The sequence below is a fragment of the Oncorhynchus gorbuscha genome, linkage group LG02 (genome assembly GCF_021184085.1).
Source record: "Oncorhynchus gorbuscha isolate QuinsamMale2020 ecotype Even-year linkage group LG02, OgorEven_v1.0, whole genome shotgun sequence".
Classification (NCBI taxonomy): domain Eukaryota; kingdom Metazoa; phylum Chordata; class Actinopteri; order Salmoniformes; family Salmonidae; genus Oncorhynchus; species Oncorhynchus gorbuscha.
The window spans coordinates 110,867,328-111,011,506 of NC_060174.1; the positions used below are offsets into that span (position 1 = coordinate 110,867,328).

Here is a 144,179-nt window from a genome sequence, read left to right on the forward strand (position 1 = left end):
CCTGTCTCCTCCCCTTCATCTACACTGATTGAAGTGGATTTAACAAGTGACATCAATAAGGGATCATAGCTTTCACCTGGATTCACCTGGTCAGTCTATGATCATCAAGGACAACAACCACCCGAGCCACTGCCTGTTCACCCCGTTATCATCCAGAAGGTGAGGTCAGTTCAGGTGCATCAAAGCTTGGACCGAGAGACTGAAAAACAGCTTCTATCTCAAGGCCATCAGACTGTTAAATAGTCATCACTAGCCGGCCTCCACCCAGTACCCTGACCTGAACCTCGTCACTAGCCAGCTACCACCCGGTTACTCATCCCTGCACCTTAGAGGCTGCTGCCCTGTATACATAGACATGGAAACACTGGTTACTTTAATATCGGAACACGAGTCATGTTTACATACTGCTTAACTCATCTCATATGTATATACTGTATTGTATTCTACTGTTTTTACTAACTAGTCACTTTAATAATGTTTACATACTGCTACCCATCTCATATGTATATACTGTATTATATTCTACTGTATTTTAGTCCATGACACTCTGCTCGTCCTAATATTTATATATTTCTTAATTCCATTATTCTACTTTTAGATGTGTGTGTTGTTGTGTGTTGTTAGATACTACTGCACTGTTGGAGCTAGTGTAACAGTATAATTTTTATTAATAATTTTATAATTTTAAACCGTCCCCTCGCCCATACCCGGGCGCAAACCAGTGACCTTCTGCACACATCAACAACAGTCACTCACGAAGCATCGTTACCCATCGCTCCACAAAAGCCGCGGCCCTTGCAGAGCAAGGGGAACTACTACTTCAAGGTCTCAGAGCAAGTGGGTCCTTCTGAAGCTCAGTTGGTAGAGCATGGCGCTTGTAACGCCAGGGTAGTGGGTTCGATCCCCGGGACCACCCATACGTAGAATGTATGCACACATGACTGTAAGTCGCTTTGGATAAAAGCGTCTGCTAAATGGCATATATTAAGTGACGTAACCGATTGAAACGCTATTTAGCGCGCACCGCTAACTAAGCTAGCCGTTTCACATCCGTTACACTAGGACCACAAGGTCCCCCCGTGTGATTCTGGGATTTTTGCTCACCGTTCTTGTGATCATTTTGACCCCACGGAGTGAGATCTTGTGTGGAGCCCCAGATTGAGGGAGATTATCAGTGGTATGTCTTCCATTTCCTAATATATCCTAATATATCCCACAGTTGATTTCTTCAAACCAAGCTGCTTACCTATTGTAGATTCATTCTTCCCAGGCTGGTGCAGGTCTACAATTTTGTTTCCGGTGTCCTTTGACAGCTCTTTTGTTTTGGCCATAATGGAGTTTGGAGTGTGACTGTTTGAGGTTGTGGACAGGTGTCTTTTGTACTGATAACAAGTTCAAACAGGTGCCATCAATACAGGCAACGAGTGGAGGACAGAGGAGCCTCTTAAAGAAGAAGTTACAGGTCTGTGAGAGCCAGAAATCTTGCTTGTTTGTAGGTGACCAAATACTTATTTTCCACCATAATTTGCAAATTAAGTAATTAAAAATCATACAATGTGATTTTCTGGATTTTTTTTCTCATTTTGTCTGTCATAGTTGAAGTGTACCTATGATGAAAATTACAGGCCTCTCTCATCTTTTTAAGTGGGAGAACCTGCACAATTGGTGGCTGACTAAAATACTTTTTTGCCCCACTGTGTATATATATATTTTATTTTAATTTTATTTTAGCATTTTCCAATTAAGAACATTCAAAACAAAAGTGAAAAGATATTAGACAACGATAGGACAAAGTGACAGTAACAGACAAGCGTAACAAATAAATAATTATAATTATAATTATATATACAAACATACAATAAGAAAAAAAATGAGACATTGGATCACCTGCCGTAGGCTACATAATATACGTTACGTGTGAAACATTATGTGAGGATTATATATAGATTCAATCAATGAGATGTGGGGGGAGATTCTCCATATAGTCAATAAGAGGTTGCCAAATTCTGTAAAATGTCTTTAACTTATTCCTCAAGCAGTAAGTGATTTTCTCCAAAGGGATACAACTATTGACTTCCGATATTCACATTGCAACTGGCCGGGTGAGGAATCTGATTATATATATATATATAGACATATATTTTTTATACCATGTTTCAATGTTGAAACTAAAATTGTATGTTTCAAACAACGTCATTGTTTCAACATCATTAACCTAAATAAAGAGATATCTATATTGAAATAAAATCTGAAGCAAAAGTACAATTCTTGCCTAAACAGAACCCCTACTGGTATATGAGTGGTACTTCAGTGAGAACACATCTACCATACAAACGGCTACAGTGCCTTGCGAAAGTATTCGGCCCCCTTGAACTTTGCGACCTTTTGCCACATTTCAGGCTTCAAACATAAAGATATAAAACTGTATTTTTTTGTGAAGAATCAACAACAAGTGGGACACAATCATTAAGTGGAACGACATTTATTGGATATTTAAAAAATAATAATAATCTAAAACTGAAAAATTGGGCGTGCAAAATTATTCAGCCCCTTTGACTGGAGGTCTATGTAACTGATCTGTAGTGACTAGAGTAAGTGGAGGTCTATGTAACTGATCTGTAGTGACTAGAGTAACTGGAGGTCTATGTAACTGATATGTAGTGACTAGTAACTAGAGGTCTATGTAACTGATCTGTAGTGACTAGAGTAAGTGGAAGTCTATGTAACTGATATGTAGTGACTAGTAACTAGAGGTCTATGTAACTGATCTGTAGTAACTAGAGGTCTATGTAACTGATATGTAGTAACTAGAGGTCTATGTAACTGATATGTAGTGACTAGTAACTAGAGGTCTATGTAACTGATCTGCAGTGACTAGTGACTAGAGGTCTATGTAACTGATCTGTAGTGACTAGTGACTAGAGGTCTATGTAACTGATCTGTAGTGACTAGAGTAAGTGGAGGTCTATGTAACTGATCTGTAGTGACTAGAGTAACTGGAGGTCTATGTAACTGATATGTAGTGACTAGTAACTAGAGGTCTATGTAACTGATCTGTAGTGACTAGAGTAAGTGGAAGTCTATGTAACTGATATGTAGTGACTAGTAACTAGAGGTCTATGTAACTGATCTGTAGTAACTAGAGGTCTATGTAACTGATATGTAGTAACTAGAGGTCTATGTAACTGATATGTAGTGACTAGTAACTAGAGGTCTATGTAACTGATCTGCAGTGACTAGTGACTAGAGGTCTATGTAACTGATCTGTAGTGACTAGTGACTAGAGGTCTATGTAACTGATCTGTAGTGACTAGTAACTGGAGGTCTATGTAACTGATCTGTAGTGACTAGTAACTGGAGGTCTATGTAACTGATCTGTAGTGACTAGAGTAAGTGGAGGTCTATGTAACTGATCTGTAGTGACTAGTAACTGGAGGTCTATGTAACTGATCTGTAGTGACTAGTAACTGGAGGTCTATGTAACTGATCTGTAGAGACTAGTAACTGGAGGTCTATGTAACTGATCTGTAGTGACTAGTGACTGGAGGTCTATGTAACTGATCTGTAGTGACTAGAGGTCTATGTAACTGATCTGTAGTGACTAGAGGTCTATGTAACTGATCTGTAGTGACTAGTAACTGGAGGTCTATGTAACTGATCTGTAGTGACTAGAGGTCTATGTAACTGATCTGTAGTGACTAGAGGTCTATGTAACTGATCTGTAGTGACTAGAGGTCTATGTAACTGATCTGTAGTGACTAGAGGTCTATGTAACTGATATGTAGTGACTGGAGGTCTATGTAACTGATCTGTAGTGACTAGTGACTGGAGGTCTATGTAACTGATCTGTAGTGACTGGAGGTCTATGTAACTGATCTGTAGTGACTAGTGACTGGAGGTCTTTGTAACTGATCTGTAGTGACTAGTGACTAGAGGTCTATGTAACTGATCTGTAGTGACTAGAGTGACTAGAGGTCTATGTAACTGATCTGTAGTGACTAGTAACTAGAGGTCTTTGTAACCTTGTAAGACAGGCTTTTGAAAAATTAACTATTTTTCATAAAATTGTACAGTTATCTTAACCAGCTGAATTACTAGCAGAATTGTTTACTTGTTGCTAAGCAGTTGCTAGGGACTCTCCTGGAAGAAGCTAGCTAGCTTACAAAGAATAACAACAAAAAATATCTAGTTAACAGAAGAAAGGAAGACAAAATAAGGACAAAAGAAGGACAGAAGAAAAAGGAAAAGAAAGAGGACAACAAAGTGAAACAATCAGCACTTCTATTGCAACTTCGTATTTCGTCGTCCTAACGTAGTCTACACTGCTATCTGCCCAGCAGCTAGCCAGCTAGCAAACGTCCACCGTCTACCGAATAGCAGCACTGTAGAAACTATTACACTCAACTGAACGACTTGATTAGTGTAGTGTTAGCTAGCTACATAGTTGTCTTTGCTGTCTTCGTATCCAAGATAATTGTGTAGTTTAGAGCGGTTAGTCTTAGAGTGATTATCTTAATTTACCGAGGTTAGCTAGCCAGCTATTTGTCGTCCTTAACGTAGGAGACACTGCTAGCTAGCCAACAGCTAGCCAACGTCTACTGAATAGAACTTCTGCACTCAACAACCCGGTCGCATTCCGCTTCGCTCCACAGGTAGTATCACATTTTTCATTTCATTTCATTACAGCACAACGGTTTGATTTGTTTGTTCGTAGCTAGCTACATAGCTAGCTACATAGCCGTCTGTGTATCAAAGATAATTGTGTAGTCTAGAGCGATTTTCTAGGTTAGCTAGCCAGCTATTGTCGTTCTTTTAACGCAACGTAACGTAATCAACACTGCTAGCTAGCCAGCTAGCCCCCGAATAGCAGCACTGTAGAAACTATTACACTCAACGGAACGACTTGATTAGTGTAGTGTCAACAATGCAGCCACTGCCAGCTAGCCTACAAAGTCAACAACGCAGCCACTGCCAGCTAGCCTACTTCAGCAGTACTGTATCATTTGAATCATTTTAGTCAATAAGATTCTTGCTACGTAAGCTTAACTTTCTGAACATTCGAGACGTGTAGTCCACTTGTCATTCCAATCTCCTTGCATTAGCGTAGCCTCTTCTGTAGCCTGTCAACTATGTGTCTGTCTATCCCTGTTCTCTCCTCTCTGCACAGACCATACAAACGCTCCACACCGCGTGGCCGCTGCCACCCTAATCTGGTGGTCCCAGCGCGCACGACCCACGTGGAGTTCCAGGTCTCCGGTAGCCTCTGGAACTGCCGATCTGCAGCCAACAAGGCAGAGTTCATCTCAGCCTATGCCTCCCTCCAGTCCCTCGACTTCTTGGCACTGACAGAAACATGGATCACCACAGATAACACTGCTACTCCTACTGCTCTCTCTTCGTCTGCCCACGTGTTCTCGCACACCCCGAGAGCTTCTGGTCAGCGGGGTGGTGGCATCGGGATCCTTATCTCTCCCAAGTGGTCATTCTCTCTTTCTCCCCTTACCCATCTGTCTATCGCCTCCTTTGAATTTCATGCTGTCACAGTTACCAGCCCTTTCAAGCTTAACATCCTTATCATTTATCGCCCTCCAGGTCCCCTCGGAGAGTTCATCAATGAGCTTGATGCCTTGATAAGCTCCTTTCCTGAGGACGGCTCACCTCTCACAGTTCTGGGCGACTTTAACCTCCCCACATCTACCTTTGACTCATTCCTCTCTGCCTCCTTCTTTCCACTCCTCTCCTCTTTTGACCTCACCCTCTCACCTTCCCCCTACTCACAAGGCAGGCAATACGCTCGACCTCATCTTTACTAGATGCTGTTCTTCCACTAACCTCATTGCAACTCCCCTCCAAGTCTCCGACCACTACCTTGTATCCTTTTCCCTCTCGCTCTCATCCAACACTTCCCACACTGCCCCTACTCGGATGGTATCGCGCCGTCCCAACCTTCGCTCTCTCTCCCCCGCTACTCTCTCCTCTTCCATCCTATCATCTCTTCCCTCTGCTCAAACCTTCTCCAACCTATCTCCTGATTCTGCCTCCTCAACCCTCCTCTCCTCCCTTTCTGCATCCTTTGACTCTCTATGTCCCCTATCCTCCAGGCCGGCACGGTCCTCCCCTCCCGCTCCGTGGCTTGATGACTCATTGCGAGCTCACAGAACAGGGCTCCGGGCAGCCGAGCAGAAATGGAGGAAAACTCGCCTCCCTGCGGACCTGGCATTCTTTCACTCCCTCCTCTCTACATTTTCCTCCTCTGTCTCTGCTGCTAAAGCCACTTTCTACCACTCTAAATTCCAAGCATCTGCCTCTAACCCTAGGAAGCTCTTTGCCACCTTCTCCTCCCTCCTGAATCCTCCCCCCCCCTCCTCCCTCTCTGCAGATTACTTCGTCAACCATTTTGAAAAGAAGGTCGACGACATCCGATCCTCGTTTGCTAAGTCAAACGACACCGCTGGTTCTGCTCACACTGCCCTACCCTGTACTCTGACCTCTTTCTCCCCTCTCTCTCCAGATGAAATCTCGCGTCTTGTGACGGCCGGCCGCCCAACAACCTGCCCGCTCGACCCTATCCCCTCCTCTCTTCTCCAGACCATTTCCGGAGACCTTCTCCCTTACCTCACCTCGCTCATCAACTTATCCCTGACCGCTGGCTACGTCCCTTCCGTCTTCAAGAGAGCGAGAGTTGCACCCCTTCTGAAAAAACCTACACTCGATCCCTCCGATGTCAACAACTACAGACCAGTATCCCTTCTTTCTTTTCTCTCCAAAACTCTTGAACGTGCCGTCCTTGGTCAGCTCTCCCGCTATATCTCTCAGAATGACCTTCTTGATCCAAATCAGTCAGGTTTCAAGACTAGTCATTCAACTGAGACTGCTCTTCTCTGTATCACGGAGGCGCTCCGCACCGCTAAAGCTAACTCTCTCTCCTCTGCTCTCATCCTTCTAGACCTATCGGCTGCCTTCGATACTGTGAACCATCAGATCCTCCTCTCCACCCTCTCCGAGTTGGGCATCTCCGGCGCGGCCCATGCTTAGATTGCGTCCTACCTGACAGGTCGTTCCTACCAGGTGGCGTGGCGAGAATCTGTCTCCTCACCACGCGCTCTCACCACTGGTGTCCCCCAGGGCTCTGTTCTAGGCCCTCTCCTATTCTCGCTATACACCAAGTCACTTGGCTCTGTCATAACCTCACATGGTCTCTCCTATCATTGCTATGCAGACGACACACAATTAATCTTCTCCTTTCCCCCTTCTGATGACCAGGTGGCGAATCGCATCTCTGCATGTCTGGCAGACATATCAGTGTGGATGACGGATCACCACCTCAAGCTGAACTTCGGCAAGACGGAGCTGCTCTTCCTCCCGGGGAAGGACTGCCCGTTCCATGATCTCGCCATCACGGTTGACAACTCCATTGTGTCCTCCTCCCAGAGCGCTAAGAACCTTGGCGTGATCCTGGACAACACCCTGTCGTTCTCAACTAACATCAAGGCGGTGGCCCGTTCCTGTAGGTTCATGCTCTACAACATCCGCAGAGTACGACCCTGCCTCACACAGGAAGCGGCGCAGGTCCTAATCCAGGCACTTGTCATCTCCCGTCTGGATTACTGCAACTCGCTGTTGGCTGGGCTCCCTGCCTGTGCCATTAAACCCCTACAACTCATCCAGAACGCCGCAGCCCGTCTGGTGTTCAACCGTAAATGTCGTGGTCCTTCTGTAGCTCAGTTGGTAGAGCATGGCGCTTGTAATGCCAGGGTAGTGGGTTCGATTCCCGGGACCACCCATACGTAGAATGTATGCACACATGACTGTAAGTCGCTTTGGATAAAAGCATCTGCTAAATGGCATATATTATTATATTATATTATTATTATTATTAACCTTCCCAAGTTCTCTCACGCCACCCCGCTCCTCCGCTCTCTCCACTGGCTTCCAGTTGAAGCTCGCATCCGTTACAAGACCATGGTGCTTGCCTACGGAGCTGTGAGGGGAACGGCACCTCAGTACCTCCAGGCTCTGATCAGGCCCTACACCCAAACAAGGGCACTGCGTTCATCCACCTCTGGCCTGCTCGCCTCCCAACCACTGAGGAAGTACAGTTCCCGCTCAGCCCAGTCAAAACTGTTCGCTGCTCTGGCCCCCCAATGGTGGAACAAACTCCCTCACGACGCCAGGACAGCGGAGTCAATCACCACCTTCCGGAGACACCTGAAACCCCACCTCTTTAAGGAATACCTAGGATAGGATAAGTAATCCTTCTCACCCCCCCTTTAAGATTTAGATGCACTATTGTAAAGTGACTGTTCCACTGGATGTCATAAGGTGAATGCACCAATTTGTAAGTCGCTCTGGATAAGAGCGTCTGCTAAATGACTTAAATGTAATGTAAATGTCTACTGTACTCTGGTCAAAAAAGGAATAAGGCCACAACACAAATGCCAGAAACAGACATGAGACAGAGAGAGGGAGGGGAAGTGTGTTTATAGTAATGTGCATTTTCTCATTACTTTGTTTGTCTGTCAGAAAACTTTGAGAGGGAAAGAGAGAGGGATAAATGAATACCAGTTGACCTTATGGTAATAGCAAAATATTTTACTGTTTTGGACAACATATTTTGCATTTGGAAAGTTTTTAGACCCCTAGACTTTTTCAACCAAAAAATATGTTACAGCCTTATTCTGAAATTGATTAAATAGTTTTTTCCCCTCATTAATTTACACACAATACACCATAATGACAAAGCAAAATCTCAAATGTGCATACGTATTCAGACCCTTTATTCAGTAATTTGTTGAAGCACCTTTGGCAGTGATTACAGCATCGAGTCTTCTTGGGTATGACGCTACACACCTACATTTGAGGAGTTTCTCCCATTCTTCTCTGCTGATGCTCTCAAGCTCTGGAGCAGGTTTTCATCAAGGATCTCTCTGTACTTTGCTCTGTTAATCTTTCCTTCAATTCTGACTAGTGTCCCGGTCCTTGCAGCTGAAAAACATGCCCCATTGTATGATGCTGCCATGAACATGCTTCACCGTAGGGATAGTGCCAGGTTTCCTCCAGACGTAACGCTTGGCATTCAGGCCAAAGAGTTAAATTTTGGTTTCATCAGACTAGACAATCTTGTTTCTCATGGTCTGAGAGTCCTTTAAATCAAATCAAATCAAATTTTATTTGTCACATACACATGGTTAGCAGATGTTAATGCGAGTGTAGCAAAATGCTTGTGCTTCTAGTTCCGACAATGCAGTAATAACCAACAAGTAATCTAGCTAACAATTCCAAAACCACTACCTTATAGACACAAGTGTAAGGGGATAAGAATATGTACATAAAGATATATGAATGAGTGATGGTACAGAGCGGCATAGGCAAGATACAGTAGATGGTATTGAGTGCAGTATATACATATGAGATGAGTATGTAAACAAAGTGGCATAGTTAAAGTGGCTAGTGATACATGTATTACATAAAGATGCAGTAGATGATATAGAGTACAGTATATACATATACATATGAGATGAATAATGTAGGGTATGTAAACATTATATTCGGTAGCATTGTTTAAAGTGACTAGTGATATATTTCCCATCATTTCCCATCAATTCCCATTATTAGAGTGGCTGGAGTTGAGTCAGTGTGTTGGCAGCAGCCACTCAATGTTAGTGGTGGCTGTTTAACAGTCTGATGGCCTTGAGATAGAAGCTGTTTTTCAGTCTCTCGGTCCCAGCTTTGATGCACCTGTACTGACCTCGCCTTCTGGATGATAGCGGGGTGAACAGGCAGTGGCTCGGGGGTTGTTGTCCTTGATGATCTTTATGGCCTTCCTGTGACATCGGGTGGTGTAGGTGTCCTGGAGGGCAGGTAGTTTGCCCCCGGTGATGCGTTGTGCAGACCTCACTACCCTCTGGAGAGCCTGACGGTTGTGGGCGGAGCAGTTGCCGTACCAGGCGGTGATACAGCCCGACAGGATGCTCTCGATTGTGCATCTGTAGAAGTTTGTGAGTGCTTTTGGTGACAAGCCGAATTTCTTCAGCCTCCTGAGGTTGAAGAGGCGCTGCTCTGCCTTCTTCATGATGCTGTCTGTGTGGGTGGACCAATTCAGTTTGTCTGTGATGTGTACGCCGAGGAACTTAAAACTTTCTACCCTCTCCACTACTGTTCCATCAATGTGGATAGGGGGGTGTTCCCTCTGCTGTTTCCTGAAGTCCACAATCATCTCCTTAGTTTCGTTGACGTTGAGTGTGAGGTTATTTTCCTGACACCACACTCCGAGGGCCCTCACCTCCTCCCTGTAGGCCGTCTCGTCGTTGTTGGTAATCAAGCCTACCACTGTTGTGTCGTCCGCAAACTTGATGATTGAGTTGGAGGCGTGCGTGGCCACGCAGTCGTGGGTGAACAGGGAGTACAGGAGAGGGCTCAGAACGCACCCTTGTGGGGCCCCAGTGTTGAGGATCAGCGGTGTGGAAATGCTGTTGCCTACCCTCACCACCTGGGGGCGGCCCGTCAGGAAGTCCAGTACCCAGTTGCAAAGGGCGGGGTCAAGACCCAGGGTCTCGAGCTTGATGATGAGCTTGGAGGGCACTATGGTGTTAAATGCCGAGCTGTAGTCGATGAACAGCATTCTCACATAGGTATTCCTCTTGTCCAGATGGATTAGGGCAGTGTGCAGTGTGGTTGAGATTGCATCATTTGGCAAGCTCTATGCCTTTTACTGAGGAGTGGTTTCCGTCTGGCCACTCTACCATAAAGGCCTGATTGGTGGATTGCTGCAGAGATGGTTGACCTTCTGGAAGGTTCTCCCATCTCCACAGAGGAACTCTGGAGCTCTGACAGAGTGACCACCGGGTTCTTGGTCACCTCCCTGACCAAGGCCCTTCTCCACCGATTGCTCAGTTTGGCCGGGCGGACACCTCTAGGAAGAGTCTTCTTCTATTTAAGATTTAATGATGGCTGCCATTGTGTTCTTGGGGACCATTAATGCTGCAGCAATGTTTTGTTTATCCTTCCCCAGATCTGTGCCTTGACACAATACTGTATCAGAGCTCTTCGGACAATTCCTTCGACCTCATGTCTTAGTTTTTGCTCTGACATGCACTGTCAACTATGGGACCTTATATAGACAGGTGTGTGCCTTTCCAAATCATGTCCAATCAATTTAAATTACCCTAGCTTGTCTCCAATCAAGAGAGGGAGAGAGCGAGAGAGACAGAGACAGATTTGTTGATCCTGCGGTAATACCAACATATTTGACTGTTTTGATCAAGCTACGTTAATTCATGTATAATTCCAATCTATAATTCTCTACCAAGGGGCCACATCAGCGACCTTGTTATCAATGATTTACTCTGCTCTCCCTCATGTAAAAAACATGAATGAGTGAGATGGGGGTGCAGAGAGAGAGAAAGGGCGGGTGTATAAAAAGAGGGAGATGAATAAAGATGGACAAAAAGAAAGGGATTGAAATAGAGACAGAGAGAGACAGGGATAAATCCTAGTTGACCCTGTGATAATACCAACATATTGAACTGATTAGGAAAACCAGGCAATGATGAACAATGCCAATCTACCAATAGACCACGAATTCAGAGATCTTTACCAGCACAATCACTTAATTGGGTGTTGAAGGAATTTTGTCAATAATGACTAAATAATGTATACATTAGGCATAGAGTTATAACTCACAGAGTTATATGTTGTCTGTTAAATAATATGCTGGTACATAGGCCAAGAGGAAGGGTCACAGTGAAACTAACAGCAGGAAATATGTCTTGTCCCCAACCAGGGAGGGGAGAAACCTGTTGGGTGTGTAGTAGATTGTAGAACACATGGTAGCAGAAGATAAGCAGTGTGAATTGAAAAACGGCTTTGTCATGGTCCAGGAGGAGGAGGGACATTTTCGCAAGACATGGCGCAATGTGTGTTAGATAAACTAACTGTACTTTGTGATTATGTTCAGTACACTCAAGAATAAACGCTATTAATTGATTTTGAGACTGGTCTCTGTCCATTTTTTGCAAATAAGTATCTTACAAATTCTTATAAATGGACAGAGTGTTTTAATTGAATTGGTTAATGAACATATAGGAGTTAAATTCCTCTAACATTGGGAGATACAGAACCATTCACACCTCAGCCAGACTACGATCCTCTGCTCCTCTGATACATTATTTTGCCTCTTGAAATGACAAAAAATACAAATAATTGAAATTAAAAATATTATACATATCTTTATGAACGTCATATCAACTTTTCACAGCACTATAACAACTGTGTTAGTCCTATCAAAAGATGAGAACTATAACAACTGTGTTAGTCCTATCAAAAGATGAGAACTATAACAACTGTGTTAGTCCTATCAAAAGATGAGAACTATAACAACTGTGTTAGTCCTATCAAAAGATGAGAACTATAACAACTGTGTTAGTCCTATCAAAAGATGAGAACTATAACAACTGTGTTAGTCCTATCAAAAGATGAGAACTATAACAACTGTGTTAGTCCTATCAAAAGATGAGAACTATAACAACTGTGTTAGTCCTATCAAAAGATGAGAACTATAACAACTGTGTTAGTCCTATCAAAAGATGAGAACTATAACAACTGTGTTAGTCCTATCAAAAGAAAGCACTATAACAACTGTGTTAGTCCTATCAAAAGATGAGAACTATAACAACTGTGTTAGTCCTATCAAAAGAAAGCACTATAACAACTGTGTTAGTCCTATCAAAAGATGAGAACTATAACAACTGTGTTAGTCCTATCAAAAGATGAGAACTATAACAACTGTGTTAGTCCTATCAAAAGATGAGAACTATAACAACTGTGTTAGTCCTATCAAAAGATGAGAACTATAACAACTGTGTTAGTCCTATCAAAAGAAAGCACTATAACAACTGTGTTAGTCCTATCAAAAGATGAGAACTATAACAACTGTGTTAGTCCTATCAAAAGATGAGAACTCACATTTTGTGAAGTCGCTGTTTCTTACTTTACTACGTCAGAAGTTTGTCAAGGTTCTGGAAATTATGGATTTGTTTTTGACAGATTAGGATTGTGAGCATGTCTGTCCTAGAGAAAGCCACAATATGTTCAGTGTTCTGGGCTAACACAGTGACAGTAGCTAGCTAAATCCTCATGCCAGCTCACCACCAAATTAACTTGACTTAAACTACCATTACCTCCAAATTACAAGATAATGTATAACTTATTTTTCTGTGAAGAACATGTAAAATAACACATTTACATTGAGTGCACACTGATCCCCCTATACAGTAATATTATATATGTGGTGTTCTGGTCTGGACCCCCTATACATTAATATTATATATGTGGTGTTCTGGTCCACTGGACCCCCCCTATACATTAATATTATATATGTGGTGTTCTGGTCCACTGGACCCCCTAAACATTAATATTATATATGTGGTGTTCTGGTCCACTGGACCCCCTATACATTAATATTATATATGTGGTGTTCTGGTCCACTGGACCCCCTATACATTAATATTATATAGGTGGTGTTCTGGTCCACTTGACCCCCTATACATTAATATTATATATTTGGTGTTTTGGTCTGTACCCCCCTATACATTAATATTATACATGTGGTGTTCTGGTCTGGACCCCCTATACATTAATATTATATATGTGGTGTTCTGGTCTGGACCCCCCTATACATTAATATTATATATGTGGTGTTCTGGTCTGGACCCCATATACATTAATATTATATATGTGGTGTTCTGGTCCACTGGACCCCCCTATACATTAATATTATATATGTGGTGTTCTGGTCCACTGGACCCCCTATACATTAATTTTATATATGTGGTGTTCATCCACTGGAATACATTAATATTATATATGTGGTGTTCTGGTCCACTGGACCCCCTATACATTAATATTATATATGGTGTTCTGGTCTGTATACATTAATATTATATATGTGGTGTTCTGGTCCCCCTATACATTAATATTATATATGTGGTGTTCTGGTCTGGACCCCCTATACATTAATATTATATATGTGGTGTTCTGGTCTGGACCCCCCTATACATTAATATTATATATGTGGTGTTCTGGTCCACTGGACCCCCTATACATTAATATTATATATGTGGTGTTCTGGTCCACTGGACCCCCTATACATTAATATTATATATGTGGTGTTCTGGTCCACTGGACCCCCTATACATTAATATTATATATGTGGTGTTCTGGTCCACTGGACCCCCCTATACATTAATATTATATATGTGGTGTTCTGGTCTGGACCCCCTTAATTAATATTATATATGTGGTGTTCTGGTCCACTGGACCCCCTATACATTAATATTATATATGTGGTGTTCTGGTCTGGACCCCTATACATTAATATTATATATGTGGTGTTCTGGTCTGGACCCCCTATACATTAATATTATATATGTGGTGTTCTGGTCCACTGGACCCCCTATACATTAATATTATATATGTGGTGTTCTGGTCCACTGGACCCCCTATACATTAATATTATATATGTGGTGTTCTGGTCCACTGGACCCCCTATACATTAATATTATATATGTGGTGTTCTGGTCCACTGGACCCCCCCTATACATTAATATTATATATGTGGTGTTCTGGTCTGGACCCCCCTATACATTAATATTATATATGTGGTGTTCTGGTCTGGACCCCCCCTATACATTAATATTATATATGTGGTGTTCTGGTCTGGACCCCCTATACATTAATATTATATATGTGGTGTTCTGGTCCACTGGACCCCCCTATACATTAATATTATATATGTGGTGTTCTGGTCCACTGGACCCCCTATACATTAATATTATATATGTGGTGTTCTGGTCCACTGGACCCCCCTATACATTAATATTATATATGTGGTGTTCTGGTCTGGACCCCCCTATACATTAATATGATATATGTGGTGTTCTGGTCCACTGGACCCCCTATACAGTAATATTATATATATGGTGTTCTGGTCTGGACCCCCTATACATTAATATTATATATGTGGTGTTCTGGTCTGGACCCCCCTATACATTAATATTATATATGTGGTGTTCTGGTCCACTGGACCCCCCCTATACATTAATATTATATATATGGTGTTCTGGTCCACTGGACCCCCCCTATACATTAATATTATATATGTGGTGTTCTGGTCTGGACCCCCTATACATTAATATTATATATGTGGTGTTCTGGTCTGGACCCCCTATACATTAATATTATACATGTGGTGTTCTGGTCTGGATCCCCCTATACATTAATATTATATATGTGGTGTTCTGGTCCACTGGACCCCCTATATATTAATATTATATAGGTGGTGTTCTGGTATGGACCCCCTATACAGTAATATTATATATGTGGTGTTCTGGTCTGGACCCCCTATACAGTAATATTATATATGTGGTGTTCTGGTCCACTGGACCCCCTATACATTAATATTATATATGTGGTGTTCTGGTCCACTGGACCCCTATACATTAATATTATATATGTGGTGTTCTGGTCTGGACCCCCCTATACATTAATATTATATATGTGGTGTTCTGGTCCACTGGACCCCCTATACATTAATATTATACATGTGGTGTTCTGGTCTGGATCCCCCTATACATTAATATTATATATGTGGTGTTCTGGTCTGGACCCCCTATACATTAATATTATATATGTGGTGTTCTGGTCTGGACCCCCTATACATTAATATTATATATGTGGTGTTCTGGTCTGGACCCCCCCTATACATTAATATTATATATGTGGTGTTCTGGTCCACTGGACCCCTATACATTAATATTATATATGTGGTGTTCTGGTCTGGACCCCCCTATACATTAATATGATATATGTGGTGTTCTGGTCCACTGGACCCCCTATACATTAATATTATATATGTGGTGTTCTGGACTGGACCCCCTATACATTAATATTATATATGTGGTGTTCTGGTCTGGACCCCCCCTATACATTAATATTATATATGTGGTGTTCTGGTCCACTGGACCCCCTATACATTAATATTATATATGTGGTGTTCTGGTCTGGACCCCCTATACATTAATATTATATATGTGGTGTTCTGGTCTGGACCTGGTCCACTGGACCCCCTATACATTAATATTATATATGTGGTGTTCTGGTCTGGACCCCCTATACATTAATATTATATATGTGGTGTTCTGGTCTGGACCCCCTATACATTAATATTATATATGTGGTGTTCTGGTCTGGACCCCCTATACATTAATATTATATATGTGGTGTTCTGGTCTGGACCCCCTATACATTAATATTATATATGTGGTGTTCTGGTCCACTGGACCCCCTATACATTAATATTATATATGTGGTGTTCTGGTCCACTGGACCCCCTATACATTAATATTATATATGTGGTGTTCTGGTCTGGACCCCCTATACATTAATATTATATATGTGGTGTTCTGGTCTGGACCCCCTATACATTAATATTATATATGTGGTGTTCTGGTCTGGACCCCCTATACATTAATATTATATATGTGGTGTTCTGGTCTGGACCCCCTATACATTAATATTATATATGTGGTGTTCTGGTCCACTGGACCCCCTATACATTAATATTATATATGTGGTGTTCTGGTCCACTGGACCCCCTATACATTAATATTATATATGTGGTGTTCTGGTCTGGACCCCCTATACATTAATATTATATATGTATATATTAATATTATATATGTGGTGTTCTGGTCTGGACCCCCCCTATACATTAATATTATATATGTGGTGTTCTGGTCCACTGGACCCCCTATACATTAATATTATATATGTGGTGTTCTGGTCTGGACCCCCTATACATTAATATTATATATGTGGTGTTCTGGTCCACTGGACCCCCATAATATTATATATGTGGTGTTCTGGTCCATTAATATTATATTATATGGTGTTCTGGTCACTGGACCCCCTATACATTAATATTATATATGTGGTGTTCTGGTCTGGACCCCCTATACATTAATATTATATATGTGGTGTTCTGGTCCACTGGACCCCCTATACATTAATATTATATATGTGGTGTTCTGGTCTGGACCCCCCTATACATTAATATTATATATGTGGTGTTCTGGTCTGGACCCCCTATACATTAATATTATATATGTGGTGTTCTGGTCCACTGGACCCCCCTATACATTAATATTATATATGTGGTGTTCTGGTCTGGACCCCCCTATACATTAATATTATATATGTGGTGTTCTGGTCTGGACCCCCTATACCTGGTCTACCCCTATACATTAATATTATATGTGGTGTTCTGGTCTGGACCCCCTATACATTAATATTATATATGTGGTGTTCTGGTCTGGACCCCCTATACATTAATATTATATATGTGGTGTTCTGGTCTGGACCCCCTATACATTAATATTATATATGTGGTGTTCTGGTCCACTGGACCCCTATACATTAATATTATATATGTGGTGTTCTGGTCTGGACCCCTATACATTAATATACATTAATATGATATATGTGGTGTTCTGGTCCACTGGACCCCCTATACATTAATATTATATATGTGGTGTTCTGGTCTGGACCCCTATACATTAATATTATATATGTGGTGTTCTGGTCCCCCCTATACATGGACCCCCCCTATACATTAATATGATATATGTGGTGTTCTGGTCCACTGGACCCCTATACATTCATATTATATTATATGGTGTTCTGGTCTGGACCCCCTATACATTAATATTATATATGTGGTGTTCTGGTCTGGACCCCCTATACATTAATATTATATATGTGGTGTTCTGGTCTGGACCCCCTATACATTAATATTATATATGTGGTGTTCTGGTCTGGACCCCCCTATACATTAATATTATATATGTGGTGTTCTGGTCCACTGGACCCCCTATACATTAATATTATATATGTGGTGTTCTGGTCTGGACCCCCTATACATTAATATTATATATGTGGTGTTCTGGTCCACTGGACCCCCTATACATTAATATTATATATGTGGTGTTCTGGTCTGGACCCCCTATACATTAATATTATATATGTGGTGTTCTGGTCTGGACCCCCTATACATTAATATTATATATGTGGTGTTCTGGTCCACTGGACCCCCTATACATTAATATTATATATGTGGTGTTCTGGTCCACTGGACCCCCTATACATTAATATTATATATGTGGTGTTCTGGTCTGGACCCCCCTATACATTAATATTATATATATGGTGTTCTGGTCTGGACCCCTATACATTAATATTATATATATGGTGTTCTGGTCTAATATTATATATGGGTGTTCTGGTCTGGACCCCCTATACATTAATATTATATATGTGGTGTTCTGGTCCACTGGACCTCCTATACATTAATATTATATATATGGTGTTCTGGTCTGGACCTCCCTATACATTAATATTATACATGTGGTGTTCTGGTCTGGACCCCCCTATACATTAATATTATATATGTGGTGTTCTGGTCTGGACCCCCTATACAGTAATATTATATATGTGGTGTTCTGGTCCACTGGACCCCCTATACATTAATATTATATATGTGGTGTTCTGGTCCACTGGACCCCTATACATTAATATTATATATGTGGTGTTCTGGTCTGGACCCCCCTATACATTAATATGATATATGTGGTGTTCTGGTCCACTGGACCCCCTATACATTCATATTATACATGTGGTGTTCTGGTCTGGATCCCCCTATACATTAATATTATATATGTGGTGTTCTGGTCCACTGGACCCCCTATACATTAATATTATATATATGGTGTTCTGGTCTGGACCCCCTATACATTAATATTATATATGTGGTGTTCTGGTCTGGACCCCCCCTATACATTAATATTATATATGTGGTGTTCTGGTCTGGACCCCCCCTATACATTAATATTATATATGTGGTGTTCTGGTCTGGACCCCCCCTATACATTAATATTATATATGTGGTGTTCTGGTCTGGACCTCCCTATACATTAATATTATATATGTGGTGTTCTGGTCTGGACCCCCTAAACATTAATATTATATATGTGGTGTTCTGGTCCACTGGACCCCCTATACATTAATATTATATATATGGTGTTCTGGTCTGGACCCCCCTATACATTAATATTATATAGGTGGTGTTCTGGTCTGGACCCCCCTATACATTAATTTTATATATGTGGTGTTCTGGTCCACTGGACCCCCTATACATTAATATTATATATGTGGTGTTCTGGTCTGGACCCCCTATACATTAATATTATATATGTGGTGTTCTGGTCCACTGGACCCCCTATACATTAATATTATATATGTGGTGTTCTGGTCCACTGGACCCCCTATACATTAATATTATATATATGGTGTTCTGGTCCACTGGACCCCCCTATACATTAATATTATATATGTGATGTTCTGGTCCACTGGACCCCCTATACATTAATATTATATATGTGGTGTTCTGGTCCACTGGACCCCTATACATTAATATTATATATGTGGTGTTCTGGTCTGGACCCCCTATACATTAATATTATATATATGGTGTTCTGGTCTGGACCCCCCCTATACATTAATATTATATATGTGGTGTTCTGGTCTGGACCCCCTATACATTAATATTATACATGTGGTGTTCTGGTCTGGACCCCCCTATACATTAATATTATTTAGGTGGTGTTCTGGTCTGGACCCCCTATACATTAATTTTATATATGTGGTGTTCTGGTCCTCTGGACCCCCCTATACATTAATATTATATATGTGGTGTTCTGGTCTGGACCCCATATACATTAATATTATATATGTGGTGTTCTGGTCTGGACCCCCTATACATTAATATTATATATGTGGTGTTCTGGTCTGGACCCCCCCTATACATTAATATTATATATATGGTGTTCTGGTCTGGACCCCCCCTATACATTAATATTATATATGTGGTGTTCTGGTCCACTGGACCCCTATACATTAATATTATATATGTGGTGTTCTGGTCTGGACCCCTAAACATTAATATTATATATGTGGTGTTCTGGTCCACTGGACCCCCCTATACATTAATATTATATAGGTGGTGTTCTGGTCCACTGGACCCCCTATACATTAATATTATATATTTGGTGTTTTGGTCTGGACCCCCCTATACATTAATATTATACATGTGGTGTTCTGGTCTGGACCCCCTATACATTAATATTATATATATGGTGTTCTGGTCTGGACCCCATATACATTAATATTATATATGTGGTGTTCTGGTCCACTGGACCCCCTATACATTAATATTATACATGTGGTGTTCTGGTCTGGACCCCCTATACATTAATATTATATATATGGTGTTCTGGTCTGGACCCCATATACATTAATATTATATATGTGGTGTTCTGGTCCACTGGACCCCCTATACATTAATATTATATATGTGGTGTTCTGGTCTGGACCCCCCTATACATTAATATTATATATGTGGTGTTCTGGTCTGGACCCCCTATACATTAATATTATATATGTGGTGTTCTGGTCCACTGGACCCCCTATACATTAATATTATATATGTGGTGTTCTGGTCCACTGGACCCCTATACATTAATATTATATATGTGGTGTTCTGGTCCACTGGACCCCTATACATTAATATTATATATGTGGTGTTCTGGTCTGGACCCCCCTATACATTAATATGATATATGTGGTGTTCTGGTCCACTGGACCCCCTATACATTAATATTATATATGTGGTGTTCTGGTCCACTGGACCCCCCTATACATTAATATTATATATGTGGTGTTCTGGTCTGGACCCCATATACATTAATATTATATATGTGGTGTTCTGGTCTGGACCCCCTATACATTAATATTATATATGTGGTGTTCTGGTCTGGACCCCCCCTATACATTAATATTATATATATGGTGTTCTGGTCTGGACCCCCCCTATACATTAATATTATATATGTGGTGTTCTGGTCCACTGGACCCCCTATACATTAATATTATATATGTGGTGTTCTGGTCTGGACCCCCTAAACATTAATATTATATATGTGGTGTTCTGGTCCACTGGACCCCCCTATACATTAATATTATATAGGTGGTGTTCTGGTCCACTGGACCCCCTATACATTAATATTATATATGTGGTGTTCTGGTCTGGACCCCCCCTATACATTAATATTATATATATGGTGTTCTGGTCTGGACCCCCCCTATACATTAATATTATATATGTGGTGTTCTGGTCCACTGGACCCCCTATACATTAATATTATATATGTGGTGTTCTGGTCTGGACCCCCTAAACATTAATATTATATATGTGGTGTTCTGGTCCACTGGACCCCCCTATACATTAATATTATATAGGTGGTGTTCTGGTCCACTGGACCCCCTATACATTAATATTATATATTTGGTGTTTTGGTCTGGACCCCCCTATACATTAATATTATACATGTGGTGTTCTGGTCTGGACCCCCTATACATTAATATTATATATATGGTGTTCTGGTCTGGACCCCATATACATTAATATTATATATGTGGTGTTCTGGTCCACTGGACCCCCTATACATTAATATTATATATGTGGTGTTCTGGTCTGGACCCCCCTATACATTTATATTATATATGTGGTGTTCTGGTCTGGACCCCCTAAATCAAATCAAATCAAAATCAAATCAAATTTATTTATATAGCCCTTCGTACATCAGCTGATATCTCAAAGTGCTGTACAGAAACCCAGCCTAAAACCCCAAACAGCAAACAATGCAGGTGTAAAAGCACGGTGGCTAGGAAAAACTCCCTAGAAAGGCCAAAACCTAGGAAGAAACCTAGAGAGGAACCGGGCTATGTGGGGTGGCCAGTCCTCTTCTGGCTGTGCCGGGTAGAGATTATAACAGAACATGACCAAGATGTTCAAATGTTCATAAATGACCAGCATGGTCAAATAATAATAAGGCAGAACAGTTGAAACTGGAGCAGCAGCACAGTCAGGTGGACTGGGGACAGCAAGGAGCCATCATGTCAGGTAGTCCTGGGGCACGGTCCTAGGGCTCAGGTCCTCCGAGAGAGAGAAAGAAAGAGAGAATTAGAGAGAGCATATGTGGGGTGGCCAGTCCTCTTCTGGCTGTGCCGGGTGGAGATTATAACAGAACGTGGCCAAGATGTTCAAATGTTCATAAATGACCAGCATGGTTGAATAATAGTAAGGCAGAACAGTTGAAACTGGAGCAGGAGCATGGCCAGGTGGACTGGGGACAGCAAGGAGTCCTCATGTCAGGTAGTCCTGGGACATGGTCCTAGGGCCCAGGCCAGTTGAAACTGGAGCAGCAGCATGGCCAGGTGGACTGGGGACAGCAAGGAGTCATCATGTCAGGTAGTCCTGGGGCATGGTTCTAGGGCTCAGGTCCTCCGAGAGAGAGAAAGAAAGAGAGAAGGAGAGAATTAGAGAACGCACACTTAGATTTACACAGGACACCGAATAGGACAGGAGAAGTACTCCAGATAAACAAACTGACCCTAGCCCCCCGACACATAAACTACTGCAGCATAAATACTGGAGGCTGAGACAGGAGGGGTCAGGAGACACTGTGGCCCCATCCGAGGACACCCCGGACAGGGCCAAACAGGAAGGATATAACCCCACCCACTTTGCCAAAGCACAGCCCCCACACCACTAGAGGGAAATCTTCAACCACCAACTTACCATCCTGAGACAAGGCCGAGTATAGCCCACAAAGATCTCCGACACGGTACAACCCAAGGGGGGAAACCCAGACAGGCCGACCACAACAGTGAATCAACCCACCCAGGTGACGCACCCCCCAGGGACGGCACGAGAGAGCCCCAGCAAGCCAGTGACTCAGCCCCGTAACAGGGTTAGAGGCAGAGAATCCCAGTGGAAAAAGGGGAACCGGCCAGGCAGAGACAGCAAGGGCGGTTCGTTGCTCCAGAGCCTTTCCGTTCATCTTCCCACTCCTGGGCCAGACTACACTCAATCATATGACCCACTGAAGAGATGAGTCTTCAGTAAAGACTTAAAGGTTGAGACCGAGTTTGCGTCTCTGACATGGGTAGGCAGACCGTTCCATAAAAATGGAGCTCTATAGGAGAAAGCCCTGCCTCCAGCTGTTTGCTTAGAAATTCTAGGGACAATTAGGAGCCCCTATACAGTAATATTATATATGTGGTGTTCTGGTCTGGACCCCCTATACAGTAATATTATATATGTGGTGTTCTGGTCCACTGGACCCCCTATACATTAATATTATATATGTGGTGTTCTGGTCTGGACCCCCCTATACATTAATATTATATATGTGGTGTTCTGGTCCACTGGACCCCCTATACATTAATATTATATATGTGGTGTTCTGGTCCACTGGACCCCCTATACATTAATATTATATATGTGGTGTTCTGGTCTGGACCCCCCTATACATTCATATTATACATGTGGTGTTCTGGTCTGGATCCCCCTATACATTAATATTATATATGTGGTGTTCTGGTCTGGACCCCCTATACATTAATATTATATATATGGTGTTCTGGTCTGGACCCCCCCTATACATTAATATTATATATGTGGTGTTCTGGTCCACTGGACCCCCTATACATTAATATTATATATGTGGTGTTCTGGTCTGGACCCCCTAAACATTAATATTATATATGTGGTGTTCTGGTCCACTGGACCCCCTATACATTAATATTATATATGTGGTGTTCTGGTCCACTGGACCCCCCTATACATTAATATTATATAGGTGGTGTTCTGGTCCACTGGACCCCCTATACATTAATATTATATATTTGGTGTTTTGGTCTGGACCCCCCTATACATTAATATTATACATGTGGTGTTCTGGTCTGGACCCCCTATACATTAATATTATATACGTGGTGTTCTGGTCCACTGGACCCCCTATACATTAATATTATATATGTGGTGTTCTGGTCTGGACCCCCCTATACATTAATATTATACATGTGGTGTTCTGGTCTGGACCCCCTATACATTAATATTATATATGTGGTGTTCTGGTCCACTGGACCCCCCTATACATTAATATTATATATGTGGTGTTCTGGTCTGGACCCCCCTATACATTAATATTATATATGTGGTGTTCTGGTCTGGACCCCCCTATACATTAATATTATATATGTGGTGTTCTGGTCCACTGGACCCCCCCTATACATTAATATTATATATGTGGTGTTCTGGTCTGGACCCCTTATACATTAATATTATATATGTGGTGTTCTGGTCTGGACCCCTTATACATTAATATTATATATGTGGTGTTCTGGTCCACTGGACCCCCCTATACATTAATATTATATATGTGGTGTTCTGGTCTGGACCCCCTATACATTAATATTATATATGTGGTGTTCTGGTCCACTGGACCCCCTATACATTAATATTATATATATGGTGTTCTGGTCTGGACCCCCTATACATTAATATTATATATGTGGTGTTCTGGTCTGGACCCCTATACATTAATATTATATATGTGGTGTTCTGGTCTGGACCCCCTATACATTAATATTATATATGTGGTGTTCTGGTCCACTGGACCCCCTATACATTAATATTATATATGTGGTGTTCTGGTCTGGACCCCCTATACATTAATATTATATATGTGGTGTTCTGGTCCACTGGACCCCTATACATTAATATTATATATGTGGTGTTCTGGTCTGGACCCCCCCTATACATTTATATTATATATGTGGTGTTCTGGTCTGGACCCCTATACATTAATATTATATATGTGGTGTTCTGGTCCACTGGACCCCCTATACATTTATATTATATATGTGGTGTTCTGGTCTGGACCCCCCCTATACATTAATATTATATATGTGGTGTTCTGGTCCACTGGACCCCCCTATACATTAATATTATATATGTGGTGTTCTGGTCTGGACCCCATATACATTAATATTATATATGTGGTGTTCTGGTCTGGACCCCCCTATACATTAATATTATATATGTGGTGTTCTGGTCCACTGGACCCCCCCTATACATTAATATTATATATGTGGTGTTCTGGTCTGGACCCCTTATACATTAATATTATATATGTGGTGTTCTGGTCTGGACCCCTTATACATTAATATTATATATGTGGTGTTCTGGTCCACTGGACCCCCCTATACATTAATATTATATATGTGGTGTTCTGGTCTGGACCCCTATACATTAATATTATATATGTGGTGTTCTGGTCCACTGGACCCCCTATACATTAATATTATATATATGGTGTTCTGGTCTGGACCCCTATACATTAATATTATATATGTGGTGTTCTGGTCTGGACCCCCTATACATTAATATTATATATGTGGTGTTCTGGTCTGGACCCCCCTATACATTAATATTATATATGTGGTGTTCTGGTCCACTGGACCCCCTATACATTAATATTATATATGTGGTGTTCTGGTCTGGACCCCCCTATACATTAATATTATATATGTGGTGTTCTGGTCCACTGGACCCCCTATACATTAATATTATATATGTGGTGTTCTGGTCTGGACCCCCCCTATACATTTATATTATATATGTGGTGTTCTGGTCTGGACCCCTATACATTAATATTATATATGTGGTGTTCTGGTCCACTGGACCCCCTATACATTAATATTATATATGTGGTGTTCTGGTCTGGACCCCCCTATACATTTATATTATATATGTGGTGTTCTGGTCTGGACCCCCCCTATACATTCATATTATATATGTGGTGTTCTGGTCCACTGGACCCCCCTATACATTAATATTATATATGTGGTGTTCTGGTCTGGACCCCATATACATTAATATTATATATGTGGTGTTCTGGTCTGGACCCCCCTATACATTAATATTATATATGTGGTGTTCTGGTCTGGACCCCCCTATACATTAATATGATATAGTGGTTCTGTAGCTCAGTTGGTAGAGCATGGCACTTGTAATGCCAGGGTAGTGGGTTCGATTCCCGGGACCACCCATACGTAGAATGTATGCACACATGACTGTAAGTCGCTTTGGATAAAAGCGTCTGCTAAATGGCATATTATATTATTATATATATGTGGTGTTCTGGTCCACTGGACCCCCTATACATTAATATTATATAGGTGGTGTTCTGGTCCACTGGACCCCCCTATACATTAATATTATATATGTGGTGTTCTGGTCTGGACCCCCCTATACATTAATATTATATATGTGGTGTTCTGGTCCACTGGACCCCCTATACATTAATATTATATATGTGGTGTTCTGGTCCACTGGACCCCCTATACATTTATATAATATAGGTGGTGTTCTGGTCCACTGGACACCCTACACATTTATATTACATATGTGGTGTTCTGGTCCAGCCTCAGCAACCAGTCCCAGGACCAGCCCATCAGCAACCAGCCCCAGGACCAGCCGTCAGCAACCAGCCCCAGGACCAGCCCGTCAGCAACCAGCCCCAGGACCAGCCAGTCAGCAACCAGCCCCAGGACCAGCCCGTCAGCAACCAGCCCCAGGACCAGTACCAGCCCCAGGACCAGCCTGTCAGCAACCAGCCCATCAGCAACCAGCCCCAGGACCAGCCGTCAGCCCCAGGACCAGCCGTCAGCCCCAGGACCAGCCGTCAGCCCCAGGACCAGCCCGTCAGCAACAAGCCCCAGGACCAGCCCATCAGCAACTAGCCCCAGGACCAGGACCAGCCCGTCAGCAGCCAGCCCCAGGACCAGCCCGTCAGCAACAAGCCCCAGGACTAGCCCCAGAACCAGCCCGTCAGCAGCCAGCCCCAGGACCAGCCCGTCAGCAGCCAGCCCCAGGACCAGCCCCAGCCCCAGGACCAGGACCAGCCCGTCAGCAGCCAGCCCCAGGACCAGCCCGTCAGCCAACAAGCCCCCAGGACTAGCCCAGCCCCAGGACCACCAGCCCGGACCAGCCAGCAGCCAGCCCCAGGACCAGCCTGTCAGCAACCAGCTCATCAGCAGCCTCCAGGAGGAGAAATATGGATGTCCAATTTTTTTTATTTTATTGAATGGTCTTCTTGCCTAAGGAATGAGCCACTCCGCATGGCTGCCAATGTGATAAGGATGCAACCAGGGCCGATGCGGATGTGTAGGACATAAAGTCTTTCTTTGAACTGTTCATCCCAGACACCATCCAGAAAATAATTCTGGACTGCACTAATTTGGAGGGAAGGTGTGTTTTTGGAGTGAGATGGAAGGAGATTGACCAAACTTATTTACATGCATACTTTGGGGTTCTTATCCTTGCTGGTGTTTTCAGATCCAATGGAGAATCCACAGAATCCCTGTGGGGTGCAGAAACTGTCAGAGAACTTTTCTGTGCAACAATGTCTCTGGAAAACTTCCGTATTAGTTCCAGGATTATCCGCTTCGATAACCGAGACACCAGACCAGCTCAGCGGCAGAGAGACAAGCTACCGTACCTGCTATCAGGTCAGTGTGGGACAAGTGGGTGGATCGCCTTCCCCTGTCTTACAACCCTGGGCCCAACGTTACTGTTGATGAGCAGTTTATGCCGTTTAGGGGGGCGTTTGGCATCTGGATGGCGTTGAACCCAGATTGGAACAGAGGGAAGTTCCAGAGGAGTCGGTTCTTTCTTGAGGAGCTGGCCAAGGCATTGGTAAGACCTCAAATCCAGAGGAGGCAACATATCCCAAGGACCCCAGCTTCTGTAGCCAGTGTTAGGAGGATTCAGGAAGAGGATGCTGGTGCCCCATCCGCCCGACCCACAGAACCAACAACTCCAATACCGGAAGTAAGTGTGAGTGATGTCAACCTTGGCCCGCTGTAACTAGAAATGTAAGTGAGTGAGTGAATGAGATATTAGTAACATTCCTGAACTAAGTGTTTTCATCATTCCAGATTGCAGCTGGTAGCAACAAGAAGAAGCTCTGCAATAATATAATAATAATAATATATGCCATTTAGCAGGCGCTTTTATCCAAAGTGACTTACAGTCATGTGTGCATACATTCTACGTATGGGTGGTCCCGGGAATCAAACCCACTACCCTGGCGTTACAAGCGCCATGCTCTACCAACTGAGCTACAGAAGGACCACTGTAGGATTAGGCAAGAAGACCATTCAATAAAATAAAAAAATTGGACATCCATATTTCTCCTCCTGGAGGCTGCTGATGAGCTGGTTGCTGACAGGCTGGTCCTGGGGCTGGCTGCTGACGGGCTGGTCCTGGGGCTAGTCCTACAATGATGTGTGAAGATTCCTCTCTTGAAGATCTGAATAACTTTCACGTCAATAGCAGTCAATCAGTCATTCATAATGTTTACCTAATATCAGTCTCATCTGAACGTCGTAAAGTTCTTGGTTATCTGTAAGAACCCAGGATTTACTTAAGAATCAACACAAATTGGCACAATTATTTATTTACCAATGAATTAAACAATTACAGAATATACAATACATAATAAGATTATACTGTAAGTATCGTGGACAGACCAAAAACAGTTTGGTTATAACATGATATATTCAGAGAGAAGGGGGTTTTGTAAGGAAGACAAACGAACATGGGTCTCTATCGGACCTGGGTAGCTACTGTCATGACCTTGGCCTGGGGGGGTAGGTTTATGACAGTCATAAATACCTTTTCCCCCCTTTTTCCTCTCTCTACTCTACTGAGGTTACATTTTTTTAAACATAGAGATTCTGGGAACATCAGAAGGTGGGGGGAAATGAACTATATTCTGGTAATCCGACCAATTGAACATATGCAGTGGTATTTAATGAATATGATGTCAGTTCGGTTGTCATCTGAGACATTCTCATCAATGATAAGATGACATAAACTCTACAGTGGAAAGTCTACACATCAGAGTTATTGGATTCACATGGACTTGTAAAATGTGAGATGTGGGTTTCCATAAGTTAGGGCTGCTCACTCAGTGGCCCGCCTCTGTGAAGGGACATGGGCTATAAAACTTGTCAAACACGCCCTCTTTTCCCTTCCTATATAAAGCCTTGACGACAATAGGACTTCCTGTTCTGGGGATATAGGACGACGGTCCTATGTCAGAATGGTTCAGATAATAACTACAGAACGAAGCCAACATCAGCGTGAGCATTGAGAGGTTTGTCTCACTTCCGCGTCGGTCAGTGTTCAGATGTTCAGACGCAGTATGATATACTGTATGTTTAGTATGCACTTCGTCTTCAGGTGATCAATAGTTCAGAGTTCAAACCATTTCACGTGTGGAGCAAGCTGTCACGTTTCCTGGACTGTGGAGTTGAAATTAGAATGAGCCTTTTTAAACCCTCACGGTATTTTGAACTGAGGAGACTTTTCGTCACGGAGGCTTTTATTCGTGATTGGAAAAGGGGTTGGTTCCTCATGTCTAAACAATGTCTATTCACTTGGGTGTGGCTACTGACTTAGTTAGAATTTACCTTCCATGTAAAGTTTAAGTATGAAGTATTTTTAGTTAAATTGTTATAAAAACCCAATAGTGATGTGGGTCCATCAGTACATTGGGTGAAGAACAAAACATGAACACCACAAGGGTTAATGGGGGGAGATGTCTGATGTCCTCTGGAAGAACATAGACAAAGATTCCAAAGTGGTACCAGAAACTGTTCTTGTCACTCCCTGATCTGTTTCACTTGTCTTTGTTTGTCTGTTGCCAGTTCGTTTTGTCTGTTAAGCCTACCAGGGGTTTTCTATGGTTCCTGTTTTCTAGTTTTCCCGGTTTTGATCATACTGCCTGCCCTGACTCTGACCCTGCCTGCCGTTCTGTACCTTTTGACTCTGATCTGGATTACTGACCTCTGCCTGCCCTTGACCTGTCACTGCCCCTTGTTCTAAGTAATACACTTTTGTTATTTCAACACTGTCTGCATCTGGGTCTTCCCTAAAACCTGATAGTTCTACCACTTTGTCGACATTACAGTGGTGAACAGTTTTATCCTGCACAAGAAACGGCACTGGAAAAGAAGAGAAAGCCCCTGAAACTACAATTGTACGGAGAGAGGACCCCTGCATGCAGCTGGCTGACTGTGATGTGGAGGAGGTGTGTATATTGCTCTGTTGCTTATTGATGATAATTAATTGCCCCTTAGTGATCAATAACGTATTAATCTAGCTCTCTATCCATCTGTTTAGGAGGAAGAGGAGGCTCGTAAAGGGTCATTGGCTGCCGTTGCTGAAGAGGTGGACTGCAAACCCCATTACAATCGTGGACTTACTCACCACGGCCTACTTCAAGTCCACCAAGGACAGGCTGTGTGCAGAGGAGAAGCTTGAAAACAAGACCCCTTGGAAATGTGAGTCTCGCAACGTGCTTAGGGTAGATAGGAACTGTTATCTGGCACAAGAGGAGGAGAGAAAGAACAGACGTGTGAATAGATATAATATTTTTGAAGTTCGATTTGAAATGTCAGTTTTTCTGTTTCCTTAATAGTAAAACAAGAAACAGAAATATGCAGTGTGTGTGTGTGTGTGTGTGTGTGTGTGTGTGTGTGTGTGTGTGTGTGTGTGTGTGTGTGTGTGTGTGTGTGTGTGTGTGTGTGTGTGTGTGTGTGTGTGTGTGTGTGTGTGTGTGTGCGTGCGTGTGTGCGTGCGTGCGTGTGTGTTTGCGTGCGTGCGTGTGTGTTTGCGTGCGTGCGTGTGTGTTTGCGTGCGTGCGTGCGTGCATGCGTGTGTGTGTGTGCGTGTGTGTGTGTGTGTGTGTGTCCGCACCTTTGTTTATGTAATCTAGGGCTGAGTGTTGTTGATATCTCTATGTAATCTAGGGCTGAGTGTTGTTGATATCTCTATGTAATCTAGGGTTGAGTGTTGTTGATATCTCTATGTAATCTAGGGCTGAGTGTTGTTGATATCTCTATGTAATCTAGGGCTGAGTGTTGTTGATATCTCTATGTAATCTAGGGCTGAGTGTTGTTGATGTCTCTATGTAATCTAGGGCTGAGTGTTGTTGATATCTCTATGTAATCTAGGTTGTGTTGTTGATGGCTCTATGTAATCTAGGGCTCTATGTAATCTAGGGCTGAGTGTTGTTGATGGCTCTATGTAATCTAGGGCTGAGTGTTGTTGATATCTCTATGTAATCTAGGGCTGAGTGTTGTTGATGGCTCTATGTAATCTAGGGCTGAGTGTTGTTGATGGCTCTATGTAATCTAGGGCTGCGTGTTGTTGATGGCTCTATGTAATCTAGGGCTGAGTGTTGTTGATATCTCTATGTAATCTAGGGCTGAGTGTTGTTGATGGCTCTATGTAATCTAGGGCTGCGTGTTGTTGATGGCTCCATGTAAGTGTTGACAGGAATCCATCAGGTTCAATCCCATTGCTGTCTTTCTCCAGGCCATACATCAGGATTTTGTAATGACCTGAAGGTGCTGCTTCCACTCTCACACCTAGCAATATGATTGGACGACAGCAGACCAGCCCCCTTTTCTAGGTTGGGGCTCACACACACACACACACGGAGAGAGAGACACACACACACAGAGAGGGAGACACACACACACAGAGGGAGACACACACACACACACAGAGAGGGTGACACACACACACAGTTATGAGTGTTGTTGGGTGTTGAACATGTGATGGCCTGCTCTGTACCTCTGTTACTAGGCTCTGACTCACACACCCAGCCATCTGATTGGACCACACTGGACCTGCGCCCTCTCAGACCACAACATGCTTTGGTTTGGGGGTGGGAGGGTGAACTGGTGGGTTCTGTGGAGGCCTGTGGGAGAATTCAGACCCCTTTACTTAATCTCATTCCTACCCCGTCTTTCCTCCCCCTTCTCTCCTCCCCCGTCGCTCCTCCCCCGTCTCTCCTCCGCCTTCTCTCCTCCCCCTTCTCTCCCACCCCTTCTCTCCCCCCTCGTCTCTCCTCCCCCTTCTCCCCCCTCGTCTCTCCTCCCCGTCTCTCCTCCCCCTCTCCTCCCCGTCTCTCCTCCCCCCGTCTCTCCTCCCCCGTCTCTCCTCCCCCTTCTCTCCTCCCCGTCTCTCCTCCCCCTTCTCTCCTCCCCCGTCTCTCCTCCCCCTTCTCTCCCCCCCTCCCATCTCTCGGGGCTGTAGTATATCACTAAGTGTTCTACTTTATCCAAACCAGTGGCAGGTCTCCAGATTCCTGCTTCAACATGTGCCTCTGCCTGTCTCACCGGCCGATATAGACAGACCCTTTAACCCAGGAACTAATGACAAGGCAGCAGCTACTCTTCCTGGGGTTTATTATGGATCCCCATTAGTTCCTGTCAAGACAGCAGATACTCTTCCTGGAGTTAATTATGGATCCCCATTAGTTCCTTCCAAGGCAGCAGCTACTCTTCCGGGGGTCCAGCAAAATTAAAGCTGATTATACCATTTTAAAAAATTACAATACATTCACAGATGTCACAACACACTGTGTGCCCTCAGGCCCCTCCTCCACCACTACCACTTATCTACAGTACTAAAGCCATGTGTATGTCTGTGTGTGTAGTGTTTATGTTATCATGTGTGTGTGTGTGTGTGTGTGTGTGTGCCTATGTGTTGCTTCACAGTCCACGCTGTTCCATAAGGTGGAACCCCATCAAACACCTTTGGGATGAATTGGAACGTCAACTGCGAGCCAGGCATAATCGCCCAACATCAGTGCCCAACCTCACTAATGGTCTTGTGGCTCCACAACCTCAAAAGGAATTCCACAAGAACAAAGGTAATCCTCCAAGACAAAAAGGTAAATCCACAAGGTGGAAGGTAAAACACAAAAAGCCTCAAAAAATACTCAAAAACAAACAAACAAGAACAAAAAAACAGAATTCCACAAGAGAGTCCACCGGGATCAACAAGAGTTCACAGAGTACTAGGGCTGGGTGCTAACATACAAACACAGAGCAAAGGACTGAGGAAAACAAAGGGTTTAAATACAATCAGGGGAAACGAGGCACAGGTGTAAATAATAATGGGGATCAAGGGAAAACAAAAGGTCAAAAGGCACAATGGGGGCATCTAGTGACCAAAAACTGGAACAACCCTGGTCAAATCCTGACAAGTATGACGTTGTTGCCCCATGTAGCATTGAATGGAAGGGAAGCCAGTGAGCATTTGACCTCCTAAAAAAAGGGTCAAATAATAGCCAATCAGCATTGAGATATACTGTGTGAGCTCAGCTGTGATTGGTCCTGGCGCACCAAAAAAAAGTGTCAAGGGAAGCCGGTTTGGATTTGGCTTCACACCAATCACGTCACATCAGAAGCCAAACGTCATTGACAGAAAACAACTTGAATTGTTGCATCTCATTGTGTTGTCCTCCGGTGGCTAACTAGCTAGCTAAAATCGTCCCTTAACCACGGATAAGGATGAGGATTTGTGGTTTTGCTTAATTCTCCGTACTGGCTAATGATTATAACGGCGATTCTGATCCAACCATTAATTCGTACATAGTTTTGTCCCTGAGAGGATGGAAGTTCAATGTAGCTAGACGTAGAAGGCTAATGTTAACTAGCTGGCCTGCTGTATCATTTCCCACGAAGGGAAGACAGGCTAACGAGCAAGTATTTTATTCAGGAAGCCTGGGACAACAAAAACTAAAATTGTGTACTGTATGACGTCATAGACCGTTTGGTCAACATGAAAGAGAGGAGGATGGATTGGCGTTTCTCTATAAATAGGGTGAGTAAACATGTTGTCTCTACTTGCACACACACACACACACACACACACACACACACACACACACACACACACACACACACACACACACACACACACACACACACACACACACACACACACACACACACACACACACACACACACACACACACAGATAAGACTAAACATACAGTAGGTGATTTGGTGATGTTGAAATGTTCAAGTTGAAGTGGTGCTGGAATAGTGGAGGCAGCTCCTGTTGTTGAAATGGTGCTGGAATAGTGGAGGCAGCTCCTGTTGTTGACATGGTGCTGGAATAGTGGAGGCAGCTCCTGTTGTTGACATGGTGCTGGAATAGTGGAGGCAGCTCCTGTTGTTGAAATGGTGCTGGAATAGTGGAGGCAGCTCCTGTTGTTGAAATGGTGCTGGAATAGTGGAGGAGCTCCTGTTGTTGACATGGTGCTGGAATAGTGGAGGCAGCTCCTGTTGTTGACATGGTCCTGGATTAGTGGAGGAGCTCCTGTTGTTGACATGGTGCTGGAATAGTGGAGGCAGCTCCTGTTGTTGACATGGTGCTAGAATAGTGGAGGCAGCTCCTGTTGTTGACATGGTGCTGGAATAGTGGAGGCAGCTCCTGTTGTTGAAGTGGTGCTGGAATAGTGGAGGCAGCTCCTGTTGTTGACATGGTGCTGGAATAGTGGAGGCAGCTCCTGTTGTTGACATGGTGCTGGAATAGTGGAGGCTGTTGAAATGGTGCTAGAATGTGGAGGCAGCTCCTGTTGTTGAAATGGTGCTGGAATAGTGGAGGCAGCTCCTGTTGTTGAAATGGTGCTAGAATAGTGGAGGCAGCTCCTGTTGTTGAAATGGTGCTAGAATAGTGGAGGCAGCTCCTGTTGTTGACATGGTGCTGGAATAGTGGAGGCAGCTCCTGTTGTTGACATGGTGCTAGAATAGTGGAGGAGCTCCTGTTGTTGAAATGGTGCTGGAATAGTGGAGGCAGCTCCTGTTGTTGACATGGTGCTGGAATAGTGGAGGCAGCTCCTGTTGTTGAAATGGTGCTGGAATAGTGGAGGCAGCTCCTGTTGTTGAAATGGTGCTGGAATAGTGGAGGCAGCTCCTGTTGTTGACATGGTGCTGGAACAGTGGAGGCAGCTCCTGTTGTTGAAATGGTGCTGGAATAGTGGAGGCAGCTCCTGTTGTTGAAATGGTGCTGGAATAGTGGAGGCAGCTCCTGTTTTCTCTGGGACTTGCAGGAAATCTCTGTAGTTCTAAATCAATAGTTGTTTAGTAGTCATTAACATTAACTTACTTGACCATGCTATAGGTCATGTCTGTTACATGCAATATGCTTAGTGGACTTCACCAGACAGAGGTTGCTCTCTGGTTCTCTAGACTTCACCAGACAGCTCTCTGGTTCTCTACCAGACAGAGGTTGCTCTCTGGCTCTGTGGCCTTCACCAGACAGAGGTTGCTCTCTGGCTCTGTGGCCTTCACCAGACAGAGGTTGCTCTCTGGTTCTGTGGCCTTCACCAGACAGAGGTTGCTCTCTGGCTCTGTGGACTTCACCAGGCAGATGTTTCTCTCCTCTTTCTTGCATTTTATACCGACTGGCATGAGGGTTTGTGCATCGCAGCGTTAGTTGTTTGTTACAGCCTTCCAGAGGGATTGGGACGTGTAGAAAACACTGATGATAGCACACAGCATGTTCGTGGGAGATTTGTGTGTATGTACTTTTGTTTCCGTGAGTCTAGGAAATGTGGGTCAGTGGGTGAGTAGTCAGTGTAGCTGTCTGTGTGTGTGTGCTCGTACATGTGAGCGTGTGCCTATATGCCTCTTTCTGTCTGTGTGTTAGACAGTGTTAGAGTGGGGAGGAGCAGTAGCCTTGCACTCAGAGGAGCTAGCTGCCTGGAATAGCTGTGCTGCCATGTGATTCCTCATGGTTCTATTTTAGAACAGCGCTGGTCTCTACACCACCAGCACTCCCACTGAGGAGTTAACAGATATACCTACTAATCAATCTACTATGCTCTCTGTCCGTCTCTCCTCCTTTCTCTCTCTCTCACTCTTACACTCTTTCTCTCTCTCTCTCTCTCGCTCTCCGTCCTCTCTTTCAAGTATAACTCCTGGCGGTTGGTTGTGAGTGAGTAAATGCTTCCCTTCTGTTAATCTGTGTGTTAAGGAGCTTATTCAGTTAATCTGTGTGTTAAGGAACTTGTTCTGCTAACCTGTGTGTTTAGGAACTTCAGAATAGTCACTACATAGTTGTAGTCCGTGGTGTGACAGGGCTGTAGTCCGTGGTGTGACAGAGCTGTAGTCCGTGGTGTGACAGGGCTGTAGTCCGTGGTGTGACAGAGCTGTAGTCCATGGTGTGACAGAGCTGTAGTCCATGGTGTGACAGAGCTGTAGTCCATGGTGTGACAGAGCTGTAGTCCATGGTGTGACAGAGCTGTAGTCCATGGTGTGACAGATCTGTAGTCCATGGTGTGACAGAGCTGTAGTCCATGGTGTGACAGAGCTGTAGTCCATGGTGTGACAGAGCTGTAGTCCATGGTGTTACAGAGCTGTAGTCCATGGTGTGACAGAGCTGTAGTCCATGGTGTGACAGAGCTGTAGTCCTTGGTGTGACAGAGCTGTAGTCCATAGTGTGACAGAGCTATATTCCATGGTGTGACAGAGCTGTAGTCCATAGTATGACAGAGCTGTAGTCCATGGTGTGACAGAGCTGTAGTACAAGTCCATGGTGTGACAGAGCTGTAGTCCAAGTCCGTGGTGTGACAGAGCTGTAGTCCATGGTATGACAGAGCTGTAGTCCATGGTGTTACAGAGCTGTAGTCCAAGTCCGTGGTGTGACAGAGCTGTAGTCCATGGTGTGACAGAGCTGTAGTCCATGGTGTGACAGAGCTGTAGTCCGTGGTATGACAGAGCTGTAGTCCATGGTGTGATAGACCTGTAGTCCATGGTGTGACAGAGCTGTAGTCCATGTCCATGGTGTGACAGAGCTGTAGTCCATGGTGTGACAGGGCTGTAGTCCATGGTGTGACAGATCTGTAGTCCATGGTGTGACAGAGCTGTAGTCCATGGTGTGACAGAGCTGTAGTCCATGGTGTGACAGAGCTGTAGTCCATGGTGTGACAGATCTGTAGTCCATGGTGTGACAGAGCTGTAGTCCATGGTGTGACAGATCTGTAGTCCATGGTGTGACAGAGCTGTAGTCCATGGTGTGACAGAGCTGTAGTCCATGTCCATGGTGTGACAGAGCTGTAGTCCATGGTGTGACAGAGCTGTAGTCCATGGTGTGACAGATCTGTAGTCCATGGTGTGACAGATCTGTAGTCCATGGTGTGACAGATCTGTAGTCCATGGTGTGACAGATCTGTAGTCCATGGTGTGACAGATCTGTAGTCCATGGTGTGACAGATCTGTAGTCCATGGTGTGACAGAGCTGTAGTCCATGGTGTGACAGATCTGTAGTCCATGGTGTGACAGATCTGTAGTCCATGGTGTGACAGATCTGTAGTCCATGGTGTGACAGATCTGTAGTCCATGGTGTGACAGAGCTGTAGTCCATGGTGTGACAGAGCTGTAGTCCATGGTGTTACAGAGCTGTAGTCCAAGTCCATGGTGTGACAGAGCTGTAGTCCATGGTGTGACAGAGCTGTAGTCCATGGTGTGACAGAGCTGTAGTCCATGGTGTGACAGAGCTGTAGTCCATAGTGTGATAGACCTGTAGTCCATGGTGTGACAGAGCTGTAGTCCATAGTATGACAGAGCTGAAGTCCATGGTGTGACAGAGCTGTAGTCCATAGTGTGATTGACCTGTAGTCCATGGTGTGTCAGAGCTGTAGTCCATGGTGTGACAGAGCTGAAGTCCATGGTGTGACAGATCTGTAGTCCATGGTGTGACAGATCTGTAGTCCATGGTGTGACAGAGCTGTAGTCCATGGTGTGACAGAGCTTGTAGTCCATAGTATGACAGAGCTGTAGTCCATGGTGTGACAGATCTGTAGTCCATGGTGTGACAGATCTGTAGTCCATGGTGTGACAGATCTGTAGTCCATGGTGTGACAGAGCTGTAGTCCATAGTATGACAGAGCTTGTAGTCCATGGTGTGACAGAGCTGTAGTCCATGGTGTTACAGATCTGTAGTCCATGGTGTGACAGATCTGTAGTCCATAGTAGGACAGAGCTGAAGTCCATGGTGTGACAGAGCTGTAGTCCATGGTGTGACAGAGCTGTAGTCCATGGTGTGACAGAGCTGTAGTCCATGGTGTTACAAAGCTGTAGTCCATGGTGTGACAGAGCTGTAGTCCATGGTGTGACAGAGCTGTAGTCCATGGTGTGACAGAGCTATATTCCATGGTGTGACAGATCTGTAGTCCATGGTGTGACAGAGCTGTAGTCCATGGTGTGACAGAGCTGTAGTCCATAGTATGACAGAGCTGAAGTCCATGGTGTGACAGAGCTGTAGTCCATGGTGTGATAGACCTGTAGTCCATGGTGTGACAGAGCTGTAGTCCATAGTGTGATAGACCTGTAGTCCATGGTGTGACAGAGCTGTAGTCCATAGTATGACAGAGCTGAAGTCCATGGTGTGACAGAGCTGTAGTCCATGGTGTTACAGAGCTGTAGTCCATGGTGTGACAGAGCTGTAGTCCATGGTGTGACAGAGCTGTAGTCCTTGGTGTGACAGAGCTGTAGTCCATAGTGTGACAGAGCTATATTCCATGGTGTGACAGAGCTGTAGTCCATAGTATGACAGAGCTGTAGTCCATGGTGTGACAGAGCTGTAGTACAAGTCCATGGTGTGACAGAGCTGTAGTCCAAGTCCGTGGTGTGACAGAGCTGTAGTCCATGGTGTTACAGAGCTGTAGTCCAAGTCCGTGGTGTGACAGAGCTGTAGTCCATGGTGTGACAGAGCTGTAGTCCATGGTGTGACAGAGCTGTAGTCCGTGGTATGACAGAGCTGTAGTCCATGGTGTGATAGACCTGTAGTCCATGGTGTGACAGAGCTGTAGTCCATGGTGTGACAGAGCTGTAGTCCGTGGTGTGACAGGGCTGTAGTCCGTGGTGTGATAGACCTGTAGTCCATGGTGTGACAGAGCTGTAGTCCATGGTGTGACAGAGCTGTAGTCCATGGTGTGACAGAGCTGTAGTCCATGGTGTGACAGATCTGTAGTCCATGGTGTGACAGAGCTGTAGTCCATGGTGTGACAGAGCTGTAGTCCATGGTGTGACAGAGCTGTAGTCCATGGTGTGACAGAGCTGTAGTCCATGTCCATGGTGTGACAGAGCTGTAGTCCATGGTGTGACAGAGCTGTAGTCCATGGTGTGACAGATCTGTAGTCCATGGTGTGACAGATCTGTAGTCCATGGTGTGACAGATCTGTAGTCCATGGTGTGACAGATCTGTAGTCCATGGTATGACAGATCTGTAGTCGATGGTGTGACAGATCTGTAGTCCATGGTGTGACAGAGCTGTAGTCCATGGTGTGCCAGATCTGTAGTCCATGGTGTGACAGATCTGTAGTCCATGGTGTGACAGATCTGTAGTCCATGGTGTGACAGATCTGTAGTCCATGGTGTGACAGAGCTGTAGTCCATGGTGTGACAGAGCTGTAGTCCATGGTGTTACAGAGCTGTAGTCCAAGTCCATGGTGTGACAGAGCTGTAGTCCATGGTGTGACAGAGCTGTAGTCCATGGTGTGACAGAGCTGTAGTCCATAGTATGACAGAGCTGTAGTCCATGGTGTGACAGAGCTGTAGTCCATGGTGTGACAGAGCTTGTAGTCCATAGTGTGACAGAGCTGTAGTCCATGGTATGACAGAGCTGTAGTCCATGGTGTGACAGAGCTGTAGTCCATGGTGTGACAGAGCTGTAGTCCATGGTATGACAGAGCTGTAGTCCATGGTGTGACAGAGCTGTAGTCCATGGTGTGACAGATCTGTAGTCCATGGTGTGACAGATATGTAGTCCATAGTATGACAGAGCTGAAGTCCATGGTGTGACAGAGCTGTAGTCCATGGTGTGACAGAGCTGTAGTCCATGGTGTGACAGAGCTGTAGTCCATGGTGTGATAGAGCTGTAGTCCATGGTGTGACAGAGCTGTAGTCCATAGTGTGATAGACCTGTAGTCCATGGTGTGACAGAGCTGTAGTCCATAGTATGACAGAGCTGAAGTCCATGGTGTGACAGAGCTGTAGTCCATAGTGTGATTGACCTGTAGTCCATGGTGTGTCAGAGCTGTAGTCCATGGTGTGACAGAGCTGAAGTCCATGGTGTGACAGATCTGTAGTCCATGGTGTGACAGATCTGTAGTCCATGGTGTGACAGAGCTGTAGTCCATGGTGTGACAGAGCTTGTAGTCCATAGTATGACAGAGCTGTAGTCCATGGTGTGACAGATCTGTAGTCCATGGTGTGACAGATCTGTAGTCCATGGTGTCACAGATCTGTAGTCCATGGTGTGACAGAGCTGTAGTCCATAGTATGACAGAGCTTGTAGTCCATGGTGTGACAGAGCTGTAGTCCATGGTGTTACAGATCTGTAGTCCATGGTGTGACAGATCTGTAGTCCATAGTATGACAGAGCTGAAGTCCATGGTGTGACAGAGCTGTAGTCCATGGTGTGACAGAGCTGTAGTCCATGGTGTGACAGAGCTGTAGTCCATGGTGTTACAAAGCTGTAGTCCATGGTGTGACAGAGCTGTAGTCCATGGTGTGACAGAGCTGTAGTCCATGGTGTTACAGAGCTGTAGTCCATGGTGTGACAGAGCTGTAGTCCATGGTGTGACAGAGCTATATTCCATGGTGTGACAGATCTGTAGTCCATGGTGTGACAGAGCTGTAGTCCATGGTGTGACAGAGCTGTAGTCCATAGTATGACAGAGCTGAAGTCCATGGTGTGACAGAGCTGTAGTCCATGGTGTGATAGACCTGTAGTCCATGGTGTGACAGAGCTGTAGTCCATAGTGTGATAGACCTGTAGTCCATGGTGTGACAGAGCTGTAGTCCATAGTATGACAGAGCTGAAGTCCATGGTGTGACAGAGCTGTAGTCCATAGTGTGATTGACCTGTAGTCCATGGTGTGACAGAGCTGTAGTCCATGGTGTGACAGAGCTGAAGTCCATGGTGTGACAGATCTGTAGTCCATGGTGTGACAGATCTGTAGTCCATGGTGTGACAGAGCTGTAGTCCATGGTGTGACAGAGCTTGTAGTCCATAGTATGACAGAGCTGTTCCATGGTGTGACAGATCTGTAGTCCATGGTGTGACCCTGATCTGTAGTCCATGGTGTGACAGATCTGTAGTCCAGGTGTGACAGATCTGTAGTCCATGGTCTGACAGATCTGTAGTCCATGGTGTGAATGCTGTCATAATATAACATGTGTTAGGCTGTGGTCCTGGTGATAGCTGTTAACTTCGGGGTAAAGGGTCGTTCAGTTCATATTCCACAAACGCGTGTGTGTGTGTGTGCGTGTTATGCTGTAAGAGTTTTGTGATTACTAATACTTGGTATTTTAATATCTATTATGGGTGTAATCTGTTTTTAATGGTCTTTAAGATGAGTAGAACCCTGATATCAGCTTGTACATGATAATTACACAACAATTGATTGGTGATTGGTTGTCTAGCAGTCACAATGTATGTAGGGTGTGTGTGTTTAGATATTGTATGTAGGGTGTGTATTGGGTACTGTATGCAGGGTGTGCACCAATGTATTGGGTATTGTATGTAGGGTGTGTATTGTGTACTGTATGTAAGGTGTGTTGTATTGTGTACTGTATGTATGGTGTGTATGGTGGGGTGTGTGTATTGTGTACTGTATGTATGGTGTGCATGGTGGGGTGTGTGTATTGTGTACTGTATGTATGATTGTGTGTATTGTGTACTGTATGTATGGTGTGTATGGTGGGGTGTGTGTATTGTGTACTGTATGTATGGTGTGTATGGTGGGGTGTGTGTAATGTGTACTTGTATGTAGGGTGTGTGTGTTATTTGTACTGTATGTAGGGTGTGATTGGGTCCACTGTATGTAGGGTGTGTATTGGGTACTGTATGTAGGGTGTGTATTGGGTATGTTTGAAGGGTGTGGCAGAGGGTACAGTATGTAGGGTGTGTATTGGGTACAGTATGTAGGGTGTGTAGTGGGTACAGTATGTAGGGTGTGTATTGGGTACAGTATGTAGGGTGTGTATTGGGTACAGTATGTAGGGTGTGTAGTGGGTACTGTATGTAGGGTGTGTAGTGGGTACAGTATGTGGGGTGTGTATTGGGTACAGTATGTAGGGATGTATTGGGCACAGTATGTAGGGTGTGTAGTGGGTACAGTATGTAGGGGGTGTATTGGGTACAGTATGTAGGGGTGTATTGGGTACAGTATGTACGGTGTGTATTGGGTACAGTATGTAGGGTGTGTAGTGGGTACAGTATGTAGGGTGTGTATTGGGTACAGTATGTAGGGGGTGTATTGGGTACAGTGTGTAGGGGTGTATTGGGTACAGTACAGTGCCTTGCGAAAGTATTCGGCCCCCTTGAACTTTGCAAAATTTTGCCACATTTCAGGCTTCAAACATAAAGATATAAAACTGTATTTTTGTGAAGAATCAACAACAAGTGGGACACAATCATGAAGTGGAACGACATTTATTGGATATTTCAAACTTTTTAACAAATCAAAAACTGAAAAATTGTCCTGCAAAATTATTCAGCCCCCTTAAGTTAATACTTTGTAGCGCCACCTTTCTGCGATTACAGCTGTAAGTCGCTTCCTGTATGTCTCTATCAGTTTTGCACATCGAGAGACTGAAATTTTTTCCCATTCCTCCTCAAAACAGCTCGAGCTCAGTGAGGTTGGATGGAGAGCATTTGTCAGCAGTTTTCAGTTCTTTCCACAGATTCTTGATTGGATTCAGGTCTGGACTTTGACTGGCCATTCTAACACCTGGATATGTTTATTTTTGAACGATTCCATTGTAGATTTTGCTTTATGTTTTGGATAATTTTCTTGTTGGAAGACAAATCCTGTCCCAGTCTCAGGTCTTTTGCAGACTCCATCAGGTTTTCTTCCAGAATGGTCCTGTCCTTGGCTCCTCCATCTTCCCATCAATTTTAACCATCTTCCCTGTCCCTGCTCAGGCCCAAACTATGATGCTGCCACCACCATGTTTGACAGTGGGGATGGTGTGTTCAGGGTGATGAGCTGCCTCTTTTACGTTTAACATAACGTTTTGCATTGTTGCCAAAAAGTTCCATTTTGGTTTCATCTGACCAGAGCACCTTCTTCCACATGTTTGGTGTGTCTCCCAGGTGGCTTGTGGCAAACTTTAAACAACACTTTTTATGGATATTTTTAAGAAATGGCTTTCACTTGCCACTCTTCCATAAAGGCCAGATTTGTGCAATATACGACTGATTGTTGTCCTATGGACAGAGTCTCCCACCTCAGGTGTAGATCTCTGCAGTTCATCCAGAGTGATCATGGGCCTCTTGGCTGCATCTCTGATCAGTCTTCTCCTTGTATGAGCTGAAAGTTTAGAGGGACGGCCAGGTCTTGGTAGATTTGCAGTGGTCTGATACTCCTTCCATTTCAATATTATCGCTTGCACAGTGCTCCTTGGGATGTTTAAAGCTTGGGAAATCGTTTTGTATCCAAATCCGGCTTTAAACTTCTTCAGAACAGTATCTCGGACCTGCCTGGTGTGTTCCTTGTTCTTCATGATGCTCTCTGCGCTTTTAACGGACCTCTGAGACTATCACAGTGTAGGTGCATTTATACGGAGACTTGATTACACACAGGTGGATTGTATGTATCATCATTAGTCATTTAGGTCAACATTGGATCATTCAGAGATCCTCACTGAACTTCTGGAGAGAGTTTGCTGCACTGAAAGTAAAGGGGCTGAATAATTTTACACGCCCAATTTTTCAGTTTTTGATTTGTTAAAAAAGTTTGAAATATCCAATAAATGTAGTTCCAATTCATGATTGTGTCCCACTTGTTGTTGATTCATCACAAAAAAATACAGTTTTATATCTTTATGTTTGAAGCCTGAAATGTGGCAAGAGGTCGCAAAGTTCAAGGGGGCCGAATACTTTCGCAAGGCACTGTATGTAGGGTGTGTATTGGGTACAGTATGTAGGGTGTGTAGTGGGTACAGTATGTAGGGTGTGTAGTGGGTACAGTATGTAGGGTGTGTAGTGGGTACAGTATGTAGGGTGTGTAGTGGGTACAGTATGTAGGGTGTGTAGTGGGTACAGTATGTTGGGTGTGTAGTGGGTACAGTATGTTGGGTGTGTAGTGGGTACAGTATGTAGGGTGTGTAGTGGGTACAGTATGTAGGGTGTGTAGTGGGTACAGTATGTAGGGTGTGTAGTGGGTACAGTATGTGGGGTGTGTAGTGGGTACAGTATGTAGGGTGTGTAGTGGGTACAGTATGTAGGGTGTGTAGTGGGTACAGTATGTAGGATGTGTAGTGGGTACAGTATTGGGTACAGTATGTAGGGTGTGTAGTGGGTACAGTATGTAGGGTGTGTAGTGGGTACAGTATGTAGGGTGTGTAGTGGGTACTGTATGTAGGGTGTGTAGTGGGTACAGTATGTAGGGGGTGTAGTGGGTACAGTATGTAGGGGGTGTAGTGGGTACAGTATGTAGGGTATGTAGTGGGTACAGTATGTAGGGGGTGTAGTGGGTACAGTATGTAGGGTATGTAGTGGGTACAGTATGTAGGGTGTGTAGTGGGTACAGTATGTAGGGTGTGTAGTGGGTAAAGTATGTAGGGGGTGTAGTGTTTACATCTGTATGTTGTCCTGTCACTTCCTCTTCCTCTCTGTTTACATCTGTACGTTGTCCTGTCACTTCCTCTCTGTTTACATCTGTACGTTGTCCTGTCACTTCCTCTTCTTCTCTGTTTACATCTGTACGTTGTCCTGTCACTTCCTCTTCCTCTAGGTTTACATCTGTACGTTGTCCTGTCACTTCCTCTTCCTCTCTGTTTACATCTGTACGTTGTCCTGTCACTTCCTCTTCCTCTCTGTTTACATCTGTACGTTGTCCTGTCACTTCCTCTTCCTCTCTGTTTACATCTGTACGTTGTCCTGTCACTTCCTCTCTGTTTACATCTGTACGTTGTCCTGTCACTTCCTCTTCCTCTCTGTTTACATCTGTACGTTGTCCTGTCACTTCCTCTCTGTTTACATCTGTACGTTGTCCTGTCACTTCCTCTTCCTCTCTGTTTACATCTGTACGTTGTCCTGTCACTTCCTCTCTGTTTACATCTGTACGTTGTCCTGTCACTTCCTCTTCCTCTCTGTTTACATCTGTACGTTGTCCTGTCACTTCCTCTTCCTCTAGGTTTACATCTGTACGTTGTCCTGTCACTTCCTCTCTGTTTACATCTGTACGTTGTCCTGTCACTTCCTCTCTGTTTACATCTGTACGTTGTCCTGTCACTTCCTCTTCCTCTCTGTTTACATCTGTACGGTGTCCTGTCACTTCCTCTTCCTCTCTGTTTACATCTGTACGATGTCCTGTCACTTCCTCTTCCTCTCTGTTTACATCTGCACGTTGTCCTGTCACTTCCTCTTCCTCTCTGTTAACATCTGTACGTTGTCCTGTCACCTCCTCTTCCTCTCTGTTTACATCTGTACTTTGTCCTGTCACTTCCTCTTCCTCTCTGTTTACATCTGTACGTTGTCCTGTCACTTCCTCTTCCTCTCTGTTTACATCTGTACGTTGTCCTGTCACCTCCTCTTCCTCTCTGTTTACATCTGTACGTTGTTCTGTCACTTCCACTTCCTCTCTGTTTACATCTGTACGTTGTCCTGTCACTTCCTCTCTGTTTACATCTGTACGATGTCCTGTCATTTCCTCTTCCTCTCTGTTTACATCTGTACGTTGTCCTGTCACTTCCTCTTCCTCTCTGTTTACATCTGTACATTGTCCTGTCACTTCCACTTCCTCTTTGTTTACATCTGTACGTTGTCCTGTCACTTCCTCTTCCTCTCTGTTTACATCTGTACGTTGTCCTGTCACTTCCTCTTCCTCTCTGTTTACATCTGTACGTTGTCCTGTCACTGCCTCTTCCTCTCTGTTAACATCTGTACGTTGTCCTGTCACTTCCTCTTCCTCTCTGTTTACATCTGTACGTTGTCCTGTCACTTCCTCTTCCTCTCTGTTTACATCTGTACGTTGTCCTGTCACTTCCTCTCTGTTTACATCTGTACGTTGTCCTGTCACTTCCTCTTCCTCTCTGTTTACATCTGTACGTTGTCCTGTCACTTCCTCTTCCTCTCTGTTTACATCTGTACGTTGTCCTGTCACTTCCTCTTCCTCTCAGTTTACATCTGTACGTTGTCCTGTCACTTCCTCTTCCTCTCTGTTTACATCTGTACGTTGTCCTGTCACTTCCTCTTCCTCTCAGTTTACATCTGTACGTTGTCCTGTCACTTCCTCTCCTTCTCTGTTTACATCTGTACGTTGTCCTGTCACTTCCTCTTCCTCTCTGTTTAAATCTGTACGATGTCCTGTCACTTCCTCTCTGTTTACATCTGTACGTTGTCCTGTCACTTCCTCTTCCTCTCTGTTTACATCTGTACGTTGTCCTGTCACTTCCTCTTCCTCTCTGTTTACATCTGTACGATGTCCTGTCACTTCCTCTCTGTTTACATCTGTACGTTGTCCTGTCACTTCCTCTTCCTCTCTGTTTACATCTGTACGTTGTCCTGTCACTTCCTCTTCCTCTCTGTTTACATCTGTAAGTTGTCTTGTCACTTCCTCTTCCTCTCTTTTTACATCTGTACGTTGTCCTGTCACTTCCTCTTCCTCTCTGTTTACATCTGTGTTGTCCTGTCACTTCCTCTCCCTCCCTGTTTACATCTGTATGTTGTCCTGTCACTTCCTCTCTGTTTACATCTGTATGTTGTCCTGTCACTTCCTCTTCCTCTCTGTTTACATCTGTAAGTTGTCTTGTCACTTCCTCTTCCTCTCTTTTTACATCTGTACGTTGTCCTGTCACTTCCTCTTCCTCTCTGTTTACATCTGTACGTTGTCCTGTCACTTCCTCTTCCTCTCTGTTTACAACTGTACTTTGTCCTGTCACTTCCTCTTCCTCTCTGTTTACATCTGTACGTTGTCCTGTCACTTCGTCTTCCTCTCTGTTTACATCTGTACGTTGTCCTGTCACTTCCTCTTCCTCTCTGTTTACATCTGTACGATGTCCTGTCACTTCCTCTCTGTTTACATCTGTACGTTGTCCTGTCACTTCCTCTTCCTCTCTGTTTACATCTGTACATTGTCCTGTCACTTCCTCTCTGTTTACATCTGTACGTTGTCCTGTCACTTCCTCTTCCTCTCTGTTTACATCTGTAAGTTGTCTTGTCACTTCCTCTTCCTCTCTGTTTACATCTGTACGTTGTCCTGTCACTTCCTCTTCCTCTCTGTTTACATCTGTACGTTGTCCTGTCACTTCCTCTCCCTCTAGGTTTACATCTGTACGTTGTCCTGTCACTTCCTCTTCCTCTCTGTTTACATCTGTACGATGTCCTGTCACTTCCTCTTCCTCTAGGTTTACATCTGTACGATGTCCTGTCACTTCCTCTCCCTCTCTGTTTACATCTGTACGTTGTCCTGTCACTTCCTCTCTGTTTACATCTGTACGTTGTCCTGTCACTTCCTCTCTGTTTACATCTGTACGTTGTCCTGTCACTTCCTCTCCCTCTCTGTTTACATCTGTACGTTGTCCTGTCACTTCCTCTCCCTCTCTGTTTACATCTGTACGTTGTCCTGTCACTTCCTCTTCCTCTCTGTTTACATCTGTAAGTTGTCTTGTGACTTCCTCTTCCTCTCTGTTTACATCTGTACGTTGTCCTGTCACTTCCTCTTCCTCTCTGTTTACATCTGTACGTTGTCCTGTCACTTCCTCTTCCTCTCTGTTTACATCTGTATGTTGTCCTGTCACTTCCTCTTCCTCTCTGTTTACATCTGTACGATGTCCTGTCACTTCCTCTTCCTCTCTGTTTACATCTGTACGATGTCCTGTCACCTCCTCTTCCTCTCTGTTTACATCTGTATGTTGTCCTGTCACTTCCTCTTCCTCTCTGTTTACATCTGTACGTTGTCTTGTCACTTCCTCTCCCTCTCTGTTTACATCTGTACGATGTCCTGTCACTTCCTCTTCCTCTCTGTTTACATCTGTACGATGTCCTGTCACTTCCTCTCTGTTTACATCTGTACGATGTCCTGTCACTTCCTCTTCCTCTCTGTTTACATCTGTACGATATCCTGTCACTTCCTCTTCCTCTCTGTTTACATCTGTACGTTGTCCTGTCACTTCCTCTTCCTCTCTGTTTACATCCGTACGTTGTCCTGTCACTTCCTCTCTGTTTACATCTGTACGTTGTCCTGTCACTTCCTCTTCCTCTCTGTTTACATCTGTACATTGTCCTGTCACTTCCTCTTCCTCTCTGTTTACATCTGTACGTTGTCCTGTCACTTCCTCTCCCTCTAGGTTTACATCTGTATGATGTCCTGTCACTTCCTCTTCCTCTCTGTTTACATCTGTACGTTGTCCTGTCACTTCCTCTTCCTCTCTGTTTACATCTGTACGTTGTCCTGTCACTTCCTCTCCCTCTCTGTTTACATCTGTACGTTGTCCTGTCACTTCCTCTTCCTCTCTGTTTAAATCTGTACGATGTCCTGTCACTTCCTCTCTGTTTACATCTGTACGTTGTCCTGTCACTTCTTTTTCCTCTCTGTTTGCCTACTGTTGCCTCAGTGAATACCAATATATAGTATGTTTAGTGTCTGTCTCAGTCCTACATGATACTGTCCTGTATAGTATTGCAGTGGAAGAGAGAGGAGAGAGGGGGAAAGGGGGATAGGGAGAAAGAGAGGAGAGAGGTGGAAAGGGGGGTAGGGAGAAAGAGAGGTGAAAGGGGGGTAGAGAGAAAGAGGGGAGATAGGTGGAAGGGGGGTAGGAGAAAGAGAGGTGAAAGGGGGTAGAGAGAAAGAGGGGAGATAGGTGGAAGGGGGGTAGGAGAAAGAGAGATGAAAGGGGGTAGATAGAAGGAGGGAGATAGGTGGAAGGGGGTAGGAGAAAGAGGGGAGAGAGGGTGGAAGGGGGGTAGGAGAAAGAGGGGAGAGAGGTGGAAGGGGGGTAGGAGAAAGAGGGGAGAGAGGTGGAAGGGGGTAGGAGAAAGAGGGAGAGAGGTGGAAAGGGGGTAGGAGAAAGAGGGGAGAGGGTAGGAGAAAGAGGGGAGAGAGGTGGAAGGGGGTAGGAGAAAGAGGGGAGAGGGTAGGAGAAAGAGGGGAGAGAGGTGGAAGGGGGGTAGGAGAAAGAGGGGAGAGGGTAGGAGAAAGAGGGGAGAGAGGAGGAAGGGGGGGTAGGAGAAAGAGGGGAGAGGGTAGGAGAAAGAGGGGAGAGAGGTGGAAGGGGGGGGAGTGACATGAGGAGCATATAAACAGTCCCTACCTTGGAGGGCTGCAGTTCTGCTACTGTGTTCTTATCAGCATTCTAATGTGTTCTATCTGTCCCATCCTCTTTCTCGCCCTCTCTCTCCCTCAAGTGTATGTGACCTCTCCCCTCTGACCTTTTACCTCTGTCTTACTGTGACCCCTCAGCATGGCCCTGGAGAAGCTGCTAGGCTTTGGGAAGCAGCTGTTGCGTGTCAAGGTTGTGGACTGTAACAGTGAAGATTCCCGTTTGTCCCGATGTCTCAACACCTTCGACCTGGTGGCTTTGGGGGTGGGCAGTACTCTGGGAGCTGGGGTCTACGTTCTGGCTGGGGCCGTGGCCAGAGAGAATGCAGGTAATGTACTGTAGTATAGTAGTAGTAGTATTGTAGTAATAGGAGTTTTAGTAGTTGTAATAGTAGTTTTAGTAGTAGTTGTAGTAGTGGTAGTAGTGGTAGTAGTACTAGTAGTAGCAAAATAGTTGTAGTAGTAGTAGTGTAGTTTTATAGTAGTAGTACTGTAGTAGTAGTAGTAGTAGTATAGTGTACTATAATAGTAGTAGTAGTAGTAGTAGTAGTAGTAGTAGTAGAAGTAGTAGTAGTAGTAGCAAAATAGTTGTAGTAGTAGTAGTGTAGTTTTATAGTAGTAGTACTGTAGTAGTAGTAGTAGTATAGTGTACTATAATAGTAGTAGTAGTAGTAGAAGTAGTAGTACTGTAGAAGTGGTAGTAGTAGTTTAATAATAGTAGTATAATAGTAGTATAATAGTAGTAGTATCAAATTTCAAATCAAATCAAATTTATTTATATAGCCCTTCGTACATCAGCTGATATCTCAAAGTGCTGTACAGAAACCCAGCCTAAAACCCCAAACAGCAAGCAATGCAGGTGTAGAAGCACGGTGGCTAGGAAAAACTCCCTAGAAAGGCCAAAACCTAGGAAGAAACCTAGAGAGGAACCAGGCTATGTGGGGTGGCCAGTCCTCTTCTGGCTGTGCCGGGTGGAGATTATAACAGAACATGGCCAAGATGTTCAAATGTTCATAAATGACCAGCATGGTCGAATAATAACAAGGCAGAACAGTTGAAACTGGAGCAGCAGCACAGTCAGGTGGACTGGGGACAGCAAGGAGTCATCATGTCAGGTCGTCCACCTCTTGATGCAATTAAAATCTTTAAGTCCTGGAAAACTCCAGGGCTGGATGTCATAGCAGTTGATCAAACCTTTTTTTATGTACTCATGTTTTAACCACTTCTATAAAATGGCAGACTATCAGATACTCAGCAAGAAGAACAGTAACAGGACCCAGGTGGTAAATATAAAGATCCAGTCCATTTAAAAAAACTGGGGACCCCTTACACATCAGTGTAGTGATGTATTCTTGCAAAATGTAGAAAACATTGAATTAAAAAGGTATTGTCAGATACCTTATCCTTATCAGACATTTCTCTTTTACATGGACGATACATTGGAGATAATATAAGTGGGGCGGTAGACTAGTGGTTAGAGCATTGGGCCAGTAACCAGGGTTTTGGGCCAGTAACCAGCAGGTAGACTAATGGTTAGAGCATTGGGCCAGTAACCAGGGTTTTGGGCCAGTAACCAGCAGGTAGACTAGTGGTTAGAGCATTGGGCCAGTAACCAGGGGTTTGGGCCAGTAACCAGCAGGTAGACTAATGGTTAGAGCATTGGACTAGTAACCAGCAGGTAGCCTAGTGGTTAGAACGTTGGACCAGTAACCAGCAGGTAGCCTAGTGGTTAGAACATTGGGCCAGTAACCAGCAGGTAGCCTAGTGGTTAGAGCGTTGGACCAGTAACCAGCAGGTAGCCTAGTGGTTAGAGCGTTGGGCCAGTAACCAGCAGGTAGCCTAGTGGTTAGAGCATTGGACTAGTAACCAGCAGGTAGCCTAGTGGTTATAGCATTGGGCCAGTAACCAGCAGGTAGCCTAGTGGTTAGAGCATTGGGCCAGTAACCAGCAGGTAGCCTAGTGGTTAGAGCATTGGGCCAGTAATCAGCAGGTAGCCCAGTGGTAATCAGCAGGTAACATAGTGGTTAGAGCATTGGACTAGTAACCAGCAGGTAGCCTAGTGGTTAGAGCGTTGGGCCAGTAATCAGCAGGTAGCCTAGTGGTTAGAGCGTTGGGCCAGTAATCAGCAGGTAGCCTTGTGGTTAGAGCATTGGGTCAGTAACCAGCAGGTAGCCTAGTGGTTAGAGCATTGGGCAAGTAATCAGCAGGTAGCCTAGTGGTTAGAGTGTTGGACTAGTAACCAGCAGGTAGACTAGTGGTTAGAGCGTTGGGCCAGTAATCAGCAGGTAGCCTAGTGGTTAGAGCGTTGGGTCAGTAACCAGCAGGTAGCCTAGTGGTTAGAGCGTTGGACCAGTAACCAGCAGGTAGCCTAGTGGTTAGAGCATTGGGCCAGTAACCAGCAGGTAGCCTAGTGGTTAGAGCATTGGGCCAGTAACCAGCAGGTAGCTTAGTGGTTAGAGCATTGGGCCAGTAACCAGCAGGTAGCCTAGTGGTTAGAGCATTGGGCCAGTAACCAGCAGGTAGCTTAGTGGTTAGAGCATTGGGCCAGTAACCAGCAGGTAGCCTAGTGGTTAGAGCGTTGGACCAGTAACCAGCAGGTAGCCTAGTGGTTAGAGTGTTGGACCAGTAACCAGCAGGTAGCCTAGTGGTTAGAGCATTGGGCCAGTAACCAGCAGGTAGCCTAGTGGTTAGAGCATTGGGCCAGTAACCAGCAGGCAGCCTAGTGGTTAGAGCATTGGGCCAGTAATCAGCAGGTAGCCTAGTGGTTAGAGCATTGGGCCAGTAATCAGAAGGTAGCCTAGTGGTTAGAGCATTGGGCCAGTAATCAGCAGGTAGCCTAGTGGTTAGAGCGTTGGGTCAGTAACCAGCAGGTAGACTAGTGGTTAGAGCATTGGGCCAGTAATCAGCAGGTAGGCTAGTGGTTAGAGCATTGGGCCAGTAATCAGCAGGTAGACTAGTGGTTAGAGCATTGGGCCAGTAATCAGCAGGTAGGGTAGTGGTTAGAGCGTTGGACCAGTAACCAGCAGGTAGCCTAGTGGTTAGAGCATTGGGCCAGTAACCAGCAGGTAGCTTAGTGGTTAGAGCATTGGGCCAGTAACCAGCAGGTAGCCTAGTGGTTAGAGCATTGGGCCAGTAACCAGCAGGTAGCTTAGTGGTTAGAGCATTGGGCCAGTAACCAGCAGGTAGCCTAGTGGTTAGAGCGTTGGACCAGTAACCAGCAGGTAGCCTAGTGGTTAGAGCGTTGGACCAGTAACCAGCAGGTAGCCTAGTGGTTAGAGCATTGGGCCAGTAACCAGCAGGTAGCCTAGTGGTTAGAGCATTGGGCCAGTAACCAGCAGGTAGCTTAGTGGTTAGAGCATTGGGCCAGTAACCAGCAGGTAGCCTAGTGGTTAGAGCGTTGGACCAGTAACCAGCAGGTAGCCTAGTGGTTAGAGCGTTGGACCAGTAACCAGCAGGTAGCCTAGTGGTTAGAGCATTGGGCCAGTAACCAGCAGGTAGCCTAGTGGTTAGAGCATTGGGCCAGTAACCAGCAGGCAGCCTAGTGGTTAGAGCATTGGGCCAGTAATCAGCAGGTAGCCTAGTGGTTAGAGCATTGGGCCAGTAATCAGAAGGTAGCCTAGTGGTTAGAGCATTGGGCCAGTAATCAGCAGGTAGCCTAGTGGTTAGAGCGTTGGGTCAGTAACCAGCAGGTAGACTAGTGGTTAGAGCATTGGGCCAGTAATCAGCAGGTAGGCTAGTGGTTAGAGCATTGGGCCAGTAATCAGCAGGTAGACTAGTGGTTAGAGCATTGGGCCAGTAATCAGCAGGTAGGGTAGTGGTTAGAGCGTTGGACCAGTAACCAGCAGGTAGCCTAGTGGTTAGAGCATTGGGCCAGTAATCAGCAGGTAGACTAGTGGTTAGAGCATTGGACTAGTAACCAGCAGGTAGACTAGTGGTTAGAGCATTGGGCCAGTAATCAGCAGGTAGCCTAGTGGTTAGAGCATTGGGCCAGTAATCAGCAGGTTGCCTAGTGGTTAGAGCATTGGACTAGTAACCAGCAGGTAGCCTAGTGGTTAGAGCATTGGGCCAGTAACCAGCAGGTAGACTAGTGGTTAGAGCATTGGACTAGTAATCAGCAGGTAGCCTAGTGGTTAGAGCATTGGGCCAGTAATCAGCAGGTTGCCTAGTGGTTAGAGCATTGGACTAGTAACCAGCAGGTAGCCTAGTGGTTAGAGCATTGGGCCAGTAACCAGCAGGTAGACTAGTGGTTAGAGCATTGGACTAGTAATCAGCAGGTAGCCTAGTGGTTAGAGCATTGGGCCAGTAATCAGCAGGTAGCCTAGTGGTTAGAGCATTGGACTAGTAATCAGCAGGTAGCCTAGTGGTTAGAGCATTTGTTCTTAACTTGTCTAGTAAAATAAAGGTTCAATGAAATTATTGGAAACCATAGAACACTATGAACAATCTGGTGAAACGAGGCCTGGTGTTCATAGATTACTTTGAAAAGGCCTTTAATAAAGTAGGACTGGAGTTTATATATACGTAACTGCCTGGAGTACTTTGATTTTGGAGAATCTCTTACACAATGGGGTAAAGTTATGTATAGTAACCACAAAATGTGTCAAATAGTGGCTACTTCTCAGAATGTATTAAACTGTCAAGAGGAGTAAAAACAAGGTTGTGCACTTTTAGCATATTTATTTACCATGGCCATCAACATGTCAAACTGTTAAATTAGATCCAACAGTAGCATCAATGGGCTTAAAAACAAAGGTGTTGACGATTGATGTTTTCCCTTAAATCCTCAATTTGGATCCCTCCACAGCCTCATAGAGGATCTATATAATCTTTCTAACCTCTCTGGATTACAACCCAAAGTATATATTACTTATATATATCAGTATATATTGTACCATATTACATATTGATTCACAAAAAAATACAAGTGGACAAACTCAGTATTTGTATCCCCCCAAAAAAAATTCGTGTAGCAGTGATAGTAGTACTGTATTAATATAGTAGTAGTATAGTAGTAGTAGTAGTGATATCAGTACTGTATTAATATAGTAATAGTATAGTAGTAGTATTAAATTATTATAGTAGTAGTAGTGATAGCAGTACTGTATTAATATAGTAGTAGTATAGTAGTAGTATTAAATTATTATAGTAGTAGTAGTGATAGCAGTACTGTATTAATATAGTAGTAGAATAGTAGTAGTATTAAATTATTATAGTAGTAGTAGTGATAGCAGTACTGTATTAATATAGTAGTAGTATAGTAGTAGTATTAAAGTATTATAGTAGTAGTAGTGATAGCAGTACTGTATTAATATAGTAGTAGTGTAGTAGTAGTATTAAATTATTATAGTAGTAGTAGTGATAGCAGTACTGTATTAATATAGTAGTAGTATAGTAGTAGTATTAAAGTATTATAGTAGTAGTAGTGATAGCAGTACTGTATTAATATAGTAGTAGTATAGTAGTAGTATTAAAGTATTATAGTAGTAGTAGTGATAGCAGTACTGTATTAATATAGTAGTAGTATAGTAGTAGTATTAAAGTATTATAGTAGTAGTAGTGATAGCAGTACTGTATTAATATAGTAGTAGTATAGTAGTAGTAGTAGTAGTGATAGCAGTACTGTATTAATATAGTAGTAGTAGTGATAGCAGTACTGTATTAATATAGTAGTAGTATAGTAGTAGTATTAAAGTATTATAGTAGTAGTAGTGATAGCAGTACTGTATTAATATCAAATCAAATCAAATCAAATCAAATGTATTTATATAGCCCTTCGTACATCAGCTGATATCTCAAAGTGCTGTACAGAAACCCAGCCTAAAACCCCAAACAGCAAACAATGCAGGTGTAAAAGCACGGTGGCTAGGAAAAACTCCCTAGAAAGGCCAAAACCTAGGAAGAAACCTAGAGAGGAACCGGGCTATGTGGGGTGGCCAGTCCTCTTCTGGCTGTGCCGGGTAGAGATTATAACAGAACATGACCAAGATGTTCAAATGTTCATAAATGACCAGCATGGTCAAATAATAATAAGGCAGAACAGTTGAAACTGGAGCAGCAGCACAGTCAGGTGGACTGGGGACAGCAAGGAGCCATCATGTCAGGTAGTCCTGGGGCACGGTCCTAGGGCTCAGGTCCTCCGAGAGAGAGAAAGAAAGAGAGAATTAGAGAGAGCATATGTGGGGTGGCCAGTCCTCTTCTGGCTGTGCCGGGTGGAGATTATAACAGAACGTGGCCAAGATGTTCAAATGTTCATAAATGACCAGCATGGTTGAATAATAGTAAGGCAGAACAGTTGAAACTGGAGCAGGAGCATGGCCAGGTGGACTGGGGACAGCAAGGAGTCCTCATGTCAGGTAGTCCTGGGACATGGTCCTAGGGCCCAGGCCAGTTGAAACTGGAGCAGCAGCATGGCCAGGTGGACTGGGGACAGCAAGGAGTCATCATGTCAGGTAGTCCTGGGGCATGGTCCTAGGGCTCAGGTCCTCCGAGAGAGAGAAAGAAAGAGAGAAGGAGAGAATTAGAGAACGCACACTTAGATTCACACAGGACACCTGAATAGGACAGGAGAAGTACTCCAGATAAACAAACTGACCCTAGCCCCCCGACACATAAACTACTGCAGCATAAATACTGGAGGCTGAGACAGGAGGGGTCAGGAGACACTGTGGCCCCATCCGAGGACACCCCGGACAGGGCCAAACAGGAAGGATATAACCCCACCCACTTTGCCAAAGCACAGCCCCCACACCACTAGAGGGAAATCTTCAACCACCAACTTACCATCCTGAGACAAGGCCGAGTATAGCCCACAAAGATCTCCGACACGGTACAACCCAAGGGGGAACCCAGACAGGCCGACCACAACAGTGAATCAACCCACCCAGGTGACGCACCCCCCCCAGGGACGGCACGAGAGAGCCCCAGCAAGCCAGTGACTCAGCCCCGTAACAGGGTTAGAGGCAAAGAATCCCAGTGAAAAGAGGGGAACCGGCCAGGCAGAGACAGCAAGGGCGGTTCGTTGCTCCAGAGCCTTTCCGTTCACCTTCCCACTCCTGGGCCAGACTACACTCAATCATATGACCCACTGAAGAGATGAGTCTTCAGTAAAGACTTAAAGGTTGAGACCGAGTTTGCGTCTCTGACATGGGTAGGCAGACCGTTCCATAAAAATGGAGCTCTATAGAAGAAAGCCCTGCCTCCAGCTGTTTGCTTAGAAATTCTAGGGACAATTAGGAGGCCTGCGTCTTGTGACCGTAGCGTACGTGTAGGTATGTACGGCAGGACCAAATCAGAGAGGTAGGTAGGAGCAAGCCCATGTAATGCTTTGTAGGTTAGCAGTAAAACCTTGAAATCAGCCCTTGCTTTGACAGGAAGCCAGTGTAGAGAGGCTAGCACTGGAGTAATATGATCAAATTTTTTGGTTCTAGTCAGGATTCTAGCAGCCGTATTTAGCACTAACTGAAGTTTATTTAGTGCTTTATCCGGGTAGCCGGAAAATAGAGCATTGCAGTAGTCTAACCTAGAAGTGACAAAGGCATGGATTCATTTTTCTGCATCATTTTTGGACAGAAAGTTTCTGATTTTTGCAATGTTACGTAGATGGAAAAAAGCTGTCCTCGAAATGGTCTTGATATGTTCTTCAAAAGAGAGATTAGGGTCCAGAGTAACGCCGAGGTCCTTCACAGTTTTATTTGAGACGACTGTACAACCATTAAGATTAATTGTCAGATTCAACAGCAGATCTCTTTGTTTCTTGGGACCTAGAACAAGCATCTCTGTTTTGTCCGAGTTTAATAGTAGAAAGTTTGCAGCCATCCACTTCCTTATGTCTGAAACACATGCTTCTAGCGAGGGCAATTTTGGGGCTTCACCATGTTTCATTGAAATGTACAGCTGTGTGTCATCCGCATAGCAGTGAAAGTTTACATTATGTTTTCGAATAACATCCCCAAGAGGTAAAATATATAGTGAAAACAATAGTGGTCCTAAAACAGAACCTTGAGGAACACCGAAATGTACAGTTGATTTGTCAGAGGACAAACCATTCACAGAGACAAACTGATATCTTTCCGACAGATAAGACCTAAACCAGGCCAGAACATGTCCGTGTAGACCAATTTGGGTTTCCAATCTCTCCAAAAGAATGTGGTGATCGATGGTATCAAAAGCAGCACTAAGGTCTAGGAGCACGAGGACAGATGCAGAGCCTCGGTCCGATGCCATCAAAATGTAATTTACCACCTTCACAAGTGCCGTCTCAGTGCTATGATGGGGTCTAAAACCAGACTGAAGCATTTCGTATACATTGTTTGTCTTCAGGAAGGCAGTGAGTTGCTGCGCAACAGCCTTCTCTAAAATCTTTGAGAGGAATGGAAGATTCGATATAGGCCGATAGTTTTTATATTTTCTGGGTCAAGGTTTGGCTTTTTCAAGAGAGGCTTTATTACTGCCACTTTTAGTGAGTTTGGTACACATCCAGTGGATAGAGAGCCGTTTATTATGTTCAACATAGGAGGGCCAAGCACAGGAAGCAGCTCTTTCAGTAGTTTAGTTGGAATAGGGTCCAGTATACAGCATGAAGGTTTAGAGGCCATGATTATTTTCATCATTGTGTCAAGAGATATAGTACTAAAACACTTGAGCGTCTCTCTTGATCCTAGGTCCTGGCAGAGTTGTGCAGACTCAGGACAACTGAGGTTTGGAGGAATACGCAGGTTTAAAGAGGAGTCTGTAATTTGCTTTCTAATAATCATAATATTTTCCTCAAAGAAGTTCATGAATTTATCACTGCTAAAGTGCAAGTCATCCTCTCTTGGGGAATGCTGCTTTTTAGTTAGCTTTGCCACAGTATCAAAAAGGAATTTCGGATTGTTCTTATTTTCCTCAATTAAGTTAGAAAAATAGGACGATCGAGCAGCAGTAAGGGCTCTTCGGTACTGCACGGTACCGTCCTTCCAAGCTAGTCGGAAGACTTCCAGTTTGGTGTGGCGCCATTTCCGTTCCAATTTTCTGGAAGCTTGCTTCAGAGCTCGGGTATTTTCTGTGTACCAGGGAGCTAGTTTCTTATGAGACATTTTTTTAGTTTTTAGGGGTGCAACTGCATCTAGGGTAATGCGCAAGGTTAAATTGAGATCCTCAGTTAGGTGGTTAACGGATTTTTGTCCTCTGGCGTCCTTGGGTAGGCAGAGGGAGTCTGGAAGGGCATCAAGGAATCTTTGTGTTGTCTGTGAATTTATAGCACGACTTTTGATGTTCCTTGGTTGGGGTCTGAGCAGATTATTTGTTGCAATTGTAAACGTAATAAAATGGTGGTCCGATAGTCCAGGATTATGAGGAAAAACATTAAGATCCACAACATTTATTCCATGGGACAAAACTAGGTCCAGCTTATGACTGTGAGAGTGAGTGGGTCCAGAGACATGTTGGACAAAACCCACTGAGTCGATGATGGCTCCAAAAGCCTTTTGGAGTGGGAGTGTGGACTTTTCCATGTGAATATTAAAGTCACCAAAGATTAGAATATTATCTGCAATGACTACAAGGTCTGATAGGAATTCAGGGAACTCAGTGAGAAACGCTGTATATGGCCCAGGAGGCCTGTAAACAGTAGCTATAAAAAGTGATTGAGTAGGCTGCATAGATTTCATGACTAGAAGCTCAAAAGACGAAAACGTCATTTTTTTTTTTTTTGTAAATTGAAATTTGCTATCGTAAATGTTAGCAACACCTCCGCCTTTGCGGGATGCACGGGGGATATGGTCACTAGTGTAGCCAGGAGGTGAGGCCTCATTTAACACAGTAAATTCATCAGGCTTAAGCCATGTTTCAGTCAGGCCAATCACATCAATATTATGATCAGTGATTAGTTCATTGACTATAATTGCCTTTGAAGTAAGGGATCTAACATTAAGTAGCCCTATTTTGAGATGTGAGATATCATGATCTCTTTCAGTAATGACAGGAATGGAGGTGGTCATTATCCTAGTGAGATTGCTAAGGCGAACACCGCCATGTTTAGTTTTGCCCAACCTAGGTCGAGGCACAGACACGGTCTCAATGGTGATAGCTGAGCTGACTACACTAACTATGCTAGTGGCAGACTCCACTATGCTGGCAGGCTGGCTAATAGCCTGCTGCCTGGCCTGCATCCTATTTCATTGTGGAGCTAGAGGAGTTAGAGCCCTGTCTATGTTGGCAGATAAGATGAGAGCACCCCTCCAGCTAGGATGGAGTCCGTCACTCCTCAGCAGGTCAGGCTTGGTCCTGTTTGTGGGTGAGTTCCAGAAAGAGGGCCAATTATCTACAAATTCTATCTTTTGGGAGGGGCAGAAAACAGTTTTCAACCAGCGATTGAGTTGTGAGACTCTGCTGTAGAGCTCATCACTCCCCCTAACTGGGAGGGGGCCAGAGACAATTACTCGATGCCGACACATCTTTCTAGCTGATATGCACGCAGAAGCTATGTTGCGCTTGGTGATCTCTGACTGTTTCATCCTAACATCGTTGGTGCCGACGTGGATAACAATATCTCTATACTCTAATATAGTAGTAGTATAGTAGTAGTATTAAAGTATTATAGTAGTAGTAGTGATAGCAGTACTGTATTAATATAGTAGTAGTATAGTAGTAGTAGTAGTGATAGCAGTACTGTATTAATATAGTAGTAGTATAGTAGTAGAATTAAAGTATTATAGTAGTAGTAGTGATAGCAGTACTGTATTAATATAGTAGTAGTATAGTAGTAGTAGTAGTGATAGCAGTACTGTATTAATATAGTAGTAGTAGTGATAGCAGTACTGTATTAATATAGTAGTAGTATAGTAGTAGTATTAAAGTATTATAGTAGTAGTAGTGATAGCAGTACTGTATTAATATAGTAGTAGTATAGTAGTAGTATTAAAGTATTATAGTAGTAGTAGTGATAGCAGTACTGTATTAATATAGTAGTAGTAGTGATAGCAGTACTGTATTAATATAGTAGTAGTATAGTAGTAGTATTAAAGTATTATAGTAGTAGTAGTGATAGCAGTACTGTATTAATATAGTAGTAGTATAGTAGTAGTATTAAGGTATTATAATAGTAGTAGTGATAGCAGTACTGTATTAATATAGTAGTAGTATAGTAGTAGTATTAAAGTATTATAGGAGTAGTAGTGATAGCAGTACTGTATTATTATAGTAGTAGTATAGTAGTAGTATTAAAGTATTATAGTAGTAGTGATAGCAGTACTGTATTAATATAGTAGTAGTATAGTAGTAGTATTAAAGTATTATAGTAGTAGTAGTGATAGCAGTACTGTATTAATATAGTAGTAGTAGTATTAACGTATTATAGTAGTAGTAGTGATAGCAGTACTGTATTAATATAGTAGTAGTATAGTAGTAGTATTAAAGTATTATAGTAGTAGTAGTGATAGCAGTACTGTATTAATATAGTAGTAGTATAATAGTAGTATTAAAGTATTATAGGAGTAGTAGTGATAGCAGTACTGTATTAATATAGTAGTAGTATAGTAGTAGTATTAAAGTATTATAGGAGTAGTAGTACCGCATTAATGTAGTAGTGGTAGTAGCGGTAGTGGTAGTGTGATTTATTATAGTAGCAGTAGTGGTAGTAGTAGTAGTACGATATTAATATAGTAGCAGTATTATAGTAGTAGGAGTACCGTAGTAGTCTTGTAGTAGTATAGTGTAGTCTAGTAGAAGTAGTACTGCATTAGTATAGTAATGGTATTATAGTGTAGCATAGTAGTAGTAGTGATAGCAGTACTGTATTAATATAGTAGTAGTATAGTAGTAGTATTAAAGTATTATAGGAGTAGTAGTACCGCATTAATGTAGTAGTGGTAGTAGTACGGTATTAATATAGTAGCAGTATTATAGTAGTATTAGTACCGCATTAGTCTTGAAGTAGTCTTGTAGTAGTAGTATAGTGTAGTATAGTAGCAGTAGTACTGCATTAGTATAGTAATAGTATTATAGTGTAGCATAGTAGTAGTAGTGATGTATTAGTATAGTGGTAGTACTGGTGGTAGTATAGTGTAGTATAGCAGTACAGTAGTACTGTATTAGTATAATATTAGTATAATAGTACTATTTTGGTGGCGGGCGGTTCTCTGGGAGTTGGGATTTAAGTCCTGACTGGAGCCGTGGCCAGAGAAAATTGAGTTTTTTATTTATTTTTATATTTCACCTTTATTTAACCAGGTAGGCTAGTTGAGAACAAGTTCTCATTTCCAACTGCGAGCTGGCCAAGATAAAGCATAGCAGTGTGAACAGACAACACAGAGTTACACATGGAGTAAACAATTAACAAGTCAATAACACAGTAGAAAAAAGGGGAGTCTATATAAATTGTGTGCAAAAGGCATGAGGAGGTAGGAGAATAATTACAATTTTGCAGATTAACACTGGAGTGATAAATGATCAGATGATCATGTACAGGTAGAGATATTGGTGTGCAAAAGAGCAGAAAAGTAAATAAATAAAAACAGTATGGGGATGAGGTAGGTGAAAATGGGTGGGCTATTTACCGATAGACTATGTACAGCGGCAGCGATCGGTTAGCTGCTCAGATAGCTGATGTTTGAAGTTGGTGAGGGAGATAAAAGTCTCCAACTTCAGCGATTTTTGCAATTCGTTCCAGTCACAGGCAGCAGAGTACTGGAACGAAAGGCGGCCAAATTAGGTGTTGGCTTTAGTGATGATCAGAGAGATACACCTGCTGGAGAGCGTGCTACGGATGGGTGTTGCCATCGTGACCAGTGAACTGAGATAAATAAGGCGGAGCTTTACCTAGCATGGACTTGTAGATGACCTGGAGCCAGTGAGTCTGGCGACGAATATGTAGCGAGGGCCAGCCAACTAGAGGATACAAGTCGCAGTGGTGGGTGGTATAAGGTGCTTTAGTGACAAAACCGATGGCACTGTGATAGACTGCATCCAGTTTGCTGAGTAGAGTCTTTGAAGCCATTTTGTAGATGACATCGCCGAAGTCAAGGATCGGTAGGATAGTCAGTTTTACTAGAGTAAGCTTGGCGGCTTGAGTGAAGGAGGCTTTGTTGCGGAATAGAAAGCCGACTCTTGATTTGATTTTCGATTGGAGATGTTTGATATGAGTATGGAAGGAGAGTTTGCAGTCTAGCCAGACACCTAGGTACTTATAGATGTCCACATATTCAAGGTCGGAACCATCCAGGGTGGTGATGCTCGTCGGACATGCGGGTGCAGGCAGCGATCGCTTGAAAAGCATGCATTTGGTTTTACTAGCGTTTAAGAGCAGTTGTCGTCTGCGTAGAGGTGGATCAGGGAATCGCCCGCAGCAAGAGCAACATCATTGATATATACAGAGAAAAGAGTCGGCCCGAGAATTGAACCCTGTGGCACCCCCATAGAGACTGCTAGAGGACCGGACAGCATGCCCTCCGATTTGACACACTGAACTCTGTCTGCAAAGTAATTGGTGAACCAGGCAAGGCAGTCATCCGAAAAACCGAGGCTACTGAGTCTGCCGATAAGAATATGGTGATTGACAGAGTCGAAAGCCTTGGCAAGGTCGATGAAGACGGCTGCACAGTACTGTCTTTTATCGATGGCGGTTATGATATCGTTTAGTACCTTGAGTGTAGCTGAGGTGCACCCGTGACCGGCTCGGAAACCAGATTGCACATCGGAGAAGGTACGGTGGGATTCGAGAGGGTCAGTGACCTGTTTGTTGACTTGGCTTTCGAAGACCTTAGATAGGCAGGGCAGGATGGATATAGGTCTGTAACAGTTTGGGTCCAGGGTGTCTCCCCCTTTGAAGAGGGGGATGACTGCGGCAGCTTTCCAATCCTTGGGGATATCAGACGATATGAAAGAGAGGTTGAACAGGCTGGTAATCGGGGTTGCGATAATGGCGGCGGATAGTTTCAGAAATAGAGGGTCTAGATTGTCAAGCCCAGCTAATTTGTACGGGTCCAGGTTTTTCAGCTCTTTCAGAATATCTGCTATCTGGATTTGGGTGAACCTGGAGAGGCTTGGGCGAGGAGCTGCGGGGGGGCGGAGCTGTTGGCCGAGGTTGGAGTAGCCAGGCGGAAGGCATGGCCAGCTGTTGAGAAATGTTTATTGAAGTTTTCGGTAATCATGGATTTATCGGTGGTGACTGTGTTACCTAGCAGTGGGCAGCTGGGAGGAGGTGCTCTTGTTTTCCATGGACTTCAGTGTCCCAAAACTTTTTGGAGTTGGAGCTACAGGATGCAAACTTCTGCCTGAAGAAGCTGGCCTTAGCATTCCTGACTGACTGCGTGTATTTGTTCCTGACTTCCCTGAACAGTTGCATATCGCGGGGACTATTCGATGCTATTGCAGTCCGCCACAGGATGTTTTTGTGCTGGCCGAGGGCAGTCAGGTCTGGAGTGAACCAAGGGCTGTATCTGCATTTTTTGAACGGAGCATGCTTATCTAAAATGGTGAGGAAGTTACTTTTAAAGAATGACCAGGCATCCTCAACTGACGGGATGAGGTCAATGTCCTTCCAGGATACCCGGGCCAGGTCGATTCGAAAGGCCTGCTCACAGAAGTGTTTTAGGGAGCGTTTGACAGTGATGAGGGGTGGTCGTTTGACTGCGGCTCCGTAGCGGATACAGGTAATGAGGCAGTGATCGCTGAGATCCTGGTTGAAGACAGCGGAGGTGTATTTGGAGGGCCAGTTGGTCAGGATGACGTCTATGAGGGTTCCCTTATTTACAGAGTTAGGGTTGTACCTGGTGGGTTCCTTGATGATTTGTGTGAAATTGAGGGCATCAAGCTTAGATTGTAACGTCATTCGCCTGTTGTATGAAGAGAGTCAGACCGAAATGCAGCGTGTAGGTTACTCATGACTTTAATGAAAATAATCGCGGTACATGAAATAACTGTATATGAAAACAACAAACGAAACGTGAAACCTATTACAGCCTATCTGGTGACTACAACACTAAGACAGGAACAAACACCCACAAATTACAACGCGAAAGTCAGGCTGTCTAAATACGGTTCTCAATCAGAGAAAACGACAAGCACCTGACTCTGATTGAGAATCGCCCCAGGCAGCCAAGCCTAACTAGACACACCCCTAATCATACACAATCCCAATTACTACAAACCCCAATACGAAACACAACATATAAACCCATGTCACACCCTGGCCTACCCAAACATATACCAAAAACACAAAATACAATGACCAAGGCGTGACATAGATTGTAGGACTGCCGGGGTGTTAAGCATATCCCAGTTTGGGTCACCTAACAGAACAAACTCTGAAGCTAGATGGGGGGCGATCAATTCACAAATGGTGTCCAGGGCACAGCTGGGAGCTGAGGGGGGTCGGTAGCAGGCGGCAACAGTGAGAGACTTATTTCTGGAGAGAGTCATTTTCAAAATTAGTAGTTCGAACTGTTTGGGTATGGACCTGGAAAGTATGACATTACTTTGCAGGCTATATCTGCAGTAGACTGCAACTCCTCCCCCTTTGGCAGTTCTATCTTGACTGAAGATGTTATAGTTGGGTATGGAAATCTCTGAATTTTTTGGTGGCCTTCCTGAGCCAGGATTCAGACACGGCAAGGACATCAGGGTTAGCAGAGTGTGCTAAAGCAGTGAGTAAAACAAACTTAGGGAGGAGGCTTCTGATGTTGACATGCATGAAACCAAGGCTTTTTCGGTCACAGAAGTCAACAAATGAAGGTGCCTGGGGACATGCAGGGCCTGGGTTTACCTCCACATCACCCGCGGAACAGAGAAGGAGTAGTATGAGGGTGCGGCTAAAGGTTATCAAAACTGGTCGCCTAGAGCGTTGGGGACAAAGAATAAGCGGAGCAGGTTTCTGGGCATGGTAGAATATATTCAGGGCATAATGCGCAGACAGGGGTATGGTGGGATGCGGGTACAGCGGAGGTAAGCCCAGGCACTTGGTGATGATGAGAGAGCTTGTATCTCTGGACATGCTGGTTGTAATGGGTGAGGTCACCGCTTGTGTTGGAGGTGGGACAAAGGAGGTATCAGGGGTATGAAGAGTGGAACTAGGGGCTCCATTCAGAACTAAAACAATGATAACTAACCTGAACAACTATATACAAGGCATATTGACATTTGAGAGAGACATACAGCGAGGCATACAGTAATCACAGGTGTTGAATTGGGAAAGCTAGCTAAAACAGTAGGTGAGACAACAACAGCTAATCAGCTAGCACAACAAACAGCAGGTAAAATGGCGTTGACTAGGCAACGGGGCCGACAGATAAAACAAACAAGCAGAATGGAGTACCGTGATTAATGGACAGTCCAGCGTGCATCAGCTATGTAGCCAAGAGATCAGTGTCCAGGGGGCAGCGGTGGATGGGGCAGGGAAGCTGGAATGGCGAGTGTTATCAAGGTTAAAAAAACTAACAATGACTAAATAGCTTGTAGCTAGTTAGCTGGTTAGCCTCTGGAGGTTCTTGAGTGTGTTCTAAAAATTAAAAATAATAGCGATTCCGTATCACATTGGGTGAGGCAGGTTTCCGGAAGGTATAAACAAATTAAAAATCGAAAAGAGATAGAAAGTAAATATGGGTCCAGTGAGTGTTTGGGACGCGGCGATTCAGACGGTTAGCAGGCCTGTGCTAACAAGCTAACAGTTCGTAGGCCGGGGCTAAACAAGGTAGCAGTTAGCGGACAGGAGCTAAACAAGCTAGCAGTTAGCAGGCCGAATTAGCAAGCAAGGAGATAGCAAGGGCTAGAGAGTTAGCCTTTGGGGGACGTCGCGATGGGGTGAGTCTGTTTATTCCTCTTCATGCGGTGACATCGATAGACCGGTCGTGGCCCAGGAGTATGCTATGGTGGTAGCACAGGTGCTCTGGCCGGGCTAGCTTCAAGCTAAGTGGGTGGAAACGCTAGCCAGGAGTAATCATCCGGGGTTGCGGTTTAGCTAGATAGCTAGTTGTGAAGATCCAGCTGAAAAATGTTCCGTTTGCAGTGGGAATCCGGGGATGAAAAATAAATAGGTCCGTTATGCTCTGTTTAGAGTTGCGTTGTTCGAACTGACGAGAGCTTTCCAAGCTAAAGGTTAACTGATGACCGGTTAGCTGAAGACCGCTAGCATAGCTGGTGGTTAGCTGGCTAGCTTCAGTTGAGGGGTTCTGGTTCCGAAGTAAGTATAAATACTTTAGGAAAAGTAGCTACATTGGGTGAGGCGGGTTGCAGGAGAGTATTTGGAAGCTTAGGTTTAGCAAAATGTTTTTAAAGTGTGAAGAAAAATATGTAAAAACGAAAAAGAAACGACATATACAAGGGACACGACACGACAGGACGACTTACTGCTACGCCATCTTGGATCACCAGTAGTAGTATATTAGTAATATAGTAGTAATATATTAGTAATATAGTAGTAATATATTAGTAATATAGTAGTAATATAGTAATATATTAGTAATATAATAGTAATATAGTAGTAATATAATGGTAATATATTAGTAATATAGTAGTAATATATTAGTAATATAGTAGTAATATATTAGTAATATATTAGTAATATAGTAATATATTAGTAATATAGTGGTAATATATTAGTAATATAGTAGTAATATATTAGTAATATAGTAGTAATATAGTAGTAATATAGTAATATATTAGTAATATAGTAGTAATATAGTGGTAATATATTAGTAATATAGTAGTAATATATTAGTAATATAGTAGTAATATTGTAGTAATATAGTAGTAATATAGTAGTAAATCAGTAGTAATATAGTAGTAATATAGTAGTAATATAGTAGTAATATAGTAGTAATATAGTAGTAATATATTAGTAATATAGTAGTAATATTGTAGTAATATAGTAGTAATATAGTAGTAAATCAGTAGTAATATAGTAGTAATATAGTAGTAATATAGTAGTAATATAGTGGTAATATATTAGTAATATAGTAGTAATATATTAGTAATATAGTAGTAATATTGTAGTAATATAGTAGTAATATAGTAGTAATATAGTAGTAATATAGTGGTAATATAGTAGTAATATATTAGTAATATAGTAGTAATATATTAGTAATATAGTAGTAATATTGTAGTAATATAGTAGTAATATAGTAGTAAATCAGTAGTAATATAGTAGTAATATAGTAGTAATATAGTAGTATATTAGTAATATATTAGTAATATAGTAGTAATATAGTGGTAATATATTAGTAATATATTAGTAATATAGTAGTAATATAGTAGTAATATAGTAGTAATATAGTAGTAATATAGTAGTAATATAGTAATATATTAGTAATATAGTAGTAATATAGTAGTAATATAGTAATATATTAGTAATATAGTAGTAATATAGTAGTAATATAGGGGTAATATATTAGTAATATAGTAGTAATATATTAGTAATATAGTAGTAATATTTTAGTAATATAGTAGTAATATTGTAGTAATATAGTAGTAATATAGTAGTAATATTGTGGTAATATATTAGTAATATAGTAATAATATAGTAGTAATATAGTAGTAATATAGTAGTAATATAGTAGTAATATAGTGGTAATATATTAGTAATATAGTAATAATATAGTAGTAATATAGTAGTAATATAGTAGTAAATCAGTAGTAATATAGTAGTAATATAGTAGTAATATAGTAGTATATTAGTAATATATTAGTAATATAGTAGTAATATAGTGGTAATATATCAGTAATATATCAGTAATATAGTAGTAATATATTAGTAATATTGTAGTAATATAGTAGTAATATAGTAGTAATATAGTAGTAATATATTAGTAATATAGTAGTAATATAGTAGTAATATAGTGGTAATATAGTAATATATTAGTAATATAGTAGTAATATAGTGGTAATATATCAGTAATATATCAGTAATATAGTAGTAATATATTAGTAATATTGTAGTAATATAGTAGTAATATAGTAGTAATATAGTAGTAATATATTAGTAATATAGTAGTAATATAGTAGTAATATAGTAGTAATATATCAGTAGTAATATAGTAGTAATATAGTGGTAATATAGTAATATAGTAGTAAATCAGTAGTAATATAGTAGTAATATAGTAGTAATATAGTAGTATATTAGTAATATATTAGTAATATAGTAGTAATATAGTGGTAATATATTAGTAATATATTAGTAATATAGTAGTAATATAGTAGTAATATAGTAGTAATATAGTAGTAATATAGTAGTAATATAGTGGTAATATATTAGTAATATAGTAGTAATATAGTAGTAATATAGTAATATATTAGTAATATAGTAGTAATATAGGGGTAATATATTAGTAATATAGTAGTAATATATTAGTAATATAGTAGTAATATTTTAGTAATATAGTAGTAATATTTTAGTAATATAGTAGTAATATTGTAGTAATATAGTAGTAATATAGTAGTAATATAGTAATAATATATCAGTAATATAGTAGTAATATATTGTAGTAATATATCAGTAATATAGTAGTAATATATTAGTAATATATTAGTAATATAGTAGTAATATTGTAGTAATATAGTAGTAATATAGTAGTAATATAGTAGTAATATTGTAGTAATATAGTAGTAATATAGTAGTAATATAGTAGTAATATAGTAGTAATATATCAGTAATATATCAGTAATATAGTAGTAATATATTAGTAATATTGTAGTAATATAGTAGTAATATAGTAGTAATATAGTAGTAATATATTAGTAATATAGTAGTAATATAGTAGTAATATAGTAGTATATTAGTAATATAGTAGTAATATAGTAGTAATATATTAGTAATATAGTAGTAATATAGTAGTAATATTGTAGTAATATAGGAGTAATATAGTGGTTGTTAGAGCCGATTTGGACATATTTGTATAAAAGACCGAACATATGGAGCTCCATGTATATTTGTGTAAATATATTAAATATGAATGTAAATTATGAAATATTAGGTACGTACCTTTATGATTTATATTTACCTTATTGAGATATATTCATTTGTTGTTAGTGTAACTTAGTTTTTGGCCCCCCCTCTTGCCTGTTCATTGTATTGTGGTAATTGTGTTAGGATAAAGGCAGGAAGTTGGGCCTTCGGGAGAGGAAGTCCTTGCTAGATGCGGGAGCGGTATAGTTTTTTGACCATACAGACATACAGACAGGTCATAATATGTATTTTCCATATAAAGTATTCTATGCTTTAAGTTGATTGGAGAATCACTTATTTGTTAGATATAAGAAGAATAAACATTTTTGTTGCACCATATCCCTGGATGTCATGGAATGTTTGGCCGTTTGGAAACCTTGAGTGTGGACTGTATGCGTACCAAACAACCCCGCTTCAGGCTTGGGCAGTGGCTATGGTAAAGACGAAAGGAAGGAAGCCACTACAGTGGTAGTAGTAATATAGTGGTAATACCCTGGGGGTATTACTCTGGAAGCTGGAGTGTATTTACAGGAATTGACTAAATCTGAACCCTCTCCCTGTCCCCAGGTCCTGCCATTGTCCTATCCTTCTTCATCGCAGCGCTGGCCTCTGTGATGGCTGGTCTGTGTTATGCTGAGTTTGGGGCTCGCGTCCCCAAGACGGGCTCAGCCTACCTGTACAGCTACGTCACAGTGGGAGAACTCTGGGCCTTCATCACGGGATGGAACCTCATCCTCTCTTACGTTATCGGTGAGACAGGCAGACATTGGTTTTATTAAAAGGTACACTAAGCAAGATGCATGCACAAAGTAAACACAAAGCGGATTCATTTCCACAACAACTAAGAGTGTTGAAGAGCGAGGCTAAACTTGTCCTCTGTTTCCGTCCCGTCCTGTAGCAGCATGAAGCGCACCACAGACACTGTATGAAGGAATGTGGAAGTCTTGCATCAAGCTGATCTCAATATCTGTGGTGCTTTGTGTTAGACCGTCTACCTTTATTTTCACCAGGTCATTTGAAAATGTTCATCAGCTACAAGCTGGGCGATGAAACTCAAATCAAATGTATTTATAAAGCCCTTCTTACATCAGCTGATGTCACAAAGTGCTATACAGAAACCCAGCCTAAAACCCCAAACAGCAAGCAATGCAGATGTAGAAGCAAGGAGCAGAGTGGTTTTCAGGACAGGAGAAACTGGAAGAATACTCTGAGTGTACAAAGCATTAAGAACATCTTCCTAATATATTAGTCGGGGCATGGGCTCTACAAGGTGTGGAAAGAGTCCCACAGGGATGCTGGCCCATGTTGACCCCAAACTTCCCACAGTTGTGTCATGTTGGCTGGATGTTCTTTGGCTGGTTGATCATTCTTGATACACACAGGAAACTGTTGAACGTGTTGGGTAGAGTGTTGGGTAGTTTAGAACGGGCTAGGGGTTGAGTTGGTTCTTCAAATAAATTATATAGGCAAATGTTTGGTTCATATATTTCACTCTCTTTTCATCTCTCTGTCTCTCCCTCTATCTGTCTCTGTCTGTCTCTGTCTCTCCCTCTCTGTCTCTCCCTCTGTCTCTCCCTCTCTGTCTCTCTGTCTGTCTCTGTCTCCCTCTCTGTCTCTCTGTCTCTCTGTCTGTCTCTGTCTCCCTCTCTGTCTCTCTTTCTGTCTCTCCCTCTGTCTCTCCCTATCTGTCTCTCCCTCTATCTCTCTCTCCCTCTCTGTCTCTCCCTCTCTGTCTCTCCCTCTCTGTCTCTCCCTCTCTGTCTTTCTCTGTCTCTCCCTCTCTGTCTCTCTGTCTGTCTCTGTCTCCCTCTCTGTCTCCCCCTCTGTCTCTCCCTCTCTGTCTCTCTGTCTGTCTCTGTCTCCCTCTCTGTCTCTCTCTCTCTGTCTCTCCCTCTGTCTCTCCCTGTCTCTGTCTCTCCCTCTCTGTCTCTCTCTCTCTCTCTCCCCTCTGTCTCTCCCTCTGTCTCTCCCTCTCTGTCTCTCTGTCTGTCTCTGTCTCTCCCTCTCTGTCTCTCTCTCTGTCTCTCCCTCTGTCTCTCCCTATCTGTCTCTCCCTCTATCTGTCTCTCCTCTGTCTCTGTCTCCCTCTCTGTCTCTCTCTCTCTGTCTCTCCCCTCTGTCTCTCCCTATCTGTCTCTCCCCTCTATCTGTCTCTCCCTCTGTCTCTCCCTCTCTGTCTCTCCCTGACTGTCTCTCCTCTCTGTCTCTCCCTCTGTCTCTCTCTCCTCCCTCTCTGTCTCTCTCTCTGTCTCTCCCTCTCTGTCTCTCCCTCTGTCTCTCCCTCTCTGTCTGTCTCCCCCTCTATCTGTCTCTCCCTCTCTGTCTCTCCCTCTGTCTCTCCCTCTGTCTCTCTCCTATCTGTCTCTCCCCCTCTCTGTCTCTCTCTCTGTCTCTCCCCTCTCTGTCTCTCCTGACTCTGTCTCCCCTCTCTGTCTCTCCCTCCCTCTCTGTCTCTGTCTCCCTCTCTGTCTCTCCCTCTCTCTGTCTCTCCTGTCTCTGTCTCTCCTGTCTCTGTCTCTGTCTCTCTCTGTCTGTCTCTGTCTCCCTCTCTGTCTCTCCCTCTGTCTCTCCCTCTCTCTGTCTCTCCCTCTCTGTCTCTCCCTCTCCCTCTCCCTCTGTCTCTGTCTCTGTCTCCCTCTCTGTCTCTCCCTCTCCCTCTGTCTCTGTCTCTGTCTCTGTCTCTGTCTCTGTCTCTGTCTCTGTCTCTCCCTCTCTGTCTCTCTCTGTCTGTCTTTGTCTCTCCCTCTCTGTCTCTCCCTCTATCTGTCTCTCCCTGTCTCTCTGTCTGTCTCTGTCTCTCTGTCTCTCTCTCTGTCTGTCTCTGTCTGTCTCTCCCTCTCCCTCTCCCTCTGTCTCTGTCTCTCCCTCTCTGTCTCTCTCTCTGTCTGTCTTTCTCTGTCTCTGTCCCTCTCTGTCTCTCCCTCTCTGTCTGTCTCTCTCCCTCTCTATGTCTCTCCCTCTGTCTCTTCCTCTGTTTGTCTCTGTCTCTCCCTCCCGCTGCCAGGTACCTCCAGTGTTTGCACGTACCTCCAGTGTACACACACAGCATGGAGCGCTACGTTTGATGAGTTGACAGGGAAACATATAGAGGCGTTCTGCAGACAGTACATGACCATGACAGAGTACCCTGACATGTTTGCTGTGCTCATCATCATCACCCTCACAGGTACACACACACACACACACACACACACACACACACACACACACACACACACACACACACACACACACACACACACACACACACACACACACACACACACACACACACACACACACACACACACACACACACACACACACACACACAGACACACAGACACACAGACACACACAGACACACACACACCCTCACAGGTACACACATACACACAGACGCACAGACACACAGACACACACAGACACACACACACCCTCACAGGTAGCTCAGTTGGTAGAGCATGGCGCTTGTAACGCCAGGGTAGTGGGTTCGATCCCCGGGACCACCCATACGTAGAGTGTATGCACACATGACTGTAAGTCGCTTTGGATAAAAGCGTCTGCTAAATGGCATATATTATTATTATATTATTATTATATAGGTACACACACACAGACACACAGACACACAGACACACACACACACACACACACACACACACACACACACACGCAAACACACATACACACACACACACAGTATACTATACTCTCTCTTCCTCCCTTTTTCCTATTTTATAATAAGAGTTGTCTCTCTGTAGGTCTGTTGTCGTTTGGAGTGAAGGAGTCAGCTGTTGTCAACAAGGTGTTTACATGCATCAACGTCCTGGTGTTGTTATTTATGGTGGTCTCTGGACTGGTCAAAGGAACCCTGAAGAACTGGCACCTGGACCCTGATGTCATCTTACACAACAACTCCAGCCAAAAGTAAACACACACACACACACACACACACACACACACACACACACACACACACACACACACACACACACACACACACACACACACACACACACACACACACACACACACACACACACACACACACACACACACACACACACACACACACAGTATACTAGTGTGTAGTTAATGATCTCTCTTTCTCTCAGCATGACAGAGCCCTTGCTGTCGGCGGAGAGTCTAGGAGTGGGCGGGTTCATGCCATTTGGCTTCACCGGTGTCCTATCAGGCGCTGCCACCTGTTTCTACGCCTTCGTGGGATTCGACTGTATCGCCACGACAGGTCAGTGTGGGAGGGGCCAACTTACATCACCAGTGGAGGTACTGAAACACTCGTCGCTGGTGAAACCTCCAAGGTCTTCAAATTACATCTAAAAGTTATTCACTATCAATCGACACAACATACTAAACCTTTTCAAAAGAGAAATAAAACGCTGTGAACATTTTCTACATTTCTAAGACATGTAAAATGAAGATGAATTGATTGATGTCTTCACCCCCCCCTGAGGTATTACTTGGGGGAAACACCTTCGGTAGCCATGACAGCTGGGAATCATTTGGAATATGATTCTACCAACCTGAATCAACTCTTAGGGAGACATTCAGTCTCTTCAGAACGTATTCTACCAACCTGAATCAACTCTTAGGGAAACATTCAGTCTCTTCAGAAAGACATATTCTACAGTTTGTTGAGTTACAGCCTGAATTTAAAACATTGAAGTTGTTGTGACTGATTCTACACAATACCTGGTCAGAATGGAATTATATTTTTCTAAACATTACCAAATTAATTTTAAAAAAGAAAGTCTGAAATGTCTAGAGTCAAGTCTTCAACCTCTTTGTTGTTGTGGCAGGCCTAAATAAGTTCAGGAAAAAATGTGCTTAACAAGTCAGGTAGTAAGTTGCAATAATAGTGTCAAACATGATTTTTGAATGACGACCTAATCTCAGTAGCCCACAAATACAATTATATCCTCAGTCCTCAGTGAAGCAGTGCATTTAAAACCGATTGTTCCACAAAGACGGTGTGGATAAGGGGGTGATTGAGGTCATAGGCTAAGCTGCTGTCCAGTCAGACAGTCACAGGGTTTAGGGTTAGGGTTAAGGTTAGGGATAGGGTTTAGTGTTAGGCGGTTCTACAGGGGTCAGAGGTCATTGAGGTCATGGGCTAAGCTGCTGTCCAGTCAGACAGTCACAGGGTTTAGGGTTAGGGTTATGGTTAGGGATAGGGTTTAGTGTTAGGCGGTTCTACAGGGGTCAGAGGTCATTGAGGTCATGGGCTAAGCTGCTGTCCAGTCAGACAGTCACAGGATTTAGGGTTAGGGTTATGGTTAGGGATAGGGTTTAGTGGTAGGAGGTTCTACATTTACATTTACATTTAAGTCATTTAGCAGACGCTCTTATCCAGAGCGACTTACAAATTGGTGCATTCACCTTATGACATCCAGTGGAACAGTCACTTTACAATAGTGCATCTAAAACTTAAGGGGGGTGAGAGGGATTACTTATCCTATCCTAGGTATTCCTTAAAGAGGTGGGGTTTCAGGTGTCTCCGGAAGGTGGTGATTGACTCCGCTGTCCTGGCGTCGTGAGGGAGTTTGTTCCACCATTGGGGGCCAGGGCAGCGAACAGTTTTGACTGGGCTGAGCGGGAGCTGTACTTCCTCAGTGGTAGGGAGGCGAGCAGGCCAGAGGTGGATGAACGCAGTGCCCTTGTTTGGGTGTAGGGCCTGATCAGAGCCTGGAGGTACTGAGGTGCCGTTCCCCTCACAGCTCCGTAGGCAAGCACCATGGTCTTGTAGCGGATGCGAGCTTCAACTGGAAGCCAGTGGAGAGAACGGAGGAGCGGGGTGACGTGAGAGAACTTGGGAAGGTTGAACACCAGACGGGCTGCGGCGTTCTGGATGAGTTGAAGGGGTTTAATGGCACAGGCAGGGAGCCCAGCCAACAGCGAGTTGCAGTAATCCAGATGGGAGATGACAAGTGCCTGGATTAGGACCTGCGCCGCTTCCTGTGTGAGGCAGGGTCGTACTCTGCGGATGTTGTAGAGCATGAACCTACAGGAACGGGCCACCGCCTTGATGTTGGTTGAGAACGACAGGGTGTTGTCCAGGATCACGCCAAGGTTCTTGGCGCTCTGGGAGGAGGACACAATGGAGTTGTCAACCGTGATGGCGAGATCATGGAACGGGCAGTCCTTCCCGGGAGGAAGAGCAGCTCCGTCTTGCAGAGGTTCAGCTTGAGGTGGTGATCCGTCATCCACACTGATATGTCTGCCAGACATGCAGAGATGCGATTCGCCACCTGGTCATCAGAAGGGGGAAAGGAAAGATTAACAGAAGGGGGAAAGATTCAGCCACCTGGTAGGGAGCTCAGGTTACGCAATCCAAGCGTGGGCCGCGCCGGGAGATGCCCAACTCTGAGAGGGTGGAGAGGAGGATCTGATGGTTCACAGTATCGAAGGCAGCCGATAGATCTAGAAGGATGAGAGCAGGAGAAGATTAATTGTGTGTCGTCTGCATAGCAATGATAAGAGAGACCATGTGAGGTTATGACAGAGCCAAGTGACTTGGTGTATAGCGAGAATAGGAGAGGGCCAAGAACAGAGCCCTGGGGGACACCAGTGGTGAGAGCGCGTGGTGAGGAGACAGATTCTCGCCACGCCACCTGGTAGGAGCGACCTGTCAGGTAGGACGCAATCCAAGCGTGGGCCGCGCCGGAGATGCCCAACTCTGAGAGGGTGGAGAGGAGGATCTGATGGTTCACAGTATCGAAGGCAGCCGATAGATCTAGAAGGATGAGAGCAGAGGAGAGAGAGTTAGCTTTAGCAGTGCGGAGCGCCTCCGTGATACAGAGGAGAGCAGTCTCAGTTGAATGACTAGTCTTGAAACCTGACTGATTTGGATCAAGAAGGTCATTCAGAGAGAGATAGCGGGAGAGCTGGCCAAGGACGGCACGTTCAAGAGTTTTGGAGAGAACACCTTTATTTAACCAGGTAGGCTAGTTGAGAACACCTTTAGAAAGAACTGGCCACCCCACATATGCTCTCTCTAATTCTCTCTTTCTTTATTTAACTCTCTCTTTATTTAACGGAGGACCTGAGCCCTAGGACCGTGCCCCAGGACTACCTGACATGATGGCTCCTTGCTGTCCCCAGTCCACCTGACTGTGCTGCTGCTCCAGTTTCAACTGTTCTGCCTTATTATTATTTGACCATGCTGGTCATTTATGAACATTTGAACATCTTGGTCATGTTCTGTTATAATCTCTACCCGGCACAGCCAGAAGAGGACTGGCCACCCCACATAGCCCGGTTCCTCTCTAGGTTTCTTCCTAGGTTTTGGCCTTTCTAGGGAGTTTTTTAACCTAGCCACCGTGCTTTTACACCTGCATTGTTTGCTGTTTGGGGTTTTAGGCTGGGTTTCTGTACAGCACTTTGAGATATCAGCTGATGTACGAAGGGCTATATAAATACATTTGATTTGATTTGAAGGGATACTGGTCTGTAATTGTTGACATCGGAGGGATCGAGTGTAGGTTTTTTCAGAAGGGGTGCAACTCCAGGTAGCTCTCTTGAAGATGGAAGGGATGTAGCCAGCGGTCAGGGATGAGTTGATGAGCGAGGTGAGGTAAACCAGGTAGGAGAAGGTCTCCGGAAATGGTCTGGAGAAGAGAGGAGGGGATAGGGTCAGGTAGGCGGGCAGGTTGTTGGGCGGCCGGCCTAGTCACAAACCAGGTAGGCTAGCGAGATTTCATCTGGAGAGAGAGGGGAGAAAGAGGTCAGAGCACAGGGTAGGGCAGTGTGAGCAGAACCAGCGGTGTCGTTTGACTTAGCAAACGAGGATCGGATGTCGGTAGACCTTCTTTTCAAAATGGTTGACGAGGTCAGAGGTCATTGAGGTCATGGGCTAGCTGCTGTCCAGTCAGACAGTCACTACACATTTCCACTGCCTCTAAATCAGTTGAACCAGGCTGTTTGACCTGTGGACAGTGGATACGGAATGTTTTCAGACCCCTTTGGCTTTTTCCACATTTTGTAACGTTACAAAATTACTATTTAAGTTTATTTCCTCATCAATCTGCACACAATACCCCATGTTGACAAAGGAAAAACAGGTTTTTTGAATTTTTTGCAAAAGTATGTAACACATTTACATTATGATTCAGACCCTTTCAGACTCTGTGCCTTTGACACAATCCTGTCTCGGAGCACTATGGACAATCTCTTCAACCTAATAGCTTACTTTCTGCTCTGACATGCACTCTCAACTGTAGGACCTTATATAGAGAGGTGTGGGACTTTCCAAATCATGTCCAATCAATTGAATTGACCACTCCAAGTATTTATTTATTCCACCTTTATTTAACCAGGTAGGCTAGTTGAGAACACCTTTATTTAACCAGGTGGGCTAGTTGAGAACACCTTTATTTAACCAGGTAGGCTAGTTGAGAACACCTTTATTTAACCAGGTAGGCTAGTTGAGAACACCTTTATTTAACCAGGTAGGCTAGTTGAGAACACCTTTATTTAACCAGGTAGACTAGTTGAGAACACCTTTATTTAACCAGGTAGGCTAGTTGAGAACACCTTTATTTAACCAGGTAGGCTAGTTGAGAACACCTTTATTTAACCAGGTAGGCTAGTTAAGAACACCTTTATTTAACCAGGTAGGCTAGTTGAGAACACATTTATTTAACCAGGTAGGCTAGTTGAGAACACCTTTCTTTAACCAGGTAGGCCAGTTAAGAACACCTTTATTTAAACAGGTAGGCTAGTTGAGAACACCTTTATTTAACCAGGTAGGCCAGTTAAGAACACCTTTATTTAAACAGGTAGGCTAGTTAAGAACACCTTTACTTAACCAGGTAGGCTAGTTCAGAACACCTTTATTTAACCAGGTGGCCAGTTGAGAACAAGTTTTCATTTACAACTACGACCTGGCCAAGATAAAGCAAAGCAGTTCGACACATACAACAACACAGAGTTACACATAAACAAACATACAGTCAATAATACAATAGAACAATCTATATACAGTGTGTGCCAATTAGGTAAGAGTAGGGAGGTAGGCAATAAATACACCATAGAGGATAATGGTCGGCAGACCAGCTGCAGTGTGTGCAAACCTGGTCAAGAACTACAGGAAACGTATGATGTACCAAATATTACATTCTGCTTTTCTGAAGTATCAAATACTTATGTCATGCAATAAAATGCAAATTAATTACTTAAAAATCATACAATGTGATCTTCTGGATTTTTGTTTAAGTCTCTCACAGTTGAAGTGTACCTACGATAGAAATGACAGACCTCTACATGCTTTGTAAGTAGGAAAACCTTCAAATCGGCAGTGTATCAAATACTTGTTCTCCCCACTGTATGATGAAACTAAATATACACGGGACGGGACAAGACCAAGACTTCTACGCCATCTTGGAATCTAAAGTCATAGAAACATCTCAAGGATGATCAATGGAAACAGGATCCACCTGAGCTCAATTTCAAGTCTCATAGCAAAGGGTCTGAATACTTATGTAAATAAGGTGTTTATGTTTTTTATTTTTAATAAATGTGCAAAACAATTATCCAAACAGGTTTTTGTTATTATGGGATATCGTGAGTAGATTGCTGAGGATAAAAATATATATATATGTTAGAATAAGGCTGTAATGTCACGGTTTGGCCGGAGGCTGGCTCATTGCGCTCTAGCGACTCCTTGGGTTGGCTGGGAAAGTGCAGGCTGACTTCGGTCGTCAGTTAAACGGTGCTTCCTCCGACACATTGGTGCAGCTTCCTGGCTAAGCGGATGGGTGATATTAAGTAGTACGTTTTGGTTTCAGAGAACGCATGACATACGCCTCTCCCGAGCACGTTGGGGAGTTGCAGATTCCAAGAACACAGGATGAGATGTTACTATCCTTTGTGCAAGCACTTCCAAGAGTTAATGAACAGTGAGCCTGGTGAAATTTGGGGAGCGCATCGACAGTAGTGTACCTTTGGTTCCTAGGGTGTTTCGGCCTTTCACACTATACACCCTCCCCAAAGGCGGCCAGCGACAGGGTGATCAATCCTACGCTTGCATCCCATTCCCAATAAGTCATAGGAGTTGCCATGTTGATGATAGCCAACATTCCATGGGACTATGCATGGCAGGGGCGTCCTCCTCCCTGAGTCAAGCATTGTTGACCGCATACCTCCTCGCCCTCTCACTTCGGGACCCAGCTGGGGTCTTTCCTCTTCATCCAGAGCCACTGACTGCTGCCTTCTGCCGCCTCTGATACAGCTTTGATTGCCGAACGCGGCTCTGGCCCTTAATTCCCAGGTCTCTAAGCAGTCTGGTTGTAGACGTTGCCACAAAACCTCTGCAGAGATGAGACAAGATCGGAATCACGAAATTATATACATATTTTTTGAATATTATTCAAAATGATTGACAACTATTATGGCTGCCCAAGGTGCTCCCACCAATAATGAATTCTGGGGTGTGAAGACATCTTCATTCATTTAGAACATTAACTTTCTTTCTCTTTGAAATAGGTTGTGTAGATCTTGAGGAACCTTTGACATCTAACCCCTGACATCTGACCTCTAAACTCTGACCTCTGCCCCCAGGTGAGGAGGTGAAGAACCCTCAGAAGGCCATTCCCATAGGCATTGTGTCGTCTCTCCTCATCTGCTTCGTGGCCTACTTCGGAGTGTCTGCTGCTCTCACCATGATGATGCCCTACTACCTCCTAGACAACAACAGTCCTCTGCCCGCAGCCTTTAAACACGTAGGCTGGGAGGGAGCCACTTACGCTGTGGCTGTAGGGTCACTGTGTGCTCTGTCCACCAGGTTAGTACACATACTGATACATTTATGTATAGAAAGAAGGTGATTCAACACACACACCGAGCCTCACCTAGACAAACTAACCTGTATGTACACACACACCCTGCTGATGTGATCAGTGAGTTTAGCTCACACCACCAGGTGTGTGCGTGTGTGTGTCTCTTAGTGAGTATATATTTAACCATGGGGGTATTTGATTCCCAAGCTGTCTATTAATATCAGTAGAGAGATCTGTCATACTGTCCCATAAATATCATGTTCATTATAAACTGGGTGGTTCGAGCCCTGAATGCTGATTGGCTAACAGACGTGGTATATCAAATCAATCAATCAAATGTATTTATAAAGCCCTTTGTACATCAGCTGATATCTCAAAGTGCTGTACAGAAACCCAGCCTAAAACCCCAAACAGCAAGCAATGCAGGTGTAGAAGCATGTTGGCTAGGAAAAACTCCCTAGAAAGGCCAACGCCTAGGAATAAACCTAGAGAGGAACCAGGCTATGTGGGGTGTCCAGTCCTCTTCTGGCTGTGCCGGGTGGAGATTATAACAGAACATGGCCAAGATGTTCAAATGTTCATAAATGACCAGCATGGTCAAATAATAATAATCACAGGCAGGACAGTTGAAACTGGAGCAGCAGCATGGCCAGGTGGACTGGGGACAGCAAGGAGTCCTCATGTCAGGTAGTCCTGAGGCATGGCTCAGGTCCTCCAAGAAAGAGAGAGAGAATTAGAGAGAGCAGACTTAAATTCACACAGGACACCGGATAGGACAGGAGAATCAAATCAAATCAAATCAAATCAAATTTATTTATATAGCCCTTCGTACATCAGCTGATATCTCAAAGTGCTGTACAGAAACCCAGCCTAAAACCCCAAACAGCAAACAATGCAGGTGTAAAAGCACGGTGGCTAGGAAAAACTCCCTAGAAAGGCCAAAACCTAGGAAGAAACCTAGAGAGGAACCGGGCTATGTGGGGTGGCCAGTCCTCTTCTGGCTGTGCCGGGTAGAGATTATAACAGAACATGACCAAGATGTTCAAATGTTCATAAATGACCAGCATGGTCAAATAATAATAAGGCAGAACAGTTGAAACTGGAGCAGCAGCACAGTCAGATGGACTGGGGACAGCAAGGAGCCATCATGTCAGGTAGTCCTGGGGCACGGTCCTAGGGCTCAGGTCCTCCGAGAGAGAGAAAGAAAGAGAGAATTAGAGAGAGCATATGTGGGGTGGCCAGTCCTCTTCTGGCTGTGCCAGGTGGAGATTATAACAGAACGTGGCCAAGATGTTCAAATGTTCATAAATGACCAGCATGGTTGAATAATAGTAAGGCAGAACAGTTGAAACTGGAGCAGGAGCATGGCCAGGTGGACTGGGGACAGCAAGGAGTCCTCATGTCAGGTAGTCCTGGGACATGGTCCTAGGGCCCAGGCCAGTTGAAACTGGAGCAGCAGCATGGCCAGGTGGACTGGGGACAGCAAGGAGTCATCATGTCAGGTAGTCCTGGGGCATGGTTCTAGGGCTCAGGTCCTCCGAGAGAGAGAAAGAAAGAGAGAAGGAGAGAATTAGAGAACGCACACTTAGATTTACACAGGACACCGAATAGGACAGGAGAAGTACTCCAGATAAACAAACTGACCCTAGCCCCCCGACACATAAACTACTGCAGCATAAATACTGGAGGCTGAGACAGGAGGGGTCAGGAGACACTGTGGCCCCATCCGAGGACACCCCGGACAGGGCCAAACAGGAAGGATATAACCCCACCCACTTTGCCAAAGCACAGCCCCCACACCACTAGAGGGAAATCTTCAACCACCAACTTACCATCCTGAGACAAGGCCGAGTATAGCCCACAAAGATCTCCGACACGGTACAACCCAAGGGGGGGGGGGGAACCCAGACAGGCCGACCACAACAGTGAATCAACCCACCCAGGTGACGCATCCCCCCCCAGGGACGGCACGAGAGAGCCCCAGCAAGCCAGTGACTCAGCCCCCGTAACAGGGTTAGAGGCAGAGAATCCCAGTGGAAAAAGGGGAACCGGCCAGGCAGAGACAGCAAGGGCGGTTCGTTGCTCCAGAGCCTTTCCGTTCACCTTCCCACTCCTGGGCCAGACTACACTCAATCATATGACCCACTGAAGAGATGAGTCTTCAGTAAAGACTTAAAGGTTGAGACCGAGTTTGCGTCTCTGACATGGGTAGGCAGACCGTTCCATAAAAATGGAGCTCTATAGGAGAAAGCCCTGCCTCCAGCTGTTTGCTTAGAAATTCTAGGGACAATTAGGAGGCCTGCGTCTTGTGACCGTAGCGTACGTATAGGTATGTACGGCAGGACCAAATCAGAGAGGTAGGTAGGAGCAAGCCCAAGTACTCCAGATATAACAAACTGACCCTAGCCCCCATAACACAAACTATTGCAGCATAAATACTGGAGGCTGAGACAGGAGGGGTCAGGAGACACTGTGGCCCCTTCTGATGACACCCCCGGATAGGGCCAAACAGGAAGGATATAACCCCAAACCACTAGAGGGAAATCTTCAACCACCCATCCTGAGACAAGGCCGAGTATAAAGATATACTGTATATCAGACCGTATACTACGGATATGACAAAACGTGTAGTTTTTCCTGCTCTAATTTAGTTGATAACCAGTTTATAATAGCAATAAGGCTCTCGGGGGTTTGTGATATATTGCCAATATACCACCTGCCTGTTAGCGGTTCTAAAGGCATTGAGTTGTAGACTTCTAATTTGATTCCCAAACGTTAGGGAAAAAAAGTGTTTCAAAAGGGTTCTTCGGCTGTCCCCATAGGAGAACCCTTGTTGGTTCCAGGAAGAACCATTTTGGGTAGCATGTAAAATGCTGTGTGAAAAGGATTCTACATTGAAGCCAAAACAGCTCTACTTAAGAAAAACAAAAAGGTTCTACCTGGAACCAACAAGTGTTCTGCAAAGGGTTCTTCTATGGGAACAGTCGAATAACCCTTTTAGGTTCTAGAGGGGTGTAGTTCCATTCCGTGTCTGTGATAAGATGTCGAAATGATTAACATCTTCTGATATTCCAAAATGAAATGTGTTTTATTTCAACCTTGATCTCTCTGTCTGAATTGCCTGTTTCGTGATTTTGAATTTGTCCCACATGGCATCCTATTCTCATTATAGTGCACTACAATACACCAGGGTCCATAGGGCTTTATAGTGCACTACAATACACCAGGGTCCATAGGGCTTTATAGTGCACTACATTGCACTAGGGTCCATAGGAACTTTATAGTGCACTACATTACACCAGGGTCCATAGGGCTTTATAGTGCACTACATTACACCAGGGTCCATAGGGCTTTATAGTGCACTACATTACACCAGGGTCCATAGGGCTTTATAGTGCACTACATTGCACTATGGTCCATAGGAACTTTATAGTGCACTACATTACACCAGGGTCCATAGGGCTTTATAGTGCACTACATTACACCAGGGTCCATAGGGCTTTATAGTGCACTACATTACACCAGGGTCCATAGGGCTTTATAGTGCACTACATTGCACTATGGTCCATAGGAACTTTATAGTGCACTACATTACACCAGGGTCCATAGGGCTTTATAGTGCACTATATTGCACCAGGGTCCATAGGGCTTTATAGTGCACTACATTACACCAGGGTCCATAGGGCTTTATAGTGCACTACATTACACCAGGGTCCATAGGGCTTTATAGTGCACTACATTGCACCAGGGTCCATAGGGCTTTATAGTGCACTACATTGCACCAGGGTCCATAGGGCTTTATAGTGCACTACATTGCACCAGGGTCCATAGGGCTTTATAGTGCACTACATTGCACTATGGTCCATGGGAACTTTATAGTGCACTACATTACACCAGGGTCCATAGGGCTTTATAGTGCACTACATTACACCAGGGTCCATAGGGCTTTATAGTGCACTACATTACACCAGGGTCCATAGGGCTTTATAGTGCACTACATTACACCAGGGACCATAGGGCTTTATAGTGCACTACATTGCACTATGGTCCATAGGAACTTTATAGTGCACTACATTACACCAGGGTCCATAGGGCTTTATAGTGCACTACATTACACCAGGGTCCATAGGGCTTTATAGTGCACTACATTGCACCAGGGTCCATAGGGGTCTTGTCTAAAGAAGTGAGCAATATAGGGAGTACGATGTCGTTTGGGATTGAGCCTCTAACTCTGTGTTTATGCATGAAGGAATATTAACTATTTAAAATGGTAATTGCTCTGACTAACACCCTTCATCACTATCGTAACCCCCGCCTGCTAACACTTTCAGTCCTGTGATTGGATGCCCCAGCCTTCAGTCAAATCTCAGCACCCTGCTCATACGTCGTAAGTGCGGGAAAACCACACCCCTTTGGAAATAAAAGTCCAAATCAAACCAAAATGGTCTTTCCAAAACTCCATCCATGGACCTTCAATCACTGGCAACAAATCAACAACAAAAACATCTACTCAAACCTTCCAAAAGAACATAAAGCCTAGAACAATGACGAAATATGTATATTTATCTACTATTTGGAATCAATTGAATGTGTTAGCTGCTCTGTGATTAACTCCCAACGTGACTGGCCTGCGTGGCATTGCCTGTATTCTGTCTGTATGTGTCCGGCTGTCCAGCTGTGTGTGTGTGTCAGTTTGTGCATGTGTGTGTGTGTGTGTCAGTTTGTGCATGTGTGTGTGTGTGTGTGTGTGTGTGCATGCGTCTGTGTGATCGTCCATCTTATGGCTGTATGTGTGTCTGCTGTTCAAGTACATAGCAGAGACAAGCCATAGCACCAAAACACCCCGAATCCCCACCCTCACCTCTGGCTTTATGGTCAGCCCTCTCACCAAAATACCATGGTACCACGGTTATCACTAACAACATGGTTATCACTAACACCACGGTTATCACTAACAACATGGTTATCACTAACAACATGGTTATCACTAACAACATGGTTATCACTAACAACATGATTATCACTAACAACATGGTTATCACTAACACCACGGTTATCACTAACAACACGGTTATCACTAAAAACATGATTATCACTAACAACATGGTTATCACTAACAACACGGTTATCACTAACAACATGATTATCACTAACAACATGGTTATCACTAACAACATGATTATCACTAACAACATGGTTATCACTAACAACATGAGTATCACTAACAACAAGGTTATCACTAACAACAAGGTTATCACCAACACCATGGTTATCGCTAGCAACAAGGTTATCGCTAACGACATGGTTATCGCTAACTACATGGTTATCGCTAGCAACAAGGTTATCGCTAATGGCATGGTTATCGCTAGCTACAAGGTTATCGCTAACGGCATGGTTATCGCTAGCAACAAGGTTGTCGCTAACAACAAGGTTATCACCAACAACATGATTATCACTAACAACATGTTATCACTAACACCATGGTTATCACTAACAACATGGTTATCACTAACACCATGGTTATCACTAACACCATGGTTATCACTAACAACATGATTATCAATAACAACATGGTTATCACTAACAACATGGTTATCACTAACAACATGGTTATCACTAACAACAAGGTTATCACTAACAACATGGTTATCACCAACAACATGGTTATCGCTAGCTACAAGGTTATCACTAACAAAATGGTTATCACTAACAACATGATTATCACTAACAACAAGGTTATCACCAACAACATGGTTATCACTAACAACAAGGTTATCACTAACACCATGGTTATCGCTAGCAAAAGGTTATCGCTAATGGAATGGTTATCGCTAGCTACAAGGTTATCGCTAACGGTATGGTTATCGCTAGCAACAGGGTTATCGCTAACAACTCGGTTATCGATAACAACAAGGTTATTGCTAACGGCAAGGGTATCGCTAACGACAAGGTTATCGCTAACGATATGGTTATCGCTAACAGCAAGGTTATCGCTAACGACAAGGTTGTCACTAGCAACAAGGTTATCGCTAACAACATGGTTATCACTAACAACATGGTTATCACTAACAACATGGTTATCAATACCAACATGGTTATCACTAACAACATGGTTATCAATACCAACAAGGTTATCGCTAACAACATGGTTATCAATACCAACAAGGTTATCGCTAACAACATGGTTATCAATACCAACATGGTTATCGCTAACAACATGGTTATCAATACCAACAAGGTTATCGCTAACAACATGGTTATCAATACCAACATGGTTATCACTAACAACATGGTTATCGCTAACAACATGGTTAGCACTAACAACATGGTTATCGCTAACAACATGGTTATCACTAACAACATGGTTAGCACTAACAACATGGTTAGCACTAACAACATGGTTATCGCTAACAACATGGTTATCACTAACACCATGGTTATCGCTAAGAACATAGTTATCACTAACAAGATGGTTATCGCTAACAACATGGTGGTACCCAAACAGAGGGACATCGATAACGGAAGCCAAGATCATGATATGCTGAAACAGACTGGTACCTGCACAAGACACAAGAGGTTAATGTTGGAAGGGTCAGGTCTCGGAGGGAGCAACATTACAGCTACGTTACAGGGAGATACATTACAGGGAGATACGTTACATGGAGGTTCATTACAGCTACATTACAGGGAGCTACATTACAGGGAGCGACATTACAGCTACATTACAGGGAGACACATTACAGGGAGCAACATTACAGGGAGCTACATTACATGGAGCAACATTACAGCTACATTACAGGGAGACACATTACAGGGAGTTACGTTACAGGGAGCTACGTTACAGGGAGCAACATTACAGGGAGCTACGTTACAGGGAACTACGTTACAGCTACGTTACAGGGAGTTACGTTACAGCTACATTACAGGGAGTTACATTACAGGGAGTTACATTGCAGCTACATTACAGGGAGTTACATTACAGGAAGCTACATTACAGGGAGCTACGTTACAGTTACATTACAGGGAGCTACATTACAGGGAGTTACATTACAGGAAGTTACATTGCAGCTACAGTACAGGGAGCTACATTACAGGGAGCTACGTTACAGCTACATTACAGGGGGCTACATTACAGGGAGCTACGTTACAGCTACATTACAGGGAGATATATTACAGGGAGCTACATTACAGCTACATTACAGGGAGCTACGTTACAGCTACATTACAGGGAGATATATTACAGGGAGCTACATTACAGGGAGTTACATTACAGGAAGTTACATTGCAGCTACAGTACAGGGAGTTACGTTACAGCTACATTACAGGGAGATATATTACAGGGAGCTACATTACAGGGAGATATATTACAGGGAGCTACATTACAGGGAGATATATTACAGGAAGCACCAGAACACCCCGAATCCCCACCCTCACCTCTGGCTTTATGGTCAGCCCTCTCACCAAAATACCATGGTACCACGGTTATCACTAACAACATGGTTATCACTAACAAGTTACATTACAGGGAGTTACATTGCAGCTACATTACAGCTACATTACAGGGAGCTACATTACAGCTACATTACAGGGAGCTACATTACAGCTACATTACAGCTACATTACAGCTACATTACAGGGAGTTACATTACAGGGAGTTACATTGCAGCTACATTACAGCTACATTACAGGGAGCTACATTACAGGGAGTTACATTGCAGCTACATTACAGCTACATTACAGGGAGCTACGTTACAGGGAGTTACATTACAGGGAGTTACATTGCAGCTACATTACAGCTACATTACAGGGAGTTACATTACAGGGAGTTACATTGCAGCTACATTACAGCTACATTACAGGGAGCTACATTACAGCTACATTACAGCTACATTACAGCTACATTACAGGGAGTTACATTACAGGGAGTTACATTGCAGCTACATTACAGCTACATTACAGGGAGCTACATTACAGGGAGTTACATTACAGGGAGTTACATTGCAGCTACATTACAGCTACATTACAGGGAGCTACGTTACAGGGAGTTACATTACAGGAAGTTACATTGCAGCTACAGTACAGGGAGCTACGTTACAGGGAGTTACATTACAGGAAGTTACATTGCAGCTACAGTACAGGGGGCTACATTACAGGGAGCTACATTACAGGGAGCTACGTTACAGCTACATTACAAGGGGATACATTACAGGAAGCTACATTTCAGAGGTCTACATTACAGGGAGCTACATTACAGCTACATTACAGGGAGCTACATTACAGGGAGCTACGTTACAGCTACATTACAGGGAGCTACGTTACAGCTATGTTACAGGGTGGATTTTGTTGTTTGACTCCTTGTCTCTTCCTGCTATTTACTAGTTTGACCCTCTATTAAGCCGTCACCCTCCTCCTCCCCTCCTCCCCTCCTCTCCTCTATCAAGTCTCTCTCCCCTCAACCCTTCCTCCCCCCTCAACCCTTCCTCCTCTCCTCTATCAAGTCCCCAGCCCCTCAATCCTTCCTCCTCCCCTCAACTCTTCCTATGCCCCTCAACCCTTCCTCCTCTCATCTATCAAGTCTCTCTCCCCTCAACCCTTCCTCCTTCCGACAACCCTTCCTCGCCCCCTCAACTCTTCCTCCTCCTCTATCAAATCTCTCTCCCCACAACCCTTCCTCCTCCCCTCAACCCTTCTTCCTCTTCTCTACCAAATTCTCCTCCCCTGTTCCCCCACTTTACCCTCACCCCTCCTATACCTACCATTCTACCAAAATCTCCCTTTCTCATCCCTTTCCTCTCCCTCCCTTCCTCCCCCCAGTCTCCAGGGCTTTATGTTCCCTCTCTCCTCGACCCTCTCCCCTCCCTCCCTTCCTACCCCCAGTCTCCTGGGCTTTATGTTCCCTCTCTCCTCAACCCTCTCCCCTCATTTCCTTCCTCCCCCCAGTCTCCTGGGCTTTATGTTCCCTCTCTCCTCATCCCTTTCCTCTCCCTCCCTTCCTCCCCCCAGTCTCCTGGGCTCGATGTTCCCTCTCCCTCGTATAATATTTGCCATGTCTCGCGATGGCCTCCTCTTCTCCTTCTTGGCCCGCATCAGTGAGAGGAAGACACCCATCATGTCCACCATGGCTGCTGGAGTCATGTCTGGTAAGCAGCGTCAGGGGTTAGGGGTTAGGGGTTAGAGGTTAGAGAAGACACCCATCATATCCACCATGGCTGCTGGGGTCATGTCTGGTAAGCAGCATCAGGGGTTAGGGGTTAGAGGTTAGAGGTTAGAGGTTAGAGAAGACACCCATCATATCCACCATGGCTGCTGGAGTCATGTCTGGTAAGCAGCGTCAGTTAAATTACAAGAGGTAGAGGTGGGAAGACAGTGGTAGAGCGAGCAGCTGCATGGTGTCGTTGTTTACCTAGCTGTCATCTCCTCGAAGAGAGAGGTTAAAGTTAATAAATACATTATAATAAATCAACCTGGTGTTCAGAGTGCTGTAACACAGTTAGTCACCTGAGGACCTACAGTCAGATTGGACCCCAGCTCTGTGGATGATGTGGCCAAGATGTTCTGTGTTTGAACCACACATCATAAGTTTGTAGTATTGTTGTCACTCTTTCAGAAGTCTCGGCCCAGTGATATTTACTTATCTGACAACTATTATCAAGCATACGAATGAAAAGAGTTGAGGGAGAGGAGAGAGAGTAGGGAAATGAGACAGTAGAGAGAGTAGGGAGAGGAGAGAGAGTAGGGGGAGGAGAGATTGTAGGGGGAGGAGAGAGAGTAGGGAAATGAGAGAGTAGAGAGAGTAGGGAGAGGAGAGAGAGTAGGGGGAGGAGAGAGAGTAGGGGGAGGAGAGATTGTAGGGGGAGGAGAGAGAGTAGGGGGAGGAGAGATTGTAGGGGGAGGAGAGAGAGTAGGGGAGGAGAGATTGTAGGGGAGGAGAGAGAGTAGGGGAGGAGAGAGTAGAGCGAGTAGGGGGAGGCGAGATTGTAGGGGAGGAGAGAGAGTAGGGGGAGGAGAGAGAGTAGGGAGAGGAGAGAGAGAGTAGAGGGAGGAGAGATTGTAGGGGGAGGAGAGATTGTAGGGGAGGAGAGATTGTAGGGGGAGGAGAGAGAGTAGGGGGAGGAGAGATTGTAGGGGGAGGAGAGAGAGTAGGGGGAGGAGAGATTGTAGGGGGAGGAGAGAGAGTAGGGAGAGGAGAGAGAGTAGAGGGAGGAGAGATTGTAGGGGAGGAGAGATTGTAGGGGAGGAGAGAGAGTAGGGGGAGGAGAGATTGTAGGGGGAGGAGAGTCGGGAGAGGAGAGATTGTAGGGGGAGGAGAGAGAGTAGGGAGAGGAGAGAGAGAGTAGAGGGAGGAGAGAGAGTAGGGGGAGGAGAGATTGTAGGGGAGGAGAGAGAGTAGTGGGAGGAGAGATTGTAGGGGGAGGAGAGATTGTAGGGGGAGGAGAGATTGTAGGGGGAGGAGAGAGAGTAGGGGGAGGAGAGATTGTAGGGGGAGGAGAGAGTAGGGGAGGAGAGAGTAGAGCGAGTAGGGGGAGGCGAGATTGTAGGGGGAGGAGAGAGAGTAGGGGGAGGCAGGAGATAGTAGTGTAGTAGTGTAGATAGAAGAGATAGAGGGGTTAGTGTAGACAGAGGAGATAGAGGGGTTAGTGTAGACAGAGGAGATAGAGGGGTTAGTATAGACAAAGGAGATAGAGGAGATAGAGGGTTAAGTGTAGACAGAGGAGATAGAGGGGTTAGTGTTGATAGAGGAGATAGAGGGGTTATTGTAGACAGGGGAGATAAAGGGGTTAGTGTAGACAGAGGAGATAGAGGGGTTAGTGTAGACAGAGGAGATAGAGGGTTAAGTGTAGACAGAGGAGATAAAGGGGTTAGTGTAGCCAGAGGAGATAAAGGGGTTAGTGTAGACAGAGGGATAGTGGGGTTATTGTAGACAGAGGAGATAGAGGGGTTAGTGTAGACAGAGGAGATAGAGGAGATAGAGGGGTTAGTGTAGACAGAGGAGATAGAGGGGTTATTGTAGACAGAGGATATAAAGGGGTTATGGCCTTTCTGTCTCTCCTCCAGCTATCATGGCCTTTCTGTCTCTCGCCCAGCTATCATTGGCTTATGGCCTTTCTGTCTCTCCCCCAGCTATCATGGCCTTATGGCCTTTCTGTCTCTCCCCCAGCTATCATGGCCTTTCTGTCTCTCCTCCAGCTATCATGGCCTTATGGCCTTTCTGTCTCTCCTCCAGCTATCATGGCCTTTCTGTCTCTCCTCCAGCTATCATGGCCTTTCTGTCTCTCCTCCAGCTATCATGGCCTTTCTGTCTCTCCCCCAGCTATCATGGCCTTTCTGTCTCTCCTCCAGCTATCATGGCCTTTCTGTCTCTCCTCCAGCTATCATGGCCTCATGGCCTTTCTGTCTCTCCTCCAGCTATCATGGCCTTTCTGTCTCTCCTCCAGCTATCATGGCCTTTCTGTCTCTCCCCCAGCTATCATGGCCTTTCTGTCTCTCCTCCAGCTATCATGGCCTTTCTGTCTCTCCTCCAGCTATCATGGCCTTTCTGTCTCTCCCCAGCTATCATGGCCTTTCTGTCTCTCCTCCAGCTATCATGGCCTCATGGCCTTTCTGTCTCTCCTCCAGCTATCATGGCCTTTCTGTCTCTCCTCCAGCTATCATGGCCTTTCTGTCTCTCCTCCAGCTATCATGGCCTCATGGCCTTTCTGTCTCTCCTCCAGCTATCATGGCCTTTCTGTCTCTCCTCCAGCTATCATGGCCTTTCTGTCTCTCCTCCAGCTATCATGGCCTCATGGCCTTTCTGTCTCTCCTCCAGCTATCATGGCCTTTCTGTCTCTCCTCCAGCTATCATGGCCTTTCTGTCTCCCCCCCAGCTATCATGGCCTTATGGCCTTTCTGTCTCTCCCCCAGCTATCATGGCCTTATGGCCTTTCTGTCTCTCCCCCAGCTATCATGGCCTTTCTGTCTCCTCCAGCTATCCAGCTATCATGGCCTTTCTGTCTCCCCTATCAGCTATCAAGGCCTTATGGCCTTTCTGTCTCTCCTCCAGCTATCATGGCCTTTCTGTCTCTCCTCCAGCTATCATGGCCTTAGCTGGCCTTTCTGTCTCTCCCCCAGCTATCATGGCCTTTCTGTCTCTCCTCCAGCTATCATGGCCTCATGGCCTTTCTGTCTCTCCTCCAGCTATCATGGCCTTTCTGTCTCTCCTCCAGCTATCATGGCCTCATGGCCTTTCTGTCTCTCCTCCAGCTATCATGGCCTTTCTGTCTCTCCCCCAGCTATCATGGCCTTTCTGTCTCTCCTCCAGCTATCATGGCCTTTCTGTCTCCCCCCCAGCTATCATGGCCTTTCTGTCTCCCCCCCAGCTATCAAGGCCTTATGGCCTTTCTGTCTCTCCTCCAGCTATCATGGCCTTTCTGTCTCTCCCCCAGCTATCATGGCCTTATGGTCTTTCTGTCTCTCCTCCAGCTATCATGGCCTTATGGCCTTTCTGTCTCTCCTCCAGCTATCATGGCCTTATGGCCTTTCTGTCTCTCCTCCAGCTATCATGGCCTTTCTGTCTCTCCCTCCAGCTATCATGGCCTTTCTGTCTCTCCTCCAGCTATCATGGCCTTATGGCCTTTCTGTCTCTCCTCCAGCTATCATGGCCTTTCTGTCTCTCCTCCAGCTATCATGGCCTTATGGCCTTTCTGTCTCTCCTCCAGCTATCATGGCCTTTCTGTCTCTCCTCCAGCTATCATGGCCTTATGGCCTTTCTGTCTCTCCTCCAGCTATCATGGCCTTATGGCCTTTCTGTCTCTCCTCCAGCTATCATGGCCTTTCTGTCCTTTCTGTCTCTCCTCCAGCTATCATGGCCTTAGCTGGCCTTTCTGTCTCTCCTCCAGCTATCATGGCCTTATGGCCTTTCTGTCTCTCCTCCAGCTATCATGGCCTCATGGCCTTTCTGTCTCTCCCCAGCTATCATGGCCTTTCTGTCTCTCCTCCAGCTATCATGGCCTTTCTGTCTCTCCTCCAGCTATCATGGCCTTTCTGTCTCTCCTCCAGCTGGCCTTTCTGTCTCTCCTCCAGCTATCATGGCCTTTGGCCTTTCTGTCTCTCCTCCAGCTATCATGGCCTTATGGCCTTTCTGTCTCTCCTCCAGCTATCATGGCCTCATGGCCTTTCTGTCTCTCCTCCAGCTATCATGGCCTTATGGCCTTTCTGTCTCTCCTCCAGCTATCATGGCCTTTCTGTCTCTCCCCCAGCTATCATGGCCTTATCTGTCCTTGTCCTCATGGCCTTTCTGTCTCTCCTCCATGGCCTTTCTGTCTCTCCTCCAGCTATCATGGCCTCATGGCCTTTCTGTCTCTCCTCCAGCTATCATGGCCTTTCTGTCTCTCCTCCAGCTATCATGGCCTTTCTGTCTCTCCTCCAGCTATCATGGTCCTCCAGCTTTCTGTCTCTCCCCAGCTATCATGGCCTTTCTGTCTCTCCTCCAGCTATCATGGCCTTTCTGTCTCTCCTCCAGCTATCATGGCCTTTCTGTCTCTCCTCCAGCTATCATGGCCTTTCTGTCTCTCCTCCAGCTATCATGGCCTTTCTGTCTCTCCCCAGCTATCATGGCCTTATGGCCTTTCTGTCTCTCCCCAGCTATCATGGCCTTTCTGTCTCTCCCCCAGCTATCATGGCCTTTCTGTCTCTCCTCCAGCTATCATGGCCTTATGGCCTTTCTGTCTCTCCTCCAGCTATCATGGCCTTGGCCTTTCTGTCTCTCCCCAGCTATCATGGCCTGGCCTTTCTGTTTCTGTCTCCCCCAGCTATCATGGCCTTTCTGTCTCTCCTCCAGCTATCATGGCCTTATGGCCTTTCTGTCTCTCCTCCAGCTATCATGGCCTCATGGCCTTTCTGTCTCTCCTCCAGCTATCATGGCCTTATGGCCTTTCTGTCTCTCCTCCAGCTATCATGGCCTCATGGCCTTTCTGTCTCTCCTCCAGCTATCATGGCCTTATGGCCTTTCTGTCTCTCCTCCAGCTATCATGGCCTTTCTGTCTCTCCCCAGCTATCATGGCCTTTCTGTCTCTCCTCCAGCTGGCCTTTCTGTCTCTCCTCCAGCTATCATGGCCTTTCTGTCAGCTGGCCTTTCTGTCTCTCCTCCAGCTATCATGGCCTTTCTGTCTCTCCTCCAGCTATCATTAGCTGGCCTTTCTGTCTCTCCTCCAGCTATCATGGCCTTATTTTCTGTCTCTCCTCCAGCTATCATGGCCTTATGGCCTTTCTGTCTCTCCTCCAGCTATCATGGCCTTTCTGTCTCTCCTCCAGCTATCATGGCCTTTCTGTCTCTCCTCCAGCTATCATGGCCTTATGGCCTTTCTGTCTCTCCTCCAGCTATCATGGCCTTTCTGTCTCTCCTCCAGCTATCATGGCCTTATGGCCTTTCTGTCTCTCCTCCAGCTATCATGGCCTTTCTGTCTCTCCTCCAGCTATCATGGCCTTTGGCCTTTCTGTCTCTCCCAGCTATCATGGCCTTTGGCCTTTCTGTCTCTCCCCAGCTATCATGGCCTTTCTGTCTCTCCTCCAGCTATCATGGCCTTTCTGTCTCTCCCCCAGCTATCATGGCCTTATGGCCTTTCTGTCTCTCCTCATGGCAGCTATCATGGCCTCTGTCTCTCCTCCAGCTATGGCCTTTCTGTCTCTCCCCCAGCTATCATGGCCTTTCTGTCTCTCCTCCAGCTATCATGGCCTTTCTGTCTCTCCTCCAGCTATCATGGCCTTTCTGTCTCTCCTCCAGCTATCATGGCATGGCCTTTCTGTCTCTCCTCCAGCTATCATGGCCTCATGGCCTTTCTGTCTCTCCTCCAGCTATCATCATGGCCTTTCTGTCTGGCCTTTCTGTCTCTCCTCCAGCTATCATGGCCTTTCTGTCTCTCCCCAGCTATCATGGCCTTTCTGTCTCTCCTCCAGCTATCATGGCCTTATGGTCTTTCTGTCTCTCCTCCAGCTATCATGGCCTTTCTGTCTCTCCCCCAGCTATCATGGCCTTATGGCCTTTCTGTCTCTCCTCCAGCTATCATGGCCTTTCTGTCTCTCCTCCAGCTATCATGGCCTTTCTGTCTCTCCCCAGCTATCATGGCCTTATGGCCTTTCTGTCTCTCCTCCAGCTATCATGGCCTTTTCTGGCCTTTCTGTCTCTCCTCCAGCTATCATGGCCTTTCTGTCTCTCCTCCAGGCCTTTCTGTCTCTCCCCAGCTATCATGGCCTTTCTGTCTCTCCCCAGCTATCATGGCCTTTCTGTCTCTCCCCAGCTATCATGGCCTTTCTGTCTCTCCCCAGCTATCATGGCCTCTGTCTCTCCTCCAGCTATCATGGCCTTTCTGTCTCTCCTCCAGCTATCATGGCCTTATGGCCTTTCTGTCTCTCCCCAGCTATCATGGCCTTATGGCCTTTCTGTCTCTCCCCCAGCTATCATGGCCTTTCCTCTCCCCAGCTATCATGGCCTTTCTGTCTCTCCCTCCAGCTATCATGGCCTTTCTGTCTCTCCCCAGCTATCATGGCCTTGGCCTTTCTGTCTCTCCCCAGCTATCATGGCCTTTCTGTCTCTCCCCCAGCTATCATGGCCTTTCTGTCTCTCCTCCAGCTATCATGGCCTTTCTGTCTCTCCTCCAGCTATCATGGCCTTTCTGTCTCTCCTCCAGCTATCATGGCCTTATGGCCTTTCTGTCTCTCCTCCAGCTATCATGGCCTTGGCCTTTCTGTCTGTCTCTCCCTATCATGGCCTTTCTGTTTCTGTCTCTCCTCCAGCTATCATGGCCTTTCTGTCTCTCCTCCAGCTATCATGGCCTTTTCTGTCTCTCCCCCAGCTATCATGGCCTTTCTGTCTCTCCCCCAGCTGGCCTTTCTGTCTCTCTCTGTCCTCCAGCTATCATGGCCTTTCTGTCTCTCCTCCAGCTATCATGGTATTGTCTGTCTCTCCCCCAGCTATCATGGCCTTATGGCCTTTCTGTCTCTCCCCAGCTATCATGGCCTTTCTGTCTCTCCCCAGCTATCATGGCCTTTCTGTCTCTCCTCCAGCTATCATGGCCTTTCTGTCTCTCCCCAGGCCTTTCTGTCTCTCCCCAGCTATCATGGCCTTTCTGTCTCTCCCCAGCTATCATGGCCTTTCTGTCTCTCCCCAGCTATCATGGCCTTATGGCCTTTCTGTCTCTCCCCCAGCTATCATGGCCTTTCTGTCTCTCCTCCAGCTATCATGGCCTCATGGCCTTTCTGTCTCCCCAGCTCCCTTTCTGTCTCTCCTCCAGCTATCATGGCCTTTCTGTCTCTCCTCCAGCTATCATGGCCTTTCTGTCTCTCCTCCAGCTATCATGGCCTTATGGCCTTTCTGTCTCTCCTCCAGCTATCATGGCCTTTCTGTCTCTCCTCCAGCTATCATGGCCTCATGGCCTTTCTGTCTCTCCTCCAGCTATCATGGCCTTTCTGTCTCTCCCCCAGCTATCATGGCCTCATGGCCTTTCTGTCTCTCCTCCAGCTATCATGGCCTTTCTGTCTCTCGCCCAGCTATCATTGGCTTATGGCCTTTCTGTCTCTCCCCCAGCTATCATGGCCTTTCTGTCTCTCCTCCAGCTATCATGGCCTTTCTGTCTCTCGCCCAGCTATCATTGGCTTATGGCCTTTCTGTCTCTCCCCCAGCTATCATGGCCTTTCTGTCTCTCCTCCAGCTATCATGGCCTTTCTGTCTCTCGCCCAGCTATCATTGGCTTATGGCCTTTCTGTCTCTCCCCCAGCTATCATGGCCTTATGGCCTTTCTGTCTCTCCTCCAGCTATCATGGCCTTTCTGTCTCTCCCCCAGCTATCATGGCCTTTCTGTCTCTCCCCCAGCTGTCGTGGCCTTTCTGTCTCTCCCCCAGCTATCATGGCCTTTCTGTCTCTCCCCCTAGGCTGGCCTTTCTGTCTCTCCCCCAGCTATCATGGCCTTTCTGTCTCTCCCCCAGCTGTCGTGGCCTTTCTGTCTCTCCCCCAGCTATCATGGCCTTTCTGTCTCTCCCCCAGCTGTCGTGGCCTTTCTGTCTCTCCTCCAGCTATCATGGCCTTTTCTGTCTCTCCCCAGCTAGCTGTCCCTTTCTGTCTCTCCTCCAGCTATCATGGCCTTTCTGTCTCTCCCCCAGCTGTCGTGGCCTTTCTGTCTCTCCTCCAGCTATCATGGCCTTTCTGTCTCTCCCCCAGCTGTCGTGGCCTTTCTGTCTCTCCTCCAGCTATCATGGCCTTTCTGTCTCTCCCCCAGCTGTCGTGGCCTTTCTGTCTCTCCTCCAGCTATCATGGCCTTTCTGTCTCTCCTCCAGCTATCATGGCCTTTCTGTTTGACCTGAAGGACCTGGTTGATCTGATGTCTATTGGCACTCTACTGGCCTACACCCTGGTGGCAGCCTGCGTTCTGGTACTCAGGTTAGTATCCTCAACCCTAAACCCTGTGTTCTGGTACTCAGGTTAGTATCCTGAACCCTAAACCCTGTGTTCTGGTACTCAGGTTAGAGGACAATCATATCTATCAACAGATGACACCCATTAAAAAAGGATTATCTCCATCTGTAATGGTCTGCCTGTGTCCTCTAAACCTAAGAGATTGATCCTCGTTCTGCCTGTGACCTCTAACCCTAAGAGATTGATCCTCGTTCTGCCTGTGTCCTCTAGCCCTAAGAGATTGAACGAGGATCAGACTATGTCCTCTAACCTTAAGAGTACTGGCGTGGTAATACTGATGGTCTGTTAACAGAGCAGGTTAGGAGAACTAATGTGGCAGGTTAGGAGAACTAACGCGCAGGTTAGGAGAACTAACACAGCAGGCTAGGAGAACTAACGTGGCAGGTTAGGAGAACTAACGCGCAGGTTAGGAGAACTAACCCAGCAGATTAGGAGAACTAACGTGGCAGGTTAGGAGAACTAACACAGCAGGCTAGGAGAACTAACACAGCAGGTTAGGAGAACTAACACAGCAGGTTAGGAGAACTAACACAGCAGGTTAGGAGAACTAACACAGCAGGTTAAGAGAACTAACACAGCAGGTTAGGAAAACTAACACAGCAGGTTAGAAGAACTAAGCCAGGTGGTTAGGATGATTAACACAGCAGGTTAGGAGAACTAACACAGCAGGTTAGGAGAACTAACACAGCAGGTTAGGATATTGAAATTGGCAGACTAGGAGAACTAATTATGCAGTTCAGCTGAATTAACATTTACATTTACATTTAAGTCATTTAGCAGACGCTCTTATCCAGAGCGACTTACAAATTAATTGAGCAGGTTAGAAGGATGAGGTTTAATGTTAGGAAAAAGGTTTGGTTTTGCTTCATTGATAAAGTGAATTGTTGTCCCCAATGTCACTACTAGATAGAGCACTACTAGATAGAGCACTACTAGATAGAGCACTACTAGATAGAGCACTACTAGATAGAGCACTACTAGATAGAACACTACTAGATAGAACACTACTAGATAGAGCACTACTAGATAGAGCACTACTAGATAGAGCACTACTAGATAGAACACTACTAGATAGAGCACTACTAGATAGAACACTACTAGATAGAGCACTACTAGATAGAGCACTACTAGATAGAACACTACTAGATAGAGCACTACTAGATAGAGCACTACTAGATAGAACACTACTAGATAGAGCACTACTAGATAGAACACTACTAGATAGAGCACTACTAGATAGAGCACTACTAGATAGAACACTACTAGATAGAGCACTACTAGATAGAACACTACTAGATAGAGCACTACTAGATAGAGCACTACTAGATAGAACACTACTAGATAGAGCACTACTAGATAGAGCACTACTAGATAGAGCACTACTAGATAGAGCACTACTAGATAGAACACTACTAGATAGAGCACTACTAGATAGAGCACTACTAGATAGAGCACTACTAGATAGAGCACTACTAGATAGAACACTACTAGATAGAACACTACTAGATAGAGCACTACTAGATAGAGCACTACTAGATAGAACACTACTAGATAGAGCACTACTAGATAGAGCACTACTAGATAGAGCACTACTAGATAGAGCACTACTAGATAGAGCACTACTAGATAGAGCACTACTAGATAGAACACTACTAGATAGAGCACTACTAGATAGAACACTACTAGATAGAGCACTACTAGATAGAGCACTACTAGATGGAACACTACTAGATAGAACACTACTAGATAGAGCACTACTAGATATAACACTACTAGATAGAGCACTACTAGATAGAGCACTACTAGATAGAACACTACTAGATAGAACACTACTAGATAGAGCACTACTAGATAGAGCACTACTAGATAGAACACTACTAGATAGAACACTACTAGATAGAACACTACTAGATAGAGCACTACTAGATAGAACACTACTAGATAGAACACTACTAGATAGAACACTACTAGATAGAGCACTACTAGATAGAGCACTACTAGATAGAACACTACTAGATAGAGCACTACTAGATAGAGCACTACTAGATAGAGCACTACTAGATAGAGCACTACTAGATAGAGCACTACTAGATAGAGCACTACTAGATAGAACACTACTAGATAGAGCACTACTAGATAGAGCACTACTAGATAGAGCACTACTAGATAGAACACTACTAGATAGAGCACTACTAGATAGAGCACACTACTAGATAGAGCACTACTAGATAGAGCACTACTAGATAGAACACTACTAGATAGAGCACTACTAGATAGAGCACTACTAGATAGAGCACTACTAGATAGAGCACTACTAGATAGAGCACTACTAGATAGAACACTACTAGATAGAGCACTACTAGATAGAGCACTACTAGATAGAACACTACTAGATAGAGCACTACTAGATAGAGCACTACTAGATAGAGCACTACTAGATAGAGCACTACTAGATAGAGCACTACTAGATAGAACACTACTAGATAGAACACTACTAGATAGAGCACTACTAGATAGAGCACTACTAGATAGAGCACTACTAGATAGAACACTACTAGATAGAGCACTACTAGATAGAGCACTACTAGATAGAGCACTACTAGATAGAGCACTACTAGATAGAGCACTACTAGATAGAACACTACTAGATAGAGCACTACTAGATAGAGCACTACTAGATAGAACACTACTAGATAGAGCACTACTAGATAGAGCACTACTAGATGGAACACTACTAGATAGAACACTACTAGATAGAGCACTAGATATAACTAGATAGAGCACTACTAGATAGAGCACTACTAGATAGAACACTACTAGATAGAACACTACTAGATAGAGCACTACTAGATAGAGCACTACTAGATAGAACACTACTAGATAGAACACTACTAGATAGAACACTACTAGATAGAGCACTAGAGAACACTACTAGATAGAACACTACTAGATAGAACACTACTAGATAGAGCACTACTAGATAGAGCACTACTAGATAGAACACTACTAGATAGAGCACTACTAGATAGAGCACTACTAGATAGAGCACTACTAGATAGAGCACTACTAGATAGAGCACTACTAGATAGAGCACTACTAGATAGAACACTACTAGATAGAACACTACTAGATAGAGCACTACTAGATAGAGCACTACTAGATAGAGCACTACTAGATAGCCAGAAACGTAAACAAACCGTCTGTGGCAACAAATCATCAGTATCAGAACACCAGAACAAAGAGCTCCACCCTCTCGCTTTACAAGTTACGGGCAAGTCTATGAGCCTCCCCTTCCAAAATGTGAAAGATACAAAATCACGATTTATCCAAAGCACTGCTGCTTGTTATCTCATATGCATCTCGTTGTATCATGACAGATCAACGCTACCATTTATGTTGACATAGTCTGTCCACCAGATTACCTACATAGTACAATTGGACAGTGTTTCTCAAACCCTTCCTCTGGGACCCCCCCCCCCCCCCCCAGCGGTTCCATGAATTTAATATATTCCAGAACTAGCACACCTGATTCAACTTAACAATTAATCATCATCGCTTTATGTCTCTCTCAAATGTCAAAATGCCTTGTATACTGTTGTTTAGGATAGTTATCATTGTTTTAGTTTACTATGGAGCCCCTAGTCCCAATCAACATGCCTCAGATACCTCCTTTGTCCCACCCCCCACACATGCGGTGACCTCACCCACTATAACCAGCAAGTCCAGAGACGCAACCTCTCTTATCATCACCCAGTGCCTGGGCTTACCTCCACTGTACCCGCACCCCACCATACCCCTGTCTGCACATTAAGCCCTGAATCTATTCTACCACGTCCAGAAATCTGCTCCCTTTATTCTCTGTCCTCAACACTGATGACCAGATGACCAGTCTTGACAGCCTTTAGCCGTACCCTCATCCTACTCCCCCTCTGTTCCTCGGTGATGTGGAGGTTAACCCAGGCCCTGTGTGTCCCCAGGTGCTCTCATTTGCTGAATTCTGTAACCAAAAAAGCCTTGGTTTCATGCATGTTAACATCAGAAGCCTCCTCCCTAAGTTTGTTTTACTCACTGCCTTAGCACACTCCGCCAACCCCGATGTCCTTGCCTGAATCCTGGCTCAGGAAGGCCACCACAAATTCTGAGATTTCCCTCCACAACTACAACATTTTCCATCAAGATAGAACTGCCAAAGGAGGAGGAGTTGCAATCTACTGCAGAGATAGCCTGCAAAGTTCTGTCATACTTTCCAGGTCTGTGCCCAAACAGTTCGAGCTGCTCATTTAAAAAATGAATCTCTCTAGAAACAAGTCTTGCATTGTTGCCGCCTGTTAAAGACAGATCACTGACCATTTCGAATCCCACCGTACCTTCTCTGCTGTGCAATCCAGTTTCCAAGCTGATCACGGGTGCACCTCAGCCACGCTCAAGGTACTAAATGATATCATAACCACCATTGATAAAAGAGATTACCTCATCGACCTTGCCAATGCTTTCTTTTTCATCGTATTCTTATCGGCAGACTCAATAGCCTTCGTTTCTCAAATGACTGCCTCGCCTGGTTCAGCAACTGCTTCTCAGACAGAGTTCAGTGTGTCAAATCGGAGGGTCTGTTGTCCTGACCTCTGGCAGTCTATGGGGGTACCACAGGGTTCAATTCTCGGGGCGACTCTTTTCTCTGTATATATCAACGACGTCGCTCTTGCTGCAGGTAATTCCCTGATCCACCTCGACGCAGACGACACCATTCTATATACATCTGGCCCTTCATTGGACACTGTGTTAACTAACCTCCAAACGAGCTTCAATGCCATACAACACTCCTTCCGTGGTCTCCGACTGCTCTTAAACGCTAGTAAAACCAAATGCATGCTAATGCAACTGTTCGCTGCCCACACCCGCCTGCCCGACTACTCTGGACGGTTCTAACTTAGAATAAATGGACAACTACAAATACCTAGGTGTCTGGCTAGACTGTAAACTCTCCTTCCAGACTCATATTAAACATCTCCAATCCAAAATTAAATCTAGAATTGGCTTTCTATTTCGCAACAAGCCACCTTCACTCACGCAGCCAAACATACCCTTGTAAAACTGACTATCCTACCGATCCTCGACTTCGGCAATGTCATTTACAAAATAGCTTCCAATACTCTACTCAGCAAACTAGATACAGTCTATCACAGTGCCATCCATTTTGTTACCAAAGCCCCATATACTACCCACCCCTGTGACCGCCATGCTCTCGTTGGCTGGCCCTCACTACATATCTGTCGCCAAACCCGCTGGCTCCAGGTCATCTATAAGTCTTTGCTAGGTAAAGCTCCGCCTTATCTCAGCTCACTGGTCACCATAGCAACACCCACCTGTAGCACGCGCTCTAGCAGGTATATTTCAAAGCCAACTTGTCCTTTGGTCGCCTTTCCTTCCAGTTCTCTGCTGCCAATGACTGGAACAAATTGCAAAAATTGCTGAAGCTGGAGACGTTTATTTCCCTCACTACATTTTAACATCAGCTATCTGAGCAGCTAACCGATCGCTGCCTCTGTACATAGCCCATCTGCAAATAGCGCACCCATTCTACCTCATCCCCATATTTTTATTTGACTTTTCTGCTCCTTTGCACACTAGTATTTCTACTTGCACATCATCATCTGCTCATCTATCACTCCAGTGTTAATTTGCTAAATTGTAATTACTTCGCTACTATGGCCTATTTATTGCCTTACCACCTCACGCCATTCGCACACACTGTATATAGACATGTTTTTTTCTATTGTGCTATTGACTGTACGGTTGTTTATTCCATGTGTAACTGTGTTGTTGTTTGTGTCGTACTGCTTTGCTTTATCTTGGCCAGGTAGCAGTTGTAAATGGGAACAATGTTCTCAACTGGCCTACCTGGTTAAATAAAGGTGTTCTCAACCAGCCTACCTGGTTAAGTAAAGGTCAAATAAATAAAAAATCTAATCAAAACTTTGACCGTTCAGAGCTACAACAAAATCATGAAACATCTGGGAGTCCGCAAGGAGAAGGGTTGAGAAACACTGCAATATGGAAATAGCAGGTTAGGAGAACTAACACAGTAGGTTAGGAGAACATTTGGGACACAGTAAAACTCCTCTCTGTTCCAGGTACCAACCAGAGCATCCCAGCTCCTTGGCCTATCAGATGGCCAGTACCGTGGAGGAGATGGAGCTTAGTGATGGTATCTCCGCCCCCAGTATGGGCATCCTGCCTGGTGTGAAGGAGCACTTCAGCCTGAAGACTGTCCTGTTCCCTGACAACTCTGAACCCTCAGCCCTGTCCGGCTTCACTGTCAACATCACTGTCAGCCTCATGGGTAAAGGGGGGTACAGGAAGACTACAGATAAGCTACACAGAGACACACACACTCCTCCCTTCTCATCCCTTTCTATCTCTCCTCTGTCATCTATTGCCTGCCCTCCCCTCTCCTCCATTGCCTGCCCTCCTCTCCTACCTCCTCCTCCCTCTCCTCCTCTCCTCCCCTCTTCCACCTCCTCTCCTCCCTCCCTCCCTCTCTTCCCGCCTCCCAGCAGTGTGGAACATCGTAGCTCTGACCGTCATCTTCATGGTGTGTGTTTTCCTCCTCTCCTCTCTCTCCTCCCTCTCTTCCCCTCTTCCTCTCCTCCTCCTCCTCCCCCTATAGGCCTTCTGATCCTGGTGTTCAGTATACTAGCAGTACAGGGTGGATTTGCAGTGTGGAACATCGTAGCTCTGACCGGCATCTTCATGGTGTGTGTTCTCCTCACCTTTATAATCTGGAGACAACCAGAGAGCAAGACCAAGCTGTCCTTTAAGGTGGGTATACAATACGTAACCCCACCAAGACCCCAACACCCTAACACCAAGACCCTAACACCAAGACACCAACACCAAAACACCAAGACCCCAACACCAAGACCCTAACACCAAGACCCTAACACCAAGGCCCCAACATCAAGACCCCAACCCTCTAACACCAAGACCCCAACACCAAGACCCCAACACCAAAACACCAAGACCCCAACACCAAGACCCTAACACCAAGACCCTAACACCAAGACCCTAACACCAAGACCCCAACACCAAGACCCTAACACCAAGGCCCCAACACCAAGACCCCAACACCAAGATCCCAACACCAAGACCCCAACACCAAAACACCAAGACCCTAACACCAAGACCCCAACACCCTAACACCAAGACCCCAACACCAACACCCCAACACCAAGACCCCAACACCAAGACCCTAACACCAAGACCCCAACACCAAGACCCCAACATCCTAACACCAAGACCCCAACATCCTAACACCAAGACCCCAACACCAAGACCCTAACACCAAGGCCCCAACACCAAGACCCCAACACCAAGACCCCAACACCAAGACCCCAACACCAAGACCCCAACATCAAGACCCCAACACCCTAACACCCTAACACCAAGATCCCAACTCCAAGACCCCAACACCAAAACACCAAGACCCCAACTCCAAGACCCCAACACCAAAACACCAAGACCCCAACACCAAGACCCCAACACCAAGACCCCAACACCCTAACACCAAGACCCCAACACCAACACCCCAACACCAACACCCCAACAACAACACCCCAACACCAAGACCCCAACACCAAGACCCCAACACCAAGACCCCAACATCCTAACACCAAGACCCCAACATCCTAACACCAAGACCCCAACACCAAGACCCTAACACCAAGGCCCCAACACCAAGACCCCAACACCAAGACCCCAACACCAAGACCCCAACACCAAGACCCCAACATCAAGACCCCAACACCCTAACACCCTAACACCAAGATCCCAACTCCAAGACCCCAACACCAAAACACCAAGACCCCAACTCCAAGACCCCAACACCAAAACACCAAGACCCCAACACCAAGACCCCAACACCAAGACCCCAACACCCTAACACCAAGACCCCAACACCAAGACCCCAACACCAACACCCCAACACCAACACCCCAACAACAACACCCCAACACCAAGACCCCAACACAAGACCCTAACACCAAGGCCCCAACACCAAGACCCCAACACCAAGATCCCAACACCAAGACCCCAACACCAAAACACCAAGACCCTAACACCAAGACCCCAACACCAAGACCCCAACACCAAGACCCCAACACCCTAACACCAAGACCCCAACACCAACACCCCAACACCAACACCCCAACAAAGACAACACCCCAACACCAAGACCCCAACACCAAGACCCCAACACCAAGACCCCAACACCCTAACACCAAGACCCCAACACCAACACCCCAACACCAACACCCCAACAACAACACCCCAACACTAAGACCCCAACACCCCAACACCAAGACCCCAACACCAAGACCCCAACACCCTAACACCAAGACCCCAACACCACACTAAGACCCCAACAAACACCAAGACCCCAACACCCTAAGACCCCAACACCAAGACCCAACACCAAGACCCCAACACCAAGACCCCAACACCCCCCAACACCCCTAACACCAAGACCCCAACACCAAGACCCCAACACCAAGACCCCAACACCCTAACACCCTAACACCAAGACCCCAACACTAAGACCCCAACACCAAGACCCCAACACCAAGACCCCAACACCAAGACCCCAACACCAAGACCCCAACACTAAGACCCCAACACCAAGACCCCAACACCAACACCCTAACACCTAACATTTGTATTTTAGATTCCGTCTCTCACAGTTGAAGTGTACCTATGATAAAAATTACAGACCTCTACATGCTTTGTAAGTAGGAAAACCTGCAAAATCGGCAGTGTATCAAATACTTGTTCTCCCCACTGTATATAGTCTGTTGGTTTGTGTTGTTGTTCTTGGCTAGCTTAATGTTCCGGTCGTTAGCTAGCACTCATTCACATGGCTGCTAGGACATCACAAGGGGCATTTTATTTAACCTTCATTTAACTAGGCAAGTCTTATTTATAATGACGGTTTAGGAACAGTGGGTTAACTGTTCTAGGAACAGTGGGTTAACTGTTCTAGGAACAGTGGGTTAACTGGTCTAGGAACAGTGGGTTAACTGGTCTAGGAACAGTGGGTTAACTGCCTGTTAAGGGGCAAAACGACAGATTTGTACCTTGTCAGCTCGGGGATTTGAACTTGCAACCTTCCGGTTACTAGTCCAATGCTCTAACCACTAGGCTACCCTGCCACACCTTCGTGTGTCTTGCTTGGACACCGTCTCCCACCCCGAATAGACTCTTCTCACAAGACCCCAACACCAAGACCCCAACACCAAGACCCCAACATCAAGACCCCAACACCCTAACACCCTAACACCAAGATCCCAACTCCAAGACCCCAACACCAAAACACCAAGACCCCAACTCCAAGACCCCAACACCAAAACACCAAGACCCCAACACCAAGACCCCAACACCAAGACCCCAACACCCTAACACCAAGACCCCAACACCAACACCCCAACACCAACACCCCAACAACAACACCCCAACACCAAGACCCCAACACCAAGACCCTAACACCAAGGCCCCAACACCAAGACCCCAACACCAAGATCCCAACACCAAGACCCCAACACCAAAACACCAAGACCCTAACACCAAGACCCCAACACCCTAACACCAAGACCCCAACACCAACACCCCAACACCAAGACCCCAACACCAAGACCCTAACACCAAGACCCCAACACCAAGACCCCAACATCCTAACACCAAGACCCCAACATCCTAACACCAAGACCCCAACACCAAGACCCTAACACCAAGGCCCCAACACCAAGACCCCAACACCAAGACCCCAACACCAAGACCCCAACACCAAGACCCCAACATCAAGACCCCAACACCCTAACACCCTAACACCAAGATCCCAACTCCAAGACCCCAACACCAAAACACCAAGACCCCAACTCCAAGACCCCAACACCAAAACACCAAGACCCCAACACCAAGACCCCAACACCAAGACCCCAACACCCTAACACCAAGACCCCAACACCAACACCCCAACACCAACACCCCAACAACAACACCCCAACACCAAGACCCCAACACCAAGACCCCAACACCAAGACCCCAACACCCTAACACCAAGACCCCAACACCAACACCCCAACACCAACACCCCAACAACAACACCCCAACACTAAGACCCCAACACCCCAACACCAAGACCCCAACACCCTAACACCCTAACACCAAGACCCCAACACTAAGACCCCAACACCAAGACCCCAACACCAAGACCCCAACACCAAGACCCAACACCAAGACCCCAACACCAAGACCCCAACACCCCAACACCCTAACACCAAGACCCCAACACCAAGACCCCAACACCAAGACCCCAACACCCTAACACCCTAACACCAAGACCCCAACACTAAGACCCCAACACCAAGACCCCAACACCAAGACCCCAACACCAAGACCCCAACACCAAGACCCCAACACTAAGACCCCAACACCAAGACCCCAACACCAACACCCTAACACCTAACATTTGTATTTTAGATTCCGTCTCTCACAGTTGAAGTGTACCTATGATAAAAATTACAGACCTCTACATGCTTTGTAAGTAGGAAAACCTGCAAAATCGGCAGTGTATCAAATACTTGTTCTCCCCACTGTATATAGTCTGTTGGTTTGTGTTGTTGTTCTTGGCTAGCTTAATGTTCCGGTCGTTAGCTAGCACTCATTCACATGGCTGCTAGGACATCACAAGGGGCATTTTATTTAACCTTCATTTAACTAGGCAAGTCTTATTTATAATGACGGTTTAGGAACAGTGGGTTAACTGTTCTAGGAACAGTGGGTTAACTGTTCTAGGAACAGTGGGTTAACTGGTCTAGGAACAGTGGGTTAACTGGTCTAGGAACAGTGGGTTAACTGCCTGTTAAGGGGCAAAACGACAGATTTGTACCTTGTCAGCTCGGGGATTTGAACTTGCAACCTTCCGGTTACTAGTCCAATGCTCTAACCACTAGGCTACCCTGCCACACCTTCGTGTGTCTTGCTTGGACACCGTCTCCCACCCCGAATAGACTCTTCTCACAGGCTCTATCTCTCCCTACATGGGAGTAGGTTGGGATGTTTTACATTTATTCTTGACCTGAACAACACAATATATTTTTGTTATTTCTGTATAACAGAAAATCGATGAAAAAGTTAGGCTCTTTTACACGATATTTGATTTCTCCAATTTGTGACCTTGGTCGAGGAGAATTTCTTATTTTATTTGAATATCGACTTGGATTACGCCTCTTGTTTCTGGCTCACTGATTGGCTCTCACTCACTGACCTCTGCATGATCTTTGTATTTTACCTCCGACCCCTTAAGGTGCCCCTGTTGCCGTTCATCCCAGTGGTCAGCATGTTTGTATTTTACCTCCGACCCCTTAAGGTGCCCCTGTTGCCATTCATCCCAGTGGTCAGCATGTTTGTATTTTACCTCCGACCCCTTAAGGTGCCCCTGTTGCCGTTCATCCCAGTGGTCAGCATGTTTGTATTTTACCTCCGACCCCTTAAGGTGCCCCTGTTGCCGTTCATCCCAGTGGTCAGCATGTTTGTATTTTACCTCCGACCCCTTAAGGTGCCCCTGTTGCCGTTCATCCCAGTGGTCAGCATGTTTGTATTTTACCTCCGACCCCTTAAGGTGCCCCTGTTGCCATTCATCCCAGTGGTCAGCATGTTTGTATTTTACCTCCGACCCCTTAAGGTGCCCCTGTTGCCGTTCATCCCAGTGGTCAGCATGTTTGTATTTTACCTCCGACCCCTTAAGGTGCCCCTGTTGCCGTTCATCCCAGTGGTCAGCATGTTCGTATTTTACCTCCGACCCCTTAAGGTGCCCCTGTTGCCGTTCATCCCAGTGGTCAGCATGTTTGTATTTTACCTCCGACCCCTTAAGGTGCCCCTGTTGCCGTTCATCCCAGTGGTCAGCATGTTTGTATTTTACCTCCGACCCCTTAAAGTGCCCCTGTTGCCGTTCATCCCAGTGGTCAGCATGTTTGTATTTTACCTCCGACCCCTTAAGGTGCCCCTGTTGCCATTCATCCCAGTGGTCAGCATGTTTGTATTTTACCTCCGACCCCTTAAGGTGCCCCTGTTGCCATTCATCCCAGTGGTCAGCATGTTTGTATTTTACCTCCGACCCCTTAAGGTGCCCCTGTTGCCGTTCATCCCAGTGGTCAGCATGTTTGTATTTTACCTCCGACCCCTTAAGGTGCCCCTGTTGCCGTTCATCCCAGTGGTCAGCATGTTTGTATTTTACCTCCGACCCCTTAAGGTGCCCCTGTTGCCGTTCATCCCAGTGGTCAGCATGTTTGTATTTTACCTCCGACCCCTTAAGGTGCCCCTGTTGCCATTCATCCCAGTGGTCAGCATGTTTGTATTTTACCTCCGACCCCTTAAGGTGCCCCTGTTGCCGTTCATCCCAGTGGTCAGCATGTTTGTCAACGTCTACCTGATGATGCAACTGGACAGAGGCACGTGGATACGCTTTGCTGTCTGGATGGCTATAGGTAAGAAACTATTTTCTATAACAATGTCATCTCTATAGAGATATCCTCTTCCAAGACATTATCAGAATATTATCAGCTCTTCCATAGAGATATACCGCTGTTGGCTTGGCTCTGAAGCTAAGCAAGGTTGGTCCTGGCCAGTCCCTGGATGGGAGACCAGATGCTGCAGGTTTTGGAGGCACTCTGTCCTCTGGTCTAAAAACATATCTCAGGGTTCAATCAAAAATAAAATAAATATATCCTCTTCCAAGACATTCCATTATTAACCCCTCTGTTTATTGCAGGGTTTGTGATCTACTTTGGCTACGGGATCCACCACAGTGCTGAGGCGGCTCTGGACCGCTCCTCTCCTGGGTCTGATGTAGAGCTGAACGGCTACATAGCCAGCCACTCACACAACATGGAGCCCATTTCTCCTGAGAAAGAGGCGTTTCTAGATAATGGTCTGGAGGCCCGGGGAGAGGAGGACCGAGACCTGTAGAGTGCTAGGACCCAGCTGACAACTGCCACAGCCTGCCCTGACCACCCTACATGCCACACCTTATCACGCCCCTTTGGAACTTTTGTCTGTCTGGAACCTTTATCAAACAGGATGGAACCCTCTTGGAATGAACCGTCTCATTTTGGGATGTACCATGCCGTTTTTTAACAGAGTCCTGGATTTAGACTTTGGTCTAACATCTCACAGTGGCGTATGGAGAACCATATCAACCCAGGGAAACCTAGAGAAACTGAGCAGACATCTTGGATCTTGTCCTCCTCCATTTTAGGGAGAGTGTGGGTTGATGTGGTGGGAGTGGGGTAGTGGTGGGAGTGGGGTAATGTTGCTGTTGAGGACTGGGCCCACTGGTTGAATCAACGTTGTTTCCAAATCATTTCAATTAAGTTACGTTGAACTAACGCTGAATAGACGTTGAATTGACGTCTGTGTGCAGTGAGGATACTCAACTAGCTGGCACACGGTTCTCTCACAGCTCAGGAAGGACTATCTGTTGGTTAACATCCTAATGGATTAGTTAGGGTTAAGGTTGTGCATTAGGGTTGTGAATTAAGGCTGTCACTCCAGAGATGTCAGAAAACATCACCGGGTCACTCAGATGACTTTTGTAACTGCTAGCGATGGAAACTCTGTCGGGTAATCTTCAAGATAATCATACTGTTTGATGAGGCAAAACTCTCAACATTTTCAGATGATTGTCAACCTGTCTAGAAGGGTAAACACCAGACATGGTGTTAAATAATTCATAACTAGTATAATAATAATAATAATTAATAACTAACTGCTAATATACTCTACCTTTAGATCTGCTAAAACCATGGATGAGCTATATATGTGTGTTTCCTCTGAAACAGTGTATTTTCTAGTCTCAACTGTTACAACCTCCCCTAGCAGGATATAGGCTACCTTGTTGTAAACTTCCGTTATCTTCCTGTGATGTAGTGGCTGTGGCTCACCACTAGAGGTCACTGTGTATCACACAACGTCAGTAGACCTTTCACATCAAATGAAATAAAATTGTGTTCAACACCTGCGCTGAACACATAAGGTGTAGACTTTACTGTGAAATGATTACTTACAAGCCCTTAACCGATAGTTAGTATAGTCCACGATCAAATCCTTTATCTTTCTCACATTGAGGGAGAGGTTGTTGTCCTGGCACCACACTGCCAGCTCTCTGACCTCCTCCCTACAGGCTGTCTCGGTGATCAGGTCTACCACCTTTGTTGCAAACTGAGTAATGATGTTGGTTGTGGTGAACATAAAAGAGAATAAAAGAGCATTAAATGCATTTAGCTCCTCTGGTAGGCTCGCGTCTGGCACCGCGGCCTTGAGTCTTCTTAGGTATGACGCTACCAGCTCAACACACCTGTATTTGGGTTGTTTCTCCCATTCTTGTCTGCAGATCCTCTCAAGCTCTGTCAGGTTGGATGGGGAGCATCGCAGCACAGCTATTTTCAGATCTCTCCATATATGTTAGAGTGGGTTCAAGTCCGGGCTCTGGCAGGGCCACTCAAGGATATTCAGAGACTTGTCCCGAAGCCACTCCTGCGTTGTCTTGGCTGTGTGCTTAGGGTTGTTGTCCTGTTGGAAGGTGAACCTTCATCCCAGTCCGAGGTCCTGAGCACTCTGGAGCAGGTTTCATCAAGTATCTCTTTGTACTTTGCTCAGTTCATCTTTCCCTTGATCCTGACTAGTCTCCCAGACCCTGTCGCTGAAAAACATCCCCAGAGCATGATGCTGCCACAAACATGCTTCACCATAGGGATGGTGCCAGGTTTCATCCAGACGTGACACTTGGCATTCAGGCCAAAGAGTTCAACCTGGGTTTCATCAAACCAGATCAGACTCTCATGGTCTGAGAGTCTTTAGGTGCCTTTTGAAAGCAAGCTGAAAGAAAGCTGTCATGTGTCTTTTACGTAACAAAATGTGGAAAAAGTCAAGGGCCCTGAATACTTTGCAAAAGTTTGTGGATACCCCTTCAAATGATTCAGCTATTTCAGGCACACCCATTGCTGAGAGGTGTTTACAATTGAGCAGCCAAGCAATGTCCTTAGACAAACAATATCAGTACAATGGCCTTACTGAAGAGCTCACTGGCCTTCAATGTGTCACTGTCATAGGATGCCACCTTTCCAATAAGTCAGTTCATCAAATTTCCTCCCTGGCAGAGCTGCCCCGGTCAACTGTAAGTGCTGTGGAAATGTCTAAGAAATGTCTAAGAGCAACAACTTCTCAGCCAGTAAAATAGTCTTAGTTGCAACAATCACTACCGAGTTCCAAACTGTCTGTGGAAGCAACGTCATCACAGGAACTGTTTATTGGGAGCTTCATGAAATGGGTTTCCGTGGCCGAGCAGCCGCACACAAGCCTAAGATCGCCGCCATTGGACTCTGGAGCAGTGGAAAAGTGTTCTCTGAAATGACGAATCATGCTGTCCGCAGACGAATCTGGGTTTGGTGGATGGCATGAGATTGATACCTGCCTGAAAGCATGGTGCCAACTGTAAAGTTTGGTGAAGGAGGAATAATGGTCTGGGGTTGTTTTTCATGGTTCGGGCCCTTTTGTTCCAGTGAAGGGAAATCTTAACGATGCAGCATTGAATGACATTCTAGATGATTCTGTGCTTCCAACTTTGTGGCAACAGTTTAGGGAAGGCCCTTTCCTGTTTCAGCATGACAATGCCCCCGTGCGAGGTCCATACAGATGGATGCTGCACAACGCGAGATCCAGTTAGAGTCAACTTCAAGTCAATGGCCGTGATTTTGGAAGTTCGACGGACAGATGTCCACATACTTAAGTCAATCTGTTATTCATTTAGATATAGGGAATGGATAAATGTTTTTAAATGTTTTCTAGAGGCGAGAATATGAATAGCAGAGATACTTTATGTATACCTGTTGTAATGTGCTCAATGCATTTTCTGCATGTAACATATTGTATATATTTCTTGCAGTAAATTATTTGTAAATTACCAAAAATGTGCTTTTAAATGTTTTTTTTGCCAAAGTGCATGGGTTTGTGTGTCCTGCTACACTGAATGTTTTAAAATGTTTTTTCACATAGTCTATGGGTTTATGTGTCTGAATGTTTTGGGCGTAGAGCGAATGTATTTGACATACCATAAAACTTCAATTAAACGCTGTCTCAGAAAGCTGACTGTCCCTTTTAATAGCCGGTCAAAGACACACATTTCAGCAAATAAACACCTGTTTCAAATAAATTCATTGTTTACGAGGTTTATCGTGAATTATTTACAAGGTTTAATGTTTGTTTTGTTACATAAAATTATTCAGTAAGGACTTGAAAAAATGACGTCAATCATCCGTTTTATCGCCAGTAAGAAACTGCCGTTGACACCTGAGAACCGACAGCATAAAAAGTCTACTTTAGGAGCACAAACACCCAGAAATCGGACGAAAATGCACAGTCAAAGAGGTTAAATATTTCCCTTGACAGAATAGTCAATGTCACTTTTTTTATTGAGGCATATTAAGAGAAAATAAATTTGACAAAATGATAACAATAAATGTTTTAAAAATGCAGGAAGTGAACGCTGGAATTAAACAATGAAGAAGAAGACGCTGGAATTAAACAATGAAGAAGACGCTGGAATTAAACAATGAAGAAGAAGATGCTGGAATTAAACAATGAAGAAGAAGATGCTGGAATTAAACAATGAAGAAGATGCTGGAATTAAACAATGAAGAAGAAGACGCTGGAATTAAACAATGAAGAAGAAGACGCTGGAATTAAACAATGAAGAAGAAGACGCTGGAATTAAACAATGAAGAAGAAAATGCTGGAATTAAACAATGAAGAAGAAAATGCTGGAATTAAACAATGAAGAAGAAGATGCTGGAATTAAACAATGAAGAAGAAGATGCTGGAATTAAACAATGAAGAAGAAAATGCTGGAATTAAACAATGAAGAAGATGCTGGAATTAAACAATGAAGAAGAAAATGCTGGAATTAAACAATGAAGAAGAAGACACTGGAATTAAACAATGAAGAAGAAGATGCTGGAATTAAACAATGAACTTAATAATAAGAGCAAAAGCTGCGTGCATTAAGAAAAGAAGATGCTCAAATAGAAGCCTGTCTTTAATAAGCAGCTGTTGTGTTCAGTTATTTCAGCAAACAAACGCCTCTGGATATTAAAGTTTTACAATATGTTAACTTAGGGCTCGATTCAATCAGTTCCGCTTCAGCTGAAATCCAACATAGTTGATGTTTCGATGGTTGTCACTGGTGTAGAGAGGAGTAGTAGGCAGGAGGCATTCGCAGGTTTAGAGCTACATAATGTATTTAAACACCATACAACGCTGGACGAAACCCAAACGATGTTGTTCTAAAAATATATCTTCTTAAAACAAAAAAGCACAGGGCGAACCCAAAGCGCAAAATATTAAGTACTAAGGAAATAGTAAGAGAGATTCCTCTCAGGAAAACAAACAACATTTACAATGACCGACAAAGACAAATGACAGAGGGAGTACGTATACAGTGATAGAGTGGGGATTGGAACCAGGTGTGTAATGATGACGAGACAAATTCGGGATTGATGACTGAAGGGTGCTTGCCAGCAACAGGTTGGGCAGCAGCTAGAAGGCTGGCAACGCCGAACACCTGAGCTGGACGGGAGGCGGAGCCAAAGAGAAGGCTGGCAACGCCGAACACCTGAGCTGGACGGGAGGCGGAGCCAAAGAGAAGGCTGGCAACGCCGAACACCTGAGCTGGACGGGAGGAGGAGCCAAAGAGAAGGCTGTTGTAACAATGGTGCCAGAGGTGGAACTGGTTTAGAGCTGTCAAATCCACAACAGCTCCTGGTATTAGAACTAAAGCAGACGTTGACATTGGTCGAATTAAGAGAAATCCAATCTCAACCTCCATGGGGATGATAGATGTAATCTACTCCTACGTTAGGATGATAGATGTAATCTACAGGATGATAGATATAATCTACAGGATGATAGATGTAATCTCCAGGATGATAGATGTAATCTACAGGATGATAGATGTAATCTCCTCCACTAGGATGGTAGATGTAATCTCCAGGATGATAGATGTAATCTACTCCTCCATTAGGATGACAGATGTAATCTACAGGATGATAGATGTAATCTACTCCTCCATTAGGATGATAGATGTAATCTACTCCTCCATTAGGATGATAGATGTAATCTACTCCTCCATTAGGATGATAGATGTAATCTACAGGATGATAGATGTAATCTACTCCATTAGGATGATAGATGTAATCTACTCCTCCATTAGGATGATAGATGTAATCTACTCCTCCATTAGGATGATAGATGTAATCTACTCCTCCATTAGGATGATAGATGTAATCTACAGGATTACTTTACATAACAGCTCCATTCTGACAGGGGGAGGAACACACCTGAGGTAACAGCTCCATTCTGATGGGGAGAGGAATAGTGTAGAATAGTCTTAATCTCTCATTGTAATCCCCTATAGTGTAGAATAGTCTTAATCTCCCATTATAATCCCCAATAGAATATAATAGTCTTAATCTCTCATTATAATCCCCAATAGAATAGAATAGCCTTAATCTCTCATTATATATCCCCTATAGAATAGAATAGTCTTAATCTCTCAGTATAATCCCCTATAGTGTAGAATAGTCCTAATCTCCCATTATAATCCCCAATAGTGTAGAATAGTCCTAATCTCTCATTATATATCCCCTATAGAATAGAATAGTCTTAATCTCCCATTATAATCCCCTATAGTGTAGAATAGTCTTAATCTCCCATTATAATCCCCAATAGAATATAATAGTCTTAATCTCTCCTATTCTCGCTATACACCAAGTCACTTGGCTCTGTCATAACCTCACATGGTCTCTCCTATCATTGCTATGCAGACGACACACAACTAATCTTCTCCTTTCCCCCTTCTGATGACCAGGTGGCGAATCGCATCTCTGCATGTCTGGCAGACATATCAGTGTGGATGACGGATCACCACCTCAAGCTGAACCTCGGCAAGACGGAGCTGCTCTTCCTCCCGGGGAAGGACTGCCCGTTCCATGATCTCGCCATCAAGGTTGACAACTCCATTGTGTCCTCCTCCCAGAGCGCTAAGAACCTTGGCGTGATCCTGGACAACACCCTGTCGTTCTCAACCAACATCAAGGCGGTGGCCCGTTCCTGTAGGTTCATGCTCTACAACATCCGCAGAGTACGACCCTGCCTCACACAGGAAGCGGCGCAGGTCCTAATCCAGGCACTTGTCATCTCCCGTCTGGATTACTGCAACTCGCTGTTGGCTGGGCTCCCTGCCTGTGCCATTAAACCCCTTCAACTCATCCAGAACGCCGCAGCCCGTCTGGTGTTCAACCTTCCCAAGTTCTCTCACGTCACCCCGCTCCTCCGTTCTCTCCACTGGCTTCCAGTTGAAGCTCGCATCCGCTACAAGACCATGGTGCTTGCCTACGGAGCTGTGAGGGGAACGGCACCTCAGTACCTCCAGGCTCTGATCAGGCCCTACACCCAAACAAAGGCACTGCGTTCATCCACCTCTAGCCTGCTCGCCTCCCTACCACTGAGGAAGTACAGCTCCCGCTCAGCCCAGTCAAAACTGTTCGCTGCTCTGGCCCCCCAATGGTGGAACAAACTCCCTCACGACGCCAGGACAGCGGAGTCAATCACCACCTTCCGGAGACACCTGAAACCCCACCTCTTTAAGGAATACCTAGGATAGGATAAGTATTCCCTCTCCCCCCCCCTTTAAGATTTAGATGCACTATTGTAAAGTGACTGTTCCACTGGATGTCATAAGGTGAATGCACCAATTTGTAAGTCGCTCTGGATAAGAGCGTCTGCTAAATGACTTAAATGTAATGTAAATGTATCTCTCATTATAATCCCCAATAGAATAGAATACTCTTAATCTCTCATTATATATCCCCTATAGAATAGAATAGTCTTATTCTCTCAGTATAATCGCCTATAGTGTAGAATAGTCCTAATCTCCCATTATAATCGCCTATAGTGTAGAATAGTCCTAATCTCCCATTATTATCCCCTATAGTGTAGAATAGTCCTAATCTCCCATTATAATCGCCTATAGTGTAGAATAGTAAGCGTCTGCTAAATGGCATATATTATTATTATTATATTATAGTCCTAATCTCCCATTATAATCCCCTATAGTGTATAATAGTCCTAATCTCCCATTATAATCCCCTATAGTGTAGAATAGTCCTAATCTCTCATTAAAATCCCCTATTGTGTAGAATAGTCCTAATCTCTCATTATAATCCCCTAGAGTGTAGAATAGTCCTAATCTCCCATTATAATCCCCTATAGTGTAGAATAGTCCTAATCTCTCATTATAATCCCCTAGTGTAGAATAGTCCTAATCTCTCATTATAATCCCCAATAGTGTAGAATAGTCCTAATCTCTCATTATAATCCCCTATAGTGTAGAATAGTCCTAATCTCTCATTATAATCCCCTATAGTGTAGAATAGTCCTAATCTCCCATTATAATCCCCAATAGTGTAGAATAGTCCTAATCTCCCATTATAATCCCCAATAGTGTAGAATAGTCCTAATCTCTCATTATAATCCCCAATAGTGTAGAATAGTCCTAATCTCTCATTATAATCCCCTATAGTGTAGAATAGTCCTAATCTCCCATTATAATCCCCAATAGTGTAGAATAGTCCTAATCTCTCATTATAATCCCCTATAGTGTAGAATAGTCCTAATCTCCCATTATAATCCCCAATAGTGTAGAATAGTCCTAATCTCTCATTATAATCCCCTATAGTGTAGAATAGTCCTAATCTCTCATTATAATCCCCTATAGCGTAGAATAGTCCTAATCTCTCATTTATAATCCCCTATAGTGTAGAATAGTCCTAATCTCCCATTATAATCCCCTATAGTGTAGAATAGTCCTAATCTCCCATTATAATCCCCTATAGTGTAGAATAGTCCTAATCTCCCATTATAATCCCCTATAGTGTAGAATAATGAACTCCCTTGCCTTTTTTGCACTTACACTTTTCTTAGCTACTTTATTGAGGGAACATGTACTTGTACCCTGGTCAATTCTACTGCCTCTGATCTGGAGGACTTACTAAACAGAGAACATCCCTGGTCGTCCCTACTGCCTCTGATCTGGAGGACTCGCTAAACAGAGAACATCCCTGGTCATCCCTACTGCCTCTGATCTGGAGGACTCACTAAACAGAGAACATCCCTGGTCGTCCCTACTGCCTCTGATCTGGAGGACTCACTAAACAGAGAACATCCCTGGTCGTCCCTACTGCCTCTGATCTGGAGGACTCACTAAACAGAGAACATCCCTGGTCATCCCTACTGCCTCTGATCTGGAGGACTCACTAAACAGAGAACATCCCTGGTCGTCCCTACTGCCTCTGATCTGGAGGACTCACTAAACAGAGAACATCCCTAGTCGTCCCTACTGCCTCTGATCTGGTGGACTCACTAAACAGAGAACATCCCTAGTCGTCCCTACTGCCTCTGATCTGGAGGACTCACTAAACAGAGAACATCCCTAGTCGTCCCTACTGCCTCTGATCTGGAGGACTCACTAAACAGAGAACATCCCTGGTCGTCCCTACTGCCTCTGATCTGGAGGACTCACTAAACAGAGAACATCCCTGGTCGTCCCTACTGCCTCTGATCTGGAGGACGCACTAAACAGAGAACATCCCTGGTCAATTCTACTGCCTCTGATCTGGAGGACTCACTAAACAGAGAACATCCCTAGTCGTCCCTACTGCCTCTGATCTGGAGGACTCACTAAACAGAGAACATCCCTAGTCGTCCCTACTGCCTCTGATCTGGAGGACTCACTAAACAGAGAACATCCCTGGTCGTCCCTACTGCCTCTGATCTGGAGGACTCACTAAACAGAGAACATCCCTGGTCGTCCCTACTGCCTCTGATCTGGTGGACTCACTAAACAGAGAACATCCCTGGTCGTCCCTACTGCCTCTGATCTGGAGGACGCACTAAACAGAGAACATCCCTGGTCGTCCCTACTGCCTCTGATCTGGAGGACTCACTAAACAGAGAACATCCCTGGTCGTCCCTACTGCCTCTGATCTGGAGGACTCACTAAACAGAGAACATCCCTGGTAGTCCCTACTGCCTCTGATCTGGAGGACTCACTAAACAGAGAACATCCCTGGTCGTCCCTACTGCCTCTGATCTGGAGGACTCACTAAACAGAGAACATCCCTGGTCGTCCCTACTGCCTCTGATCTGGTGGACTCACTAAACAGAGAACACCCCTGGTAGTCCCTACTGCCTCTGATCTGGAGGACTCACTAAACAGAGAACATCCCTGGTCGTCCCTACTGCCTCTGATCTGGAGGACTCACTAAACAGAGAACATCCCTGGTCATCACTACTGCCTCTGATCTGGAGGACGCACTAAACAGAGAACATCCCTGGTCGTCCCTACTGTCTCTGATCTGGAGGACTCACTAAACACAAATGCTTCATTTGTAAATTATGTTGTGTGTCCCTGGCTATCGTCAAAAAGAATAAAAAAATTGTGCCGTCTGGTTTAACATACGGAATTTTTAATTATTTCTACTTTTACTCAAGTATGACAATGTAGTACTTTCTCCACCACTGGATGTGGCTGGGGGTTACAGCGTTTCTAACACATTACCCATCAATTTAGACAAGTGTGTCTGGGTAAGTGTCTAATATTAATTAAAACAATTATCTGGACACTGTTAACCTGGAATTGTTCCTTATTGTAGGCTACTACCACTTTTAGTCTTAATCTTTACTACACTACTTACTGGTTAGCACATGACCTCACATGTGAATCCTTAATGAGATGGGTGGGGTTGAGGCTGAAGAGGGTGTGACCGATGCTGAATGGATTATACTGCTCATGTAAACATCAGGGAGACGTGTTAGTTTATACTGCTCATGTAAACATCAGGGAGACGTGTTAGTGTAAACATCAGGGAGACGTGTTAGTTTATAATGCTCATGTAGACATCAGGGAGACGTGTTAGTTTATACTGCTCATGTAGACATCAGGGAGACGTGTTAGTTTATACTGCTCATGTAAACATCAGGGAGACGTGTTAGTTTATACTGCTCATGTAAACATCAGGGAGACGTGTTAGTTTATACTGCTCATGTAGACATCAGGGAGACGTGTTAGTTTATAATGCTCATGTAAACATCAGGGAGACGTGTTAGTTTATACTGCTCATGTAAACATCAGGGAGACGTGTTAGTTTATACTGCTCATGTAAACATCAGGAAGACATGTTAGTTTATACTGCTCATGTAAACATCAGGGAGACGTGTTAGTTTATACTGCTCATGTAAACATCAGAGATGGACGCCAGAGGACAAAAATCCGTTAACCACCTAACTGAGGATCTCAATTTAACCTTGCGCAATACCCTAGATGCAGTTGCACCCCTAAAAACTAAAAAAATGTCTCATAAGAAACTAGCTCCCTGGTACACAGAAAATACCCGAGCTCTGAAGCAAGCTTCCAGAAAATTGGAACGGAAATGGCGCCACACCAAACTGGAAGTCTTCCGACTAGCTTGGAAGGATGGTACCGTGCAGTACCGTGCAGTACCGAAGAGCCCTTACTGCTGCTCGATCGTCCTATTTTTCTAACTTAATTGAGGAAAATAAGAACAATCCGAAATTCCTTTTTGATACTGTGGCAAACCTAACTAAAAAGCAGCATTCCCCAAGAGAGGATGACTTGCACTTTAGCAGTGATAAATTCATGAACTTCTTTGAGGAAAAGATTATGATTATTAGAAAGCAAATTACGGACTCCTCTTTAAACCTGCGTATTCCTCCAAACCTCAGTTGTCCTGAGTCTGCACAACTCTGCCAGGACCTAGGATCAAGAGAGACGCTCAAGTGTTTTAGTACTATATCTCTTGACACAATGATGAAAATAATCATGGCCTCTAAACCTTCATGCTGTATACTGGACCCTATTCCAACTAAACTACTGAAAGAGCTGCTTCCTGTGCTTGGCCCTCCTATGTTGAACATAATAAACGGCTCTCTATCCACTGGATGTGTACCAAACTCACTAAAAGTGGCAGTAATAAAGCCTCTCTTGAAAAAGCCAAACCTTGACCCAGAAAATATAAAAAACTATCGGCCTATATCGAATCTTCCATTCCTCTCAAAGATTTTAGAGAAGGCTGTTGCGCAGCAACTCACTGCCTTCCTGAAGACAAACAATGTATACGAAATGCTTCAGTCTGGTTTTAGACCCCATCATAGCACTGAGACGGCACTTGTGAAGGTGGTAAATGACATTTTGATGGCATCGGACCGAGGCTCTGCATCTGTCCTCGTGCTCCTAGACCTTAGTGCTGCTTTTGATACCATCGATCACCACATTCTTTTGGAGAGATTGGAAACCCAAATTGGTCTACACGGACATGTTCTGGCCTGGTTTAGGTCTTATCTGTCGGAAAGATATCAGTTTGTCTCTGTGAATGGTTTGTCCTCTGACAAATCAACTGTACATTTCGGTGTTCCTCAAGGTTCTGTTTTAGGACCACTATTGTTTTCACTATATATTTTACCTCTTGGGGATGTTATTCGAAAACATAATGTAAACTTTCACTGCTATGCGGATGACACACAGCTGTACATTTCAATGAAACATGGTGAAGCACCAAAATTGCCCTCGCTAGAAGCATGTGTTTCAGACATAAGGAAGTGGATGGCTGCAAACTTTCTACTATTAAACTCGGACAAAACAGAGATGCTTGTTCTAGGTCCCAAGAAACAAAGAGATCTTCTGTTGAATCTGACAATTAATCTTAATGGTTGTACAGTCGTCTCAAATAAAACTGTGAAGGACCTCGGCGTTACTCTGGACCCTGATCTCTCTTTTGAAGAACATATCAAGACCATTTCGAGGACAGCTTTTTCCATCTACGTAACATTGCAAAAATCAGAAACTTTCTGTCCAAAAATGATGCAGAAAAATTAATCCATGCTTTTGTCACTTCTAGGTTAGACTACTGCAATGCTCTATTTTCCGGCTACCCGGATAAAGCACTAAATAAACTTCAGTTAGTGCTAAATACGGCTGCTAGAATCCTGACTAGAACCAAAAAATTTGATCATATTACTCCAGTGCTAGCCTCTCTACACTGGCTTCTTGTCAAAGCAAGGGCTGATTTCAAGGTTTTACTGCTAACCTACAAAGCATTACATGGGCTTGCTCCTACCTACCTCTCTGATTTGGTCCTGCCGTACATACCTACACGTACGCTACGGTCACAAGACGCAGGCCTCCTAATTGTCCCTAGAATTTCTAAGCAAACAGCTGGAGGCAGGGCTTTCTCCTATAGAGCTCCATTTTTATGGAACGGTCTGCCTACCCATGTCAGAGACGCAAACTCGGTCTCAACCTTTAAGTCTTTACTGAAGACTCATCTCTTCAGTGGGTCATATGATTGAGTGTAGTCTGGCCCAGGAGTGGGAAGGTGAACGGAAAGGCTCTGGAGCAACGAACCGCCCTTGCTGTCTCTGCCTGGCCGGTTCCCCTTTTTCCACTGGGATTCTCTGCCTCTAACCCTGTTACGGGGGCTGAGTCACTGGCTTGCTGGGGCTCTCTCGTGCCGTCCCTGGGGGGTGCGTCACCTGGGTGGGTTGATTCACTGTTGTGGTCGGCCTGTCTGGGTTTCCTCCCCCCCCTTGGGTTGTGCCGTGTCGGAGATCTTTGTGGGCTATACTCGGCCTTGTCTCAGGATGGTAAGTTGGTGGTTGAAGATTTCCCTCTAGTGGTGTGGGGGCTGTGCTTTGGCAAAGTGGGTGGGGTTATATCCTTCCTGTTTGGCCCTGTCCGGGGGTGTCCTCGGATGGGGCCACAGTGTCTCCTGACCCCTCCTGTCTCAGCCTCCAGTATTTATGCTGCAGTAGTTTATGTGTCGGGGGGCTAGGGTCAGTTTGTTTATCTGGAGTACTTCTCCTGTCCTATTCGGTGTCCTGTGTAAATCTAAGTGTGCGTTCTCTAATTCTCTCCTCTCTTTCTCTCTCTCAGAGGACCTGAGCCCTAGGACCATGCCCCAGGACTACCTGACATGATGACTCCTTGCTGTCCCCAGTCCACCTGGCCATGCTGCTGCTCCAGTTTCAACTGGCCTGGGCCCTAGGACCATGTCCCAGGACTACCTGACATGAGGACTCCTTGCTGTCCCCAGTCCACCTGGCCATGCTCCTGCTCCAGTTTCAACTGTTCTGCCTTACTATTATTCAACCATGCTGGTCATTTATGAACATTTGAACATCTTGGCCACGTTCTGTTATAATCTCCACCCGGCACAGCCAGAAGAGGACTGGCCACCCCACATATGCTCTCTCTAATTCTCTCTTTCTTTCTCTCTCTCGGAGGACCTGAGCCCTAGGACCGTGCCCCAGGACTACCTGACATGATGGCTCCTTGCTGTCCCCAGTCCACCTGACTGTGCTGCTGCTCCAGTTTCAACTGTTCTGCCTTATTATTATTTGACCATGCTGGTCATTTATGAACATTTGAACATCTTGGTCATGTTCTGTTATAATCTCTACCCGGCACAGCCAGAAGAGGACTGGCCACCCCACATAGCCCGGTTCCTCTCTAGGTTTCTTCCTAGGTTTTGGCCTTTCTAGGGAGTTTTTCCTAGCCACCGTGCTTTTACACCTGCATTGTTTGCTGTTTGGGGTTTTAGGCTGGGTTTCTGTACAGCACTTTGAGATATCAGCTGATGTACGAAGGGCTATATAAATAAATTTGATTTGATTTGATTTGAGAGACGTGTTAGTTTATACTGTTCATGTAGACGTGTTAGTTTATACTGCTCATGTAAACATCAGGGAGACGTGTTAGTTTATACTGCTCATGTAAACATCAGGGAGACGTGTTAGTTTATACTGCTCATGTAAACATCAGGGAGACGTGTTAGTTTATACTGCTCATGTAAACATCAGGGAGACGTGTTAGTTTATAATTGCCATTTATTATTATTGCATAATTGCATTTAGTTCAAAACATATACGTCTGAACTACATCATTCCCCTGCTGTGACCTTAATGTGTCAACGATACTATGGAACTGGGAAGACAAAGCCTCATTAACATTTTATATATTTACAAAGAATTTGACAAAAGATTGGAAAATAATAAATGAAAATATATTTTTAAAATAATGTTTTTTTAAAGCCTCTAATACTTTCTACTGCAGGTGATTCGGTGGTTGACCGGCTCCATGTCTTGAGGCCTAGCGCTGGCTGAAGCCTCAGTATTTCCTGGACGCTCTACCCATCTGGCCCTGCTCCGCTGCCTGCCAGGCTGTCCAGGGAGAGCAGGGGCCGTATTTTGATGGTGGTGTGTCGGAGGGAGTACCACAGGCCTCTCCAGGTGCCCCACACCACACCATTGTCATAGAGACCCTTGTAGACTCCACCGCGGTAGAACTTCCCATTCAGGTTGGCTGCATGACACCTGGAGAAACAGGTGAACAGACAGGAAGACATGACAGCTGGAGAAACAGGTGAACAGACAGGAAGACATGAGTGCTGGAGAAACAGGTGAACAGACAGGAAGACATGACACCTGGAGAAACAGGTGAACAGACAGGAAGACATGACACCTGGAGAAACAGGTGAACAGACAGGAAGACATGACAGCTGGATAAACAGGTGAACAGACACAACATGGAGAAACAGGTGAACAGAAACAGGAAGACATGACACACAGAGTGGACAAACATGTATGAGTTCACTCTGTTAGACCAGAGAAATACATGGACAGCTGGAGTATGTTCCAAGTGCTAGGCTCCTCCCTTTCCTTATGTTCCAGACAGGAAGACATGACAGCTGGATGTTCCAAACAGGCTCACAGACATGTTCCATAGACTAGACACCTCCCTTTCCGAGTTCTATAGTGCTAGTCTCCTCCCTTTCCTTATGTTCCATAGACATGTTCCATATAATGCTCCTCCCTTTCCCATGTTCCATAGTGAGATCCTCACAGATGTTCCATAGTGCTCCTCCCTTTCTGTATGTTCCATAGTGCTAGGCTCCTCCCTTTCCTTATGTTCCATAGTGCTAGTCTCCTCCCTTTCCTTATGTTCCATAGTGCTAGGCTCCTCCCTTTCTGTATGTTCCATAGTGCTAGGCTCCTCCCTTTCCTTATGTTCCATAGTGCTAGGCTCCTCCCTTTCCAGTTCCATAGTGCTAGGCTCCTCCCTTTCCATATGTTCGATAGTGCTAGGCTCCTCCCTTTCCATATGTTCCATAGTGCTAGGCTCCTCCCTTTCCATATGTTCGATAGTGCTAGGCTCCTCCCTTTCCATATGTTCCATAGTGCTAAGCTCCTCCCTTATGTTCCATAGTGCTCCTCCCTTTCCTTATGTTCTATAGTGCTAGGCTCCTCCCTTTCCTATGTTCCATAGTGCTAGGCTCCTCCCTTTCTGTATGTTCCATAGTGCTCCTCCCTTTCCTTATGTTCTATAGTGCTAGTCTCCTCCCTTTCTGTATGTTCCATAGTGCTAGGCTCCTCCCTTTCCATATGTTCGATAGTGCTAGGCTCCTCCCTTTCTGTATGTTCCATAGTGCTAGGCTCCTCCCTTTCCTTATGTTCCATAGTGCTAGGCTCCTCCCTTTCTGTATGTTCCATAGTGCTAGGCTCCTCCCTTTCTGTATGTTCTATAGTGCTAGGCTCCTCCCTTTCTGTATGTTCCATAGTGCTAAGCTCCTCCCTTTCTGTATGTTCCATAGTGCTAGGCTCCTCCCTTTCCTTATGTTCCATAGTGCTAGGCTCCTCCCTTTCCATATGTTCGATAGTGCTAGGCTCCTCCCTTTCTGTATGTTCCATAGTGCTAAGCTCCTCCCTTTTCTTATGTTCTATAGTGCTAGACTCCTCCCTTTCCTATGTTCCATAGTGCTAGGCTCCTCCCTTTCCTTATGTTCCATAGTGCTAGGCTCCTCCCTTTCCTTATGTTCCATAGTGCTAGGCTCCTCCCTTTCTGTATGTTCCATTGTGCTCGGCTCCTCCCTTTCCTTATGTTCCATAGTGCTAGGCTCCTCCCTTTCCTTATGTTCCATAGTGCTAGGCTCCTCCCTTTCCTTATGTTCCATAGTGCTCCTCCCTTTCCTTATGTTCCATAGTGCTAGGCTCCTCCCTTTCTGTATGTTCTATAGTGCTAGTCTCCTCCCTTTCCTTATGTTCCATAGTGCTAGGCTCCTCCCTTTCTGTATGTTCCATAGTGCTAGTCTCCTCCCTTTCAGTATGTTCCATAGTGCTAGTCTCCTCCCTTTCAGTATGTTCCATAGTGCTAGGCTCCTCCCTTTCTGTATGTTCCATAGTGCTAGGCTCCTCCCTTTCTGTATGTTCCATAGTGCAAGGCTCCTCCCATTCCTTATGTTCCATCGTGCTAGGCTCCTCCCATTCTGTATGTTACATAGTGCTAGGCTCCTCCCTTTCCTTATTTACATTACATTTACATTACATTTACGTCATTTAGCAGACGCTCTTATCCAGAGCGACTTACAAATTGGTGCATTCACCTTATGACATCCAGTGGGACAGTCACTTAACAATAGTGCATCTAAAACTTAGGGGGGGTGGGGTGAGAGGGATTACTTAACCTATCCTAGGTATTCCTTAAAGAGGTGGGGTTTCAGGTGTCTCCGGAAGGTGGTGATTGACTCCGCTGTCCTGGCGTCGTGAGGGAGTTTGTTCCACCATTGGGGGCCAGGGCAGCGAACAGTTTTGACTGGGCTGAGCGGGAGCTGTACTTCCTCAGTGGTAGGGAGGCGAGCAGGCTGGATTGCCCTTGTTTGGGTGTAGGGCCTTCAGAGCCTGGAGGTACTGAGGTGCCGTTCCCCTCACAGCTCCGTAGGCAAGCACCATGGTCTTGTAGCGGATATGTTGGAGAGAACGGAGCAGCGGGGTGAGTGAGAGAACTTGGGAAGGTTGAACACCAGACGGGCTGCGGCGTTCTGGATGAGTTGAAGGGGTTTAATGGCACAGGCAGGGAGCCCAGCCAACAGCGAGTTGCAGTAATCCAGACGGGAGATGACAAGTGCCTGGATTAGGACCTGCGCCGCTTCCTGTGTGAGGCAGGGTGTTCCGGATGTTGTAGAGCATGAACCTACAGGAACGGGCCACCGCCTTGATGTTAGTTGAGAACGACAGGGTGTTGTCCAGGATCACACCAAGGTTCTTGGCGCTCTGGGAGGAGGACACAGTGGAGTTGTCAACCGTGATGGCGAGATCATGGAACGGGCAGTCCTTCCCCGGGAGGAAGAGCAGCTCCTCTTGCCGAGGTTCAGCTTGAGGTGGTGATCCGTCATCCACACTGATTCTGCCAGACATGCAGAGATGCTACCTGGTCATCAGAAGGGGAAAGGAGAAGATTAATTGTGTGTCGTCTGCATAGCAATGATAAGAGAGACCATGTGAGGTTATGACAGAGCCAAGTGACTTGGTGTATAGCGAGAATAGGAGAGGGCCAAGAACAGAGCCCTGGGGACACCAGTGGTGAGAGCGCGTGGTGAGGAGACAGATTCTCGTGGTAGGAGCGACCTGTCAGGTAGGACGCAATCCAAGCGTGGGCCGCGCCGGAGATGCCCAACTCGGAGAGGGTGGAGAGGAGGATCTGATGGTTCACAGTATCGAAGGCAGCCGATAGATCTAGAAGGATGAGAGCAGAGGAGAGAGAGTTAGCTTTAGCAGTGCGGAGCCCTCCGTGATACAGAGGAGAGCAGTCTCATGTTCTTGAAACCTGACTGATTTGGATCAAGAAGGTCATTCAGAGAGAGATAGCGGGAGAGCTGGCCAAGAACGGCACGTTCAAGAGTTTTGGAGAGAAAAGAAAGAAGGGATACTGGTCTGTATGTTCATCGGAGGGATCGAGTGTAGGTTTTTTCAGAAGGGGTGCAACTCTCCTCTCTTGAAGACGGAAGGGACGTAGCCAACGGTCAGGGATGAGTTGATGAGCGAGGTGAGGTAAGGGAGAAGGTCTCCGGAAATGGTCTGGAGAAGAGAGGAGGGGATAGGGTCAAGCGGGCAGGTTGTTGGGCGGCCGGCCGTCACAAGACGCGAGATTTCATCTGGAGAGAGAGGGAGAAAGAGGTCAGAGCATAGGGTAGGGCAGTGTGAGCAGAACCAGCGGTGTCGTTTGACTTAGCAAACGAGGATCGGATGTCGTCGACCTTCTTTTCAAAATGGTTGACTCATCTGCAGAGAGGGAGGAGGGGGGAGGGGGGCGGAGGATTCAGGAGGGAGGAGAAGGTGGCAAAGAGCTTCCTAGTGTTCAGAAGCTTGGAATTTAGCGTGGTAGAAAGTGGCTTTAGCAGCAGAGACAGAGGAGGAAAATGTAGAGAGGAGGGAGTGAAAGGATGCCAGGTCCGCAGGGAGGCGAGTTTTTCCATTTCCGCTCGGCTGCCCGGAGCCCTGTTCTGTGAGCTCGCAATGAGTCATCGAGCCACGGAGCGGGAGGGGAGGACCGAGCCGGCCTGGAGGATAGGGGACATAGAGAGTCAAGGGATGCAGAGAGGGAGGAGAGGAGGGTTGAGGAGGCAGAATCAGGAGATAGGTGGGAGAAGGTTTGAGCGGAGGGAAGAGATGATAGGATGGAAGAGGAGAGAGTAGCGGGGAGAGAGAGCGAAGGTTGGGACCTCCATCCGAGTAGGGGCAGTGTGGGAGGTGTTGGATGAGAGCGAGAGGGAAAAGGATACAAGGCAGTGGTCGGAGACTTGGAGGGGAGTTGAGGTTAGTGGAAGAACAGCATCTAGTAAAGATGAGGTCGAGCGTATTGCCTGCCTTGTGAGTAGGGGGAAGGTGAGAGGGTGAGGTCAAAAGAGGAGAGGAGTGGAAAGAAGGAGGCAGAGAGGAAAGAGTCAAAGGTAGACGTGGGGAGGTTAAAGTTCCCCAGAACTGTGAGAGGTGAGCCGTCCTCAGGAAAGGAGCTTATCAAGGCATCAAGCTCATTGATGAACTCTCCGAGGGAACCTGGAGGGCGATAAATGATAAGGATGTTAAGCTTGAAAGGGCTAGTGACTGTGACAGCATGGAATTCAAAGGAGGCGATAGACAGATGGGTAAGGGAGAAAGAGAGAATGACCACTTGGGAGAGATGAGGATCCCGGTGCCACCACCCCGCTGACCAGACGCTCTCGGGGTGTTCACGTGGGCGGACGAAGAGAGAGCAGTAGGAGTAGCAGTGTTGTCTGTGGTGATCCATGTTTCCGTCAGGGCCAAGAAGTCGAGGACTGGAGGGAGGCATGGGCTGAGATGAACTCTGCCTTGTTGACCGCAGATTGGCAGTTCCAGAGGCTACCGGAGACCTGGAACTCCACGTGGGTCGTCGCGCTGGGACCACCAGAGTTTCCACGTGAGGAGCGTTTGTATGGTCTGTGCAGAGAGGAGAGAACAGGGATAAACCGACACATAGTTGACAGGCTACAGAAGAGGCTACGCTAATGCAAAGGAGATTGGAATGACAAGTGGACTACACGTCTCGAATGTTCAGAAAGTTAAGCTACGTAGCAAGAATCTTATTGACTAAAATGATTAAAATGATACAGTACTGCTGAAGTAGGCCAGCTGGCAGTGGGTGCGTTGTTGACACTACACTAATCAAGTCGTTCCGTTGAGTGTAATAGTTTCTGCAGTGTTGCTATTCGGGGCTCAGGCTAGCTTGTTGTTTACGTTACGTATGTTAAAAGAACGACAATAGATGGCTAGCTAGAAAATCGCTCTAGACTACACAATTATCTTTGATACAAAGACGGCTATGTAGCTAGCTAAGTAGCTAGCTACGATCAAACAAATCAAACCGTTGTACTGTAATGAAAATGAAGTGAAAATGTGATACAACCTGTGAATGCGACCGGGTAGTTGAGTTCTATACAGAAGACGTTGGCTAGCGTTGGCTAGCTGTTGGCTAGCTAGCAGAGTCACCTACGTTAAGGACGACAAATAGCTGGCTAGCTAACCTCGGTAAATTAAGATAATCACTCTAAGACTACACACTCTAAACCTAAACAACACAATTATCTTGGATACGATGATACGATGATACGAAGACAGCAAAGACAGCTATGTAGCTAGCTGACACTAAACTAATCAAGTCGTTCAGTTGAGTGTAACAGTTTCTCCAGTGCAGCTAATCAGTGGACGTTAGCTAGCTGGCTAGTGAAGACTAGTGAAGACTACGTTAGGACGGCGAAATATAATTACGCAATTATCTTTTGATACAAAGACGGCTATGTAGCTAGCTGAGAAGAAATTGCTAAGATAAGACAAATCAAACCGTTGTGATATAATGAATGATATAATGAAATATAATGAAAAAGTTATACTACCCGTTGGAGCGACGTGCAGATGCGACCACTCGCTCCAACCGGAACCATAGTGCATGTATGTTCCATAGTGCTAGGGTCCTCCCTTTCCTTATGTTCCATAGTGCATGTATGTTCCATAGTGCTAGGCTCCTCCCTTTCCTTATGTTCCATAGTGCTAGGCTCCTCCCTTTCCTTATGTTCCATAGTGCTAGGCTCCTCCCTTTCCTTATGTTCCATAGTGCTAGGCTCCTCCCTTTCCGTAGGTTCCACGTCCATTTGCACAAGACTGGTGCAACCGTGCTGATCACATCTAGACTGTATAAGTATGATTTCCCTATGATGCTCAGAGGCTGAGCTAAACTGTTCTGAAGTCAATTTGACCCGCAATTTGACTTTGACCTTTGATTTATAACTATTACAAACAAACTACTTCCTGCACAGGAATGGAGCGACCATGCCGATCACAGAGATATAAGTATGATTACCCTACGGCGCTCAGAGGCTGAGCAACACTGAGCTGAGGTTGAGCTAAAACTGACTTCTGACCAATTATGATTTACTAAGTCGGATCGCCGACGATCTGATGGATTTATGACTATTTATATGGAGCAAATAAAACTGACTTCTGACCAATTATGATTTACTAAGTCGGATCGCCGGCATTTCAACGTGTATCTGATGGATTTACTGGGCACACCATGGCATTTCAACGTGTAAATGTGGGTAATATTTCCCACTGCAAATATTTCCGTGTAAATGTGGGTAATATTTCCCACTGGACACACTATGGCATTTCAACGTGTAAATGTGGGTAATATTTCCCACTGGGCACACCATGGCATTTCAACGTGTAAATGTGGGTAATATTTCACACTGGGCACACCATGTCATTTCAACGTGTAAATGTGGGTAATATTTCCCACTGGGCACACCATGGCATTTCAACGTGTAAATGTGGGTAATATTTCCCACTGGGCACACCATGGCATTTCAACGTGTAAATGTGGGTAATATTTGGCTGAGACGTTGATCAATGAGATTCCAGCCTTTATTCACCCACATAGACAGCCAGAAGGTTGTTGGATGTGTTATCACGATGCTTTCAACCATATAAAAGCAAAACAAAAGTCTTAATTAAAGAATAGGAATAAATCAAATGAAACTGCATTTAATGTTCGATTTGATTTAGTTTTATTCTTTAACTTCGATGTTTGGTTGAAATGGAGACGTGAACCCAACATATCAGTTTTTCATTTGTAGACAAATTGGAAGTAAAACCAGTCAGTGGTACAGAGGGAACTATCCAATCAGAACTAAGTCAGTGGTACAGAGGGAACTATCCAATCAGAACTAAGTCAGTGGTACAGAGGGAACTATCCAATCAGAACTAAGTCAGTGGTACAGAGGGAACTATCCAATCAGAACTAAGTCAGTGGTGGTACAGAGGAACAGAACTAAGTCAGTGGTACAGAGAACTATCCAATCAGAACTAAGTCAGTAAGTCAGTGGTACAGAGGGAACTATCCAATCAGAACTAAGTCAGTGGTACAGAGGAACTATCCAGAACTAAGTCAGTGGTACAGAGGGAACTATCCAATCAGAACTAAGTCAGTGGTACAGAGGGAACTATCCAATCAGAACTAAGTCAGTGGTACAGAGGGAACTATCCAATCAGAACTAAGTCAGTGGTACAGAGGGAACTATCCAATCAGAACTAAGTCAGTGGTACAGAGGGAACTATCCAATCAGAACTAAGTCAGTGGTACAGAGGGAACTATCTAATCAGAACTAAGTCAGTGGTACATATCCAATCAGAACTAAGTCAGAACTATCCAATCAGAACTAAGTCAGTGGTACAGAGGGAACTATCCAATCAGAACTAAGTCAGTATTACAGAGGGAACTATCTAATCAGAACTAAGTCAGTATTACAGATGGAACTATCCAATCAGAACTAAGTCAGTGGTACAGATGGAACTATCCAATCAGAAGATACATCTCCTTCAAATGGTGATATTTGGTTGCGTTGACAACCAAACACAATTAAAGATTCAGTTTGTCTATACACAATAATAATTTCACGTCTCCATCTCAACTAAAATAAAAAATACTAAATCAAATGAAACTTTAAATGCACTTGTTAATATCGCAGATAGATTGTTGGTTCTATCAATGGAATTGCCACACTGTATATAACTGTGATGTAATGTTTCACAAAAGTCTTGAACCTTTCCATTCTCATACTTTCTACAGATTATACATTAAAGATTCATATTTTTACTAAAAGTATTATTATATAATTGATTGATTGACTTTCCAGATCACCCAGCAGTGTTGTCTGCAGAGTTAGCTCCAGGTAAATATTACAAATCTTCAGCCATTCCTGAACATCGATCGAAAAACTAGCTACATAAGGACGGTACCAAAACAAATTACCTAGTGATTATGTCTCTTCACAACAAAATAGGCAGAGCTGGAAAGGTTAGAGAAGTTTGTATAATCATTTAAATTATAAAACTAAGTTTTGAATCCGGTGTTGTTCTGCGTACCAGTTTGTAAATCATGTGCCATGGAATCGGCACATCGAAAATCTCTTCCCAACTATTTTGCAATCTATACGGCTGTCAATTTATTTATCCTTTTTTATTTATCACAATAATCTTTAACTAACTATTGTCTTTAATGTAGAGCCGGCAGACAAGTTCCTTTTACCTCCTTCCACTTGCCTCCTCCGTTTCTGTGGTAATGCTGCAATTAGTTTGTTGTCATTTTGGGTAGAGCAGAATTTTCCATATGTTTAAGTTAGCTGTATGTGTGACATTACTCCACCAGTCACATTTATGATATATTTGACAACAATTCGAACATTTTGTTTGACATTTTTGAGATTGAGTTTACATAGAATATATTGACCATTAACTTGAAGATTCCATTGGAGACCCTAGACGTGTATATATTGTCCATTTTAAATGTACCAGAGCTTCAAACCCTAGATGTGTATATATTATCCATTTTTAGTTGAAATCTGGGTTGAATTGAAACAATAGCTGATGATGAAACTGTATTCAGAGACTTTTTCCAATGTTGTTGTGTTACCTTTTCAAATGATGATGTATATATAATGTCCAAGTCCATTTTTTGCAAATGAAAAAGCTTAAATTGGCAAAGCGAGAGGCTACATTAGTCTCCTCAACCACCTGTTGTACCACCAGCCTCCTCTGTTCTCCTGGGCAGCTATGTAGGTATATATTGTAACCATTTTTCTGCTTTTCAGTTGAAATCACTGAGTGTTGAATTGAAATACTGTGACTCAATACACTAAGTGTTTTCACTGTGCTCAATACACTATGTGTTTTCACTGTGCTCAATACACTATGTGTTTTCACTGTGCTCAATACACTATGACTTGCTCAGACTGTGCTCAAAGTGTTGTTTTCACTGACCAATACACTTGACTTTTTCCAATACACTATGTGTGTTCAATACACTATGAGTTACAATACACTTTTTTTCAAATGGATGATGTTTTCACTGTGCTCAATACACTATGAGTGTTTTCACTGTGCTCAATACACTAAGACCTTTTCACTGTGCTCAATACACTACACCCCACTAATGTCTCAATACACTATGTGTGTTTTCACTGACTATGTGTTTTCACTGTGCTCAATACACTATTTGTTTTCACTGTGCTCAATACACTATGAGTGTTTTCACTGTGCTCAATACACTATGTGTTTTCACTGTGCTCAATTATTGTTTTCACTGTGCTCAATACACTATGCTGTGCTCAATACACTAAGTGTTTTCACTGTGCTCAATACACTATGCACTGTGCTCAATACACTATGTGTTTTCAAATACACTATGAGTGCTCAATACACTATGAGTGTTTTCACTGGCTACACTTAGTCTCAATACACTATGAGTGTTTTCACTGTGCTCAATACACTATGTGTTTTCACTGTGCACTATGAGTGTTTTCACTGTGCTCAGTGTTTTCACTGTGCCTCTATGTTTTTCACTGTGCTCAATACACTATGTGTTTTCACTGTGCTCAATACACTATGAGCTGTTTTCACTGTGCTCAATACACTATGAGTGTTTTCACTGTGCTCAATACACTATGTGTTTTCACTGTGCTCAATACACTATAGGTTTTCAATACACTATGTGTTTTCACTGTGCTCAATACACTATGTGTTTTCACTGTGCTCAATACACTATAGTGTTTTCACTGTGCTCAATACACTATGTGTTTTCACTGTGCTCAATACACTATGAGTGTTTTCACTGTGCTCAATACACTATGAGTGTTTTCACTGTGCTCAATACACTATGAGTGTTTTCACTGTGCTCAATACACTATGTGTTTTCACTGTGCTCAATACACTATGAGTGTTTTCACTGTGCTCAATACACTATGAGTGTTTTCACTGTGCTCAATACACTATGAGTGTTTTCACTGTGCTCAATACACTATGAGTGTTTTCACTGTGCTCAATACTTGTTTTCACTGTGCTCAATACACTATGAGTGTTTTCACTGTGCTCAATACACTATGTGTGCTCAATACACTATGAGTGTTTTCACTGTGCTCAATACACTATGTGTTTTCACTGTGTTTTCACTGTGCTCAATACACTAAGTGTAAGTGTTTTCACTGTGCTCAATACACTATGAGTGTTTTCACTGTGCTCAATACACTATGAGTGTTTTCACTGTGCTCAATACACTATGAGTGTTTTCACTGTGCTCAATACACTATGTGTTTTCACTGTGCTCAATACACTATGTGTTTTCACTGTGCTCAATACACTATGAGTGTTTTCACTGTGCTCAATACACTATGAGTGTTTTCACTGTGCTCAATACACTATGTGTTTTCACTGTGCTCAATACACTAAGTGTTTTCACTGTGCTCAATACACTATGAGTGTTTTCACTGTGCTCAATACACTATGTGTTTTCACTGTGCTCAATACACTATGTGTTTTCACTGTGCTCAATACACTATGAGTGTTTTCACTGTGCTCAATACACTATGAGTGTTTTCACTGTGCTCAATACACTACTGTGCTCAATACACTAAGTTTTTTCACTGTGCTCAATACACTAAGTGTTTTCACTGTGCTCAATACACTATGTGTTTTCACTGTGCTCAATACACTATGTGTTTTCACTGTGCTCAATACACTATGTGTTTTCACTGTGCTCAATACACTAAGTGTTTTCACTGTGCTCACACTGTGTTTTCACTGTGCTCAATACACTATGAGTGTTTTCACTGTGCTCAATACACTATGAGTGTTTTCACTGTGTTTTCACTGTGCTCAATACACTAAGTGTTTTCACACTGTGCTCAATACACTATGAGTGTTTTCACTGTGCTCAATACACTATGTGTTTTCACTGTGCTCAATACACTAAGTGTTTTCACTGTGCTCAATACACTACTGTGCTCAGTGTTTTCACTGTGCTCAATACACTATGTGTTTTCACTGTGTGTGCTCAATACACTATGAGTGTTTTCACTGTGCTCAATACACTAAGTGTGTTTTCACTGTGCTCAATACACTAAGTGTTTTCACTGTGCTCAATACACTATGTGTTTTCACTGTGCTCAATACACTAAGTGTTTTCACTGTGCTCAATACACTATGTGTTTTCACTGTGCTCAATACACTAAGTGTTTTCACTGTGCTCAATACACTATGAGTGTTTTAATGATTTATTGATTACATAGCTGTGACTAACCTGGTAATGATTTATTGATTAGATAGCTGTGACTAACCTGGTAATGATTTATTGATTATGTAGCTGTGACTAACCTGGTAATGATTTATTGATTATTTGGCTGTGACTAACCTGGTAATGATTTATTGATTATGTAGCTGTGACTAACCTGGTAATGATTTATTGATTATGTAGCTGTGACTAACCTGGTAATGATTTATTGATTATGTAGCTGTGACTAACCTGGTAATGATTTATTGATTATGTAGCTGTGACTAACCTGGTAATGATTTATTGATTATGTAGCTGTGACTAACCTGGTAATGATTTATTGATTATGTAGCTGTGACTAACCTGGTAATGATTTATTGATTATGTAGCTGTGACTAACCTGGTAATGATTTATTGATTAGATAGCTGTGACTAACCTGGTAATGATTTATTGATTATGTAGCTGTGACTAACCTGGTAATGATTTATTGATTAGATAGCTGTGACTAACCTGGTAATGATTTATTGATTATGTAGCTGTGACTAACCTGGTAATGATTTATTGATTAGATAGCTGTGACTAACCTGGTAATGATTGATTGATTAGATAGCTGTGACTAACCTGGTAATGATTGATTGATTAGATAGCTGTGACTAACCTGGTAATGATTTATTGATTATTTGGCTGTGACTAACCTGGTAATGATTTATTGATTAGATAGTTGTGACTAACCTGGTAATGATGTATTAGATAGCTGTGACTAACCTGGTAATGATTTATTGATTAGATAGCTGTGACTAACCTGGTAATTATTTATTGATTATGTAGTTGTGACTAACCTGGTAATGATTTATTGATTAGGTAGCTGTGACTAACCTGGTAATGATTTATTGATTAGATAGCTGTGACTAACCTGGTAATGATTTATTGATTAGATAGCTGTGACTAACCTGGTAATGATTTATTGATTAGATAGCTGTGACTAACCTGGTAATGATTTATTGATTATGTAGCTGTGACTAACCTGGTAATGATTTATTGATTATGTAGCTGTGACTAACCTGGTAATGATTTATTGATTAGATAGCTGTGACTAACCTGGTAATGATTTATTGATTAGATAGCTGTGACTAACCTGGTAATGATTTATTGATTAGATAGCTGTGACTAACCTGGTAATGATTTATTGATTATGTAGCTGTGACTAACCTGGTAATGATTTATTGATTATGTAGCTAAACCTGGTAATGATTTATTGATTAGTAGCTGTGACTAACCTGGTAATGATTTATTGATTAGATAGCTGTGACTAACCTGGTAATGATTTATTGATTATGTAGCTGTGAATGATTTATTGATTAGATAGATGTGACTAACTAACCTGGTAATGATTTATTGATTAGATAGATACTAACCTGATGATTTATTGATTAGATAGATGTGACTAACCTGGTAATGATTTATTGATTAGATAACCTGAATGATTAGACTAACCTGGTAATGATTTATTGATTAGATAGATGTGACTAACCTGGTAATGATTTATTGATTAGATAGATGTGACTAACCTGGTAGATTTATTGTGACTAACCTGGTAATGATTTATTGATTAGATAGCTGTGACTAACCTGGTAATGATTTATTGATTAGATAGATGTGACTAACCTGGTAATGATTTATTGATTAGATAGATGTGACTAACCTGGTAATGATTTATTGATTAGATAGCTGTGACTAACCTGGTAATGATTTATTGATTAGATAGATGTGACTAACCTGGTAATGATTTATTGATTTAATGATTTATAACCTGGTAATTTTATTGATTAGATAGCTGTGACTAACCTGGTAATGATTTATTGATTAGATAGATGTGACTAACCTGGTAATGATTTATTGATTAGATAGATGTGACTAACCTGGTAATGATTTATTGATTAGATAGACTAACCTGGTAATGATTTATTGATTAGATAGATGTGACTAACCTGGTAATGATTTATTGATTAGATAGCTGTGACTAACCTGGTAATGATTTATTGATTAGATAGATGTGACTAACCTGGTAATGATTTATTGATTAGATAGATGTGACTAACCTGGTAATGATTTATTGATTATGTAGCTGTGACTAACCTGGTAATGATTTATTGATTAGATAGCTGTGACTAACCTGGTAATGATTTATTGATTAGATAGATGTGACTAACCTGGTAATGATTTATTGATTATGTAGCTGTGACTAACCTGGTAATGATTTATTGATTATTTGGCTGTGACTAACCTGAGAATGATTTATTGATTATGTAGCTGTGACTAACCTGGTAATGATTTATTGATTATGTAGCTGTGACTAACCTGGTAATGATTTATTGATTATTTGGCTGTGACTAACCTGGTAATGATTTATTGATTATGTAGCTGTGACTAACCTGGTAATGATTTATTGATTAGATAGCTGTGACTAACCTGAGAATGATGTATTGATTATGTAGCTGTGACTAACCTGGTAATGATTGATTAGATAGCTGTGACTAACCTGAGAATGATTGATTAGCTGTGACTTTCCTGGGAATGATTGGTTGTTTGATTGGGTAGATGTGACTAATCTGGGAATGATTGATTAGATAGCTGTGACTAACCTGGGAATGATTGGTTGATTGATTGGGTAGCTGTGACTAACCTGGTCTCTGGTGCTGAACTGCATCCCACTGAGAGAGGAAGACCACTGCTCCACCATCCCCCTTCCTCCTGATAAAGCATCTCCTCCACGACCGCTATGCACACCGTACCATAGACGATAGCTATCCTGGGGAGGAGGGGAGGAGAGGGAGAGGGAGAGGGAGAGAGAGGGGAGGAGAGGAGGAGAGGGAGAGAGAGGGGAGGAGAGGGAGAGGGAGAGAGAGGGGAGGAGAGGGAGAGAGAGGGGAGGAGAGGGAGAGGGAGAGAGAGGGGAGGAGAGGGAGAGGGAGAGAGAGGGGAGAGAGGGAGAGGGAGAGAGAGGGGAGGAGAGGGAGAGGGAGGAGAGGGAGAGGGAGAGAGAGGGGAGGAGAGGGAGAGGGAGAGAGAGGGGAGGAGAGGAGAGGGAGAGAGAGGGGGAGAGAGAGAGGGGAGGAGAGGGAGAGGTAGAAGGAGAGGGAGAGAGAGGGGAGGAGAGGAGGAGAGGGAGAGGGAGAGAGAGAGGAGGAGAGGAGGAGAGGTAGAGGGAGAGAGAGGAGAGGAGGAGAGGTAGAGGGAGAGAGAGGAGAGGAGGAGAGGGAGAGGGAGAGAGAGGGGAGGAGAGGAGGGAGAGGGAGAGAGAGGGGAGGAGAGGAGGAGAGGGAGAGAGAGGGGAGGAGAGGAGGAGAGGGAGAGAGAGGGGAGGAGAGGAGGAGAGGGAGAGAGAGGGGAGGAGAGGAGGAGAGGGAGAGAGGGAGAGAGAGGGGAGGAGAGGAGGAGAGGGAGAGAGAGGGGGAGGAGAGGGAGGGGGAGGAGAGGGAGAGGGAGAGAGAGGGGAGGAGAGGGAGAGGGGAGGAGAGGGAGAGAGGGAGGGGAGGAGAGGGAGAGGGAGAGAGAGGGGAGGGAGAGGGAGAGGGAGAGAGGGAGAGGGAGGAGGGGGAGAGGGAGAGAGAGGGAGAGGAGGGGGAGGAGGGAGAGAGAGGGGAGGAGAGGAGGAGAGGGAAAGAGAGGGGAGGAGAGGAGGAGAGGGAGAGAGAGGGGAGGAGAGGAGGAGAGGGAGAGAGAGGTACAGGGGGTAGATAGTTAAGGTCAGAGTACAGTAGTACCATGTAGGCTATGCCAACAGAAGGGAACTAACAGTCGATTGGCAGTTGAATATTTGTTATTAGACCTACTGACTGTCGATACTGATAGTGACTGATATTGAACACGATAGTTAAAGGAAACAGAGAAAAGGCCGTATGATTTAAATTATGCATAATGTCCCATGCATTTCCTATACTTTACTGTGGGAAAGCTAACGTGCTAACGTGTTTCAATATGCTGCCATACTGTATGACTGTATTACCCGCCATCCCAAAGTATGTTACCAGCCATCCCAAAGTCTGTTACCAGCCATCCCAAAGTCTGTTACAAACCATCCCAAAGTCTGTTACAAACCATCCCACAGAACATTACCAGCCATCCCACAGACTGTTACCAGCCATCCCACAGAACGTTACCAGCCATCCCAAAGTCTGTTACAAACCATCCCAAAGTCTGTTACAAACCATCCCAAAGTCTGTTACAAACCATCCCAAAGTCTGTTACCAGCCATCCCAAAGTCTGTTACCAGCCATCCCAAAGTCTGTTACCAGCCATCCCACAGAATGTTACCAGCCATCCCACAGAATGTTACCAGTGTGACGACCCTCCCACTCTGTCTGCCGTATTCTGTCTTTGTTCTTGTTTCCTTATTAGGATGCCGGTGGGCGGAGTTGAGAGGGTCGTCAGCTACATGGGAAACACCTGGGCCAGGTGTCTCCCAGGATAAATAGACCTCTTCCACATTCATGGAGGAGACTCTCTCCATGCAGACACCTGTTGTAGATTGTGGTGTGGTTCTTGGTGGCCTTTTGTTTGTGTGCTTTGGCACCTTTCAACACCCTGCATTATCACATTCATGCATGCAAAACACTCACTTACACTACGGACTACTGATTACACACACCATTGGATATTTTCCTTAGTTGCTTTAGTTAATAAATATATCTTTTGTTACTCCTTATCTCCACGTTGTCTCCCTTTGTTACGGGCTTTGAGCCGGTTGGTGACAAGTGGGGCTCATCCGGGATCTTTGAACTATTGGTTTGGGAGACCGTGGAGGTACGTGTTTGGTTTGAATATGGTGTTTGAGTGTGATCGGCCCAGTATTGGTTGCCTTTGTTGTTTGGTTTGTGTGCTGCGTTGGAGAGAGTATAATGGTTAGTTTCCAGGCCTTGCCTAGCCTGGAAACTCTTGTTCTACTTTCTGTTGGGAAGTCAGTCTGAGGAGGTGAGTAAATCGGCTGTGTACCTCGGTAGGAGATTTGTGTAGGGTAGTGGAACTTGCTACCCGGAGCTATAGCCTTTTTCCCCTGATAGGTTTAGCGACGTGTTTCATTTTTTGGAATATGTTGGGCATGGTTAATGTTTGTTATTTTTGTGTGGTGTCTGTGGACTGAGCAGTTGTCTCGGGGGCACATCCGTGGCTTGGTGGAATTTGCCAGCATGCTGGGGAGTTCTATTTCCTTGCCAGCGGGCTACAGTGCGTAAATTCCCACCGCAAATCTGCACGAAGACTAGGGTTGAGTTATTGTAGGTTTTGGGGAAGCTCCATATCTCATCTCTCTTCTGTGGTGCTCAGGGTGATTGTCAATTCTCGGGTTGTGTTCTGGTGTGCTCAGCAGAGGGGAAGAGCGAGAATTTTTTTGTGTGATTATGGCGTCTTATGTAGATAAGTTCATTCGCTCTCCATCAGAGGAATTGTTAGATTTAGGTACTAAAGAACAGCTGTTGAAGGTCGCGGAACACTACAAGGTTGAGATTAGTGATAAACGTCTAAAGAATTCTATTAGGTTGATATTGAAAGCCAATCTGATGGAGAGTGGTATTCTTGAAGTTACCACCGGGCCAGCCTCTGCTGAGGATTTGTTGTCTCCCCATAACGTTACAATGGCCATTCCATCGGTTAGTCCTAGTAGCCTTCTTTTTGAACAGCAGAAAGAACTGCTTTTGTTACAGCTAGAGCATGATCGTGAGAAGCTAGAGCATGATCGGCAGCATGATCGTGAGAAGCTAGAGCATGATCGTGTGAAATATGAAAAGGAATTGGCATTTAAACAATATATGGAGCGTGCTAAAATCAAGTTGCAACAAGAACGTATAGAGTTGATTAGGGAAGGAAAGATCTCAGGGGAGAGTTTGTTTTGGGAAGGTGACCCAGATTTACCTAGGGGTAGTTCCGCTTTTGGTTGTGCCCCAGAGACATTTGATATTGTTGGGAACTTGCGGTTATTGCCTCGGTTTAATGAAAGGGACCCCGAGACATTCTTTTCGTTGTTTGAGCGGGTTGCTAACGCTAGGAGTTGGCCTGATTCTGACCGCACTTTAATGTTGCAGTGTGTGCTGACTGGTAAAGCGCAGGAAGCATATTCAGCTCTTAGTGTACACGACAGTGCCAGTTATGATAAAGTTAAAACAGCTGTGTTACAGATTTATGAATTGGTCCCTGAGGCTTACCGCCAACGATTTAGAACTTTAAAAAGGGACGATAACCAGACTCATGTTGAGTTTGCGCGACAGTTATCTTTACAGTTTAATCGCTGGTGTTCTGCCTCTGCAGTTGTGACTTTCCAAGGGCTGTGTGATCTGATTATGTTAGAGCAATTTAAGGACACAATTCCTGATCGTATTGCCACTTATATTAATGAACAGAAAGTAAAGAATGTTGCTGAAGCTGCGGTTTTGGCGGACGAGTATGTGTTGACTCACAAAAGTGTCTTTGCAAAACCCCGTATTCGGAAAGAGTGGGGGCGTTCGGATAGATTTGGGCTTCGCTCACCGAGATACTTTGATTCTCGGGCAGAGTTCTATTCAACTAGGGTTGAACCTGACTCCCATGGTAAGGCTGACTTTGGGCAGGAGTGTCACTACTGTCAAGGTTCAGGTCATTGGAAAAACGAATGTCCACTTCTCAGGTCAAAGGGTGCTTACGCTAAATCTAAGCCTGCTGCGTTAGCTGCACCTGTTCCACATCAGTTCATTCTTGACTCATTTCCTCAGGCCCAGGAGAATGTGAAAGTCCATATTGATCCAGACTATTTACCTTTCATTACAGAAGGTTTTGTGTCTATGTTAGGAAGTAAAGACCTAGTGCCAGTGAAGATCCTGAGAGACACAGGTGCCTCTGAATCATTTGTGTTGGAGTCTGTGTTACCCTTTTCTGCTGAGACTGATTCGGGAATAGTGTTCTAATTAGGGAATAGGTTTGAACACTCTGTCAGTTCCATTGCATAAACTGATGTTGGATTGTGGGCTGGTGAAGGGTGAAGTTGTTGTGGGGGTGCGTCCTTCGTTGCCTATTGAGGGTATCGACGTTATCCTTGGGAATAACTTAGCAGGTGAGCGTGTATGGCCAGTTGTGTTTCCATCTCTAGTGGTTTCCACTAAGCCGTCATTTGTTGGGATTCCTGATGAGAGTGTACAGAGTTTCCCAGAGGTGTTCTCTGCGTGTGCAGTGACACGTTCTATGAGCCGTGGCGAACTAGTCACTGCGCCGACTAATGATAATAATACAAAGTATGTCACTGTTTTCCCTGTTATCCCGTTATCTGTAACCCGCTCAGATCTAATCAATGCTCAACGGGATGACCCCACGTTGGAAGAGTTGCGTGATCAAATTGTGCCTATAGAACAGTTGGGAGATGTCGCCCATGGCTATTTTCTCCAAGAGGATGTCCTGATGAGAAAGTGGGTGTCTCATGATAGTGTTTGTCTGGGGAGGCAATTAGTCAGGTTGTTGTACCAGTTAAGCTTCGTGAGTTGGTGTTGGAAACTTCTCACAGTGACGTTGCTGGACATATGGGGGTGAGGAAAACCTACAATCGCATATTAAGACATTTCTTTTGGCCTAGATTAAAGAGGGATGTTTCTGATTTTATCAAAACTTGTCACGAACCGGCTCAAAGCCCGTAACAAAGGGAGACAACGTGGAGATAAGGAGTAACAAAAGATATATTTATTAACTAAAGCAACTAAGGAAAATATCCAATGGTGTGTGTAATCAGTAGTCCGTAGTGT

At 44.5% G+C, this 144,179-nt stretch overlaps 2 protein-coding genes across 3 annotated transcripts in view; one reads left to right on the forward strand and one right to left on the reverse strand.

Annotated features, from left to right (window-relative positions):
- Positions 1 to 35,580: 35,580 nt before the first annotated feature.
- slc7a1a (solute carrier family 7 member 1a) lies at positions 35,581 to 110,530 on the forward strand. 2 transcript variants are annotated; one of them, XM_046330771.1, is made up of 13 exons: positions 35,582 to 35,828; positions 49,306 to 49,493; positions 69,644 to 69,826; positions 72,081 to 72,242; positions 72,820 to 72,985; positions 73,174 to 73,307; positions 79,637 to 79,859; positions 88,858 to 88,994; positions 97,159 to 97,261; positions 103,429 to 103,637; positions 103,965 to 104,116; positions 109,725 to 109,833; positions 110,118 to 110,530. In XM_046330771.1, exons 2-13 carry the CDS (start codon positions 49,307 to 49,309, stop codon positions 110,312 to 110,314), a joined length of 1,962 nt encoding a protein of 653 aa, XP_046186727.1. In that variant the 5' UTR covers positions 35,582 to 35,828; position 49,306; the 3' UTR covers positions 110,315 to 110,530. The 2 variants fall into 2 exon arrangements, with proteins under 2 accessions (XP_046186720.1, XP_046186727.1); XM_046330764.1 differs by having other exon boundaries at positions 35,581 to 35,828; positions 103,429 to 104,116.
- Positions 110,531 to 124,348: 13,818 nt separating this feature from the next.
- Positions 124,349 to 144,179, reverse strand: part of LOC124015595 (fibrinogen-like protein 1) — a 20,569-nt gene continuing 738 nt past the window's right edge. The window contains exons 2-3 of the mRNA XM_046330942.1: positions 139,106 to 139,231; positions 124,349 to 124,846 (exon numbers count right to left, since the gene is read on the reverse strand). Coding sequence (XP_046186898.1) covers positions 124,660 to 124,846; positions 139,106 to 139,231 — 313 coding nt within the window. The 3' untranslated portion in view covers positions 124,349 to 124,659. The remainder of the gene's footprint in view (positions 124,847 to 139,105; positions 139,232 to 144,179) is intronic.

What these genes read in the sequence shown, in the direction of transcription:
- slc7a1a (XM_046330764.1), top strand. Translation starts at nt 49,307, where the DNA reads ATGGCCCTGGAGAAGCTGCTAGGCTTTGGGAAGCAGCTGTTGCGTGTC. An exon ending in GGCTGCTGGAGTCATGTCTG is followed by an intron (nt 88,995 to 97,158) that starts GTAAGCAGCGTC and finishes TCTCTCCTCCAG; the next exon opens with CTATCATGGCCTTTCTGTTT. An exon ending in GCCTGCGTTCTGGTACTCAG is followed by an intron (nt 97,262 to 103,428) that starts GTTAGTATCCTC and finishes TCTCTGTTCCAG; the next exon opens with GTACCAACCAGAGCATCCCA.